Here is a 144,179-nt window from a genome sequence, read left to right on the forward strand (position 1 = left end):
ACAGCCACTCTGCTGAGTGAGTGACAGCTAGGCTGGAATGAATGGTGGAAAACAGTTTAAAACCAGGTCTCTGGGACTTGGAAAGCAGCGTCGACCACTGGAACGAAAGAACCAAAGACGAGCTGAAGGAAGATGATTGCTGCAATTCCTGGTCCACCGGTGAAGCCCTGCTGCAGGTTCGAATTGCCTGAACCTCCATCGACAGAGAAGGCCTTTGTTTTGCCAAGCTTCTGGCATCTTCCTTGGGCAGTGAGGAAGCTCCTGACGTCCTCCTTCTTGTCCCCACGACTGAAGCTCAGGAACTGTGAGATCTGGAACTGCAAGGAACAACTGCGTCAGCTACAGCTGTTCTTCACTAAAAAGGTACTGTGCAAGTGCGGTCAGGAAATCCTTTCTGCCGCGGTGAAAGTTTCTGAAAATTTCCCAACTTTGAAGGCTTGTCCTTCCCTAAACCGACATATAACTTTTCTTCTGGCAAACTACTTCTAAAATCAGTGGCAAACGACTTAACCGTTTACTATCAGAACTGTGCTATCCTATCCAAGACACTGAACCATTGACTTGGCCCAAGCCTATTGAATTTAATTGCCTGTTGTAGTGAACTCTATCTATTTGCCCTGCCTATGAAAGTAACTGTGTGTTGATTCTTGAAACCTTCGTCTTTCTATCCCTTTCCCACTTCAGGGGAGCTTAACATGTACAGAAACTTATTCGTTTAGCATTGTAGTGTAGTATAGTGTGATACTGAGCTGCTCTTGCTAGCGCAAAGTCAAACAGCGATACAGGAATTGGACAAAGAACGCAAAAGCTTTACTCGCGCAACATGATGCAGAAGCCATGCTAGCACAATTGAAAACAAATGACACGGGAGGACTGTGGAATCTCCTTAATCCGCAAACGGATACGCACCATAATATCATTCAAGGGATTTCTGAAGGTGCATGGATTAGTCACTATGAGTCGATTTATAAATTGACCACGAGTAAACAGCTAATTGGTCTGGATCAGAGAGAAACGTCCCCATGGACAAATGCCTGGACACTCGAATCCATCATCACAATAATAAAAAAGCTGAATACATCAAGAGCGCCTGGCTCCGATGGCCTGAGCAATGTCATCATAAAGAAATATCCTGAGGACTGGGCCAGATTTTGTCTAGATCTATTCACCACGATCGAATGCTGGAAACAAATTCCGCTTACCTGGACGAAAGCCATATATAAAGCAGGGGACAGAAAATTGCCATCGAACTATAGACCGATTGCCCTTCTAGATCCGATTGGAAAAATGTTCGCAACACTGCTGCTCAACAATCTTAATATATGGATCAAAGAAAGTAAAAAATTTGACATCAGGCAAACTGGATTCACAAAAGGAACGGGAACACATGTGAACCTCATGATTCTGAATCTATTGAAACATGAAGCGATGGCTAACAACTACAACATTTACACAGCATTCATTGACTTGCATATGGCTTTCGATATGGTGAATAGATCAACCCTATGGGAAAAACTCAAAAAGTGGAATTGCCCGTCGACGGTACTGGAGCCAATTATCCAACTATATAACAATGCAACATTCAGAATTAGACTATCTCAACAAGGCCATTTATCGGCACCTATCAAGGCAGAGAATGGTCTTTAACAAGGTTGCCCTCTTGCTTCAACACTTTTTAAGCTCTACACCAAAGACCTACCTGATGCTCCTCGCTTTTTTGGGGCCAATCCACCTAAATTGAACAACCATCTAATTCATCACCTAATGTATGCAGATGATATTGTCATTCTGGACAAAACTGAGATATGGCTTCAAAGGAGCTTAGGGGAGCTTGCAAAATACATGAGCGAAAACAAATTAGAGATAAATGTTGATAAAACAAAAATTTTGGAATTGACGCAAAGCAAGTCAAAAAAAAAAAACACTTCCAATTCCCCATGAATGACAAAAAATTGAGCAAAGAGTCATCAATAAAATATTTGGGTCTCCTAGTGAACCAATAGCAAGTAGAAATACCCTGGACAAATCATTTAAGAGCTAAAACTTTGTCATTGGCAAGACAAGGCTTATTCCTACATAGAAAATGTGGTCAATTTTCGCTAAAACCGATTGTCATTTTCTATCGACAAAAAGTGACTCCCGTTTTAACCTATGGCAGTGAGACACTGATAAACCTTGACCGTCTGGAGGGTCTGTTCTGGCGGAAAATACTGGCTCTACCAAAATCCTTTCCAATCATCAGAATTAGACACGAGGTTGCTTTGCAATACTTGCGCTCAATAGTTGAGTGGGAAAAAATTGAATTATACAGAAAGATGATTAATGAGGAAGACATCCCAGCATGTCGAGTCTTTGAAGAAAGGAATATCACAGTGGCTAATACAGTCCTAGCAACGTGGAAAAACTCACTGAGTCCCATAATGGCTATAAACACCATATCTCATGAGATGTTAATGAAGCGACCACAATGCGCAAAAAAAAGTATACAGCGAAATGATTGGATTCGAACTATGGCTGGAAAATCCCAATACCAGATGAATTTGTCATGCGAGATAGATATTCGTGCAATGAATGAACTGCCGTCTTATCTCAAACAATTTCCGAATAGGAAAATCAGGGACCAATTTTTAAGATTACGATTGAATCAATTACCCACACAAGAACTCATGGCAAAAAACAGACACATTTCGAAAGAAGCAGCTTTCTGTAGATTTTGTGAGAACAAACTGACGGTGGAGAATCTACATCATATCATTATGATCTGCCCTGCACTTACGGATAAGAGAAATTCGTTCCGAGAAATGATATCTACGAAGGGGCCTGAGCTAGATAGCAGTGATAGATGGAACCTCATCCTGTCAGGGAACAACAGGAGTCTGACAACAACCATCGTTCAATTTTGGAACCATATTGTCTCCATACAAACTTTGGAGGCAGAGGGCAATCTGATCTTATAGCAGGAAGGTACATTGCATTAATGAAGAATGAAGATGAACAGATAAAGGGAAGAATTAACTTAAATAGATTATTCTCTGTAAAAAAAACTAAATCATTTAAAAAAAAAATAAAAAAAAGGAATGTTTTTTAACCAGATGTGTAAATAAATGTATATCCTTTTTTACCAAGAAACCTTGAGTAAGTGTTTGTTTGAACCACTGTAATTGCAAGTCCTTTGTGTAACATCTTGTACTTCTCACTTCCCTCTTGAGATAGGTCTGGCTGCTCAGCCACTGCAACCAAATAACTGCATAGTACAGGCTTGTACCAAAAGTGAAATTGTACTTACACATGTAGTCTTAATTGAATGTAGTGTTCCCAAAGGGTACTGCATGTGATTCTGCCTAACACGCCTGTGCAGCCACCTAAAAAGGGGGCGGAACACATGGAATGAGTAAGAACAATCGAAAATGTTGGCGTTACGCGGGACGTTGCACTGTCAAACTATCGCACTGCCAAAATATGCAGATTTCACCCACTGCAGAAGTCTCACAGGGTCCAAGAGGGTGACAGGACATATAATGTGATCTGCCCATGAGTGCAATGTACCACAACAGAAAGAGGGAAAGAGAGTGACACTGAGAGGGAAGACCAAGGAAATGCCACATCAAGGAGTACACTACCTGGATTGGAGATGGCCAATGACATGCACTACACCACAGTAGGTGCGGCCATAGATGAATTGACCAAGGTAGGCCACACATTGACATGAGTACTACTTAAATAACCATAGGGGCATGGTAGCATGCAAAACACATATAAGTTAAGTTACTCATGCAGCAAACATGGTGACTAATTACACATGCTCGACATGCAAGACAGTGTTCATGCTTACCGGCTGACTGCATTGGCATGGTGTGAATCCCGCATCACCTTCACCCAGAACTGTGTCTCCAAATTAGGTGCAGGAGCCTGGTGGACGGCATGGGGAGCATGGACGTCAAAGGGAGCAGGGTGTCTCCCCCTGGACAGCAGTTACCGCCATATCATGGATTACTGAAACAACATGGGAGAAGTCATTAAAACAGGCATAGTGAACTACCATTCACACAGCACATATGTGCGAGTAAACACAGAACCCATAGTTACCTGCACATGCCATCCTGTGCACCACCATGCAAACATGCAGGTTGACCTCACTATGCATGCCTGCATGTCCACCACTGCAAATGTCATAGCCTGAGATGTTAACAGCACACATCAAGGAAAAAATAAGTAAAATAATAAAATAAATCCTGGAAGTGCAACTCTAAAATAAAATGCCAACATCTGGGCTTGTAGTGAACTAAAGTATCCCAAAAAACAAACAATCAAAAATGTCCATCATGGACCGGGGGGAGGGGGAATCCACCGAGGAGGGGGGAGGGGCAATGTGCATGTTAACGTCCACATGGGTGGGTGTAAATATATATATATTTTTTAAAACACTCGATGGGCTCACGGACCTCATGGCTATGGTGGAACGGGAGTCACGTCTTTGCTGGCACCACCATCCTGCGTTGAATCAGAAGCTGGTAGTGGCGCTGGAGGCTCATCACGTAGTGCCCTGGCTGGTCCTCAGTGGCAGTGACCAGGCATGACACTGATGAATGCACCAGCACACTGGGGGCTTGGATGTCACAATTTCGCACAGAGTTCCTCCGAGACAGTTTGCCTCAATGATATAATTTCCTTTTGGAACAGTCTCCGGGTGGCTGCCTCTTCCTCAGGGATTGCAGCTCGGTGGGCCAAGTACACTTGTGTCAGGAGTTCCCTGTGTGCCCAACCCTCTGCAAGCAGGGATTCCTGCAGAGACCTCAGATCTGCCCGTAGGCCCCCGATGTTGGCCTTCATGCGCAGCCTGTGGGGCAGCATTTGTGGACCGCTTGACCTACAGCTACTGCTCCACCTTTGTTGCTTGTGGGATCATGGAACTGGCCACCCTATCCATTTCCTCAGCCAAACTCTCATAGGCCCACGCCCACCTGACCAAAGGAAGCATGACCCTTGCTGTGATGCCACTGTCTCTGGCTGCAGGACTGCAACCCTCCCTTGGACATCTGCCCCCGGACCAGAAACCAATGCATGGGAGCATGGCCTTGCATCTGTAGCCAACACTGACAGCCCTGACACCAGAGACGGCTGTGTGAAGGCACCTGACCCCCTGCAGACTCACAGGCCCCAACTGCTCCAACAATTGGTGCACTCACCTCCGCCAGCATTGAGGACTGAAAATCTGGTTTAGCATCAGAGCTACTGTAGTCCAAAGAGTCCGAATTGTATGTAGCAAGGCTCAGGATGGTCTGTAGTACCAGTGGATTCTCACGGCCTGCTAGACTACGTCCTCCACTGGTGGTCTGAACCACCAAAGACTCTTCTTCCTCATCTTCCTCCTCTTCCTCTGCATCCGGTACATCCTCACCTGCACATGGACTGAAAAAGACATGAGATGTCATGTGCAATGTGTCTGCCGTAAATATGTGTATCACATTGCTGTCAAGCAACAAAATGCAGAAACAGCATCCACACACTATGTACAAGAATCTATCTGATCATGGCATATGCAGACTCGCAACACCATTCCCTGCTCAGGTCTATGCTGCCAGTGGACACATTGCCAAAAAACAGGGTCATTTGCAAGCACACTATGGCACATAGCACAGCAAACTGTTGACTAATACCAATGAAATGGGCATGGTCATGTGGCTCTGTGACGTGCTCTGTGACATGCAATTACATGACATGTCAACAGGCAGACACACATATTCACATCCAAGTCTGCATTCATCACAGGCCACACCAGTGTTCACCTGGCATGGGGACTGTACATAATGGGAACATGCTGTAAGTGTGGAAAAAGGAAACAGTCCCAGTTGATGTATGACTGTAAGAATCACACTTAGTCAAGGTCTGTGAAGTGGAGAGAGTAAGCAAATGGAGTAGATATATGCACATTCACTCAGGGCACGCTGTAAGGTGTCTTAGTTGTCATCTTGGGTGTTCTATATTGCATGGAAGCACCTACATACATGTATGAATAGAGAATCTATACCGTGCAGTGCAAAAAGTGTAACTCATTTTTTCAGACCCAAGCACATGTCTAGCAGAGCAGAGTCACTGCCATCAAGGATGCAACAAACAAGAGGGCACGTTGTGGTATCATGTTGCAGATGTTGGGTGGGTATGCTACTGGGGTATGAGTCACACAGCTATTTTCAACTGATGTACAACACATGGGTAGTATTCACTCTTGAGTACACTGGACAGGAGTCAGTAAACAACAACATGTTTCACCCAGGGCAGCCATTCAAATGCAGCCAGATGTGCACCACAATCATTGGTGCGACGGGTGAGGTCAATCCAGGTCAATCCAGCGCTTCACTACCTGAGCAGCCGTGTGCTTCTCAAATCCTTAGACATTGATCTCATCTGTGAAATGCTGCCAATACACCATACGATGAGCAGGTGCATGTGTGTTCCTGGTTGCAGTACATGTCATGGCACATGGTCTCATAGTCCATGAGGATCTGTAGTGTTTTATCATGGAAGTTCCTCTTCATCAATGTGCCAGTGTCCTTTGCCGTGCCATGGGGTTGAGCCTGTTCCTGCTGTGGAGCCTTTGCCTTCTTGCCACGCGGTGTTGGTGTTGACCCTGTGTGGCTGGGACCACTCTGGGCTCCAGATGCCAGACCACTGATGTCCTTGGCATGGTATTACCCCCTGGGGCTGGAACAGCTGCTTCAGATGCATGTCCCTTATGCTTTAGGGCTGGGACAGCTGCTTCAGCTGCACGTCCCTTACCATTCGAGGCTGGGACAGCTGCATCAGCTGCAGGTCCTTACCCTTCGTGGCTGGGACAGCTGCTTCAGCTGCACATTCCTTACCCTTTGGAGCTGGGACAGCTGCTTCAGCTGCACGTGCCTTACCCTTCAGGGCTGGGACAGCTGCTTCCGCAAGAGGTCCCTGGACCCTTGGGGCTGGGACAGCTGCTTCTGCAGGAGGTCACTGACCCCGGCCACCTCTGCCCCCTTTCCATCTTGTGGCCTTTACACTCATGTTCCAGGTGTAAGTGAACAATGGAAGGCACTCCAAGCAATCGTATTGGGCAATTAGAATGAGGGGGCAGTGTACATGATGGAAAATGTACTTCTGTGATCAAGAAAGGCTCAAAATTACCCCAGGTGTAAAAAATATGGGATGCGTAACGCACAGCGACCCAAAACATGTAAAATGTATATGTAAGACCAGGATAGTTTCTGTAAAAATTAAAAGCAGTACGTGATACGCAGTGGCACCCAGCAACACAAAAAATGCATACGTGAACCCGAGAAAGCTACACTAAATGTCAGAAGAGAGGTACGCGATACCCGGGGGCACCCAGAGTAGGTAAACTGCGTACACGACTCACTGTTAGCCTCGAAAAATACAAAAGTAGATGTGCGTATGCCCAGAAGCAAATCCCCCACCAAAATAAGAAGTTTGTACCGTCTCTGAAGTGAACGCATTGTGTGGCACCCCAAAATTTGCATGTGCTCCACACGTCCGTCTCCTCCCCTTCGCACGCACGGTCGGAGTTGCTTCTACACACATATAAGTTACACACAGAGGTCCTATCCTCAGATTTCATGTGTCCACACTCATGTTTTACATGCAGAGTCCTGTCATTCTGTTTCCGGATGTCATCTGGAAAATACACAAAAGACCCATGCTCCTGCCTCCATGACTTTTTACCTGGCTCCTACTGCCTTAACCTGTCTCCTACTTAGCCATCTGCTGCTGCCTGTGCAATGTGTGCGCCTGCTGCCCACCTGCACTGTGCCTGAAGTGCCTGCTGTCCAGCCATTGTCAGTGCTCCTGTCCTAGGCCCTGTGACAACCCCAGCTGCTTCATCGAACTCCCACCTTGCCATACCACGACCACTGCTCCACAGCCCAGCTCCAGGAACACCTTGCCCACCCACACCTGCCTTGGGGGTTGCCAAGTCTGCACCATCATCTTCAGACCAGGGTGGCAACACCATGGCTGTGAGTCAGATGGCTGTCAACTTCACCGCCAGGGTAGTCGACATCCTGGTGGTGAAGGTCCAGGAGCATTATGATCCCCTCTTCAACCCAGTGATGCAACGCAGCAAGGAAGGACCTCAGCAGATCTGGGACAGGAAAACAGATGCCATCAAAGTGGAGGGGGCAGCACCTTCAAGACTCTGTACACGTGCTGGGAGGACCTGAAATCCAGGACCCGCAGCAAGGCCCTGTACTACATCCAGGCTGGTGCCACTGTGGAGGTGCACCATGCACGCAGGTGCCAGATGTCAAATACCAACATGCGAGTCCTGGAGACATTTTTCCCGGCTCTGCATACCCAGGTCTGCGAGTTACATGAACGTCCGCAGTCAACTGTTGAGTATCCATGTGGTGCAATGCTCTGCGGTGCATGTGCATGTTACTGCATGTTGGCAGTGAGCCGCTCAGGCTTGCAGCAAGTATTCCTCTGAGACGGATTTCTTACGTGCATGCCCCAAACATTGCTCTCCATGTGTGCATTCAGACAATATGTATTTTGAATGAGATATCATTTGCATTGTGTGTTGTATTGCTGCCTTTCAGCCCATGCACATGTTTTGTTACTTGTGTCTGAGATGTGCCAGTTGACAAGTGTGACAGCTGAGGTAGTGTTGCCAGCATCATGTACATGTATTTATTTATTTGTATTTATAAAGCGCACAGGCGGTCCTAGGGCATCAAGGTGCTGTTACAGTTGATTTACTTAGTTACATGAGGATAGCAGAGTAGGATACAATCACATTAGGCCGATAGCACATGAAACAGTTGCTTGGTGGTCCAGGCAAAAAAGTTCAGTGGTTACAGGTGAACAAGTACATGTTACATAACTGTCAAGAAATAGGAAGAGCGAGGTGTATCACAGTGAAAACAACAACATATAACATTTACATGAAAGTTAAAAAAAAAGTGAGGTTTACAGGTTCCTTGGTTACAGTGGAACTTGATACTAAAAGCTAAGACATTTGATAAACAGTTACGATCATTTCCTTGAGAAAGCAAGCAGTAGGGCATCAGTGGAGAGGATGACAAACTTATCTTAGATGAAAAGCTTTGTCTTGAGCGCTTTGCGGAAGACAGCGTACAAGGTTTCACTCCTGACAGTAGTGGGCAGCACATTCCAATTTTTGGGCACTAGGTATTGGAAACTGGCACTGGCCGCCTTGGCTCCTTTAAAGGTGGGGACAGAGATAAGGTTGGTGTGTTGGGAATTAATAGGTCTAGAGGAGGAGGCAGGTGATATTATTTCTGATAGGTACCTGGGGTTTGAAAGGGAGAGGCACTTGTGTGTGATGGCCATGGTCTTCAATAGGATTTGCTCTTTAACTGGCAGCCAGTGAGCGTCCCTTCTTGCCTGAGAGAGATGTTCTCTTTTGGGGATGCTTAATGCTGCTCTAAGAGCATTGTTTTGCGTGACTTGTTACCTGTGGAGGTTTTTGGCAGAAGTGCCCAAAAGTAGGGTGTTGCAATAGTCCAATGGTGGCTCTGGCTATTGATGCTATTGATAGACAGATTTTGGTGGACAAGTAAGGTTTGACAGCATTGATGATTTTAGTGGTGAGTGCTGATGATGACGCGATGGCGCTGACTTGTCGCGTCATGGAGAGAGAGGAGTCAAGGAAAACCCCAGGTGTTTTGACTGCTGATGACACTGTGATGATTGTGTTATCAACGTTAAAGGTCTTGTATTGAGCATCCAACTTGTTGAGAGTATTGTTTGTACCGACCAGGAGGATCTCAGTTTTGTCCCCATTGAGACACAATCCGTTAGCTGCCATCCAACCCTGGATAGTTGTGAAAGTGTTGGAGAGTGTTGCTGCATCCTGTGCAAAGGAGCAGGGAGAGGGATAAATACTAGCGTGTTGTCGGCATAGTTAGTGTATGCTATGCCGCGATTATCAAGGTCGTTGAACAGAGGAAGGGTGAAGATGTTATAGAGAGTGGGGCAGTACACGATCCTTGAGGGACACCACAGTGGATGGTGGTAGGTGTGGCACAAGCCTGCTCTGAGAACACTCTCATACGTCTCCCCTTGAGGAAGGAAGAGATCCACGATGTGGCTTCGGTGGAGAAGTAGGCAGAATTTTTGAGTTGTTTACATAATGTGTCATGGTCAACTAGATCGAAAGCCGCAGAGAGATCTAGCAGCAGTAGAAGTGCATCGTCCATTATCTCCCTTAGTTGAATCTTGAGGTCTAGTAGGGTGGATTCTGTGTCTGGGCGGAAACCAGATTGACTCTTCCCCAATATGCTGTTAGCGTCTAAGAACTGCTGGATTTGAGCTAAGGCTATTTTTTCCAAAACTTTTAAGAGGATTGGGACCGTGTTGATAGGTCTATAGTTGTTGGGGATGTCAGGGTCTAGGGATAGCTTTTTGAACAGTGGGCATACCCACGCCACCTTTAGACAATCAGGGACCCTATTAGACGTGAAGGAAGCATTAAATGAATGCTTTTATGAGTGGGGCTAAGGAGTCAGCGCACACTTTAATGAGGTTGGCTGAGCACGAATCACCCGTGCAATTGGAGGGTTACATTTTCTGTATAATGGCCAGCACTTCCGTATCTGTAACTTCTCTAAAAGAAAAGAGAATATCCTTTTTGTTTGTTTTTGTTTGTTTGTTTTATTTAGTATAGCGCTCCAGACCCAGGGGTAAATGGGCGCTTGAGGATAGGTTACATAATTACAGTAAATAATCAGTTATACAATTGTGGCGTTAAGATGCCAAATATAGAGTATACAGGCAGGCAGTAGGAGCATTTCAAGGTATGTACAATATATACAGTTGGTGCAGGTCTAAGACAATCATCTATTCAAGGTATGTACAGTAAACGCAAGTGGGACTGAGCTTAATTTATCTGGGGATTTCCTTCTCTAGAAGCCAGCTAATGACTGATCTTCTGAACAGTTGGAAGGATTTGGTCAATTTAATACTCAGTGGCAAGGTGTTCCAGAGTTGAGGGGCAAGGACACTAAAGCTTGAGCCCCCCGCTCTTTTGGCGGAGAATCTGGGCACGGTGAGGCAGAGAGTATTGGATGATCTGGTGAGTCTTGTGTTAGGCTTGAGGGAGAGTTTGTTGGTGAGGTACTGGGGGGCAAGGTGATTTAGGGCTTTATAGGTGAGGCAGAGGGTTTTCAAGTCGATTTTTTGTTGGATATACCATTTACAAGCTAGTCTTATGTGTGAGATGTGCTCTCTCCTGGGAATGTTTAGAGCTGCTCTCAGCGCATTATTCTGGAGGATCTGAAGTTTCTTGATTATAGCTTGGTTGGCACCAAGGTAGAGGCTGTTGCAATAATCGAGCTTAGATTGTATGAGGGCCCTCGCCAGAATGAGGCAGCTGTTTGTAGATAGAAAGGGTTTACAAGCCCTAATTAATTTCCCCGTGTAGGCGGTAGCTGAGGCGGTCATATTAACTTGTTTGGAGAGGTTGGTATTGGCGTCTAGGTAGAAGCCTAGGGTTTTCACATGGTTTACAACTGGAATGATGTTGCCATCTATGATGAATTTGGAGTAGTCAGGGCTGAGTTTCTGTAGGTTATTGGGGGAGCCGACCAAGAGGAGCTCGGTCTTCTCATCATTCAGGCAGAGGCCGTGTATGGCCATCCATGCCTGAATGATGGCGAAGATTTCGTTGATCCTGGTGGCGTCAGTGTTGTAGTTGCCAGTGATGGTGAGGAGTATCTGGGTGTCATCCGCGTAGTTAGTGTAGGTGACACCCAGATGGTCCAATTTGTCAAAGAGGGGTTTGGTAAAGATATTGTAGAGGGTAGGGGAGACGCAGGACCCTTGTGGGACACCGCATGTGATGGGGATGGGGTCTGCTGCAGCCAAAGATGAAAAAACCCTCATGGTTCTGTTGGCTAGGAAAGATTGTATCCAAGTGACAGCAGAGTGTGAGAAGTGGGCAGCAGATGAAAGGTGGTTACAGAGTATTTTGTGGTCAACCAGGTCAAAGGCTGCTGAGAGGTCTAGGAGGAGTAGGATGGCTGCTTTGTTGTTGTCCTTGATGCCATCAATCTGGCTTTTGAGGTCAACGAGGGCTGTTTCTGTTCCGTGTTGAGGACGAAAGCCAGATTGACGCAGGCCTAACAGTTGATTGGTCTCCAGGTAATCTTGGATTTGCAGGTAGGCGACTCTGTCGAGGATTTTTAGCAGGAAAGGGACCGTAGTGAAGGGTCTGTAATTGGTGGGTATGGCCGGGTCGAGAGATTGTTTTTTTAAGAGGGGCAGAACCCAGGACTGTTTCAGGTTGTTAGGTACAGAATTGATTGAGAATGAAAGGTTTATTAGTTTGGAGATGAAGGGGGCTAGGTCTCGTGCAGCATCTTTGATGATCTGGGCGGGGCAGCTGTCCCCTTTACAATTAGAAGGTTTGAGGGATGCTATGATTTTTTGGATTTCAGGAATAGTAACCGGTTTGAAAGTGAAGTCAGAGGTGTTATGGGTCGGGGTGGGTGCGCTAGGAGTGAGGGCATTGCTGTTGGCGAGTTGTTGTCTTTTGGTTTCAATTTTGTTTTGGAGACCAGTAATTTTATTGGCGAGGGCATTTTGGATACTGGTGCACCAAGGCTTGTCCTTCACGCAGGTATCGGTAGGAGGGTTAGGGTTTTCTAGTTCCTTCAGGATGGTGAAGAGTTCTTTAACCGACGATTGGGCATTATTTATTCTAGTATTGTAGGTTTCCTTTTTAGTGCGGATTATCTCTTTCTTATAGAAGGAAGAGATGGTTTTGAGATTAGATTTGTTTTCTGCAGTGGGGTTGGATTTCCATAAGGCTTCCATCTTGGCTTTCTTTTTTCTTATGGATTTGAGTTCTGGTGTGAACCAAGGGTTCAAGTGGGCTATGGGTTTACCTTTGCGTTCCTTTAGGGGAGCGACAGTATCAATGGCGCTGGTGAGGGCATCATTGTAGGTGTTGACTAGAAGGTTCAGGTCGGCAGTGGCAGGCAGTGTGTTTAGCGAAGGGAGGATCAGAGGTGTGAGGGTCTCTGCTGAGATATTGCGCTTGTTTCTAGACAGGCAGGCTGGTGCACAGGGGCTCTGTTTGGGGTTGGGATTATTTAGGTTGATTTCAAATGATATGAGGGAGTGGTCAGTCCATACGAGTGGTTGTGGGGCTTTGCAGGTGATATTACAGTTGTGGGCTGCAATCCAATCTATGGTTCTACCTTTCTGGTGGGTGGGTAGTGTAACGACTTGAGTGAAGTCGTGCTCGGATAAGGCGTTGGCCAGGGAGGCAGCTGGAGAGTCGTTAGGGTCATTAAATCCTAAGTTGAAGTCTCCTAAAATGATATTTTGGGAGTGGGGTTTGGTGTTCTCTGCTATGAGAGTGGTAATGTCTTCCTCAAAGGATCCTGTGGGGCCTGGGGGTCTATATATTAGTTGCACAGTAATGGTACTCTTGGGGGTAGTTTGTACTTTGTAGGTGAGGTGCTCGCAGGACTTTAGCGGGGGGGAGGTGATGTGTCTGAAGTCGAGTGAGGATTTGAAAATGATAGCTACACCTCCTCCGCGAGCATTAAGTCTGTCTGCTCTGAGGATGGAGTAGTTGTCGGGGAGGGCCAGAGTGAGGTAGGGTCCTGCTGCTTCATGTAACCAAGTTTCTGTAGTGGCAAGGAAGTCGAGGTCTCCTGAGAGGATAATGTCAGCAATTTCGGTGGGGTGGGCTACTAGAGATCTAACATTGAGTAGTGCACCTTTTAGAGCAGTTGCGTTAGTGGTCATGGCACTATCCTTAGTGGTTGAAGTTTTAGTCATAGGTTTGGTAGGCAGTTTGCTAGAAGTGGTGGGGAGTCTAACGCCAAGTCTATTATTGCGGTCTTGGAAGGTGGGGTAAGTTGTGGGACAGTGATCTAATAGGTTGGGAAGGAGAAGGTTGGAGGCAGTATGGTTGGCATTTGTTGAGTTGGTACTGTTAGGTAGGATGTTGGCTGGTGTGGCCTTACTTTTAGCGAAGAGTTGTTGGTGGGGGGTGTGTGAGAAAGGTGGAAGGGAGGGGAGGAAGGGTGTGGGGCAGGGGATGGGGTGGTGCCTAGGGCAGCCTAGTTTGGCTAGTCCATTGTTGTATGGTATGTAGCTGTTATTGCTACATGGAGTGTTATTGTTTAAGATACAGAAAGGGAACATGGTGAGTATGAGCCAATGGATCATAATTGGAATTGAGGAGAGCGTGGGTAGTTTGGTTGTTGGCGCAGTAGGATAGGCAGGGGCAAGATTTGAACTAGCTGGTGTGGTGCGGAGACGGGCAATTTTAATTAAAGCACAGCCGAGGTTATAGATTGAAGTTGCTGTTATAGTGCAGAAAGGGCAGTTTCAGTAATACCGCTACAGATGGCACAGGCTAAAATCGAAGTTGTAGCTAGGGTGCAAAAGGGCAGTTCAAATAAAGCCAACATAGGTAGGCACAGGCTAAATGCGAAGTTGTAGCTAGGGCAGTTCAAATGAAGCAAACACAGGTAGGCACAGGCTAAAATCGGAATTGTTGCTAGGTGCAGAAGGGCAGTTCAAATGAAGCAAACACAGGTAGGCACAGGCTAAATGCGAAGTTGTAGCTAGGGCAGTTCAAATGAAGCAAACACAGGTAGGCACAAGCTAAAATCGAAATTGTTGCTAGGTGCAAAAGGGCAGTTCAAATGAAGCAAACACAGGTAGGCACAGGCTAAATGCGAAGTTGTAGCTGGGGCAGTTCAAATGAAGCAAACACAGGTAGGCACAGGCTAAAATCGAAATTGTTGCTAGGTGCAAAAGGGCAGTTCAAATGAAGCAAACACAGGTAGGCACAAGCTAAAATCGAAATTGTTGCTAGGGTGCAAAAGGGGAGAGGGAGCAGCCAAAGCTCCTGCTCTAAGAAGAGGGTCTGACAATGCCGTGACGTTGGCCTGAGCCGGATATATTGATGGGACAGGTTACCGTATTTACTTTGATGCTGAAAAGATCATAACATATCGTGGTAGAGTCATATTTCACAGCGTGCAGAGGTAGTGCAAACAACAAATGAACTATATGAACTAGCATATAACTGGCTAGGCGCGGCAAGAGGCACCGGCCTGATCACCGGTGAGTAGCTATTTGGCGCGACACAATTCAGATGTGGTCTGAAAGCGACCATAAGGCTCAGCATCAATATGGACAAGTGTGAGTGACAGAAATTACGGGTGAATTGACCAGGCAAGTCTCCTGGCTCCGAGATCAGTAATGCTGTTCATGTCCACAGAGTGACGGTAGTCAGGATGGCGTGTAAACCGAAGGATAGTACCTGAGGTGTGCCGCAGGGACGTGCAGGCTGGATAGGGCAAGGCAGGGCCAGTTGTGTCCGTGTTGGTGCGTGAGGGCGCAGGAGTCGAGTATGATGGCGACGCCTGACCGCTGCGACCCGGGGCGAACAGGGGAGGAACAGGGCCTTTTCCCTCAGGCCTTCTCCCGAGGTGTCGGCTCCCGCCTATCGGTGCCGGGGATTGGGCAAAGAAAGACCAGGTTGCCTAGCAGCAGTATGCAGCCTCGTTTTCGGGCCGCGCTGCGCCCGCCATTTTAGGGTCAGGCCGCTTGCTTAGGACAAGATGGTGGATCTCCACCATGGATGAACGCAGGTGCCCCGGTGGGGCTCTGGTGGCCAGCAAGGCTCGGATGGTGTCCCAAGTGGTGGTAAGAGTGGGCTGTTTATGCAGGCAGGCAGCTCACCAGTGATGTGGATTCCGTGGTTGCTGCATCAGGGGGTCAGGCAGCCCGAGTGTAGTCCGAGGCTTCGTGCTTCGGTATGCTCGAGGGGACAGGGGAGGGCTCCAGCCCTCACACCCTTTCAGGTGAGCAGATTCCGCCGAGTGGGGCTCACTGGGGAGGAACAGGGCCTTTTCCCTCGGGCCTTCTCCCGAGGTGTCGGCTCCCGCCTATCGGTGCCAGGGATTGGGCAAAGAAAGACCAGGTTGCCTAGCAGCAGTATGCAGCCTCGTTTTCGGGCCGCGCTGCGCCCGCCATTTTAGGGTCAGGCCGCTTGCTTAGGACAAGATGGTGGATCTCCACCATGGATGAACGCAGGTGCCCCAGTGGGGCTCTGGTGGCCAGCAAGGCTCGGATGGTGTCCCAAGTGGTGGTAAGAGTGGGCTGTTTATGCAGGCAGGCAGCTCACCAGTGATGTGGATTCCGTGGTTGCTGCATCAGGGGGTCAGGCAGCCCGAGTGTAGTCCGAGGCTTCGTGCTTCGGTATGCTCGAGGGGACAGGGGAGGGCTCCAGCCCTCACACCCTTTCAGGTGAGCAGATTCCGCCTAGTGGGGCTCACTGGGGAGGAACAGGGCCTTTTCCCTCGGGCCTTCTCCCGAGGTGTCGGCTCCCGCCTATCGGTGCCGGGGATTGGGCAAAGAAAGACCAGGTTGCCTAGCAGCAGTATGCAGCCTCGTTTTCGGGCCGCGCTGCGCCCGCCATTTTAGGGTCAGGCCGCTTGCTTAGGACAAGATGGTGGATCTCCACCATGGATGAACGCAGGTGCCCCGGTGGGGCTCTGGTGGCCAGCAAGGCTCGGATGGTGTCCCAAGTGGTGGTAAGAGTGGGCTGTTTATGCAGGCAGGCAGCTCACCAGTGATGTGGATTCCGTGGTTGCTGCATCAGGGGGTCAGGCAGCCCGAGTGTAGTCCGAGGCTTCGTGCTTCGGTATGCTCGAGGGGACAGGGGAGGGCTCCAGCCCTCACACCCTTTCAGGTGAGCAGATTCCGCCGAGTGGGGCTCACTGGGGAGGAACAGGGCCTTTTCCCTCGGGCCTTCTCCCGAGGTGTCGGCTCCCGCCTATCGGTGCCGGGGATTGGGCAAAGAAAGACCAGGTTGCCTAGCAGCAGTATGCAGCCTCGTTTTCGGGCCGCGCTGCGCCCGCCATTTTAGGGTCAGGCCGCTTGCTTAGGACAAGATGGTGGATCTCCACCATGGATGAACGCAGGTGCCCCGGTGGGGCTCTGGTGGCCAGCAAGGCTCGGATGGTGTCCCAAGTGGTGGTAAGAGTGGGCTGTTTATGCAGGCAGGCAGCTCACCAGTGATGTGGATTCCGTGGTTGCTGCATCAGGGGGTCAGGCAGCCCGAGTGTAGTCCGAGGCTTCGTGCTTCGGTATGCTCGAGGGGACAGGGGAGGGCTCCAGCCCTCACACCCTTTCAGGTGAGCAGATTCAGCTTTCTGAGCTGGTTGCTAGTGGCGTGGGTGCACTGGCTGTTTTCAAGGACTTGTGATGGGCATTGATCTTGTCCTGCAATAGTTCAATTTTTTAATCATGGCTGTTTGGACCTTTGTGCACCAGGTTTGATCTTTCACAATATCAGGTGTGCTCGTGAGTGGAGAAGCCAGTTCTTTAAAGATGGCAAATAGCTCTTTCCATTCTGAGATTGCAATGCATGATGTTCATGTATAGGTGCCAAAGATGGGAATGTGTGACTGGCCATCACCCATGCCTGGATGCAACATGTGCATTTGTATGTCTGAAGTAGTCATGTAGAGGGATTACAGTTCACAGTACTCCGATGTGATTGGTCATCACACTGCTTGGGAACTCTCAGTCGATGTGGGTGCATGACATGTGTATGGGTTTGTTGCTGTGGCATGCTGACATCTGCATGTGCAAATGAAGCATGTGTGTGGAGCTGTTAGGGAGAATTCTCCAGAATGGCTAATTTCCCTTTCCTACTGAGTCCCTCAGCAGCTTTGCTAGATTTCTAGGATTTATTTTTTTCACCCGGTAAGAGTGTGAGCCTTTTTTTCCCACTCTTACATTTCTTTTGCTGTTTGTGTTTAACATTTTTGAGTTCATAGACTGTGGAGCCTCACCCACTTCACAGGCATCATCTTCTTTCTGTGTGTTACACAGAACCTTCACTGCAGTGACACAGGGTTGTCTTTTAGAATTCCCAACTCAGACTCCATTTTCTGGGATTGACTACTGTCTCCCAGAACCTATAAAGTTGCCATTAACTTTATTAGCCTCTGTAAAACCACATACCCAGTACACTCTACTTTACATAGAGCACTGGAAAGGGTTAATACTTATTCCTTTTTGTCTGTTTCTCTTGGAGCATTGTTTCACTCCCTTTTCATCATGACTTGGCAGGTGGCAGTGGTAACTACCCTATTTTTCCTACCGCAGATGTCTTAAATAAACTTGGTATTGTTTTAGGCTATCTTGGTAGCCTCGAACTTAAACCCGCTAGACCATATATGTTTTATTTCGGACCCGGCTGGGTTTATATGCCATTTCTTTTTGTAAAAGTATTTCTCGTGTTTTACTCTGCGTGCCAAACCAGGTTTGATTCCTTTGTTCAATGTCTTTTCACTGGCTTCTACGCAGAAGTCCTCCTTAGGCGCCTGTATGTCTGGGGGGGCCATGATGTGAGGGAGGAGTTTAGGACTTCCTGCACAGGGTCTCCTTGGATACCCATGTCGTACTCTGAACTGATTGGCTGTGGTGACTGTCCTGGCGGGACAGCCACACTGCTGTGTGATTGACAGCCAGGCTGTGTGAATGGGGGAAAACTGAATAAAAAGCAGGTCTCTGGGTCTGGAAAGGCAGAGCTGCCCTGGAACAAAAGAACCGATGAGGAGCTGACGGAAGAGGACCCCTGCCACAAATGAACTGCCCGGTGAAGCCCTGATGCAGGTCCAAATCCTCAAACTCCAACGACAGAGAAGATCCTCCAGGAATCTTCTTTCCCTGAGCTGGTGGGACCAGCCAGTTCACCCAAACTGCAAGCCAGGACTCCCTGGTTGAATTTGCCGTAGAGAGCTACAGTGGGCTATAGCCAAGAAGGTCAGACCCTGCTTGGGTTTTAAGGAACACACCTTTTATTTGTTGCTTTGCTCTGCTGCTGGTTTCTTCCCTTGGCAGTGCAGGACCCTCCAGTCTTCCTACTTCATGTCAGTCCAACAGTCGCTTCAGAAACTGTGAGCCTGCAGAAACTGCCAGGAACGTCCACCTCAGCTACAGCTTCTTCTCCGTTTAAAGGTACTGTGCAAATCCGGTTGTTCGTTTCATTCAGCCGCGGTGAAAGTGTGTGAAATATTTCTCCAATCCGAGGGCTTGTCCTTCTCTACTCTTTAAACCAACTTTTCTGCGGACAAGTTCGTCCGGAACTCTTGGCAAAGACTTATCATGAACTACACTGAACTGTGTGATCTTGAGCAAAAGCCTTTTGTCCTTTTGACTTTGGCCCTAAGCCTTTTTGATTTGATTCCATCACTGTAGTTCCTCTTTCTAGATGGCCCTGCTTACTTACCTGTTGGTGCTGTTCAATTTCTGCCTAACTTTGTCTTTCCCTCCCTTTTAAATTTCTGGAGTGCCATTTTGCTCCCACTTCATTTGGGAGCTTAACTTGTCTGGAATCTATTGGGAGTAGTGTGTTGTATTAAGAGTGTGATTTTTTTTTACTGCTTTACTTTAGCGAAATGTTATATAACTGATGTGTAAATAAATGTACATTCCTTTACTCAGAAACCTTGAGTCAGTGTTTGTTTGAATCATAGTAATTGCTGTCTTTTATGTAACTATTGATACTGCTCACTTGCTCTTGAGATAAGTCTGGCTGCTCAACAATCACTACCACTTTTACTGTGTAGTACAGGATTGTACCAAAGGTGAATTTGTACTGTCACTTGTAGTCTTAATTGTGTGTGGTGTTCCCAAAGGGTACTGCATATAATTCTGCCTAACATGAGCATTAACAAATGATTGGTTGTGACAGTAGCAAGTAGCCCGATGTGAATGTCTGGAGTGATGGCCAGGCATGTATCTGCATGGATGTGGATTGCATGTCCATGTGTGTGAGTGTGGAGGTTGATGGTTGTTCCCTTGTCTAGTCATGTTCATGTGAAAGTTGGTATTGCTATGCATGAATTGGTGCAGTACACTGATGTACCTGTTCTGTGTCTCCTTTTCCACTGTTGCATCTGATGAAGAGGGCGGAACCAGTGCTGAGGAGCGATGTGGCTTCTGGGAGCGATGTGGGTGTGGCAACACCAGTGACATCGGGCATGGCTGCTGGGGGTACGTTCAAGAAGGTAAAGGTGGTAGTGGAATCCTAAGCAGCAGTGGGGACAGGTGATGTTACACAGGGGCCATCCATGGCGGAAGACACCCCAGAGTCATTCAGGTTGGTGGATAGGGAGGGGGAGGAGGTGACCATTGTAGCACAGCCCATGGGGTAAGGTGGGGGTGTTGAAGTGGGCCTTCGGATGCAGCTGTATGCGCCTGCCGGCATGCCTCCACCCAGACCCACCATCCGGTGTTGACTGATGTTACTACCTAGACCAACACCCCTTTGCCATCTGGTGTTGCCATCCGGGACTATGTGCTACCCCTGCAGGCCAGGGTGGTGAGGCGTACAATCGCCATTTGTGATGATGTACAGGCTGCACGTAGTCTGCTTGCACATCATCACAGTGAGGAATGCCGTCTCATGAGCTGGCTTGCAACATGCCTGTTCTGTGTTGTGCTCCATGGGATGTTCACTGCTGCAACCCCCTCGTCATCTTCCTAATCTGTGTTCCAGTCGTCCTCCAGGGTGCCTTGCGGCCCGATACCACCAGGGACCCTGTGCACTAGTCCCACCCACATTGCCCAGTCTGGTGGAGCCAACATCCCTGCCCGAGATGGGAGTCCAAGGTAAATCAGCTGAGGTGGTCACTATGCCTACCCAGCACTGACAGGGTCACCGACAATGGAGGGACAGCAGGAACCCAGAATCAGTGCACGTGCCGTACACCCCCGGGTATCATCATCAGCTCAGAGGGCATACACACATAGCAGGCACCAGGCACTGTGGCAGCAAGTGGCATCAAGGAGTAGGCTATCTTTCTCAGGGTAGAACATCCAAAGGGGGCAGGTGTGCAGTGTGAGGAGGGAGGCACACATGGACCTGAAGGACAGGATGTCTTCCATGTTCCGAGGATATGGGAAGCATATCGGAGCATAGAGGTAGCGGGCTCGGGAAGCAAGGAGTGTGTTGGCCAGGGCTGAGATTGCACTGCATCGGGTGAGTAGGCAGGCTGCCATCCTGGAGGCCTCTTGCATGGAGGCCGAGGTGAAAGAGACACAAATTCTGGAGACCCTGCAAGCCCTATAGCCAATAATGGAGGCCCGCATGAGGAGTGATGACGTAGCGCTGGACTCAGCCCTGGTGGAAAGGCTAAGTGAGATTGGTAAGGAGGAGTTGGACTAGCCCGCTGCCTGTGTACATAGTACTTTATGTGTAGGTTTCCTTTCTTTCTTTATTATTTTCCTCAGACTTTCAAGACATTCGTTCCCCGTTTGTATTGTATACAGTTGTTAAGACATAAGATCATTATTTTTGTACATAATTACCATGGACTACTTTTTCCTTCATTTCAAGTTTATTTTTGTACATATTTCTTTAATATACATCGTTCTGTTTGTTACATTCCACACTTTGTGCAGTTAATTTTTGTGTCAGCCTCTTTACTTGTTCTATTTTCAGCCAGTGCATCTCTCCATTGCAAGTCATGTGTCTTGTGGCGTGCATGCTTGTGTGTTGTTGTTGATGGGATGGTTGTGGATGGCATGATGCACATGCGCCCGACAAGTGGTGGTTGGGTCCATCAGACGACTGGGTCTGCACTGTATTTTTGGAATATCATTTACCTCTTCTGCATTGTTAGGAAAGATTTCTTAATTGTGGGTAATTTTCCTTCCATGTGGCAACCCCTAAACCTTTTGCTGTTGTTTTCACCATGATCTAGACTTTGCCAGAGAAGAGCAGCCTTCTGCCGCACTCCTCTGGGCTTTCGCTCCAATCTTACGGGGAAACTGACATGCCCTTAAGACAGTCAGTACCGGGAAACGCTGTTTTCCGTAGTTTCTTTATCATGTTGCAGCTTTCGTGCAACATGACACAAGAGGGCACTGTAGGTTACTGCTCTCTTGGGTCTCTAGTCTTCTACAGGCCCTAGATACTCTGTTTGGATTGTAACTGATCGGTGCAAGTGAATCACGGATGGGAATGGTGGCAGCAATCGTTTCTTGTTTTTTGAGCTCCTTTTGGCGTTTTAAGCGCGTTTCTCGCGCATAGCCCAAAATGGTGTCCTGGCTCCCAAAATGGCCAGACCGTGAGGCTCCTTTGTCCTGTGCGCTGACCGTCTTGCCCCCTTCACCTTCCCCAGGTCGAGCCGACCCAGGGCCTTCCTTATTTGGGCATGTACTTTCCCGCGAAACACAGATGCTTTCGCGGGCTTCTACAGGCCTTGTGTGTGCCTCCAGGATGTGGGCTGGGATGTCTGGTCCCAATACACGTCCTGGGTACCAGAGAGTCTAGGGTGGTGTGAATGCCTGGGACCACCGTGGTCCGTGATAGGTCCACGTATGGTGTGAGTGCTTGATGAGCGGATCTCCCATTGGGTCCCCTCCGTTTTGCCGCAAAGGGAACCGTGGATAAGAGGGGGCTGGAAACGCCACTACCATGTCGATCTCCTGAGTTCTCACGAACAAAGGAATACAGGAGCCAAGTATCCTGCAACAACGAGGCTGAACCGAGGAATCGCTGGTGACCCGCTGAAGGACTTCTCCTCTGCACTGCTGTCGCCTTGTGAAACCCTTTCTACCTCTGATCGAACCAGAAGGCCTGCAATGGTACTTCGACCCTTGGAATAGCGGGGACAGCTATTCTCGGCATCTTCACCATCTCCTCCACGTAAGCCTTCGGAAGTGTCTCTGGGCCATCCAGCAGACTGACCAGCCTACCCAGGAGTCTTGCTCTGTAACCGCCGTCAGGTTGTGTTGTATTTCGAGTCCTTGTCACTCTCACACGATTCGTACACTTGGCATTCCCAGGTCTGAAGTGAGTAGTGTACATTTGGCTGAGATACACACGGCCGCTCTGTTGCCCTGCTGTGGTAACCATCTGTGCGGGTTCACTTCGTTTGGGACATCTTTAACTCAACTCTGCTGCTGCAGAATCTACACGACGACGAGACGTCCCCCGCTCCCCTGAACCTGCCAGCACTGAAACTGACGCGGAGAAGCCTGGGTCTGCTTGCATCGGGGACCGGTGAGTAGCATAGCTAGGAACTGGTCGCCCTCCTGCAGGAGCCCATAGCTTTTCCCAGCTGTGTCAAACAGCAGGCCTTTCCGTACTCGCGCTCTGCTTCTGCCCACAGTGGAGGCTGCGCTTGAGTCGCGGAACTCTGTTCTTCTTCATTTGTGCACCAAACTGAACTGCCTGATTCCCTCGAAGAGACTCCCCTTTTTGCCCGTTGGTACCAGCGTGTGCAGGTACTTTTGAGCACAAGGCTCCACTCTTCGTAGGGCTTGGACTTCCTTTTAGTTAGGTGCCTCTGAAGGCGGACTGGGTCTAATCATTATTTCGCACTGCCTGTTTTCCTCCCCTTCTAGGTGGACTACACATTTTGTGCATCCAATGCTTTAGACTCGTTTGTATTTGTATATATATTGTATTGGTTTGGTATGTGTTGGTTTACTAGAGTTTTATTGTGATTTCTCGCTACGGTCATTATTGCAAAGGCCTTGGAATATATGTGTATATATTTTTAATATAACACCTGTTTGGAGTAGTTTGTAAGTGTCCTTGCTTTGTGTGCTCATTGCGGGCTTTCAGTCACCCTCACCCCTCTTGAGACCTAGTCTTGACCGCCGCAATCGCTACCCTGATTGGTCTGGCTTGTCCAGAGGTTACCCTGTTCCAAGTAATTAGGTTGGCCTTCTGAACTTCTGCGCCGCCAGGACAGAGTTCAGAAATCCATCTTAACAAATTGGTAGCAGCAGTGGGATACGACTGAAGGTATCCAGCGTTGCGCACAAACTAGGGCATTTCAAGTTATTCCTACCAGGACACGTAGTGAATTGTTATAGTATAACTTTAAAAAGGCCATAGTCTTATCTAACAGTATGGAAACAAATACCTTGTTAACTTTAAATGCTTCCAAATCCGAAACATTGAAAAAGATGTGTGTGGAGAGAGGTGTTTCCTCTCAAGGCACCAAATTGGATATGATCCAAAGAATCGTGGCGGGCAAGAAGCACAGCTTGACGCTATAACTTCTGAGGACAGTGCGGAAGGAGGTGGGGCTGCTCTCACTGGTAGAACCGACGGTTCTGCCGCTGCACTGATCCAGCGCGACCACGAGGACAGGAGGATGAGATGTCTAATGTTTCCTCTGCCAGTGTTGATGGGGAGGCTATGCTTGAATTCAAGAAGCAAGAGCTGCGGTTTAGGCAGAAGGAGCTTGAGTTCAGCATAGCCAAACTACAAATCGAACAGGCAGAAAAACAGAAAGACAGGGATCACCAGTTGGAACTGCCAAGCTTCAGGTTGCAAATGGGTCCAAGGGTCCTGGACATGGGTCTGGGGCCTCCTCTCATCCACGGTTTACGAAAGATCTGCTCAGTGTGTATGAGGAAAGGAATGACATTATGGACTGGCTGAATACGTTTGAGTATGCATGTGAAGTTCAACAAGTTGACAATGCTGATAAGATTGCCTGGTTACTCAGCAGACTGCCCCATTCTGGCTGTAGTGCCATTATGGAAATGTCGAAGGCTGAGCGAGCTGATTTCGCAATGTTAAAGCAAACGCTCATTTTAAAGATTGGAAAGACTCCTGCCCAATATTTAAAACGATTCCGAGAGTACAAGAAAAAAGAAGGTGGTACTTGGGTATCTTATGTAACCGAATCCTTAAAAAACTTGACTGGTTGGGTCGAAGGTTATAAGGTTTCTACCTTTGAAGGCATGATAAATCTTGTCATGCTGGAACACATTTTTGCATCTTCTTCGCCGGAGCTTAAGCAGCATTTGGCCGATTCGAAGGAGATAGATCCTAAGAAGCTGGCCATTGCAACAGACTCATGGGTATCACATTGAGTGTCCCATAAGGACAAAACTCATCCTGGTAAGCAGGAGGAAGGGAAAAAGTCCAAAGATAAGGAGGGTGGAGAATCTGATAAATCTTCTTCTCAAAAGGGCCACAAAAAGAAAAATAAGGGTAAGACACAAGAGAACTCACAGGGTAGTGGAGGTCAGCCTCCGAAACAGAACTCTGGTTACAATAAGCCTCCCTATGTAAGCAGACCCAATGGGTCTTGTTTTGCTTGTGGAGCAACTGACCACGTGAAGGGGGATCCCCAGTGTAAGGCTAAACCTTTGGGGGCTAATCTGGCCTTCTCCTCCTACGAGGAAGAAGAGATTACAGGAGCATCCTTCTCCTCAGACTCATTCCCCAGCGGGATAGAAGCTGAGGTAGTTTTAGTTTCCCTGGGTTCCTGGGAGCCTAAAGTCGCAGAGGCTTATGCTAGGATTCCAGATAATACCAAGCACTACTTTAAAGACAGTGTGCTGATCAATGGAGTGGATTCTCCAGCTCTTAGGGATAGTGGGTGCAGTCGAACTGTAGTGGATTCTACCTTGGTAGACTCAGAGGAAGTTGCCAGAGCTACTCTGATGCCCACTAAGTTGGCTGACGGCCCACTCCGCATGTTCCCAGTAATACCTGTAAATCTTACTTTAAATGTTACAGCAGTCAGGATTCCAGTGAGCATTCAGAGACACGTCCCAGGAAAGGTCCTGTTAGGCAATGATCTCAGAGCTTTAGGGCTCGTAGGAGACACTGCCGACAGACCCTACACACGGTCTCAAGCACGGGCAGCATTGGCCAAGACCAATACGCCGCCCCAGCCGAAGGGGAAACCCAAGGCGAAAGGAGTAAACAAGTCAAGATGAGGGAAAGAGAACATTCCCCCGAGCTTGCCTACCACTGCGGTGGAGGAAGTTGGTCAATCGCCCGGGCCTGACGAGGAGGTGGCGATGCCTGAAATATTTGACCCAAACGACCATCCTGAACTAAAAGACTTGTTAGTAGAAGGTGGTCCTGATAGGGAAGAATTCAGTAAAGGCCAACGTGAGTGCCCATCTCTGGAAGGCCTAAGGAGACAGGCCTGCTCCCAGCTTGAGGGTGAACCTCCTGGGATGCATCGGATTTATTGGGAAGGCAGACTCCTGTATAGTGAGCCCACAGAGTCTACAGAAGGAGACCATAGGAGGTTGGTGGTTCCCCTTGCTGTAAAACCCTTCCTCCTGCTGTTGGCGCATGAAGTGCCCCTTGCTGGTCACCTTGGTATTAAGAGGACCAAGCAAAGGTTATCCATGCACTTCTACTGGCCCAAGATGGGGGTGCAAGTAGAAAGTCACTGCAGGAGTTGTGCCTCCTGCCGGTTATCTGGGAAGGTTGGCTCGACAATCCAAGCTCCATTGGTACCACTCCCAGTTGTGGGAATACCATTCGAAAGGGTAGGGATCGACATTGTTAGTCCCCTTGACCCACAAACATCCTCAGGCAATAGGTTTATCCTGGTGCTGGTCGACCATGCAACCAGATATCCTGAGGCCATCCCATTGAAAACTGTAACTGCCAAGTCAGTTGCAAAAGCGTTACTTGGCATATTTACTAGGGTTGGCTTCCCTAAAGAAGTTGTGTCGGATCGTGGCAGCAACTTTATGTCGAAGTATATGCAGACTATGTGGAAAGAATGTGGGGTCACCTACAAGTTCTCTTCTGCATACCACCCCCAGACCAATGGTCTGGTGGAACGTTTCAACAGAACGTTAAAGAGCATGATTGGGGCTCTGGAAGAACCTCAGAGAAGAAATTGGGATATTCTTATACCATGATTACTGTTTGCCTACCGAGAGGTACCACAGGAGGGTGTTGGCTTCAGCCCCTTCGAACTTCTGTTCGGTCATCCTGTACGGGGACCCTTTGCCATAGTCAAAGAGGGATGGGAGATGCCCACTCCCCCTGTTACTACCAACGTAGTAGATTATGTGCTGGGGCTCAGAAAACGGATGGTACTTCTGATGGGCTTGGCTAGTGATAAATTGAAGGCAGGACAAGCGCTGGTGAAACATTGGTATGACCAGAAAGCTTCCCTCATCAACTTTACACCTGGTCAGCAAGTCCTGATCATGAATCGTATAAGGCCTCGAGCTTTACAGGACAAATGGTCAGGCCCTTACACAGTGGTGGAGCCCCTGGGTGAGGTTAACTATTTAGTGGACCTTGGAAGGCCTGGACAGGCTCCAAAAGTGTTTCATGTAAATAGGCTGAAGACTTTCGTCCCAAGAGTCGAAATCGCAGCACTGCTACTGGCTTCAGATGTTGAGGAAGAGGGAGTCTGAACCTCTACCCGACCTGCTCCAAAGCGGTCCTTCAGATAGCTCCTTTGAGGGTGTCCGAGTGGCCCCTCACCTGACTTCTGATCAGCAGGCTGAGGTGAAAAGTTTGCTAAGGCAGTTTTCCCCCCTGTATTCACAGTCGCCTGGTTTGACACCTTGGTGCAAACATAACATAGACACAGGAGACAGTGTACCTACCAAAAGTAGGGGATACAGGATGTCAGACAAAGTACGGTCTTATATTAAGACCGAGGTCAACAAGATGTGAGACCTTGGGGTGATTGAACCCTCTAGTAGTCCTTGGTCCAGCCCTGTGGTTTTGGTTCCAAAGGCAGGCACTTCTGAATTTAGGTTCTGCGTGGATTACAGGGCTCTGAATGCTGTCACCAAGACAGATGCACACCTCTTGCCTCGAACAGATGAGCTGGTGGATACTTTGGGTGCCTCCAAGTACCTCAGCACGTTTGACCTCACTGCTGGCTATTGGCAAATAGCTTTAGCAGAACATGCCAAGGAGAAGACAGCGTTTTCTACTCCAGACGGCCTTTACCAATTCAGGGTAATGCCGTTCAGGTTGAAAAATGCACCTGCCACTTTCCAGAGGCTTGTGAATCATGTGTTGAATGGGTTGGACGAATTCTGTCTTGCATATCTGGACGATATAGCAGTTTTCAGTGCCACCTGGGAAGACCATGTGAAACACCTCGGGATTGTGCTCCAGGCTCTTCAGAAAGCACACTTGACCATAAAGGCTAGTAAATTGCAGATTGGACAAGGCTCAGTGGTTTACCTTGGACATGAAGTAGGTGGAGGGAGGATACAGTTTTTTCCCAGTAAAGTACAAGCAGTACAATACTGGCCTACCCCCACTACACAGACCCAAGTGAGAGCCTTCTTAGGACTCACAGGATATTTTACGCAACTTCGTGGCAGACTATGGCACCATAGCTGCCCCTCTGACTGCCCTCATCACTCCGAAGAAACCCAAGAAGGTAACTTGGACCGACAAGTGTGAGAAGGCCTTCAACGGCTTAAAAGACCCCTTGTGCCAGGCCCCTGTCCTCAGGGCCCCTGATTATCAAAGACCTTTTATTGTGCAGACGGACGCCTCTGACACTGGGATAGGAGCTGTACTATCGCAAGTAGATGAGAAGGGTAAGGAACACCCTATTGGTTTTATTAGTCGCCTGCTTAAGGACAGAGAGCTCAGATGGTCCACAGTGGAGAAAGAATGTTTCTCTGTTGTGTGGGCCCTACAGAAGCTGAGGCCCTACCTCTATGGGACCCACTTCACTGTGCAAACTGACCATAAGCCCTTAAAGTGGCTAATGAACATGAAGGGAGAGAATCCAAAGTTGCTTAGGTGGTCCATAAGTCTACAAGGCTTTGACTTCACTATTGAGCATAGGCCAGGTGTCCAACATAGCAATGCTGACGGGTTGTCCAGAATGTTTAACCGACCTGAGCAAATGGATATTTCCCATCTGTGAAAGGCACAGTGAGAAAAAGCAGTGGCTGCGAACTCTCAAGTGGTTAATAACCACTGAACAGGTTATCACGCCTTGTTCTATCGAGAGAGGGGCGCCCGCTACCTTTGTAAACCAAATTTCAAGGAACCTGGGATTGGTAACCCTAGGTCTCCTGGGGGCAACCAGACGTGGTCTCCCTCTCACTGTGCTTAGAGAGGCATCAGCTTCACCTCACTGATGATCCCCAACAAGGGTGAAACACGTGTATGGGGTTGCTGGTGGTACTCTCGTTCAGGTTGGAATTGCCATTCCATTTCGGTGCTGGACTACCCCTGGGCAGGACAAAGTCTGATATGCAAATGGATTTTTCCCATCTGTGAAAGGCACAGTGAGAAAAAGCAGTGGCTGCGAACTCTCAAGTGGTTAATAACCACTGAACAGGTTATCACGCCTTGTTCTATCGAGAGAGGGGCGCCCGCTACCTTTGTAAACCGACCTGAACAAGAGACTCATCCAGGGGTGGATTAGTTCCCCCTGTCCATAGTCTGGGAGGGGCGAGTGTTAGGAAAGATTTCTTAATTGTGGGTAATTTTTTTTCCATGTGGCAACCCCTAAACTTTTTGCTGTTGTTTTCACCATGATCTAGACTTTGCCAGAGAAGTGAAGACTTCTGCCGCACTCCTCTGGGCTTTCGCTCCATTCTTACGGGGAAACTGACATGCCCTTAAGACAGTCAGTACCGGGAAACGCTGTTTTCCGTAGTTTCTTTATCATGTTGCAGCTTTCGTGCAACATGACACAAGAGGGCACTGTAAGCTAAGTTACTACTCTCTTGGGTCTTTAGTCTTCTACAGGCCCTAGATACTCTGTTTGGATTGTAACTGATCGGTGCAAGTGAATCACGGACGGGAATGGTGGCAGCGATCGTTTCTTGTGTTTTGAGCTCCTTTCGGCGTTTTAAGCGCGTTTCTCGCGCTTAGCCCAAAATGGTGGCCTGGCTCCCAAAATGGCCAGACCACGAGGCTCCTTTGTCCTGTCCGCTGACCGTCTTGCCCCCTTCACCTTCCCCAGGTCGAGCCGACCAGGGGCCTTCCTTATTTGGGCATGTACTTTCCCGCGAAACACAGATGCTTTCGCGGGCTTCTACAGGCCTTGTGTGTACCTCCAGGATGTGGGCTGGGATGTCTGGTCCCAATACACGTCCTGGGTACCAGAGAGTCTAGGGTGGTGTGAATGCCTGGGACCACCATGGTCCGTGATAGGTCCACGTATGGTGTGAGTGTTTGATGAGCGGATCTCTCATTGGGTCCCCTCCGTTTTGGCGTGAAGGGAACCGTGGATAAGAGGGGGCTGGAAACGCCACTACCATGTCGATCTCCTGAGTTCTCACGAACAAAGGAATGCAGGAGCCAAGTATCCTGCAACCACGAGGCTGAACCGAGGAATCGCTGGTGACCCGCTGAAGGACTGCTCCTCTGCACTGCTGTCGCCTTGTGAAACCCTTTCTACCTCTGATCAAACCAGAAGGCCTGTACTGGTACTTCGACACTTGGAATAGCGGGGACAGCTATTCTCGGCATCTTCACCATCTCCTGCACGTAAGCCTTCGGAAGTGTCTCTGGGCCATCCAGCAGACTGACCAGCCTACCCAGGATTCTTGCTCTGTAACCGCCGTCAGGTTGTGTTGTATTTTGAGTCCTTGTCACTCTCACACGATTCGTACACTTGGCATTCCCAGGTCTGAAGTGAGTAGTGTACATTTGGCTGAGATACACACGGCCGCTCCGTTGCCCTGCTGTGGTAACCATCTGTGCGGGTTCACTTCGTTTGGGACATCTTTAACTCAACTCTGCCGCTGCAGAATCTACACGACGATGAGACGTCCCCCGCTCCCCTGAACCTGCCAGCACTGAAACTGACACGGAGAAGCCTGGGTCTGCTTGCATCGGGGACCGGTGAGTAGCATAGCTAGGAACTGGTCGCCCTCCTTCAGGAGCCCATAGCTTTTCTCCGCTGTGTCAAACAGCACGCCTTTCCGTACTCGCCCTCTGCTTCTGCCCACAGTGGAGGCTGCGCTTGAGTCGCGGAACTCTGTTCTTCTTCATTTGTGCACCAAACTGAACTGCCTGATTCCCTCGAAGAGACTCCCCTTTTTGCCCGTTGGCACCAGCGTGTGCAGGTACTTTTGAGCACAAGGCTCCACTCTTCGTAGGGTTTGGACTTCCTTTTAGTTAGGTGCCTCTGAAGGCGGACTGGGTCTAATCATTTTTTCTGACTGCCTGTTTTCCTCCCCTTCTAGGTGGACTACACATTTCGTGCATCTAACGCTTTAGACTCGTTGTATTTGTATATATATTGTATTGGTTTGGTATGTGTTGGTTTACTAGAGTTTTATTGTGATTTCTCGCTACGGTCATTATTGCAAAGGCCTTGGAATAAATGTATATATTTTTAATATAACACCTGTTTGGAGTAGTTTGTAAGTGCCCTTTCTTTGTGTGCTCATTGCGGGCTTTCAGTCACCCTCACCCCTCTTGAGACCTAGTCTTGACCGCCGCGATCGCTACCCTGATTGGTCTGGCTTGTCCAGAGGTTACCCTGTTCCAAGTAATTAGGTTGGCCTTCTGAACTTCTGCACCACCAGGACAGAGTTCAGAAATCCGTCTTAACAAATTGGTGGCAGCGGTGGATACGACTGAAGGTATCCAGTGTTGCGCACAAACTAGGGCATTTCAAGTTATTCCTACCAGGACACGTAGTGAATTGTTATAGTATAACTTTAAAAAGGCCATAGTCCTATCTAACAGTATGGAAACAAATACCTTGTTAACTTTAAATGCTCAGTTCAGAAATCCGTCTTAACATGCATCACTGTGTATTTGGCATCAGTGTGGTTGAGGTGGAGGGAGGTGGGCTCGCTCTGGGAGTGTTCCATGGTCACGTTCATAGCGCCTTAGTGTGTCATTGCTGTGTTAAACACATGTTGTGCATACACCTTCACCAGCATGTGCAGTCACATAATGTCTTCTCTCATGTGTTGCTCAACCTCTACCACTGGAATGCAGTAGTGGGCCATATTTGCTCTTCCAGAGTGGCAGCACAATTCTCCAGTCCCTGTGAGTCATGCTCTCTCTGACTGCCCTAGCATCAACCATGCATGGCCCTGTTATGTGATTGTTCCCTGACAGCTAGCTAGTTTGCCACTCAGCTCACTCATGCTCAGGCTGTGACATGCCTGCCCATAGTTTGTGGATCTTGCAACAAGTTTTGGTAGGTTTGCTTCTGTTGTGGGCACACATTTTGTGCTTTGATGGATTGGCAATGTGCCATGGGCAACCTGCACATGTTTTTACATTCACTTGTCACATGTGCATGGTGGGGGATGATTAAGGCCTGGAAGGGTGTTTGAGCAGATGCTCCACTCATGGATGGACCACCAGTGATTCCAGTTGGTCGGATTTGTGGACTACATGTTGGTGTTGCAATTCATGGTGCTGTCAGACCATGGAAGTTCAGGAGAGCAGAAAACCTGCATTGCACTGGTATTGTGTCAGACTGTCAGTGTGCTGCCGGTGGGGGGTGTCACAGGTGAGAGGACTGGGGGGTGGTGTACAGTCTGGATTTAGCTGTCTATGGGGGTGGCCAGTCTGGAGGGGGTGGCCTGTCGGGGGTGTCCAGTCTGGAGCGGGCTATCTGTGGGTGGTGTCCAGTCTGGAAGGATCTGCCTGTGGGTGGTGTCCAGTCTGGAGGGAGCTGCCTGTTTGGGGTGTCCAGTCTGGAGGGGCCTGACTGTGCGGGGTGTCCAGTCTGGAAGGGGCTGCCTGTGGGCGGTGTTCATTCTGGAGGTATCTGCCTGTGGGGGTTTCCAGTCTGAAGAGGGCTGCCTGTGGGTGGTGTCACAGGTGAGAGGGCCTGGGGGGTTGTGTCCAGTCTGGAAGGGGCTGTCTATGGGGGGTGTCCAGTTTGGAGGGGGCTGCCTGTGGTTGTGTCACAGGGTAGGGGGCCTGGGGGTGGTGTCCAGTGTGGAGGGGGCTTGCTGTGGGGGATGTGCAGTCTGGATGGGGCTGCCTGAAGGTGGTGTAGAGTTGGGACGGGCTGCCTGTGGGGGGTATACAGTCTGGAGGGGGCTGCCTGTGGGTGGTGTCACAGGTGAGGAAGGCTGGGGGGTTGTGTCCAGTTGCCTGTGTGGGGTGTCACATGTGAGTTCGGCAGGCGCGTGGTTTCCAGTCTGGAAGGGGCTGCCTGTGGGGGTTGTCACAGGTGAGGGGAGCTGGGGGGTGGTGTGTGGACTACAGTGGTTGATGTGCAGTAGGGGGTCAGTATGTGGACATGATGGGTGCTGAGTGTGTAGGGGGACTCATGTTTTTGTAAGGGGTGTAGCCTACACTTACAAGAGGGGCCCACCTTATCGCTGGGGTGCAGCATGGGCTTGCATGGGATGGCACGCATTTACTCAGGGATGCAGCCAGGGATTGCGAGGTGAGGCGCACAATTTCGCTGGGGTGTAGCATGGGCTTGTGAGGGAGTACACGTGTTTTCTCTGGGTTGCGGACTGGGATTGTGAGGTGAGGCACACGATTTTGCTGGGGTGTGGCCTGGGCTTGTGAGGGAGGGCACGTGTTTTCTCTAGGAGGTTTCCTGGGATTGCGAGGTGAGGCGCACGATTTCACTGGGATGCAGACTGGGCTTACGAAGGAGGGCATGCGTTTTCCCTGTGGTGCGGCCTGGGATTACGAGGTGAGGCACACAATTTCACTGGGGTAAGGACTGGACTTGTGAGGTGAGGTGCGCCATTTCGATGTGGTACTGGATGCTGGGCCAGGAGTGGCGCAGAATTGTGTGCTGTGTTAGTCCTTTAGCTTGATTTTTGCTGTGCGTGGGTGCATGTTGTGGCCGTTCCTCGCCAGCGTGTTACTTGAGTGACAGCTAGTAATGCATCTTGAAATCCATGAATACGTGTGATGTGCAAACACATACCCTTGATCTTTTTCTGTTTTTGTAAATAGTGGTTGGAGAGCGAGGCTCACTCAAAAAGTATGTGATTTCAAGTGATCATGAATATTAACGTGAGAACATGTTCATCTGGTTGTACCCAACGTCTTTGTATACCTTATTTGAGGTGTCCAACTGATACAGGTTAAATGCAACTCCTTGCAGTACTTTCCCAATCCACACGGGTTTGTGTATGTGGCATAAATGGTCAGTGAACGGTAAGATATTAGAGACAGGCACTGCTTATATTAGTTTGGCCTTGACAGTGTGTCCTGAGAAACACCGATTCGTTTTGATTTATCATAAAATATAACTATGCCTCGATTGGGGTACATGTGAGAAAGGATGAAGGTTGTGTGGCGTCACTCTGTCTACTACTGACACGTAGGACATGACATTCCTTATAAAATAGGCCCTGCTCATCCTCTGACTACAATTGTGACACTTTAGCATTCAAATAAGATGCGGTGGGTGTGTTTTCAAGGAACACTGCACACCCTATGCGTTGTGCTTTCTAGACATGTCACTGGGATTTGCATCTTTGTGTGAGAATTGTGGAAGGATGGGACACTTTTATCTCATTTCTCCTTTCAGCTAATATCATAGATCCCTGCTTCTGGGGAACAGTGTCTGTGTGTGCGAATATGTGTGCCTCCAATTTGGGTACATAGGACGTTATTTATTTCTTTAAGTATTTATTTTTGAGAGTGTATTAATACACTAACTGCAGGGGTGTCACTTCAAAATGTCTTAAAAAACAACAAAACGGGGAATCATGTATAAGGGACCAAACATAGTCCTGAACATGTTTTTCAAATTGGCCCCATATTACATTATAGTGGGCGAGCTGAATGCCTCTACGTGGATGGGGGGGTTGCTAGGCCAAGAAAATTCAGAAAGATGGGTCCAAGTAGAATATTTCATAGCACAGTTGTCCCTCGCAGAGAGAATACAAAATAGCTAAGCACAGCAATTAACTCACATAATATATGTGTTAACAATGATTAATAACAAAATCGAATCTTTACAACAAATTATTTTTATCAAGGAGACATAGGGGATGGGGATAGATTGAATGAAGTGGATGGGGTGGCTGGAAGAAAGGGTTAAAGCAGAAAAAACAGGATAACCAGACTAAAGAAGTCTTTGGTTTAGACGACTACTGACAACTCTCCAGAGTTCCCTGTAGGCCTGTTCACCACTGATTGGGACCAATACAAATTTAAGGCATTTATACAAGGAATAGAAAGCATGGGATGAGGTTACACGCCCCAAAATGTTTTGCTTAGTTACATTCAGTGTCAGAGATCTCTGCTGACAATTGGGTTACTTAATGAGATTGATGCTTTTGCTGAGGTGCCATTGATTACCGAAATCCAGGTGCTTGTAGGTTAATCATATTAAAACAAACTTAAAACATGTGAACATAGGAACAAATTAGATAACCTTTTGCAGGGGTATCCGAGCAAAAATGATGGTTAACAGGTAATAGATACATGTGGACATGGTTCATAAGTCCTAGTTGTAACAATTAATGGATACGCGTTGTAGAGCCACGTTTAGGAGTCAATGGGGGAGGGACGTTTACATGGTTAATGTATGTGGGCATCTCATAGAGCCAGCACATTCCTTTGAAACTCTTTAGGGTATGTTCTGCTTTCAGAGTTGTGTGAGGATGCCGTGCATTTTGGACCTAATTCTATGAGGGATCACCCTCTGTGTTTCGGTTTTTTGAACCAGGGTGTAGTAAGGTTGTAAAGTTGTGATGGTCTAAGCACTCTTGGAGGTACAGATGTGTTTATGTAAATGTTCTAGTATTTAGGAAGGATGTGGAAAGCAAGACAGTTGATTTTGTGTTTTATTCTCTTTTCAATGGGGAGCCATTAAATGTTTTTCAGGCCTGGTGAGCTATGATCCCAGGGATTGAGTGGCAAACAAATCTACCTGCTTCAGGTGAGCTATGATCCCAGGGATTGAGTGGTAAAACAAATCTACCTGCTTCAATTTGTGAGTTGCAATTGTATTAGGTGTTATTGGTTTAGTCCTAGATAGAGACTATCAGAATAGTTTAGGTGTGAGAGAACAAGGGCTCTGGTGACTGCCTTTGTCTATGTCTTTTCGAAGTTCTCCGTTGGTTGTGGAGCTGGAAATAAGATCTTTGGGCTAGAGAGTCTATTATTGATTGTAGTCAGATGTTATTATAAAAAGGTTATACCAAGTGTCTTTAACTGGTGGGATAGGGCATGTGCCATACCCACGAGTGGTGGCTGGTTGTTTTTATTAAATGAGTTCTTGGCAAATGTCTCCATGCCGAATGCTGTACACATGTAGTAAGTACAGCATGCCTGTTAAAAGTGTTGCTATTTTATTGATTTAAAATCGTGCATATTAAAAGCACATAATAACCAAGTCGTAAATGGTTGCACCATTGTTAACTCTTTATATTAATGGGCTTTTCATGTGCTTCGAAGAAGAAACATTCTTCTGTTCCCAACGCATGTGCAAGTTAGTGTCTTTCCCCTGAAAGTCCGTAACCCTCTCGGATTTTTAGAAGCATTGTATTTTCTTTTTTTTTTATTGAGGGCTCTCTCAATTGAAGGCAAGTTCTGCAAGTAAAAGCAACGTATGGAATCCTAATGTCAGGAAAGGTCAACACATTCTTTGAAGTCGAATGGAAGATATACACATTATTCTGCGCTGTCTAGGCATAGCACTATGCTCAATATAATGGTTGGGTAGAGTCCTTCTAGGAATACTTTGTTCTTCCAGTGACTCACTCAATGCAATCCTATCAAATTAAGATCGATATGTCAAACATGGGACCTTATGACATGGGGCGTGTCGTTCTGATCTCCTGCTTCAAATGATGTCCCTTGAATTGGAAGACCTTTACAAAATGAGAAGATGGACAGAGCAAAAAGTGCATTATTTGATCTGCTGATTTTACATTGATCTGTTTTTCTCTCAAGGGTACAGCCAATGCCCTCTCCTGTGTGTTTTTCATGCATTTGGATTTCCCATCAACCAATGGGCTTTAACACTTGTATCACCAACTAACCAATATGCTTATTACCTGGTGTTGACTCATCTAATCTAGGAGGACTACAGGAAAGACAGGGAGGTGACTTTGTTCGTACACTTCTGAGAGGCACTTTGGCTGCTAGTTCTAGGCACTTTACCTGTGAAAGTGTATCACCTCATCAGATACCAGACCATGACATTACCACAATTCCTCCTATTTGCCAATAAGGAGATATTTGACAACATGGCGTGCCAGCATGAAACCTGCTGACAGCTGAAGTGCTTTGGAAATTCCTAGTTTCACTTAATCCAATTCCAAAGGAGAAGACGGATATGAGTGAAAGAAGTTCGTGTTTATAACCGTACATTCTTTTGGACGTTTCAAAAGTCTGTCTCCTAATGCTGATGCTAGCTAGCCTTGTGAGGTAACCTACACCTCTGGCAGAACCTTGCAACGCATTCGAAAGTAGATTATACAGTATCTGGAAAAAATCAGAATGATGGGTATGTGACTTAAGCATTTCCACCGAATGAAACTCTTGAAACAATGATGGTGACAACTAAATATAATTTTGTTTCTTGTTGTTATACTTCTACATATTTTTGCTAATCAGACTTCTTTTTCACACTTGTTTTCTTATTGCAGGTCTTTAATACCTAAAGTGCAATTCGTTTTAGAAAGTACAACCAGGTTGGTCCTGATTACTTCTTATTATTAGTATCTTAATATTACATACATCAATTATTATATCTCCTCAGCAAATGATGATCATGGTTTCGAAGTGCAACTCTTTGCCACTGCCCATGCACAGAACTTGTTGCCATTCATTTCAGACTCTTTTGTGGATCAACATTGGTTGGGCAGGGCTAGCAAACCTTCAGAATTGTACTGGCTACCCACTGCAAGGGACAGCACTGGTGTGCACATTGGCATTCGCCCATCCCCCAGCCAAGTACCATTAAGGACATGGCATAAGCCCTCCTACCCTCAAATGCAAAGTCCCTGCTCATTGGCTCTTATTCTGCATGATGTGGACAGTGCTGAGTGGTCCTTCAGAGATCCTTCTGGATCCCAGGGATTTAGAGGAAGTAAGCGTTCCTATCTTCTGGATCGGATCTTCTTAATTTTGGAAATGCACATTTTAAAGAAGTAACATATAGCTGAAAAGAGAAATATCTCCTTTTCATTGAGAGGACTACAACCACCTTCATGCTTCCAATCAGGGCAGAACGTTCTTGGGAGTTCTTCCCCGTTTGCATAATGCTAGCAGACTGTATAGGGATCCATTGTATAAGCTGCCTGCCATGCTCGCATGGCCGGCAGCACGTACAATTACAATGTACAATTACAATTAAACCCCTGTGCACATAGTAAGCAGTGTTCACAATTGAAATTAAACCCTGCCTGACATGCGTCATAACACTTATCTGAACCAATTTTAAATGTAAAACCAAACTGATAATTACATATGAAGTGTACCTTCAATCCCCAAGTTTAAGGTGAGACATATTGGAGAGGAGCAGGCATTTTTCAGGATGTTGGCCAGAATGGGTGGCAGAAGATGCCAGAAGCTTAGGGCAGATTGCAAGCTGAAAATCAAACTAGTATGTAGAGGGCTGAACATAATGCAATGGCCCAAGCAAAGTACTTATGAATACTGGAGCAGCTAACTGATGGCAGGAGCTAAGGTACCACTGCAAATTCGCCCTATACCAAGTCCTACTACCATATCCTGCATTCATGCTATGGAATATCTGCCTGTAAAGTCTCTAAACATTAATCACAAACACGGTTTCTTTCTTTTTCAAAAGTCTTGAAATGTGTAAAAGAACTGTTCTTCAGGAAAAGGCACTAGATTAGAAAAGTCCCTAAGATCTACACTCTGCCATATATGAAACCAAATTTGTTTTAATAATTTCTGGCTTCAATGTAAAAGGGGAACTCTTTTATCAAGAGTATTTTCATCAGAGCAACCAACTGCACATCATAAGGATTAACTGGAGTTTGAGGGTCAGTTCCAGGTAATTTGAGCCTACAGTTTTCTTTGATTAGCCATATAATAAAAGATTGACTATAGACCTTATGACCTTTCACACAGAGCTTTGCTAATGAATACATAATGAGTTATTCCTTGAATAGACCTAGCTACTGTAAGGGATGTCAATCCGGCACACACCCAATTCACACCCAGCACATAGTGCGCAAATGAAACCCTTATTTATTTTATCTATACGTTCAATATTCTGAACGATATACCCCTCATATCACACCCTTCTCCTGAGACCCCCCGGTCGCACTGAACCAGGAATCAGGCTAGTTTGCAAAGGTAAATGTTTATTTATGTATTTAGAATTTAATCACAATATATTTTAATAGGTAAACAACAATCACCAATGGGGTGACAGAACACTGAATAGTATCTTTAATACACTAGGAATCAAATATTGAGCACAAAAATACATGCAGCACAGAAAAGAATACTTTTGGTTTGGTATGAAACGGATGGCCCTATGGTTAGGGGTTCTCCCTGCAATACCCCTCAACCCCCCAACAGGCAATTAAATAGATGTGAGGATAGAGCAGGTATTAAGTATATTAGGAATTACGTTTTAGGAATAGCACAAATCAAACAGAATATCACTCCCTCCCCCTTCAAACACAAGAGAAAAACGGAATTGACTTTTCTGCTGGCAGTATGGCTTTGAAATTGTCTTTGGAATTGACTGAGCAAAACACCAAATGTGGTCAAAAAATACTTCAATTATTATAAATTCCTATGGGAGCCACTTTGAACAGTTGCACACAATCACAAACAATGATAAGAAAACATTTGAAATCTCAAAGTTCAAGTGGGAAGCAGTTTAAAGCTAATTCACACGTGTAAAAACCTTTCAGAATTTCAATTTGCGGCAAACTTTTCCTTGCATTATTTTCACTATAACGGGCCAATCACACTGCAGTTTTGGGTTGTATGGATAGCTAAGGATGTTAGGTTCAAGTAGGAGTTGAACATTCACTTCTATCAGAAAAAAGGAAGGAGTAATACAGGTTTTAGTAAGAGGTGTTTTTGCAAGATAGGTGCGAGAATGGAAAACAGAAATTCACATTTAGAAATGGCAGATAGGTTTTCTTATACTATATCAAGGACTACAGAAAAGAGCATGCCACACAGGAATCAGTCATTCACGGCCGCTCATAACAATTCATGTGTGATACTCTATTTTCCGTTTGGTTTGGGAATTACTTTTTTTAACCGGATCAATAAGAAGTTAGGGTTTAATAACACAGATGAGAAAAGAGTAGCGCAAAGATAGTTCTAGCAATACTATGGTTCTGAATTAAAGATGGGAAGGGTTTGAGACTGAGACCATACAATGCAGATATATTATGGGTCACTGTTCTTCCTATTAATACTCACAGAATAAGTTAATAAATTGGACCGTCAGTTCTGGCCATGGATTGGGTCTGGTCTATCAAGGAAGGGCAGCACAACAGGCACAGGACTGGATCAGCTAGGCTGGTCACCAGATTTGCACAGGATCTACCCTTGTTGTTTGTGAGTATCTCAAATCAGCTGGATAGCGAGTTCCTCAGGCAAGCCTTGTGGTAGCAAGCCAGAGATTTTCAGGATACTAGTTCAGAAGGCCTTCTCCCACCACAGTGCTTCACTGGGTTGCAAGAATAAGTTAGAGAATTTAGGCCTTGGAGAAAGTCAATAGTTCTCTACTGCTGGCAAGAGTCTTGGGATCTGGATCTGTAAGGATGTTAAAGATGGATGTAGAATGCTGGATCAGAGCGCTTCACCTGAATCAAGAAAGTGAGTGGATCAGTGAGTCCCTATGTGTTGTCAGCTGTCTCTATTTATCCTTTCAAATGACATCACAAAATGGGTGTATGGGCCGGCTTAAATAAGCATGCCTCTATGAGCTGGGATTGGATCAAAACCTCATCTCCGCCTTGCATCTGAGCGATTGGATCAAGGCCGGATGATGTCACATTTTATGGTTTTCTTTACAGTCCTTAGAAACCTCCCTTTAGTCACTGGTCTCAAAATCGGATTTTGCCCTGAATACATATTTCTACATTGGTCACCTTTACACAAATCCCACACAAAGATTCCATATTTTATGTAGTAGCTGTTCCTCAAAATCCTGCATCTTGTTTCATCTTTCTACAGAATTTGGTCTTTTTCGTCATGAACACAATTTCCAAACTTTCTGCAACTTTCCACAAATGTGTGAGTTTACCATAGGGATGTGTGTGTAAAGTTTCAAAATTTTAGCATTAACACATTTCACATAAAACCACATATATTGCAATTCCTGTCCAGAATATGTTACACAGTTCTACCACCTCTTAAAACGTGCAGCCAAAAATTAGACTAACAGATCTGTTCTTTTTATATTTTCACCACTTTGAATCACAAGTTATGAGTATTTAAAAATGGTTCATTGTTCATGCTGCCCCGTTGTCTCTCCCCGCAGTCCAGGAGCAACACCCTCCATTGGGGAGTTCCTTCCAGGAGCAGATTATGAGCCCTTTCACACCTCCATTTCCTGGGCATAAGGCTCTGCTATTGTTCATTCTCATCTGTAGACAAAAGGCTGGGCTAACCCACACTTATCATCTCCCAGTGAGTTCCTTCTGAGAGGATTGCCCCTCCCCTTGGAAGAAACCTGTTCTTCCACTTCCAAAGGGTTGCAGCTCAGCCAGGCTAATTTATTCTTAATTAAAAATCCAGCAGCAACCAAACTTGTTGCATCAAATCACATAAATACATTACTTTCTTAGCTTTAAATCTGTGGGATCAAAAACACAACTAAGATCTGTATTCCTTTTAGCAACAATTCTTTTATGTTTGCTAATCTGGCAGACCTTTAGTTTAAATACTTTGAAGTTTCCTCAGGAGCTCATCTGACTGCTGTCCTTCACAGGTAGCCAGGGTACTGCACCGAGATTTTGAAAGAGGCTGTCAGTTTACAGACAATCCAGTTTTTCGGAGGAAATGTTTTACTCTTTACACATTAGGACTTTATATATTCGCCATGCCTCATTAGATTACAACAATTTTACCACCAAGCAAGATTTTAAATGTTGAGATGTGTTGTGTATAGACATTTTGGAGTTTTTAACAACAATGCAAATGTCCTTTAGAGGCACATTTTGGAGTTTCATTTGCAAAGCGCTCCTTCTCTTTCTGCACTCTGTTTGCTGGTCATGGAGCCCATTGGCACATTTTCTGTAATGTGTGCTCTATCCCACCACATATGCACCATGAGTGGCAGGTTGTGCATCCATCTTTTTGTTGTGTTGCAGAATGCGGTTTTTGTAGTTTTTTTTCCTGCGCACAAGGGTTTTGCTGCCATTGTTGCAGTTTCTTGCACTATAACTATCAGAGTGATGCCGCATACAAAGCGGAGTGGGTCAATACATCCCACTGATCCCCCATCCCAACTTGGCTTTCACCTCCAGTCGAGTGGGAGTCGGGAAATTGGGATGTTCTTTTCTGTCCATGTTTTGAAATTCAGCTGCTTCTCCCATCAGTGATTGAGGCGGCACACTCTCCTTGCTGGTTCTGGTTGGGAGTATGGCGCAGCACTCTGGATTCCTTGGGTCTTTCCTCCCGGTCCGCCAGTGGTCCTCCTTGGTGATTCTTGAGATGATCTTTAGTTCAAATGCTAGAAAATAGAACATAGCATGGTTATGGAAATGTTCCCACTACTGTGTCCACACATCTGCGGGGGATGTCAGCAGTCAGAAATACACTTGCATTCTTTAACAATTGGCAATATTGCCTATCTAATCTTCTGTGATCCTTTACTCATTTTCTTTGGTGCAATCAATGAAGATTAATAATTGTTCTGGGTGTCCGGAACTTCCCCCTCTGGGTTTCTGGTAAGCCCTTCTATTTGCCACAAAGTATGCCTGGGGTGGCAACTCTTCAGCTGGACCCACTTATCTTCCCCTTCTCTCAAACTGCCCTTGGGGATGCAGATTCTGTAGGTGACTGGTGAGATTATGTCCACAATTTCAAAAGGACCCCGCCAAGTTGGGAGGAATTTGTGCTCTTTGGCTTGGTTCCTTTGGAAATTGTACAAGAAGACCCGGTCTCCTACTTGACACTCCTTCTTAGTTGTCTTAAGGTCATAGTGAGTCTTCATACTGTCTACAGATTTTTCTAGATTCCGCTGAGCATAGGCAAAAGCATGTTGAAGGTGTTTTCTTAGATTCTCAACATGCTCATGAGTTGTGGAGGCATTTATCAAGGTCTGCTCTTGGGTTCTGTAGAGCAGATGCTGGGGTAGCACCATCCTTCGTTCAGTCATCAGCTCAAATGGAGACATTTTTGTTGCAGAAGAAGGGTACATCTGATGACCATCAGGACAAGTGGTAATTGAATGTCCCAACTTGGCACGGAATCTGCCACAAACTTGTTTAATATGCTCACAATAGCTTTATTGTACCTCTCAACCCCACCACTAGAGGACTTGGTAGGCAATGTGTAGTTTCCTTTTGATCCCAAGTATCTCCCACATCTTTGTCATCACTTCGCTGGTGAAGTGGCTACCTCGGTCTGACTCAATCCTTTGGGGTAGTCCAAAATGTGAGAAGATATGATTGATCATCAGTGCAGCTGCTGTTTCTGCCTTGCAATTTGGGGCCGGGAGATATTCCACCCATTTAGTAAACAAGCATGTTACAGTCAACATGTACTTGTTCCCCTTAGAGGATCGAATCACGGGCCCGATATAATCGACTTGCAAATCTGACCAAAGCAGTTTCAACCCCCTCTGTTGGCTGAAAATGTGCACACACAAGACACCCCTTCAAGCATTGGTCGAGGTCCTGCCCCGTGTGTGGCCAGTAGGTAACCTCTCGCAAGATTTCTAATGTCGTATGAAACCCCGATGACCGGCTGTGGCCGCATCATGGGCGTGACTTAGCATCAGGCTTCGGAATGAGGTAGGAACCACCCACTGTTCATGGCCAGATATGGATCTCCTCTCCAACAACCCTTTTTGGATTCGGAACAGTTTTGGACATTTCATCAACAATCTGAGGTCCTCTTTCCCAATATAATCGGTATCCGTCAGGGGAAAGTTCTCAGGGTCCTCCATGTGTTGATAAAATTTACCAATTATTGGATCCCCTTTTTGGGCCATAATCAAATCAGCATCTGGGGTCTCTTTACTCCATTGTGCAGTTGAGAGTTCATTGTGAGCATTTGTCTGGGACCCAGTGATAGCAGTAACCTGGATTTCCCCCAACAGGGACTCGATCTCAAGTAGCTCTGCTTGGATGACGCCGGTTTTGGCCAGCTGATCAGCTAGGTCATTTCCAGTTTTGTCTGGTCCCTCTGCTTTAGAATGATCCTTGGTCATTTTCCAGTAGATGGTCGTCCCCTTCGAGGTGACCAGATCATCAATATGTTGTATTAATTTTCTGTGTTTTAATGGTTTATTATTAGCACATAGCATGCCTCTGGTTTTCCAGTTAACCAGGTGCTCCACGAACCCGTTCCATACATAATCTGAATCAGTGATTATGACCAGTTCGTCTGCCACTTGACTACTTCTGGGACCGATTTTGTACACAGCGAAGGGTTCTTGGGCATCATTCACCCATGCATTCCCTACACCGGCCACAAGTTCCTTTTCGTCGTTGTTGTCCACATGGTAGGAGCACCCATCCACTAAAACAGTGGGAATTCCCTCACACTTGTCTTCTTCATAGACTTTTTGTGGGGAATTAAGGTATGCCTCCATTTTGTCCTTGATTTTAAGACTTTCATCCTCGAGACAGTTTTCTCTGGAACAATCATGCAAGTCAGCTAGACCTTGCGCGAGGGGACTCTTCTTGTTTTGGCCATATCTGACCTCCAAAGGAAAGCCTTGCATTGACAGAATCCAGGAAGTAATTTGGGAATTACTCACATTTCCGGGCCGGATTCTGTCACTTTGAAGATATTGCACAGGCTGGTGTGGAGTCTCCACTATGATGTGTTCCCCCTGGATAAACGGGCGGTAATTTTTCAATGACCACACCGTTTCCAGGAGTGACTTCTCACAATCGTTGAATTTTTCCTCCACAGAGGATGAAGTCTTACTCGCATAGGAGATTACTTTATTGACTTTGTCATGCTTTTGATATAATACTGCAGTCAAGCTTGTATTTGAGAACCCTGTCTCCAAGAGGAACTCCTTGCTTTTGACAGGGTAAGCTAGGCAAGGCACTTGTGAGAGGCTTCTTTTGAGTTGTCTTACTGCCTTGGCTTGTTCTGGAGCCCATTCCCACTTGACCCCCCCTTCAACAGATGGATCAAGGGTTTTGTGATCTCTGCGTAATCATCAATGAACTTTTTGCTGTAATTAGTGAGTCCAAGGAGGCTCCTTAGTTCCCGCAGAGTTGTGGGGTCTCTTATTTTCTGGAGTGCTTCTACTTTCTTTTCACAGGGACATAGACCCTCAGGAGTTTTCTCATGTCCCAAGAAATTGACATGGGTCCTGCACCACTGTGACCTTTTGAAAGAGAGATTTTCTCCGGCAGCCCTCAACTGTGTCAGAACATAACAGATCTCTGCTATGTGTTACTCCACAGTTGAGCTTTAGATTAGAACTTCATCTACATAGGCCTGGTTACCCCTTTCACCCCAGTCGGGCATGGCCTTATGCAGAAAGATGTTAAATGCATTGGCGGAGTTGATGTATCCGAAGGCAGTCTGGGTCCAAGTGTACTGCTGCCCCCCAAAAGTAAAGGCCAGCTTGAATTGGTCCTCCCTACTGACAGATACAGTCCAGTAACCATTGGTCAGGTCAATGACAGTGTATACCTTTGACCCCTGGATCTGGGCCAGCCCTTGGTCAATGTAGGAAAGAGGCCATTGGGAAGTATGAACCCATTTGTTGAGCTCCCTTAGGTCAGCACAGAGTCTCCACTGGCCGTTTGGTTTCAAAATCCCCAGCACCAGATTATTGAAGGTGCTGTGGACTGGACACATTATCCCATGGGACTCAAGCTTCTTAATTATTTCAGTAAGGGACTCCATTGATGCGAGAGGCAAGCGATATTTCTTCAGAAACACTGGAGTCATGCCAGGGTCCATGGGAATTGTTGTTGAATATCCTGTCTGGTGTTGTGTCATTGTCGCTATCACTGTCAAAACAGTCATTGTGGATTGGTCCTACCAGTTTGTTACCTAAATCTATGGAAAAAGGTTGATCATCAACCGACATTCCAATAATGGTGCCTGCGCCCAGAGTGATACTCCTAAGGTCGCTGTTATCCACCCCTATTGGAATGTTGTTGTGTTCTGTATTGACTAGTGGTGTTGTGTTTAACCCCAAACCTTGCTGTTGGAAATTAGCATTGAGATGAACATAGGCGTCAGGATTTTTCAGTTTCTGTCCTCTTTTAATTTTTACTTCAAGTGAGAATTGTCGGGTCTGTTCTGGGATGGTGACTTCCTCGCCAATCTGAATTTTCAACTGCATATGGCAGCAGTTGAGCTGACCTAAATGCTTTCTCTGGGTCATCAAAGTCCATGGGCCTAACCGCTAATCGGGATCAGACTTTGAAGTTTATTAGGTCCAAACTAATGGCAAAGCGATTGAGACTGTCACTGCCTAAATAAAATGCAGCAGGGACATCTCACACGACCCAACAATTATGGACTATGCTTTTGTTGCCTATGGAAATTTTGAGCATACACCTGCTAGGCAGGAGATGTTTGGAATTTGGTGTTTCCAGGTCCATTACCCATTAGTAATTCAATCTAAATGTGGGAATGGCTGGATCTTTTGGGAGTTTTCGGAACATGGCTTCGCTGATGAAGCTTTTACCATTGTTCACGGACACTCTGGCGAGAACAGAGTCCTTCCCCTCAATTAACTGAATAGGGATGAACAACTGTTCTCCAATTTTCTGAATGTCAGCGAAGCTCTGAGCTGATTTCTCATCATTTTGGACTATAGGAGTGGGATTTTCTGATTGAGAATTTGTATAGAATTTCAGAGTAGTCCCTTCCAGTGTGGAATGCCACTCAAGACTGGAAGGAAGGTTGATTTTCAGAAATAGAGAGGACTTCTCATCACCAGTTTGTTGCCCTACTGCAATTACTGTCACGTCAGGGATTTAATTATTTTGGAAATGGAATTCAATTTGGTCAGGTTTTTGTTCAACCATGTGGCATGTGCCATTTAAACTAACATGGTTGACACTATGTTTTAGTTCGATTGGTCGGTTAGTCTGGGTCCAGAGGACCTTGTTTACACAATCTATGAGGGGAGACAATCTACGCAGGTTGTCATTCCCGAGTAAACATGGTGTGCCCTCTGTAGTCACAACTATGACCGGGTGCTTCACCTTGTGTGGCCCAATTTTAATTTCTAAATCTGCAGTCTTCTCGACAGGAATTTCATTCCCATTGAAGTTCTGAAGTTGTCCAGGAAGAGGGGTGAGAGGGATTTGGTATTTCTCCCCCCTTCCCGAATTCAGCTAATCAAAGGCCCTTTTTGACAGAAGGGTGGCTTGGGATCCAGTGTCCACCAGTGCCAAACATGCACCTTGCCCCTGTATTTGGACCGGGGCATAGCATCTTCCCTCCTTCTCCTCAAGGGGCAAAGATAATGCACATTTTTGGCCAATTGGTGGGTTAATTTCTTTGCTCTGATTTCTGACAGAGGGGTGATTTGGGCAGGATTTTGTTTGAGATCTTGGGAACCTGTAAGAAAAAGGTGGCAGTTGGCTATGGCAGGAGTTTTGGACTCCCCTGGTTTTGATTCTGGGCTGCCCCCCTTTTTTGGAGGCAGTCACCAGAATTGGTTTGAACAAGGTAATTTTTAGCAGGTCATTCTGGGGTTCAATGTTGGGCGGTTTAAACTTGGTCCCCACACCTACCCAGTCTTGATCAGGATTTCTTGGGTCCCATTTTTCTTTGGGTAAAGTTCCCCCATCCCTGAAGGAGAAGATCCTTTCCCCAGAATCTTCTGAGGACCCCTCTCCTTCAAATTGGAAGATTTTAACCTCCTCCACAAAATGGGTCTTTTTAGGCTCTTTATTTCTCCTACCTGCCCTCTGTTCCTTAGGTTGCAGACTTCCGGGGGCAGGAGATTCTGGTTCTGGTTCTGGGGTTTCCAGGGGCTTTTCACAAGTGGGGAAGGAAGCTTCCTCAAAGGCCTTACACCCCCCTTCTCCCTGTGGCTCCCATCCTGGGAACCAGTGGGTTTTCGGGGTTCTATCCCCAGCATTGCTCTGGAGCACCAGACCCTTGATTTGAGGGGTTCTGGGCCGCCATGTTCATCTGAGGGTTCTGCTGAGCCCTCAACATGCGACTCAGATCCTGTGCCAAATTCAGGACCTGGCGCTCCAGCTGGGACACCCCCTCCGGCTGGTATGGGGTTCTCTTGTCCACCCTAGGTTGATCACGGGAAGGGTATATATCCATTCTCCCATAATACCCTTGGTTGGGATAGTTTTTGTACCCCTCCACCATTGGCCTCCCCTCTCCCAGATTGGGTTGTCTGGGCTCAGGAAAGTGGGGAAAGAAAGAAGGGTTGTTTTGGGGGTTGATGTTTGGTGGGTACCAGGGAAAGAAACTCAGCCCGTTATTTTGGGGATTACGGCCCTCCTGGGGAAAGTGAGGAGGGAAGTTTCCTGGGTTGGCAGCTCCCTGGTTGGACCCCTCCCCCCTTGGCCCAGGATGGGTCTGTTGCCCTTGTAACGGGGGGTGATGTAGTCAGGGAAGTTAGGGGTCCCATTTGTGGGGTTACCTCCCTGACTACCTGTTTGGGATTGGCCCGAGGGCCTTCTGGGTCTTTGGTTAGGAATATTGTGCACAGGAATATTTTTGGGCCCCCCATCTCTAGATCTAAAATGGGGGCAACCTTCACCTCCGCCACCTTAGCAGCAGCAGGGGTGTTAGTTGGCTTTGGGCTTTTATTGGCACTTTTATTTTCTACTGGTTTCTGCACTTCGTAAATGCGAGTTGCTTGTTCAATGACCCAGTCTAGCGATCTTTTCTCATGAAAGTCCCTCACCAGCTGGGTCTTAATGTATTTAGGGAGTGCATGAAAGAAAGTATTGATGAACTCCCTACTCTCTGTGCACACCCTCCTGGTGATCTGCGCAAAGGCACGTTTCAGCTCTTGGACAAATTCTTGTGGGGCCTGGTCTTCCCCACATTTCATATTGTAGGCCCCCTTGCGGGCCTCTTGAGGGTGTCTGTGTATTTAGAAGTGCTTTAAGATGGCCGCCCTATCTTGAATTGTTCTGATCCTCCAGTCCCGCAAAGAAGCTGGAGTATTCCAGGGAAAATGTCTACTTGACATACTGAATACAACGTTGGCTGTCCTTCAGGTGGAAAGTCTCCATCATTTGCTCATACAATTCGAGGTCCTCCCAAACTGAATATTTGGCATTTTTATAGTAGGGCGTTATGACGCTCCTAATAGCCTTGATTTGCTTCAGGGGATCTTTCAGTGGGGCTCTCTTAATTTTTTTGGCTTTTTTAGTTTTGGTCACCCTTATCCAATCATCCTCTGACTCAGAGGCACTGCTATCAGAGGTGGCTGTCTGATCCTCTAGGCTCTCCCTGATTCTGCGGGTTTGGGAATGGCTGGCAGAATGTGGGGGCCTAGTCTCTTGAAACCTGTGGTGTTCAGAAGAGTCTTCTGACTCTCCTTTGCTCCCAGGATTGGCTGTCCTAGCTGGGAAGAGGTTTTTAAGATGCTCTTTGTGGGCCTACTTTCATGGAATTCCCCACCAAATTTGACTGACTGATCCCTTGGTAGGTGATATTTCTGAGGATACAGTTCTCTGATTCTCCCCTCATTGTAGTCTCCCTGATCAGAGAGTCTAGCCCTAATATTTGGGAACCTGTACATAGATGCCCACCCATCCATTTCTGGGAGGCGCTGATCTGTCAGTCCCATATCTCCCATTGTGTTGAAGTCTACCATCCCCATGGTCATATGAATGAGCCAGTGGACATGAGTGTGTCAGAGTCCATGGAACTGAAGGGATTATAAAGTCCCTGATGCCAGGAGCCCGGAGGTTACGCTTAGGAGATTCTCTTTCCCATCTTACCTCATCTCTTTCAGCCCTTGTTTCCTGATAACATGCCAAAATCTGACCCTTTTGTTCCTCTATTAAGGCCTTACTGGTCTCTATGATTTGTTCTTGCATGGCTATCTGTTTGTGGAGCCTGTCATTCTTTTCACAGAGAGCCTCATTGTCTCTCTGTACTTCTGGTTTGGGAATACTGGGCCAATTTTTGCTTCAGGAGACTCACCTCCTGAGTTTGGTCCGTATTGGTCTGATTGTTCTTTGCCAAAGCATCCTCCGCCCGCCTAGTGTGCTCTAAAAGCTTTTCATAATCAGTTTTGAATTCCCCAGACTAGTGAAGGGCCAACATACTTTGCTCCAACTTTGTTTTTATATGGCTGACTTCTTGGCCTCAGGTGTCCCTCTCCTGACTTAGAGTTCCCCCCTGTGCAGCCAGGTCATCCCTCTGCTTTTTAAGTGCACCAGTTTTCTGGTGCTGCTCATCAAACTCTGCTTGGGACTCTAGGTCTTTAATAATTATTTTCTTATTTTCCTCTTTTAATTTGTCTATGTGGTCTTGTAAGACGACCATCTGTTCTACACCGACTCTATTCAAAGTTAATTGTTGCTCCACCTTTGGTTGACTGTGTTGTAGAAAGTCCAACCTGTCCTGACACTCTTTTTGCAGTGTCTGAACCTGGGCATCTTGCTCTGCATTCTTTTGCAGTAAGAGAGCCAGATCTTCATGGAGTTTGGTGCCATACTGTCTAGCCTCTGTTTCAGATTATTGGCTATCCTGGAGCCTTTGCTCTGCGGAGTCCAGATTGGTCTGGATGTTGTGCCGCGCTTCCCCTTGCCTCTCTGTCAAATCTATCTGGTCTGCGTGCTTTTCCTGCATGACTCCTATGTGGAGGTATGGGTAGGCCGCTATTTTGACAATTTTGCACTGCTCCTCTTTTATTTTAGGGGCCATGTACAAGTCGCTAAGTGCTTGATGTAATGGACCCTTGTCCTGTCAGGTATCAAGGTTGATTGCAGTGATTTGCTGTTGTATTTCCTGCAGCCATACCTGTTTGTCCTGTTCTGGCCATTCACCCCTGACAAACAATTTGTGCAGTGGGTGTTCCCTAGAAATATTCATTTCCACTGGCACGCCATTCCGGAAATATTAATTTACTTCTGGCTTATCTCAGGGTTACTTTACTTTTGCAAACAGGCCCAATTCCTTTGAGTATTTCTTTTGAGGGGTGCTTGTTCAGTGTAGCAAAGTATGGTGACCCAACAAGGTGTATGTACCCTGTCGGCTAGCACGCTGTGTTAGACTGTCATGAGTGGTATGTCAAATTCAGGATCCCGGCACCGAGCCCCCAAGCTGTAAGTGATTTCAATCCGGCACACACCCAAGTAACGCCCGGCATGTAGTGCGCAAATGAAACCCTTATTTATTTTATCAATATCGTTCAGAATATTGAACTTATAGATAAAATAAATGAGGGTTTCATTTGCGCGCTGCATGCTGGGCATGACTTGGGTGTGTGCCGGATTGAAATCACTTATACTACCATGAGATAATTGAAACAAACATGAGAAATATGTTAAGGCATTCATTTGAGAGCAATCATGACACATTTTTTCAATTAATGTCCCTTACAATTTCATAAATGGCTGTCACTGTAGACACCATGCTACTATAACATATTCAAGGTGGACAAAAGTTGTGTAATTTTAATTTCAATGGTTTCTACTCACTTGTACCTCATAAATATAGAGGGAGAAGAACTTGAAGTAAGTCCTTGACCAACAAAATGCAACAAAATAAGTTATTCACTTTTATTCTTCATGAATATTTAACTATTGGTTTTAAATATCTCTGCACATAATGTAAGTACAGAAGATATTTACATCATTTATTTATCACATTTAAAGTGTGCTTTTGCTCAAATAGACTTCGGGCCACTTTATAAAGAACTGTTAAAACAACAGTTTGTACATTAATCCCAAGCCGTACTTAAATGAGGTAAAAGCAATAATTCTCATTTAAGAATTGTTTGATGCTAACCACAGAAACCCATTTGGAGCACTTTACAGACTACAAACTTTGCTATACTAATTCTAGAGTGTTGTAAAAATGAAACATGCTCTCACTGATGGCTGAAAAGTTCGAGATAATTGCTGCAAAGAGGACACTTTAACTGGCTCCCTGAAATGGAAGATTAAAACACGGCGCACAAGCCTAATACTGTAAACACAATGAAAGGAACTTGGTCCATCCATTTAGAGCATTACAGATATTAATGGTGACAAACATTTTATGATGATAGGAGACTATGGGATATAAAATCGATGTTAATCTTTAAATTAAGTCTGCATACATCACAAGTTCATCCCGTACATCTCAAGAGATATGGAAAATCAGTATAGGGTCAATTTATACTAATCCAAATTGCATGCAGGGGGCAATTTCCAATTGTACATTTGTAATGCAGTGGTGTGCAAATGGAAGCAAACAAGTAATGTGTAATGCTTTAAAGCCTCCATTGCCCACACGGACAGATGTTCCTGGAGTGACAAGGCAGGGGAAAGCCATGAAGTGGTGTCCAGAGCTCTGCCAGGCTGACCACTTAGGTCTTGTTAGTGCACTTCATTTTACACCTGCTGGAGATTTCCATTCTGGAATAAGATTACTGGATTCTTATGCAATACACTTTGTTTCAGCACCACCTAATTTGCATGCAGATTCCATAGGAATCCAATAATAAATGGTGCCTGCAATGCGTAATTTGCAGGCAGAACGTATTTATTCACAAAGACAGATTAGGAGTACAGGTAGGAGTACAGGTGAGTTTGTCTTAAATTACTCTTCATGTTTTCACCCCTTTTTCTGAACATTTAACATTACATGCTCTGGACCAACAGCACATAATTGGCAACTTTTATGGTCCACCACATGCAATTTTTGTTTTGTATACCATGACCACCTGATTATGTTGCATCTTAAGGGTTTGCAGCCAGTTATATGCATCCCACTTCCTTTGTGGCAGGTGCAAGTGGATCTAGGTCACCTGGCCTAAGCCTCACCCACCTGGTGCCTTCCTTGTTGCCACGCTTTTTACCTACTGAAGGAGCCCTCAGTCCCTTTTGTTTTGCAGATGGGGAGCAGGTGCAAGGGGATCTAGGACACCTAGTCTGAGCACCACCCACCTAGTGACTTCCTGGCTGCTGCTCTTTTCCCCACTTAGCAAGCCCTGCCCAGCTGGTGCCTTCCTGGCTGCCACTCTTTTTCCCTACTGAATGAGCCCTCCAGCCTCTTTCCTTTGCAGATGGGGAGCAGGTGCAAGTGGATCTAAGTCAACTGGCCTAAGCCACGCCCACCTGGTGCCTACCTGGCTGCCGCTCTTTGCCTCATTTAGCAAGCCCCGCCCACCTGGTGCCTTCCTGGTTGGTGCTCTTTTTCACTACTGAAGGAGCCCTCCAGGCTCTTTTCCTTTGCAGATGGGGAGCAGGTGCAAGTGGATCTAGGTCAACTGGTCTAAACTCCGCCCACAGGGTGCCTTGTTGGCTGCTGCTCTTTTCCCCACTTAGCAAGCCCCGCCCACCTGGTGCCTTACTGGTAGCTTCTCTTTTTCCCTACTGAAGGATCCCTCCAGCCTCTTTTCCTTCGCAGATGGGGAGCAGATGCAAGTGGATCTAGGTCACCTGGCCTAAGCCCCATCCACCTGTTGTCTTCCTGGTTGCTGCTCTTTTTCCCTACTGAAGGATCCCTCCAGCCTCTTTTCCTTCGCAGATGGGGAGCAGATGCAAGAGGATCTAGGTCACCGGGCCTAAGCCCCGGCCAACAGATGCCTTGCTGGCTGCCGCTCTTTTCCCCACTTAGCAAGTCCCGCCCACCTACTCCCTTCCTGTTTACCGCTCTTTTTCCCTACTGAAGGAGCACTCCAGCCTCTTTTCCTTTGCAGAAGGGGAGCAGGTGCAAGTGGATCTAGGTCGCCTGGCCTAAGCCCCATCCACCTGGTGCTTCCCTAGTTGCTGCTCTTTTTCCCTACTTAAGGAGCCGTCCAGCCCCTTTTCCTTTGCAGATTGTGAGCAGGTGCAAGTGGATCTAGGTCACTTGGTCTATGACCAGCCCCACCCACCTGGTGCCTTTCTTGCTGCAGCTCTTTTCCCCACATATCAAGCCCTGCCCACCTGGTGCCTTCCTGGTTGCCCCTCTTTTTCCCTACTGACGGAGTCCTCTAGCCTCTTTTCCTTTGTAAATGGGGAGCAGATGCAAGAGGAACTAGGTCACCTGGCATAAGCCTCGCCCACCTGGTTCCTTCCTTGCTGCCACTCTTTTCCCACTTAGCAAGCCCCACCCACTTGGTGCCATCCTAGTTGCCGCTTTTTTTCCCTACTTAAGGAGCCCTCCAGCCTCGTATCCTTTGCAGATGGGGAGCAGGTGCAAGTGGATCTAGGTCAACTGGCCTAAGCCCCTGCCACCTGGTGCCTTGCTGGCTGCCGCTCTTTTCCCCACTTAGCAAGTCCCGCCCACCTGCTGCTTTCCTGGTTGCTGCTCTTTTTCCCTACTGAAGGAGCCCTCCAGCCTCTTTTCCTTCGCAGATGGGGAGCAGGTGCAAGTGGATCTAGCTCACCTGGCCTAAGCCCTGCCCACCTGGTGCCTTCCTGGCTGCCACTCTTTTCCCCACTTAGCATGCCCCACCCAGCTGGTGCCTTCCTGGTTGCCGCTCTTTTTCCCTTCTTAAGGAGCCCTCCATCCTCTTTTCCTTTACAGATGGGGAGAAGGTGCAAGTGGATCTAGGTCACCTGGCCTAAGCCCTGCCCACCTGGTGCCTTGCTGGCTGCTGCTTTTTTCCCCACTTAGCAAGCCCCGCCCACCTGGTGCCTTCCTGGTTGCCACTCTTGTTCCCTACTGAAGGAGCCCTCCAACCTCTTTTCCTTTGCATATGGGGAGCAGGTGCAAAGGGATCTAGGTCACCAGCCCTAAGGCCCACCCACCTGGTGCCTAGCCTGGTTGCCACTCTTTTTCCCTACTGAAGTGGCCCTCCAGCCTCTTTTCCTTTGCAGATGGGGAGCGGGTGCAAGTGGATCTAGGTCACCTGGCCTAAGCCCCGCCCCCTTCTTAGCCCTGCCGCTTCCTTCATGCTCTTAACTGTTAGATCAAGGGCGTCTTTCACCTGTGCGTCCGAATCGAAGGGCAGACAAAGAAAAGGGCAATTCCTGTTTGTACCTGTTTGGACATGTTCGGACCAGGAGGACCCAGGCCCAACCCCCTGCTCAGACAGCAGTAAGCATGTACCAACGTGTGTTTACACCCTCTGTCCCCACAGGCCACCCCCACTCCCTCTGATCATCACCATCTTATGGTCAATACTGGTTTTGATTTTTATGGACTTCATTGATTCACGATGCGTCACCCTTTCTCAACTCTCATGCTGGACTTCCTTCGCGTCTTGTAATCATTGTGGCCCTGAATCATGCTGTTCCCATCTTCATCTTGTATCCTGGCTTGCAACATTATGTGTTACTACTGACTTCTGCAATTTTATTTGCTTTCCCCTCTTAATTCTCTACTCTTTTTTGACTGCTTAATCTCTGTTCTCTCTTCCTCTCCCTTTCTACCTTTTCCTATCTCCTCCCCTCCTCCCCTTACTTTCTTATTTGCATTTACTCTATCAGAATTGTCCCTGGACCTAGTATGATAGCAATTTCGTCTGTCTCCTCCCTCCTCCCGATACTTGCCCCCCCACCAGCACTATCTGAAATGTCGTCAGGTCTAGTACGATAGTCGCTTGTTTTGTTCCTCCCCTCTCTTTCTGCACCGTTCTCCCTCGACCTTTTGTTTATCTCCGGTTCGACAGAAATTTCATCAGGCCTAGTATGGTAGACGCCTGTCTGTCTCCATTTCCTTCCCACTCTCCCTTCCTTATCTATGTCTTAGCTCTTGCACTATCTGAAATTTCATCAGGCAGAGTGCAATACTTAATTTCATATCCTTACTGTTCATGGCCTGTAATAATGTCATTGTATTTTCCCTTGTTCCCTTCCTTGCCTTGAAGCGCTTTGAAACACATTGTGTATAGGTGCTAAATAAAGACCCTTTAATTTTCTTTGTGAGGGCTGGTAACACCCTCTCCCAAAAACCACCACACAGCAGGCAATGGGATTTAGCCCATGTATTGAAGGAACACAACCATTCAGGAGGAGTAGCCTGACACCAGGGTGCTGTGTGCGGGAGTAGGATAGTCAGGAGAAACCTTTCAGCATTTTCTTTCTCGCTATCTCTCATTTCCTTTACTGTCTCCTCAGCTACCCATGAAGCAAAGCACTTTGGGTGCAAGATCTAGAGGGCAAAGTCCACTACTGCCAGGAGCAGGTATTAGTCCAGTAAAGCAGGCTAGCTTTAGACCAATCATCTGAGGACCTATGTCCTTAAAATGAGACTTGCACCCCTGCAACAGAATACCTAAAGTTCACTGAGGATCCTTCTTTTAAGGCTGAAGAGACATTCTGTGGACTCCCAAAACACTTCACCAAACTTGAAGAAGGAGCCATCCAAGACAGAAGGAAGATGTATCTAACCACTCTCAGGGACTGTCAGGAGTGACCGGTGTTGTGGGCCCGGACCCAATCTACCAATCTGCAACCAATCTTCTGTGGCAGAAAAGCAGACCCTCAAGTGGAGAAACCTGTGCTCGAGCCCTTGTGAAGGACTCACAGCAACCTTGGGGGGTGGCAGACCAGCCGAAGCTGCCTGTTCACCTGCACCAAACCGGGCGCTCCATATTCTCCACATCCTGAACGAGTGTGAAGGTGCTGGTACTGGCATCTGCGTTCTTCCGACCAGCTGAAAAATTGCACATCATCTCCATCAGCCCGACATGGAGTAACATCCTACTAGATGGTGTGTTTGCTCACCCCTGTACTCCGGAAAAGCAGAACTCATTTTGTCACAGGCATGCTCCCAGAATAGGTGTTTCTATTTAGCAAGATTTAGACAGAAGTCAATCTTTGAGAAGGAAAAATCGGTAAGGCAGATCTTTTCATAGATTAATGACTCATATATACGCTGATGCCCTCTGACAAACCAATTTATACCTGAGTTCAGATTAATCAATTAAAGCTGATCAATGCCAGCAACATGTGGTTACAATGCTGCTGAATTTACTTCTTCTAACAAGAAGGAGGTGAATTGATTTTTATGACGAAATGTATAGAATCAACGACATTAAAGGGACACATTATTGCCATGAACTTACCTTTCAGAAAATCAAGCGATGTATTGAACATATAATACTGCAAGATTTAAAGATAAATCAAAACGCAAGCCATTCTTTAACCAAGCAAAATGACTATTTTGTTAAAAGTAGTATAATGACATGTACAGAGATCACACGTATTTGACCCTGAAGAAGATCACAAAAGTGGGAGAATTATTGTGTAGGGCTCACTGTGAAAAACGTTTAGGCGTGACATTTTCCTCAATTGTGTAAACAAGGAAAGGCATATTTTTCTTCAGGAAGAGAATTGTCCTTGATAAATTATAACTATTATTTGTATGACTTGATACACAGCATTAAATATGTGTTACTAGGTAGATCAAAGAAATTGCATTCTTGGAAAAAGCACATGGCAGGAACCTGTAGGATTGTCACAATGACAGGTTAAGTGCCTTCATTATTCTTCCTGCTGTTACATGAGCAATACATACATAGATCTTTTGTTTTCTTTTGATTTAAACAGTGGCATTGCAGAAATGCCCAATCTCGCCTGTGGCAAATTACATGTATTAATGTTATTATGTAATTTATGTTGTCCTCCACTGGCCATACATAGAGGGTCTTGGAGCACCTTTCAAGGTTTAGAAGTTCAAAAGGTGGGAGGTGAAACCGGAGTTACAAAACTTTTAGGACATGTTAGGCAAGGATAGTATAGACAGGTGATAGCAGGGAAGGTGGTCTTGCTGGATTAGGTGTAGGGAAAGAGGTATGTTTTAAGGCTTTTTTGGAAAATTGTGATGAAGGGTGTGAAATAGCTGTGCATTGGTAGGGTGTTCCAGGCACTTTATGTCCACAGGGTCAATTATTGTTTTGTGTACATGTTAGTTTGTAGAGTGGAATACATAGGCGATGCTGGCTGGAAAGTTTGGTGTTCGTGTGGGTAATGGATTTCCGTTTACTGTGGAGGTAGGATTGGGCTTTAAGGTGAATGGCTTTGTATACCTTGCATAGTCCCTTGAAAGTAATCCTCTAAGGTATGAGGCAGAAGTGGAGTCGAGAGAGGTGAGGTTATGTGTCAGCATTTGGGTAGCTGCAGAATGGATCTTTCCCCTCCATTCTGTATGGATTTTAGAGGGGGAAGGGTGCTATTGGAGCGTCCTGTGCGTAAAGCATTCCGCTGTTGTCCAGCTTGGATAGAATTAGTGCTTGGGTTGCTGTGGTGAAATTGTGAGGTGGAAGGATGTGCCATATCGTGCATAGGAGGTGAACTTGTAGTTTGAATGTTTTGATGCTGGAAGATATGTGGTGTGTGAAGGTAAGGTGGGGTTTTGTAGTAAAGACTAGGGATCAGGCTAGTGTGCAGAGGGATTTGTGTTTGTTGTCTATGGTGAGTACATTGATTCAGGGTGTGAGGTCGTGTTGGTGCCTGCAGGTGCAGATGAGGAGGTATTCCTTTTGGAAAGGTTAGGTTTGAGGATGTGGGTGGCCAACCAGGTGGTGATGATAGAGATGCACCTTTTGAGGGCGTGGCATCGTGAAGGGAGCATATATAGAAGTACATTTGTATTGTGTCTGCATATTGGTAAACATTGACATTGTGTTTGCTAATAACCTGGCTGACTGATGCAATATATAGGTTGAAAAGGAGGAGAGACAGTAAGATCCCTGGGCGACCCTGTATTTGTCTGCAAGGTGTAAGGAAGGCATGGTATCAACCGTAATGCAGACACAAGTGACCACAGTTCAAGGGTGTTTATTGAACTTCAACAAGGGTGTGATAAATGCCTATCTAAACCTAGATCTGCAGATGGGAGCAAGCTACGACCATCAAATAATAATAATGCAGCCCTATTGGAGTCTTCTCATAATAAAAGGGCCTATACTAAAAAACCTATTGCCAATCCTTACCACTAATTTACAAAAAGCGTGGTAAAATGTTCATGAAAAAGAAAAACGTGTTCACGATGCTCGGGCCGATGGCCTCCCTTTCACACATTTTCAGCATGGGGCAAGGCAGTTTACTCGAGAATAGCACACACTTTGGCTTCTGCGGCATGAGGATACAGTTTCATTACCTGCATCAGGACCTTCTGTGTCCAAGTCTCTTTTCTTCTTAAAAAGTCTCTTGTTTCAGAGGGCCTGATGTACTAAAACAATAGGCAAAAGTTCTTTACTTTTTACAAGTATTCAATTTGGGTGTTCACACTGGATCCCCCTCAGCCGGGCTCAGATCTCTTTCAAAAAGAAAAGTTCAATGTTAGATCCCCTTCTTCCTGGCTCAGATCCCCCTAGTACAATGTTCAGAAAATATTCTTTCTCAGGTGACTCACGGTTCACCCTGGATCCCCCTCAGCCAGGATCAGATGTCTTTCACTTACCCAATTAATGTCCTTCAGCCGGGCTCGGACCAATTGCATCATACATTAAACTATCAAAGACTTTCAAATGTGCACAGGATTTTGCTTGACCCAATGCAGGACCACTTCGATCTCATAATTCTCTTTTCTCACACTTCGAATCAGTTTGATACCTAACAGAGACTTTCAAATGAGTACCCACATGGAGCTGGACCACTCTGTCTACGGTATCTTTTCTTGGCCTCCCAAAGTTCAGTCACTACTTTTGTTTCCGATTATATTTGCGTCGCTCGTCACATATGTCTCACACACAGTTTTCTTTAGATATCTACATACAATGTTGTCGCTTGCAACCTTGGTTCAAAACACAGGCTGGTTTGGTATCAGTCTCTCTGACTCATCAGCTGTGTTGTCTTTACTGATGCTGCTTTGCTGTAGGAGCAAGGACAGTAGCAGGGCGGCAATAGCTCCTCCCCACATTGGTTATCGACTTGGGAGAGACCCGGGTACCTCCGACACGCCATGCAGGTTTGGTCAGCTTGAGTTCCTGGTCTTCGATTTCTTAATTTCCAAGGTTCATGAAAGTAACAGTCTTTAAAGCTCAAGGGAACTTCCCTCTTTGTGACCCTCTCTGGCCTTGCCATCTTTCTTCTTGTATTACACTGCCATCTTGGAACTGCTCTCTCTTCATGTTCTTGCCTCGCTCAGAGTGTGCTTTCGTGCTCCACCTTTAACCTGTGTGGGGAAGTGTGATGCAAGTCAGGTGTGTGTAATGATCAGTAATTGCCTGACCTTGCCTGACCATTGTATTGGGACATGTCAGGTATACAGTCATGGTGAGCTGTCATGTGAAAGTGTTCATGCTGGGAAGGGGGGGGGGGTGGGTTGAGTTCCTAGGTATCCTACCTTGTAGGATGGGGAAAAGCATTACAGGGATGGGGATACCACGTTGCACCATCCAGTGACCTACTTCCACTCGCCAAAGGCACCTCAACCAGGTGTGATCCTGCCACATTGGTCGACCCCCCATGAACTGGATCCAAAGCGATGGCTGTTTCCTGGCCACCTGGATGACAGAACCCCGGGGACTAGCTGGTGAGACACCTTCAGGTTTATCACAAAGGGGATCAGATTGAAAGGGGGCATAGAGACAAAATATGTCTTGTCAGTGAGATAGGGTGTGAACTAATTCAGGACAGTGCCTGAGAGTTGCATCCTGTGGGATCAAATACTTAGGAGAACTGCGTGGTCGATACTGCAAAGGCTGCAGAGAGGTTGAGGAGTACAGGGAGTGCTGTGTGTTCTTTGTTTGCGATGTTGTGGTGGTAACTGAGGATGTAACATGAAGTGTCTTGGTCCTACGGCCAGGTCAGAAGCCATGTTGTGAGGGGCTGAAGGGGGTGTTTGTGGTGATGTGATATTGTTTTTGGCTGGTGACCAAGGAAAAAGTGTTCCATGATTCTGGTGAGGTATGAAAGCATAGCGAGGGATGGCTTCTTGAGGAAGGAGGAGTTGTGCAGTTTTAAATGCAGAGGGGATTTTACCATGTGAGAGACTGCAGTTGAGGCTTCTTAGCCAATGCAGAGCCAGGCTGTTGATGCAGTTGGATGTGGCTTGGAGTGGGGAAGCATCATCAAGGGAATGTGCTGTTTTATTCTTTGGTTTGCAGTGATGAGGGTGTCATGGTTGATCGGGTGGAATGTGTCTCATGTGTTAGTTGGTTTGCAAGTAGCGTTGGGAGTTGGAATGTGGAAGGAGGGACTTCTCTGATATGTATTCTACAGGTAAAATATGCAATGAGGGATGCTTAGGCAGATGGTGGCGTGGGAAGCGAGGGTGGTAGTTTGGAGAGAATGCTGAAGTTCAAAAGTGTCTATGTATTTCTGGTGGCACAGTAGAGTTCTTGGAGGTTATGAACAGCTTTGTATTTGTGAATGGCCGCCTTGTAGTTGTTGTGGCAATGCTTGAGTGGTGTCCTGGTGGTGGGGGATTTGTCTTTTTGCCAACCTAAATCAAAGCTCATGTGTTCCTGTTTGATGTATAGAAGTGAATGGCTCACCATGGTTAGTGGTGGTGATTTTATTTATGTATTAGATATTTGTGAGTTGTTTGTCTTTTGAGGGGTATCTCTAAAGTTCCTGGGAGATGGTGCTTTTGGCATACTTGAGGAGTATGGAGGGATGCATATGATGGTACAAAGGGGTCATGAGTCATGCTCAGCCTGTTTCTATACTGTGTTTGATTAATCTGGTTTGGGAGTATCAGTGGGGCTGGCAGTTAATTAGATATTCTATGAAACAGTTCATGTAATGGAGATAACAATGTAGTTCTACCATGATACTCATATTAAATTTTGCACAGAGATGTGATGTCCACTTGAAGTCAGAACATGTGTTTCCAGCTATGTGTGTGGGATAAGTGATGTGTTGGGTGCAGTCTTAGAGGGTGAGTGGAGTGAGTATACTGTTCAGTATGGGATTGCTGTCTTAATATGTACTCCCAGGGTTAACATCTCCAGGGTAGATGTTTATGCAGGGAGAGGGGGGAATCTGGTTGTCAGTAGTGAAGTCAAAAGATTCAGTGTGAAAGTTAGGGTTGTATGTTAGGGCAGACAATTAGATGGACACATGTGTGGTGTAAGTGTGAAAGAGGGGAGCAGCTGAGATGGCTTCAAGGGATGTGTATGGTGGGTCGGTTTGTGTTTGCTGTTGCTAAGTATGAGTGAGTATTTTACATGATGCAATGCCACCACCTGTTTTGTGTGGGCAATCCCTGTAGGGGAGAAGGTATTGTGGGGGGAGCATGTTAGGTATGATAGGTGTGTGGTGGAGTTTGATCCTTGTCTCCATCCGAACATATATGTCTGGGGACTGTTTGGTAATGACATAATTGATTTGGTGTATATGTGCAGGTGCACAATGGCAGTCAGGAGTATGCGGCTATATGTAATTAGTTGTTTAAGTTGGGTGTTCTGCTGCAAATTGATTTTTGTGTTATTTGCAGCTCCGTGAAATAGTTAAGGCATGATTTGTTGAACCCAGTCGCAAACACAGGATAACAGGGGCTAACGGGGGCACATAGTAAAACTGAAAAATAAAATTGTTCCTCTCAATATTCCATCTGGATGCTAAAAAGAAAGTGCTTAAATGCCAGAGATAACCCAGAAGTAGTTCAACAGGAAACAGATACAAATGGCGAAGAACAAGGCAGTTCGGTTTTCAGTCTCCGTGAAGCAGCAGCAGACTCATAGTATACAAGTAAGTAGCTCTGTGGGATTGCAGACGTGGGTTGTTGAGTGGGCTTCCAATCCTCAAGCTGTTGGGAGTGGGAATTAGTTCAGATCGGATTGAGCATTCCATCTTCATTGATCACCGTATGGCTATGGAATATCTGCAGTGAAAGATCCACCTTTTCTCAAGTGCTAATTGATATTATTGTCTGTACTTTGGAGTCCCTTCTAGCAAGCTTCCACTCTTGATATTAGGCCACTTTGACAGTAATAGAAACATCTATTTCGCAGGGCCCATGCTGAAACATACTGCACTTCTATTGGACCTGAAATTGAGGAATCATCTCTGTCTGATGTGGGGCCAAATGGATGGTACTTAGAACAGATCTGTCTTTTTAATGGGAACATTTTGTTTTGGTGGCTTTACTGGAAAAATGTTATATAAGCTTAAATGTTTTTCAATATTTTTTAAGACCATGGTGATATCTTATATACTGACGTTTTGTCAACAATTAAAAATGGCAGATTTGCAAGAGGTGACAGGCATTTGCTAAGGGATGCCTCTTCAGTTGAAGTCCTTTTTTTAATGGCTGAATTACATATTGTATGCTGACTAGTTATATTATGTTTCTCCTTTGTGGAGTGGCCAAGATTAGTTTTCACTTGGTTAACTTTACCCAAACATACTAACACCTATTTTTTCTGTATCATCCGAAAAAAAGGGTGTGTTATTCTTTAATGCATTTGGCAACTGATGTAGTCATTATTATGGAAATTCACACTAGGATTCTTGAAGCTGTCTCCCTTGCATGGGAATGAAAGTGTGTTCAATGAGAAAAGTGTTGTTCTGATGCTGTAAGAATCTTAAACATGTTTTGCATCCTCAAATACAAGATAATGATTTCTCAACCAAGTCTGCCATCAATGTGCACAGCCACATTTCTCCAAATCATCCCACATAAAGGACCAAGAAACTCTACTGAATGCTTTTTCTGAATCAAGGACCAATCACAAATAATTTACAAAATAGACCTCTGGTAGAGACATAAGGTTTAAAAGTTGTTTATAAATTGCCCACCTCCAGTCTGCTCCTTATGAGTCCCACATGATCCATATGTGCCAGGTGTACTTCTAGCCTGGTATCCAAAATTGTGATCAACATGTTTACATCTAATTTGAGCAGGGATATTGCTGTGCATGAAGAGCAATTCTTACCTCCCCTTGGAATCACGGTTATTTGGGCTATTAAAAAGGTTTGGGGTATATTGTATGCATGTATGAGTGTGTTGTACAGTTTTTCTAAGAAGGGGGAGAGGATATCTGCATTTGCCTTATAGAATATAGCAGTGTACCTGGAATTTTATCCTTCTTCAGGTTTCTAATTACAGTCAGCACTTCCTGTACTGTTATCACCCCTTCCAACTTTTCGTGGGCCAAATGTGATAGTTTCGGCAATCAGTTTTGAAGGTATTCCCCGCTATTTCATCACTCCCTCAGTTGTTTCTACTATAATGTGATTGGTAATAGTTGTCAAATATTTGAGCTATTTAACATTGATGTTCAATTCTTTCTACTGTGTCTTCTATAATTAGTTTAATTCCTCTGTTGACACTTTGGGCCTTAAGTTTATTCACCAACATTGTACCCACTTTATCCACTTTTTTGAAGCATTTTTGTTCTACTTGTCTCCCTTTCTGTAACACTTGATTGCTGGCCATTTCTCTCTGCTTCCTCATCTCTCCCACCAACTTGAATAGTTCCCTATCTACCTCCTTGAAATGGGTTTCCAATGTTTGTACTGCATTTAATTACTTATCTGCCATTATCCTTTGTTTTCCTTAAATCTTCTGCTATGAGCTGCACTCTGATCATTGCTTTTTCATCTATACAAACCACCTGCTTTTTCCCCCTTTATACCATGATAATTGGTAAAGAGTTATTGTCGTATCTATCTCCATAAAAAACTCTCTGAAAGGTTTATTTCATAATAGGGTGTTTTTGCATTGCCATTTGTATTTATCACCCACTTCCATTCATGAGCACAAATCCATCATAAATGTATCACGGTTGGACAAACCATTTACAGATGTCAACATAGTGCCCAGGCAAGGGTTCAGTGCCTATGTCAGTGACTGGGTAGTCTCTTCAACAATAGCACTTGTGAAGGTTTGAGAAGAATGTGCACCCCTTGGCTGTCAGATTCTTTTGCCTTAAAACATCCTCCCTCAAATACTATTCCAGGCATTCTGTGCACTCTATTGACTGTCTCAATCCTTTGTGGTACTTTTCCTATTTGGTCTGCACATTTCATCAAGGCATGGGTTTCTGATCAAATTGAAACCCCCTCTCATTATAGTATAACCTTCCACCTATTGACTAGTTATGCTATAATAGAGATTATACATTTGTGATGTGTTAGCTACATATATCACTATCAAGATGATCCTTCTACCATCCAATGAGTCCTTCACCGACAATAATATCCAATTGTCTCTGTTGATCGTTACATTATGAAAGGAGACATCCTTACCCCAAATAAAATGGCCACCCCGGCTTTCTTCTAAAAGAACTGAACAAAATTCTTACCCGAGGCAGGATATCCATTTTGTTCTGTAGTGCCACTTTGTTTCTACGGTTCTGGCACCTTTGGGAAGGCCACTTCCTCTGTGCAGTCTATTAAAGAAAATCTGGCTATTTCATCATCATCCCAGACTATTAAAGAGCTTATTCCGAGATCACTCTAGATCTTCTGTAGTTTTGCCCTTCTATAGCAGTATTTGGTATATGCGTATGTTATTCCTTCTTTCCCTGTATTCTCTCTCTTCCCTATTTAGTTCAGTCTCCATGTTTTCTTTTTCACCTCTATACCTTAATACGATTCTCAAGACTCAGTTCCTGCAGCTCAGGTGACTTCTGGTTATTTTCCCATTCTCTGATGTGGTCTTCTGCTTTTGTTTCGCTGCTTTCAAGTTCAGAGACAGAGACCTGTATGTCAGTTTGTAGAGCGTTCATTTCTTATGGAATGTCCAAGAGGTCAGACATCATGGACATATGCCCTGTGAAGGTATTCACTCCAGTTACACCCTTAGTTTCACCTACCATTGCTCATCATTACGATATCAGGGACATGGAGCAGTAGAACTCTAAGCACTTAAGGTATATTGCATAAATAAAGTGGCCTTGCAATGCATAATTGCCAACATTTGCTACACTGCACATGTAAGTGCATAGAGTATTATATTTAGCTGACTGAGACTGTTTCAAACACCACTGGTCCCTGTCCAGTCCCTGTTCCTACTAAAATGGTTAACCTTATCACTACAATGCATTTTAGCGCTGGGTCTGACTCCAGGATGTGCCACTTTGATGCACCAATCTCGTTCCCCAAATGTTCACTCCCAGCAGGCCTTATACTCGGTCAGGTGTCTCTGCTCTGCTCCCCGGCTCTCCTAATATGGGGAGTAGCTGTGTTTCCACAGTGTATGACTCCCCTAAGTAATTTGAGTTGTTGACATCTAATTTCAGGATTCTCTAATGCATAGTGTCAGTCTTGTCTTACTGATATTTCATCTCTGTGGGCTGTGTACATTAGGAGAGATCCCCACTCCACTCAGCCCCTTGGTTCCCCTAATACATGGTATTTCTGATTTGCAGTGAGGGCTCCCCCTTGGTCATTGGGATTGCTAGGAGTCTGCATGAGGGACACAGTGAGGCTTACTGTGTAGGCAAGAGAGCCTGTTGTTTCTTTGGGGGCCAACTCCATAGCCTCTACCAGGCAGTGCACCAAGCTCACACCAACAATGTTCTGCTAGGTTGTGAAATAGAGTCCCATCTTTGTTGTTGGCTATATGTGATTATGACTACCTTCTATGGCTTCCCCACGGCAACAGATGTAGCTGTTAATTTTGTTACTGCTACCTGTTGTGCTGGACCTTTTTCAGTGTCACTATTTTATATGGGGGTGATCACTAATATTACTTGCCAGATTTAGGTGATCAGAGCAGGATGCTCACACTGCTATCTCCCCACGGGCCCTAGAGATCTCCATCTGGCCCTTCTTAAACTGCCTCATAACATTATTGTGAGGCTTCAAATATGTGCTTGCATGTATATTGTTGGTATGTAAATAGCCCATTGAGTGTTTTACTGCTGCAATTCCCAAATTACCTTACCTTAGTTTTTACGGAGCCCTGTCAACTAGGACTGGAGGCCAGCACAGGAGAATGATGTGTGGTATGTGGGATATGGGTGAAGGAGATGTTTAGGGGGAAATACTCTCTTCCAATAAACCTATGACTATCAACTCCACTCTCAGAGCAAATGATCTAGCTGAATACTTTGCTGTAAAACATTCCAACATTGGAGTCTCTCTAATTACCTTCCTCACACTCCTTTCTCCTACATTCTACACTCTACCATCATACTCTGATTCTATCTCACACTTTAGTCACACTAATATCCCTATCTCTACTGATTATGGCTAACACTTTGTGTGCCCCATCAGACTCTCTTGCACCTCAGCTAGTCTAGCCTATTGCCCCTTGTGTGACCTCTCAGCTTGCTGAACTCTTCAACCTGTCCTTCAACACTGCTTGCTTTCCTTCTATTTTACCAAAATGGCCACAGTCATCCCTATCCTAAAAAAGCAAGGGTTTGACATGAAACTGCTGGCTAACATTTTGCCCTGTGTTCTACTTCCGAACTACTCTAAACTGCTGAAAAGTTGTGTGTTCAACCATCATACCAACAACTTAGACATCCACAACCTTCAAAACCCCCTACAGGCAAGTTTCCACTCCTGCCACTCCATGGACCCTGCTCTTATGAATGTCACCAACTTTATCACCTCTGCTGAGCACTCTAAACTATCCTCTAACCCAATTCTGTGTCTCCTGCAATAACCACAACTCTCAATAGACTCATCTAACTGTTGCTGTTCCACAGGGCTCTGTCTTGGGTCCTTTCCTCTTTACACTCTACACCTCTGCTCTTGGGGCACTAATTTGGGTTTTCGTACCAACTCTTTGCAGATGACACCCAAATCTTTGCTCTTTTCCTGATCTCTCTCCTCTGATCTCTCTATCAAAATTTCAAACTGTCTCTTGGCAATTGAAAATTGTATGTATTCAAATCTCTGATATTAAACTCTTCCAAAACAGAGGTGATTGTCTTGCCCGTAAAATACTCTCTCTCGCATCTATTCCCCTGCCTACATGTACTTCCCATGAATGATCTCACCTAAAAATGTTTGACAAAGAAGGCCACCTTTACCCTTGCCTGTTAGACATCCTTTTTTCAACATATTTTGCCTATTGCTGCAAAAGTCGAAATACACACGTACAATGCATGTATTTTAAAACAAAGCAGATTCAAACCAAGAGTCAAGAAAGCCCTAAAAATACTAAACCATATTAAAAGGAACACCCACTTTCCCACTTGCATCAAACCGCTTCCTTGACCATCATTCAGACAGTCCAAAACTGTTTACACTCTTCTGTAAGCTAACTTTCTAATACCCTTCACCATTTTAACTGTGACAGACACACCCCAAATGGGTACAGGTGTTTTCAGTAAAACAATATTAATGTATCCTAACCTATGAACATCTTTATTATTTCAACTTTTCTTTTTATAAGAGCATATGGCCTGCCTGTGATTGATGTTCTAATACATTAGCAGTTAAAATATCCTATTCTGGTCTCTTAAAATACAGGTTTGTAAACAAAAGCATCACCTAAGGCATGGGTGCACAACATACAGCCCATGGTCAAGGTGCGGCCCGCCATGCTGTTTTTTCCGGCCCGCGTGGCACAAAGACTTTCCTAATGCAGGGCGGCCCGCAAGCAGCATCGGCCGCCCTCCATTAGGAAAGTCTTTGTTGTCTTCCGGGCCGGACAAACACTGGCCCTCATTGGCTCAGCACACACGCACCACATCGCTCCTACGAGCCACGTAGTGCCTGTGTGCTGCACCAATGGAGTGCCAGCACTACGGCTGGTGTGGCCAGTAAAACTTTGTGCCGGAAGGCATTTCAACCTTGCTGGCCACGGCAGCCGTAGTACCACTCACCTCGCCAGCGTTCCAGCTTACCTGCCTTCCAGCACGTCAGGTAAGTGGTCTGTGTCTGTGTGTTTGTGTTTGTGTGTCGGGTCTGTTCTGATGTATGTTTGTGTTGTGTATGTTGAAATGGTGTGGGTGGGGGTTGTGTTGGATGTGTATGAATGTTTGTTTTTGAGTGTTTGTGTTGTGTATGTTGAGATGGGGGAGTAGGGGGATGTGTCGGATGTGTATGAATGTTTGTTTTTGAGTGTTTGTGTTGTGTATGTTGAGATGGGGTGGGGGGCATGTCGGATGTGTATGAATGTTTGTTTTTGAGTGTTTGTGTTGTGTATGTTGAGATGGGAGGGTGGAGGGGTGTCGGATGTGCATGAATGTTTGTTTTTGAATGTTCGTGTTGTGTATGTTGAGATGCATGTATGGGTGCATGCTTCAGAGTTTGTGTGCTGAGTTGGGGGGTGGGGGGTTCGGGTCTGTATGGGTTCATGGTGTATGCTTGAGAGTGTGTGTGCTGAGTTGGGGTGGTGGGGGGTTCGGGTGTGCATGAATGTTTGTTTTTGTATGTTTGTGTTGTGTATGTTGAGATGCATGTATGGGTGCATGTTTGAGAGTGTGTGTGCTGAGTTGGGGGGTGGGGGTGGGGGTGGGGGGTTCGGGTCTATATGGGTGCATGTTTGAGAGTGTGCTGATTTGGGGGGTTCGGGTCTGTATGGGTGCATGCTTGTTTGGTTGGGGGTGAGGGGGCCATGGGGCATAGCGTTTGGCTGGGCGTGAGGGGGCCACGGGGCCTAGTGTTTGGTTGGGGGTGAGGGACAGGGGGCATAGTGTATGCTTGGGGGGTGAGGGACAGGGGGCATAGTGTTTGGTTGGGGGTGGGAGCCATGGGGCATAGTGTTTGGTTGAGGGTGAGGGGGCCATAGGGCATAGTGTTTGTTTGGGGGTGGGAGCCATGGGGCATAGTGTTTGGTTGGGGGTGACGGGGCCATGGGGCATAGTGTTTGGTTGGGGGTGGGAGCCATGGGGCATAGTGTTGCACTCCAAGAGTGAACTCAATAATAAAGCTAAAACAGGCACAGTAAGGAGATGTACATCCTTTGCTTTTTTGAGGAAACCTGACTCAATGAAGACCATACTCCTCTTGGGAAACCCAAACAGCAGTCCAAAATAACAGAATGTCCAATCAAGGGTCAATAAAATATATATGATTTAATTAAACAGACGATATACAATAACTAAATTGAAATAAATGATAACAATGGAAAATGTGTAGTACAAAATGTAAGTTTGAAATGCAATAAAAATCTTTACCCCTCAAAACAATATTCTTTTTCCATGTGTTTAATACAAATTGGGGGTTGAAAAAGCCTCCTGACATGTCCCGCCTACCGCCCTGCCCACATTTACTTTTCGGCCCACTATAGCCCTCATGTAAGGTACTTTTGGCCCTCTGTCAAAATCAGTTGTGCACCCCTAACCTAAGGTATTACTTTAGCTACAGCCAATTAGCTAGCACTCATGATCATTGTCTTCCTCATTTTCCCCTTATGGCCGAACCACATGACATATAATACACCATTGTCGGGATTAAATGTGGATGTTCTGTTGATATAAAGAATCGTACTGCCTCATCCATACATCTTATTCCAACTACTAAGAGTATGGGCTTCAAAGTATTCTTGCATAAAAATATGGGGCAAAGGAATGTAAAATGATGGAGCATTTCAATGATGGAACATTCATCCCTGGATAAAAGGAGCAATGTCTCTGGTTGTTTGCATTCCATTTATTTATCCTTGTCCACAGGGATAGTGTCTGAAATCTGAATTTTAGGGATATAGATCTCTAAATTGCTGGGTGGACCTGATCTAAATAGGTCTCTTCACTTCCTTAAGCTTTCTCTATATTTTCAGCTTTTAATTTTAGCTCTCCCAAAACCTAAATTTTTGCTTCATTTCTAAGTGTCTAAGGTCTGTGCGAAATATGTGGGAGACAAAGCTTTACTGCCATCTTGTTTTATATGATAGACCCATGTGAAAGCTCTACGGGACTTACTTTTAAGGATCTCTATAAGCTCGCTTCTGTATGTTTCTAATGGTGGGGAGTTCCAGAATCTGATGCTGTACAACAAAGGTTAGAAAGTCATCTTTTTTTCCACATCTATTTGGCACAACCCCAGATGTGTTAGTGCATTTTGAGCATTTTGGGAATTTCTATTAATCACTTTGTATGAAGACTTGTAGCCCCATAATTCAGCCTCAAATACAGCACCACTCTTGTCCTTCTCATTATAAGCTTCCACAGAAGTTATTTTGGATCTATTTCCCAGTCGGGCACGACATTTATCTATCATTTTACTTGTTCTCAAAAGTGTCACACTGCTTTCCTCCCTTTGTACTCCCCAATTGCGTGCACATTTTGTTTGTACCCCAGACAATCACATTATCTGAATTCCTCTATTGACTTTGCTTTCAATCTAAACTACAATCTTTTAATGTTGTTATTTTGTAACCGACAAATTGTTGACTTGTCTTCATAACATTAACCTCCAGACCATTTTTAAAACATAGATTGTGGAATAAGTCCAATTTCTTTCTAAGCCTGATTTGTGTATTTGAGATGAGAACAACATCATCCATGTATAGCAGTATGCTGATTTTATTGCCATTATGTCTTGGGACATCCGTCTCCAGTGTGCTAACTTCATTCACTATATTGTTTATACATAAACAAAATGGGGTAGGAGCCAATGTGCACCCCTGGTATACACCTTGAGGTATCATAAAGGAGTCCTCATTTTTCCTGTTTGGCCGTACCATGCACCCGCCCTGATATCGCTATATGTCGGTATCTCCACAAGCACTTTACCTACGGTATACATATTATCTGTCTCTATCGATCACCTTGTCCGGTAGATCTGTTGTTTGCCCACCGTTCCCAGCAAAGTGACTCTCTACTTCCCGATCACTGCCTCTTTTTCATAGGTTAATATAATCCTGCATCTCTCTGTTGCTCTATCCACTAACTTTACCACTCTTTTCCTTAACTGCTCACTCTGCTCTGTCCACTCTCTGCCAGCCCATTGAAATGGAAATTCCCTCAACCGTATTCTTATTTCTTATAAATTAACTGCCTCTGATATTTCCACCGCTCCTCTGATCACTGTTATTTGCCTCAAACTGCACTCTGTCTTTGTCCTCACTCTCTACATGTAATAATACTATTATTAAGCACAATGTTCCCTCCTGAAAACTCCCTGACTACCTCTCTGACCTACAGCACTCTCTCTCCACCTATGCTGAACTCCCATTTCAATCCACTGAAGCAGCCTTCAATAACTCTCAGTGATCCATTTCCTCCCACCACCCTCTTTGCACATTACCCCCTAAATCCACCTCTCCCCGGCCCTGATTTACACCCCTCATCCATACCCTGAAAACAACAATGCGCAAGAAGCCTTGCACTTGATAGAGGTCAAGCCACTCCTCAGATCGACAACTGGACCTCACTGCTCTTCCAAACTCCTCCACGGCTCTTGACTGTGCCAAACCTGACTTTTATCTCTCTCTCGTTTCATCTCAATCTGTCCTACCCAGGCACCACGAAAAACACATCACCTCCTAAACTCACCTCCATCTTCTCCAAATTAACTTGCTCTCTAGTTTGCTTCTAAAATGTCTACCATTCTCACTACCCTAAATCTTTACCTTCTATCCCCTCCTCCTGCTCACATTGCTACAGCACTCCTACCCTCCTCTTCGTCTACTGTGTCTTCCTTTGCATCCACCAACCCTGATGAGATTCTTGCCTTAATACTCATGGCTAAACCTTCCTGTGCCACCCCTTACTCACTGTCCCAGAATATTGTGTAGCATATAGTGTCCCGTGTCTCTCCTCATACCACTTCCCTAATCAACTCCTCTCTTGATAATGCTACTTTTCCCTCATCATATACTGGACATACTGTCATCCCTCTCCTTAAGAAACCTGGTCTCTTTCCTAACTGTTCTGATAACTTTCCTCCTTTCTCTTTTCCTCCATACTATGCCAAAATCCTAGAGTGAGTAGTATTCAATTGACTCACTCAGTTCCTTGATACTCAAAACCTCTGGGATTCTCTTGAATCTGGCTTCCGACCTTTGCTTTCTATCGAGTCAGCAAACCTCAATGTCAGCTACTTCATTGCTTCTGCACACCATGCAAACCATTAATCTGTTCTTATTCTTCATGACCTCTCTGCTGCCTTTGATACTGTCAACCACTCTGAACATCTCTCTACGTTATCTCTACTTGGCATCAGAGATAAGGACATTGCTTGGTTTGCTATATACGTTGCCACTATACACAGTGAGGTTTCTTGGAACAGTGTTAGTTCCCCACTCACCCCCCTTTCTGTTGGAGTGCCCCAAGGGTCTATTCTTGTTCCACTTCACTTCACCGTCTATACTTTGCTCGTGGTGCCCTGATCACCTTGTAAGGCTTCTCCTATCAACTGTTCTCGTTTCCTGCCTTATCCGACAAGATGTCAAAAATGTCAAACTATTTCGGTGCTATCACATTTTGGATGGCATTTCAATCACTAATGCTAAACTCCACTAAGACTGAAGTTCTCTACTTCCTAGCAAAACAAACTATCCCTCTATTTCATCTCTAAGGCCTCTTCTTTTCGTTCTGCTATTGAATCTTATATCATGTAATCAACTCCTTCAAATTCTATGATACCTCCTAAGGAGACTCTCACTAGGTTCACTCCAATGACTAATGATGAGACCTCTCTCTTGCTTGCTCGGGCCCACCCAACCTCCTCTCCAATGGATTTTTTTCCATCCATACTTATTCCTAAAGTTTATCCATCAATTGTCCTCTACCTTACAATTCTGTTTAACTCCAGTCTATCAACTTCAATCTTTCCATCCTCATTTAAGCACATCATCCCAATACTAAAGAAACCTTCTGCTGACTTATCCTCTGCTTCTAATTTCTGCTTTTGCTTATCTTTTGAAAATTCTTGAACGTATTGTTTACTCTCAGGTTTCCACGTTTGTCTCTTGTAACTCTATTCTTCCTTGTTTTCATTCTGACTTTCATCCTAGCTAATCTAATGAGACTGCTCTCCTTTCTGTTCAGGACTTTTTGCACTCTGAACATCATTCAAACAGTCCTCTCTTCTCATTCTTCTGGATCTTCCTGCGGCTTTCAACACTGTTGACTGCTTGCTTCTATTTTCTGCCCTCTCTTCTTTTAGTTTTTCTGGTTCTATTCTATCATGGTCTGAGTCACACCTGTCCCAGAGGACCTCTCAGTCTCTTGGGTCAGGGCTTCTTCCAAAACATTCATGCTCACATATGGTGTTCCACAAGGCTTTGTCCTTAGTCCTTTCCTCTTTTATCTCTATACTTCCTCACTTGCCAGCATTGTTTCCTCCTTTGGGCTATCTCACCATTGTTGCAGTGATGACACTTAACACTTTCTATCCTTCCCACACTTCACTGATGATATTCACAATAAGCTCTCCGCCTGTCTCCTTGCTATTAAACCTTGGATGAGAGACCACTTCTTGGTACTCAATGCTGCCAAGACTCAGGCTATTTTGTTTCCTTCCACCACTATTCCACCTCCTCTTCCCCCTCCTTTCATATCATTCCCCCAGCTCAGTTACCTACCTCTTATCCGACAAGATGTCAAAAATTTCAAACTATTTTGGTGCTATCACATTTTGGATGGCATTTCAATCACTAGTGCTCAACTCCACTAAGACTGAGGTTCTCTACTTCCTAGCCAAACAAACTATCCCTCTATTTCATCTCTAAGGACTCTTCTTTTCGTTATGCTATTGAATCTTCTATCATGCAATCAACTCCTTCTAATTCTTTGATACCTCCTAAGGAGACCCTCACTAGGTTCACTCCAATTACCAATGAGGAGACCTCTCTCCTGCTTGCTCATGCCCACACAACCTCCTCTCTAATGGACTCTTTTCCATCCATACTTATTCCTAAAGTCTATCCCTCACTTGTCCTTTACCTTACAATTCTGTTAAATTCCTGTCTATCCACTTCAATCTTTCCATCCTCATTTAAGCGCGCTACCCTCATCCCAATCCTAAAGAAACCTTTTGTTGATGTATCCTCTGCTTCTAATTTACACTTTTGCCTTATCTTTCACAAATTCTTGAACTTATTGTTTACTCTCTGGTTTCTACTTTGTCTCTCGTAGCTCTATTCTTCCTTGTTTTCAATCAGACTTTTGACCTGGCTAATCAAATGAGACTGCTCTCCTTTCTGTTCTGAACTTTTTGCACTCTGAACATCATTCTAAACCATCCTCTCTTCTCTTTCGTCTGGATCGTTCTGCGGCTTTCAACACTGTTGAATACTCGCTTCTATTTTCTGCCCTCTCTTCTTTTCGTTTTTCTGGTTCTACTCTATCATGGTTTGAGTCATACCTGTCCCACAGGACTTTCTCTTCCTCGTGGGTCGGGGCTTCTTCCAACACAGTCATGCTCACTTATGGTGTTCCACAAGGCTCTGTCCTTAGACCTTTCCTCTTTTAACGCTATACTTCCTCCGTTGCCAGCATTGTTTCCTCCTTTGTGCTGTCTCACCATTTCTGGAAGTGATGACATTTAACACTTTCTATCCATCCCACACTTCACTGATGATATTCACAATAAGCTCACCACCTGTCTCCTTGCATTTAAACCTCGGATGACAGACCACTTCTTGGTACTCAATGTTGCCAAGACTGAGGTTATTTTCTTTCCTTCCAGCACTATTCCACCTCCTCTTCCCCCTCCTGTAAATCATTTTTCAAGGTAGAAGATGTTACTAAGGCACCCAAACATCTAACCAAGTTAGCTGGAGGGCCTGTGTAAATGACTGTCCAGTAACCAGCTTTCATACAGTGCAATGCCATGACTGTCAAGATACCTGTTAATGTGCAGAGTGAAGTGCCTGTGAGAGTCCTGTTGGGTAATGACCTGAAAACTCTTCTTGGAGTTGTGTCTAGTACTCCCAGTAAAAGGAGACATTAGCTCACTAGGCCTGCAAGGGAGAGGACCTTGAGAGGCTCTCCAGGGGATTTGATAGAGGAAACTATCACCCCCAGTCCACAGGACTTCCTCACTGCTATTTCAGGAAAGAAAGAGGCAAAGGGAAAATCTAAGAACTCCAAGAAGAAAGCAGATAACACCCTGTGCTAACAAGGACATCCCCACGATTGTCCAGAGTCACACCTGTGAATCCCCCACCTGCTGAGGCTGAGTGTGAGGTACAACCCTGTGTGGTTAATCCAGTCTCTGAAGAATATGATCTGGAAGAAGACATTACTCTAGTTGGAGATCTGGATCCTGTTGACCAGCCTGAGCTGCACTCTTTACTGGTAGAAGGTGGACCCAACAGGGGAGACTTCAGCAGAGGACAAAGAGAGTGTCCTACTCTTGAAAGTCTTCGCCTACAGTCAGCTTCTCAGCTCGATGGGGAAGAGCCTGGGAAGCATAGGTTGCACTGGGAAGATGGCCTCTTCTACAGTGAACCAGCTGAGTCTATCCCTGGGGACTGCAAAAGACTTGGAGTGCCCCTAGAAAACAGACTCCAGTTCCTAGAGTTGGTCCATGAGATACCTGTGGCTGGTCACTTCAGTTTCAAAAAGACCAAGGAAAGGCTCTCTTTATCCTTCTACTTGTCTAAAATGGGTGCAGAAGTTGACAAATTCTGTAGGAGCTGTCACACTTGCCAAACCTCTGGCAAGAGCAGAGTCAAGAATGTGGCACCATTGGTGCCTCTCCCAGTGGTGGGAGTCCCTTTTGAGAGGGTGGGCATCAACATTGTTGGTCCCCTTGACCCTCGCTCATCTTCAGGAAACAGGTTTATCCTGGTTGTAGTAGACCATGCTACTAGATATCCCAGGCAACACCTATGAGAACTGTTACAGCTCAGGCTGTGGCTAAGGCTCTACTTGGTATTTTTACCAGAGTAGGGGTTTCTAAGGAAGTGATGTCCGACAGGGGATCCAATGTTATGTCCCACTACATGCAAGCCATGTGGAAAAACTGTGGTGTCACTTACAAGTTCTCGACAGTCTACCATCCACAAACCAATGGACTAGTAGAGAGGTTTAATCATACTATGAAGAGCATGATAGGTGCTTTAGAGGAACCCCTTAAAAGAAAGTGGGACCTTCTACTGCCATGCCTTCTCTTTGCTTATAGAGAAGTCCCTCAGGAGGGAGTTGGATACAGTCCCTTTGAACTTCTTTATGGACATTCAGCCAGAGGTCCTTTGGCCCTGATTAAGGAGGGGTTGAAGAGTGCTCCTTCCCCCAAGCCAGTCAGAGTGACTGACTATGTGATAGGTCTCTGGAGGAGAATGTCACACATGATGGCAGAAGCTAGTGATAACTTGAAAGCAGGTCAGGCTCTGGTCAAATATTGGCATGACCAGAAGGCCAACATGGTTGAGTTTGCTCAAGATCAGATTGTACTAGTTATGGTGTCACCAAGGCAGAGACCCTTGCATGACAAATGGATAGGACTCTTCAAGGTTGTGGGAAATCCTGGATAGGTGAACTATCAGGTGGACTTAGGCAGACTCAAGGAGGCACCCAGGGTCTTTCACACCCACTGTTTGAAGCCATTTGTCTCGAGACCAGTAGTGGGAGCTTTGCTTCTAGCTTCAGCTCAAGAGGAGGAGGAGAGTGAACCTCTACCTGACCTACTCAGAGGCAAACCTTTGGATGAGAAAATAGAAGGAGTTAATCTCTATTCTAATCTGACATCTGAACAACAGGAGGAGTGCAAGTTTCTGTTAAATCGGTTTTCCTCCCTGTTTTCACTTTCACCAGGCTTGACCCCTTGGGGCCAGCATGAAATTCTAACTGGTAACTGTTTACCTGTGAAAAGCAGAGGTTACAGAATGTCAGAACATGTAAGAACCCACATAAAGGGAGAGGTCAACAAGATGCTTGATCTCTGGGTTATAGAGCCATCTACATGTCCATGGTCAAGTCCAGTTTTTCTAGTACCAAAGGCAGGATCCAAGTAGTTGAGATTCTATGTGGACTATAGAGCTCTAAATGCAGTCACAAAGACTGATGCCCACCCTTTATCAAGGACAGATGAACTGGTGGATAAACCTGGTGCAGCGAAGTACCTCAGTACATTTGATCTGACGTCACGCTATTGGCAAATAGCCCTGACAGATCATGCCTAAGGAGAAAATTGCATTTTCAACCCCAGCAGGCCTCTACCAGTTTCAGATTATGCCTTTTGGATTAAAGAATGCACCTGCTACATTCCAAAGGATGGTCAATAAAGTTCTGAATGGGATGGCGGACTTCTGCATGGCATACTTGTATGACATTGTAGTGTTCAACCCTACTTTGAAAGAACATGTTCATCCCTTAGGCTATGTATTGCAGGCTCTTGAACAGGCCCATCTGACCATAAAGGCAAGCAAATGTCAAATTGGTCAGAGCAAAGTGGTCTACCTTGGTCATGAGGTAGGAGGAGGTAGGAGGAGGTGAAATAAGGCCATTGCCTAGCTAAGTACAAGCTGTACAAAACTGGGCCATCCCTACTACTCAAACCCAGGTGAGAGCCTTCCTAGGTCTCACTGGGTACTACAGGAATTTCATAGAGAAATATCAGACCATAGCTTCTCCCTTGAATGTAGTCTCCCTAAAAAGAGTACATAGAATCAGGAGTGCACTCAAGCCTTTGAACACCTGAAGAAAGCCCTTTGTCAAGCTGCAGTCCTAAGAGCTCCTGATTATCGCCAACCCTCCACTGTGCAGACAGATGCATCCAATACAGGTATAGGTGCAGTCCTTTGTCAACTGGATGAGAAAGGTAGGGAGCACCCCATTTGCTTCATCAGCAGGAAGCTGAAGGAACCAGATACAAGATGGACAAATATAGAGCATGAATGCTTTGCTATTGTGTGGTCTCTGAAGAAGTGTATACCTTACTTGTATTGATCCACTTTTGTAATTCAGACAGACCACCAACCCTTGAGATGGTTAATGCAAATTAAAGGGGGAAACCCAAAACTAATAAGATGGTCAATCTGCCTGCAAGGGTTTGATTTCACCATTGAGCACAGGTTAGGATGTCACCACCAACATGCTGATGGTCTCTCTAGGATGTTTATAACCGACTAGAGTGAAGAGATTCATGCAGGAGTTGATTAGATCCTCCTATACATTAGTCTGGTTTGGGGGCGGGTGTTAGGGAGAATTCTCCAGAGTGGCTAATTTCCCTTACCTACTGTAAGAGTGTGAACCTTTTTCCCACTCTTACATATGTTTTGATGTGTGTTTTACATTTTTGTGTTCATAGACTGTGGAGTCTCACCTACTCCATAGGCATCATCGTTTTCCTGTGTGGCACACAGCACCTTTAGTGCAGTGAGACAAGGTTGTCTTTTAGACTTCCCAAATTAAACTCCATTTTCTGGGACTGTCTCCTGTCTCCCAGAACATGTAAAGTTGCCATTGACTTTATTAGTGTTTTTAAATTTACAGACTCAGTACAAACTATCTTCCGTAGAGTACTAGAAGGGATAATATTTATCCCTTTTTGTCTGTTTCTCATGGAACATTATTTCGTTCCCTTTTCTCTAAGATTTGGCTGGTGGCAGTGGTATCTACCATTTCTTTCTTACCGCAGATTATGAAAATAGCCTTGATACTGTTAGAGGCTATGGTGGTAGCCTTGAACTTTAATCCGCTGGACCCCTTTTAATTTTATCTGGTTTCGGCTGGGTTTATTCACCATTTCTTCTTGTAAAGGTCTTTCTTGTGTTTTACTCTGCGCGCCAAACCAGGTTTGGTTCCTTTTTCGCCGTCCTTTGGCGGGCTTCTGCACAGAAGCCCTCCTTAAGCGCCTGAGTATCTGGGTGGACAGGATGTGAGGGAGGGGTTTGAGACCCCCTTCACAGGGTCTCCTTGGCGACCCAAGTGACACTCTAGTTTGATTGGCTAGGCGGCTGTGCTGCCCGGACAGCCACCCAGCTGTGTGATTGACAGCCAGGCTGTGTGAATTGGGGAAAGCTGCTTAAAAGCAGGTCTCTGGGACTTGGAAGGCAGAACCACCACTGGATTGAGAGAACCAAAGAGAAGCTGAAGGAAGAGGACTACTGCAACTACTGAACCTCCCAGTGAAGCCCTGATGCGGGTCTGAATGGCCTGAAACTTCAACGTCAAGGAAGGTCTGCAAGGAATCTTCTCCCCTTGAGCTGGTGGGACCAACCAGTTGGCCAAACACCAAGCAAGGCCTCCATCTCCTGGTCGAATTTGCTGTGCATCACTGCAGTACACCGGATAGCCAGGAGGACCAGACCCTGTTTGGTTTTTAAGGAGCGCACCTTTTATTTGTTGCTTTGCTCTGCTGCTGGTTACCGTAAGCCTGCAGGACTTGCCACAAACTTCTGCCTCAGCTACATTCTTCTTCTACTAAGGTTTGTTTCCGTCTGACCGCGGTGAAAGTGTTTAAAATCTTTCGCTAATCCGAGGGCTTGTCCTTCTCTTCTCTTTTAAATAACTTTTCTTCCGACCAACTTCGTTTCGAACTCTTGGCAAAGACTTAACCGCAAACTACTCTGAACTGTGTGATCCTCTGCAAAGACTCGAACCATTAACATTGGCCCAGGCCTATTGATTTGAATCCTAGTTGTAGTAAGTCTTTTTCTAGATTGCCCTGCCTATTACTTGTTGGTGCTGCTTGATTTTGAATAACCTTGTCTTTCTCTCCCTTTTTAAATTGCTAGAGTGCCATTTTGCTCACACTTCATTTTTAGCTTAACTTGTCCCGAATTGATTTGGTGGTGTATAGTGCATTATGATTGTGTTTTTCTTCTGCTTTATATTAGTGAACTGTTTTATAACTGATGGTGTAAATAAATGTATATTCTTTTACTCAGAAACCTTGAATCAGTGTTTGCTTGAACCATAGTCATTGCTGTCCTTTGTGTAACTTCTGATACTGCTCACTTTACTCTTGAGATATGTCTGGCTGCTCAGCCATCACTACCACTTTACTGTGTATTACAGGCTTGTATCAAAGGTGAATTTGTACTTGCACTTGTAGTCCTAATTGTGTATGGTGTTCCCAAAGGGTACTGCATATGATTCTGCCTTACACCAACAGACCAGGTGTCTTCAATTAAGCAATAGGCCCTGAGATGGAAGCGCATTTCCCCGTTCCGATCCTCCACATTGTCTGAGTGGCAGGCACCCCCCACCCTGCCATGGACTGAAGGGCAAGGAATGCTAAAGAACAGTACTGCAGGTGAGGGATTCCTGGGCAGGTAACACCCACTCAGGATCCAATGGCGTTCAAGTGTACAAAGAAGGCAGCGCTTTGCCGGGTACTAATACATAATATATGCTTCCTGTTAATCTTAATCTCAAATCCTCATCAGAAAAATATTTGTGCATGCCTTCTATATTCGGCGACATGATCTGTATGTGTCTCCTAATCTGGGTTGGCCCTCTGTTGATTGATACTGTTCTTAGGATTGTGTGATGTTATTCTCTGGTGAGTTGGCCTTAAATTGAATTGGAGACCCACGAGGGGTAATGATTCTATACTCTATAGATAACAGGCCCTCCACCAGTGTGTGATCCACAAGCCGCAATTTAAAATACTCATAATTCTCATAGCTGGGGGAGAAACATGCAACATGAACAATGTCCGCTCTTGCAAGTGAACAGCAACCAATAACATGTCTCATCCAATGTATTCCTTTATGAATTCGAGATTGCCTGTTCTCATGAGTGTTCTTGCCTAATTCTGGTACATTTATCATTAATGTAGTGTTGTCTTGCATATACTCCTCCTGCCGTCTTTTGTTCCTCCATTTCCTCATTTCTTTTTAATTTCTTGACTATCTGTTCTCGTGCTCTCCATCCACACCTTCATCATTTTAAAAAATATGTATAACTCATGCACAAATATCACACTGGCCACATGTGTCGGGCTTTGTTTCTCAGCAATGTCCTCATGTTGATAATTTACATTACATTTATCAGACAGTTGAATCTCCTGTTTGCATCTATCTCCCATTTGTCTCAAGTATCCACTGAGGGGTGAAAACATATTCATAAATTCTACATCTCCTGCAATTATGAATTGCTTTTCATCATCTTCTCCCTCCACCATACATTTTGACTATATGCTCAGTTTGTCAGTGTTCATCTTGAGCACCTGCCATCTGTGGATTTCTAGTGGGTAGTCAAATAACCTCCCCCCAATTGACCTTCCAGTTGATTTATTTACAATATTGGCATTTGATATTTTTCTAAAGCTTGATTTGTCCATGCTTCTTTAATTTCCCCACCTTGCATAGACTGCTTGGCAACCAGCAAAGGGTATTTTCGCTGACCTGCCCAACAAAGGTTGACTGTGGATAATCTGATCTGTCTCGACCTCCTAAATCATATAGCAACCCTTTTCTCTCCCAAATTAGGATATTGGGGGTCATTACGGGGTAGGAGGTAACCATGCCGCTATTAGCGGCATGGCTACCCCCTTACCGGGTACCAGGTCCGAGTTCCTTGAATGAGGAATTACTGGGCCATTCTGACCTTGGAGGGCCCAGTAATTCCTCATTCAAGGACCTAATCCCCATTCCCATTCAAGCCCCACAGGGCTCAATGGGAATGGGGAGGATGCTAACAGCGGGCCTGTTAATAATGGGCCCGTTGTTAGCACCCTGGTCCACTCACGGGACCCACAAAGGGCACCTGGTAAAACCAGGCGTCCTTAGCGGGTTCCAGCGAGCAGACTCGTAATGGGGCAGTAAGGGGTTGACGGCTCTGGCACCTTTACCGGCACCATTAACCCCTTTACCCCCTAACTCGTAATGACCCCCATTGTCTTCCTTTATTGGTGCAGGCATCACATTTGTATTCTTTATGTTTGGTGCTGGAGATTTTCAGTAGCCTTTCTTCTTGTCATAATTACTGTAATGGCCTAACTCTTTATTATCATAATTCCTCTTGATTATTTTAAGCCGCAAAGGGGCATGGTGACTGGCTTCCGGGGATGCCTTAGTCCATCTCCTCACCCACTTATGCCTGCCTAACTCGTCTTTGGGTGTTGCTCCAAAAAAAAATAGGTAATAGTATTCCCAAGTTGGTTTGTCTTTATAATGGATGGGACGACATCAGGTACATTATTTGTCCAAATTAGAAGAATTGGGGAAAAGTTAACAACGTTTTATACATTTCAATGGTCATCTGTAGTTATGTACAATTATATAGTCTGCCTCCTCCTCTAAAAATATTGATTAACTTTGAAAACTGAAAACAGGGGGGCGCTGTTGCGCTCATTTAAGATGGCCGCCTGATTCGGAGCTCCGCGCTGCGAGGCGCCCTTCGTCCATAATTCTGCCTCGGTGCATCCTTACACCCTGCACTAACCACTCGATTCGAATGCTGCGGGACCCGGGCGGGTACTATCCAAATCCTGTGTTCCGAATCAGCCCTGACACAGAGCTCCATCGAGTTGAAGTTGGACCGAGAGCAGATACTGCTACGATCCACGCTCCCGCTCCAGAGAAGTTCGACCTCGACGCTGGGGATCTGAGGCCTGTTGTGGGGGAGGGGCGCTGTGCGTTCGCCCCGCTGTCTTCTTCCCCCTGTTCATCTGGGGCCTGCCTCCTGTCTGGACCCGGAGGTCCTTTACAACACTGAGCGCCCGCTCCGCTGCCCCCCCTGGGTGGCGTGCTGGCATCCTGCCCCCCGGGTGGACCCGGACGCGAGGATCCCCAACGGGAGAACTGCTCAGAGGCTGCTCTCTCCCCCTCGATGGCTGTGGTGAGTCCCGGGGCCCTCGGACACCCCGAACAGCTCATCTAGCCTCCTCCTGTAACCCTCCTTCCTCCCCGATATGCCTTGGCATACCTGCTCCCCTCAAGGGCCTCAGAGCTTGTTCTCCAACTGGCATCATGACCAAGGGAGCGAGAAAGAAACAGAGTTCGATTAATATGTCACAAAGGCCCCGTCGGGGTCAGTGTTGGAGGCACCTGAGCAGGAGCCGTCCAACTCATCAACCTTGGATCCCTCAGACTCTCAGAAAATGATGCAATTCATCCGGGAGGGGTTCACCACGCTCCACAGCAAACTAGTCGATATGAATGGGACCATGTCCTCAATCAAAGCCCATTTCGAGAGGACGGACGGCCGGGTGGCTGAGATCGAGACATGAGTGAGTACCAACGAGGATCACTTGGGCTCCCTCAGGGCGGAGGTCTCCACACTCTCTACCCGAGTTACCGAGGTTGAGAAAAAGAATGAGGACCTCAAGTTGCGCTCAAGGCACAACAACCTCCGCATTATCGGAATACCCGAAGATGGCATAAAGGAACCTATGGAGGATTACGTCGAGCGCACTTTACTATCACTGCTTGATTCCCCAAAGCTCTTGCCACAATTTGCGATCGAGAGAGCCCACCACATCCTTACTGCAAACCTAGGCCTGGCGTGCCTCCCCGACCCATCATAGCCAGAGTTCTAAATTTCCGTGATCAATATGCCCTCCTCAGGGCGGCAAGAACCAAAGGTGAACTCCTGCTGGGGGCCGCCATGATCCATTTATATCCGGACTTTTCAGTGGCGGTTCAACGGGAACGTAAGACTTTCCTAGCAGTGAAGAGGAAACTGCGAGACCTGGAGGTCAAATACTCCATGTTATACCCCGCCAAATTGAGAATCGAATACTCCAACCAAGTGTACTTTTTCACAATCCCTGAGGAGGCCCCCAGATTCATAGATTAACACTTTCCTGGTTGACCCCCTTTTTGATACACTCATCCGTTACTATTATGCCCCTTGACTGATTAACTACAGTCTGGGACACCCTCTGGTTCCAGAAATGCTCAATTAACAAATTAATGTGTGGCCTCACAATTCCAGAGGGTGCCCCCCGGCTCATTACTGAGCGCCTTACTGGTCTAGTTCTCCTCTCCAGCACTCATCCACTTCTACAATGTTCCTTTACCATTTGTTGTTAAATTCAGTTATTTTCCTATTTGATTGCTAGGGAGGTTACCCCTCCCAGCTTTGATCATATCGCCTTCCTACAGTTCGACCGTGTCTTGCCCACCCACAGAGGGCCTTGCCCGGGTTTGCGTACAACATCACTACTAGGCACCATGTTTACCCTCTCAAGTGCCTTGCGGTTTGGAGCATCGCCGCCAGGCCAGTTCACAGGCCCCCCCAGCGTTGATGCCATTGGTTTGGATTTGGTTGTTTGGGTTCAGGGACATCATCCCTCTGTTTGGGGGAGGGATATGGGAGGGGGTGGGCAATGTTGGGTTTTATGTTAAAAAAGGCCTGGTATCCGCGAGGAAGGTAGAGCATTGGGCAATATTGATCCGATGTTGTCGCAGACCTGAGCAAACAGTGCACCGACCTTAGGGGTCACCACTCTGTTATCCCGTAATTTCTAACAAATACCTCTGAACTGTTGACCGAGGATAACTTGACATTCATAAGTTGGAATGTGCGGGGTCTGGGAATCTATAAGAAAATGAAACAATTACAGCTTCAGGCCGAATGACACAGGGTCAAAATCCTGTTCCTACAAGAAACACACGCCTGCACTGATCACTGTGAAAAATTTGCCAAACTATGGGGTCCTCAAAGGTACTTCACTAACGACTCCACCCAAAGCCATGGGGTCATGACCCTAATCCACAGGAGCCTTAAACTCAAACCCATATATCCACAGATCGACCCCCAGGGCAGATATGTGCTACTCCATGGTATCCTGCATAATAAAGAGGTGGTACTGCTAAATATCTATGGTCCCAACATCGACGATCTGGAATTCTACTTACATCTCACATCCTTCCTTGACAGCTTCCCGCTAATACCAATCGTCTGGGGAGGGGATTTTAATACAATATTCGACGTAGACCTAGATAGATCCGGTTCCAGACCCCGCCAACTTTCTAAAGCAGCCTACACTACACTGTCATCCCTCCCCCATCTCGCCCTGGTGGATGCATGGAGACTGCTTTCCCCCGGCTCCCGTTCCTACTCCTTTTACTCTTCGGTACATGACTCATACTCCCGAATCGATAGATGGATAGTGTCTGACATACTTATAAGGAATGTGTCCCGCCAAACGATCCTTCCCAGAACCCTCTCTGATCACTCACCGGTAACCATTACCCTCTGTTCTGGCCCAGACTGTGACCGGGTTAGACACTGGAGAATGAAATCTCACTCTCTCCTTGACCCCGTCTTCAGCTCCGAGTTGGAGACTGCTATCGAGGAGTTTTTCAAAATTAACAACAATATGGTGTCCTTGCAGGCCACCCTCTGGGAATCTTTTAAAGCTTATATTAGAGGTATCGCCCTGTCCAAGGAAAACGGCAACCTTAAAACAATTCTCAGGGAAATTGCCAAAAGTGAAACCACGCTGTCCACATTGGAGACCCAATGCTCGCTTTGCCAAACTCCGGAACTCCTGGCATCAATCGGCGTGGAACTTGACACATTCCGCTCTTTGGCGGACCGTGAACTGAGGTTCCTGGACAGCCCGGGTCTTGCAAGGAAATACGGTGAAGGCGAACGCCCAAGCCACTTTCTGGCCAGGCTTCTCCACCGAGAGTTCGGCACCCCACCCATTCCTGGAGTGGAGATACCTGATGGTTCCCTAGCCACGTCACCACAAGATATCAATTCCGAATTTCTATCTTTTTACGAATCCCTGTATGACAACGCAGACAGCGTTTTGACGTCGGAGATTGACTCCTACCTGGATAATATTCCCCTCTCGATTCTCTCCCCTGAGACCATCGGCTCTCTCGAGAATCCATTCACCCTCGAGGAATTCTCGGACGCCATAGACTCACTCTCATCAGGCAAATCCCCAGGTTCGGACGGCATCTCCGTGGAATTCTACAAACACTTCAAAACTCTCCTACTCCCTCGTTTGTTGGCCCTTTGGGAAGAATCAGTGGAGGTAGGTCAGTTTCCCCCCTTCGCTCTGTGAAGCCACGATAACTGTCTTGCGGAAACCTGGTAAACCCCCCACACAATGCGGCTCCTACCATCCACTCTCGCTAATCAACAGTGACGTCAAAGTTTATGCCAAACTACTAGCCCTACGTCTTGTCCCCTACATGCCACACATTATTCATCCTGATCAAGCGGGATTTATCCCGGATGCTCCACCTCCCTGAACTTGAGGCGCCTCTTCAACATTATAAGCAGAATTAACCCAAATGTTCATGCAGTAGCCACAACACTTGATATGCAAAAAGCTTTCAACTCTGTCTCATGGAAGTATCTCTGGCGGGTTCTCGAAAAATGCAAATTCGGCCCCTGTTTCCTTTCCTGGGTCAGACTACTGTATTCCAATCCAGTAGCTAGTGACTGCATTGAAGACCGATGCTCCCCCCTTTTCCAAATAGTAAGGGAACGAGGCAGGGCTGTCCCTTCTCCCCCCTGATCTTTGCCATAGCGGTGGAACCATTTGCAGACATGCTACGCCAGTCCCATGCACACAGAGGCCTGCAAACCGCTGGTCACTCGGATATAGTGTCCCTATATGCCGATGATGCCCTCCTTTTCATCCGCTCCCCTGACAACAATCTGGCTCCGATACTGGAAGATATTATCCTTTTCTGATGTATTTCCGGTCTCAAAATGAATTGCTCTAAATCCACCCTATTCCCGCTCACTGCTTGCACGCGCCCCCCGCCTGACACCCTGGGTTTCACATGGGCTCAGTCAAATTTCACTTATCTAGGGATAGTAGTATGTTGTCACTTTGAGCAGATTTTTGAAGAGAACTACCAAAAATACCTCACAAGCCTCACAGCAAAGTCACTGGGCTGGAGCAAATTCCCGATTTCCCTTGCGGGCAGGATAGGGATACTGAAGATGGTAGTGTTACCCCAGCTTCTATACAGGTTCACCAACATCCCCCAGTGGCTGGGCAGCGGGTTTTTCCAAGCATTGACTCGTACCCTCAACACCTTTCTATGGCACTCAGGCGCCGTCCAGCTTAAACTCAAGACCTTGGCCACCACAATGGAGGTTGGCAGTTACGGCGCTCCTGATTTCCTCAAATACTGGCTAGTGGCTCAACTCCAATACACTTCATATTGGTTTAACACATTGGACCTCCCACCCCATGTCAGACTTGAAAAGCTGTCGGTCAACGACCGTGATATTGGCTCCCTGATTGTCACACCTGCGCCGATGGTATCGGAATCACTCGACCCGGTTGCCTGCACGTCTTTGGCCCTGTCAAAAACCTGGAAACTACTAGGCATGGGCCATCCCTTTCATGGCAATCTACCACTTTGAAACTTCCTCCTGGAAGTCCCGCACGTACCTCCTCTTATGGTTCGCCGGTGGGCTGAGGCTGGTTTTGAACTGCTACGTGATGTCTTTGAACAGGGCAACTTCATAGAGTGGCCAGACATCCCACTCTCCCTGAGGCGGAGGCCATCTGTCTGGCTTCAGTATTCACCCCTCCGGAAAACCCTTAAACACAAATACCCCAGCTTCCCAGCAATACCACCAGATGAGCTTGCAGTTATGGAGCTGACCTCTCCCGCTCCCATGACGGGCAAAGTGTCCAGACTCTACACGCTGTTACAGGCCAGATCTGCCCCAGCACTCACCAAATTAAGACATGCTTGGGAGGACGACCTCGGGCTGGAAATGACCGACAAACGGTGGGCCCATATGTGTTCTCGCATTCACGGGGTATCCTTCAATTCCCGTTTCAAGCTGATCCAATTCAAGGTGCTTCACAGATACCACTACACCCCGAACAGACTCCACCATATCTCGAATGACCTCTTCCCTGGCTGCCCTAGGTGCGGAAGCGATAACGCTTGTTACATTCACATGAGCTGGTCCTGCCCCGTCTCATCCAATTCTAGAGTGCAGTACGCTCTACTATGTCAGCTAATCTCGAACACCCTATCACTCCATCCCCAATGAGATGTCTCTTCCACGACTTCCCTGAACTCCACAGAGACTCCAAAAAATTGGCTGGCCTTTGCATGCTAATTGCAGTCCGCTCTATTTTACTCTGCTGCCTCCGCCCTGCCACACCTACCCACGCACAATGGCTCAGGGCGGTTACATGGCCCTCAGATAGTGAAGAATCCTGGGCTGTTCAACAGCCAGCCCACTCAAGACCCAGAGATGTTTGGTCAAAGTTTCGGTCATATATGTCTCCCACTGACACTGCTTCAGAAACCGTATCTCTAGCCCTCTCCCGCAACCATTCCCCTTCCGCCTCCTGAATCCCCCGCTACCCCACACCCACTTCTGATGTACCCCCCATGTGTACAAACTGGTTTTGAGTTTTTTATATATGTCTGTATTACCTGCACTGTTTCGATCGTACTTGCCTTGTATGATGCGCACCTGTTCTTGTGTTGCCAAGCCAAATAAATAAAAGTAAAAAAAAAAAAAGAAAACTGAAAACAAAATGTGCAGACTCTGGTGTTCCCAGGGGATCCCCAACTCACCACACAACATCAACCCACTCTATTCATCCAGACAAATGTTCACAAAGCGCTGGCTTTGGTCAGGCATTGGCGCAGGTTCCCTACTTTTCCCTCATCCCTCACTCCAGGGAGTTTGTCCTGGGGACGCTGCACACTCTTCTGTACAGGACAGGGCCTCCCACAGACAATTAACCTTCCAGAGCTTGAAGAAGGCATGTGAAAAGTTCCAACTCTCGTGATGCCAGAGTTTTTGCATGAATTCTTATTACAGGCAGAAACCTTTGAAAACAGAATTGGTGCATTGTCAGCACTGCTGAGCTCTGACGGGGTAGGTTAACTTTGTGCATACCATAATACATGCTTGACCAAGCGAGAGTGCCATTGGACCACAATTGAGAAGGAGGCATTTGTGGTGGTTTGCCTGTACACAACCTTAGGCTCTACATTTCTGGGCCTCACTTCACTGTGCACACAGATTACAGACTTCTTAAGTGATTTATGGTCATTTGGGGGGATAATCCCAAGTTCTTGCTTTGGGCCATGTTATTAAACAGACTGCAATGGCCATAGTAGGTATTTTCACCAGGCGGACGAGCCAGACACTTAGAAATGTGAATCTCAACCTTGTTGGCAAGGGGGCCTGTGAATGATTCCCATCTGGCAAGGGAGTGGAAGTGTGTTTTATAAAAAATAAATAATATGAAACATAAAATAATGCAGGCAATTGCTGAACAGACACCCCCTCAACAAACTATATGACAAAAGTATAGTACACACATGTGCCTGGCTTAATTCGTATTCTGATATGCAGCCCCTGTTCTCCCAAGGACCAGAGGTGGTTCTGGGAACTGGTGCTCGCTTGACAGATGCAATGACAGCCAAATTCACTGACCACCACCTCCTCTCCTTCACACTCGAAGTGGCCAGCCCTATCGCTAACATCTCCCTAGCCTCAGCCATCCCTAGTAGAAGCAAGAAAAACATAACTGCGGAAAAACTCATCCCTCTCATTCTACCTACACTGAACCAACTCCCTGCTAACTCCAACCCCCACCATCTGGTTGAAAGTTACAACAGCATGTGCCTAGCCCTAGATGCCATCGCACCACTAAAGCTGAGAAAACCCAAGCCAATAAAACACCTGAATACTTGGTTCACGGCCCACCTAAAAGCCCTCAGACAAGAGAAACGAAAAAAGGAACACATTTGGAGACAAAATCCCACTGACAGCAACAAGCTGATCCTCAACAAAATAGTCTCTACCTACAAAAAAGAAATCCTCCTCGCCAAACAAGAATCCTACAATCTGAGAATACTGCATGCCAAATCCAGCACTAAAGAATTGTTCACCATCCTTAAAGAGCTGGAGACTCCCATCCCGGTCCCAGACACCTGCAAGAAAGACAAACAATGGTGCACCAGCATCCAAAATGCCCTTTCCAATAAAGTCGCAGGCCTCCAAATCAAAATTAACAACAAGAAAGAGACCCTATCCAAGGCCAAACCTAACAACACCGCCACTCACACCATCCCTCAACACCCTCTTCCTCAACACCCCCACTCGCTTCAGCTTCTCCAAAGTCTCCACGCTAGAAGTGGAAAAAATCATACTCGGCCTCAAGCCTTCTAACTGCCAAGGAGACCTATACTCACCTCAAATCATCAAAGACGTGGCCAGAGACCTATCTCCATTTATCACCAAACTCATCAACACCTCCTTCTCTTCTGGTACCATCCCCAACAACCTCAAAGAATCCTGGGTCCTCCCCCTACTAAAAAAAACCCACACTTGACAAAGCCATACCCACTAACTACAGACCCATCACCACCGTCCCCTTCCTACTAAAAATCCTCGACAAGACAGCCTACCTTCAAATTCAAAAATTCCTTGAACAAAACCACCTCCTAGGAGTCCGGCAATCAGGTTTTAGACCCCAACACGGCACAGAAACCGCACTCATCGACCTAAAGGCCCAAATTGACACGCTGAGAGATAATGGGAAAACTGCCTTATTGCTCCTCTTAGCCCTCTTGGCAGCCTTTGATCTTGTTGATCATAAAATCCTATGTAGCCACTTAGACTCGGCGGCCCACCTTTCCCAAGAAGCTATAGGCTGGATCACATCATTCCTAAGCAACAGATCCATGCGCGTCTTCTCCACCACGGCCTCCGCTGACCCCATTCCCATCACATGCGGGGTCCCTCAGGGGTCATGTGTCTCCCCCACACTGTACAACGTGTTCACTAAGCCCCTGTTTGATGATCTCGACGGTTTGGGTATCACCTACACTAACTATGCTGATGATACCCAAATCCTCATCCCGTTGATGGCAGACTACAACACGGATTTGGCCTTGGTGAACAAGGTGTGCCTCATCATCCAGGCATGGATGGCCTCCCATAGTCTATGCCTGAATGATGACAAGACCAAACTCATCATCCTGGGATCAGCCACGAACCTAAACAAACTGGACCTCAACTACTCCAGCTTCACCATTGACGGCAACCCTATAAAGGTAGCTAAGGAAGTGAAAACCCTTGGCATCTATCTCGATTCCACCCTCTCCTTCCATAAACATGCAGCTCCATGGCATCCACTACAGCCTACACATGCAAGCTTATACTCTCTGCCAAACCCTTCCTCTCCACCCAAAGTTGCATTACTCTAGCCATAGCTCTCATACTATCTAAACTGGACTATTGTAACTCCCTCTATGTAGGCACCAACAAACAGATTACCAATAAAATCCATATCCTACAGAACAATGCCCTCAGAGCAGCACTTAACTTCCCTAAAAGAGAACACATCTCGAATACTAGGAGAACCCACAACTGGCTCACTACCTCGAACAAAATTCTACTTAAGGTAGCCTCCCTCACCCACAAATGCCTTAACAACGCAGCTCCCCGTTATCTCTCAGACAGAATAACCAGATACATGCCCAACAGACTCACCAGAAATAGCAATGCTAACCTGCTCGCTGTTCCCAGATTCAAGCGCATGAAAACGGGCGGCAACAGCTTCCAGGTAAAAGCAGCCCAACATTGGAACTCACTACCACCCTCCGTACCACCCTCCGTCAGAGCACCTCAAACCTACCACCAATTTAGGTGTAACTACCTCCAGTGGCTTAAGAACAAAGACCAATAATGACAGCCAATAATGACACCCTGCAACCACTACACATTTGTTCAACTTGTAACTATGTCGTAATGTTACTCTGTATCCTTGTAACTGTTTCTACTAACTGTAACTGCATCTACCCACTATGTATAATAATGTAAATAATGTACAGTATTGTAACTAAGTTGAGAACATTCTTGTAATGCTTGCGCCCTCATACCTTCTGGTCCGGTGCGCCATATAAATAAATAAACAAACAAAGTGCAGCACCGGAGCTGCATTAATGATATTTACCTCTGTCCCAAATCCACATAATTATGAATTAACTGTCCTGGTGTCATGTTCAACTTTAAATATAAGACTTATATTGCGGTATGGAGGAAAGTATTTCTAATCCTTATCATAGTCATATCCAATGGATATCACACATGTTTTAGCTCTGTGAGCCCATATCAGCTGTGGAAGGGTTATCTGTATCCCACCCAGATGGACGGTCCTGGCTTCTGCTAGCAAGATTGTAGGCTTGGTGGGTACCTGTCTCTGTTCCTTTATGAGGACAGGCAGCTCCCTCCCCAGAGAGACAGCTACTCAACAGGAAAATGCTCTGGAAACAGGAAACAAATGGCTCATCCATGCACAAAATGCCTATCCTCACACAATGTGCCTACATACCAAATAGGCCTTTAACCCTGTTGAGAAGGGAAGGGGGCAGGGTTGGCATACGTATATTGAGCCCCTGACAGCTGGAGGAAAGTTCCTTCCACTTGCTTCTTTCTCCCTCTATATTTCCTTCCTATCCCACCACTTTCTGTAGCACAAATTAATGTAGGTGTTGTGTCAGGACGCTAATTCCCCTTGCTCCAAAGACGGGAATAGGACCTATAAAGCAAGCTTGCATTTGACCATTCACCCATAGAAATATGCCTTTAAAAGAATGGGTCTCCTACTCCTTCTTTAGTTTCACTTTGGGACAAACATCTAAGATAGAATTGTGTTTGACCTCTGTTGGGAGAGTTGAGGTGAAGACTGATTGTCCAATGCAGAGGCAAGCTCTGTTCCCTACCCATCCATAGGTCACATTGGGTGTGACCTGCGCTGCAGGAACAAGACCTGCATCTTTGGCAGTCACACTTCTGCCCAGGCATTCAACATGTTGAAGGACTCCTGGACATTTGCACCATGCTCTCTTACATTGGGAGCTGGGAACAAGGAGGACACTTTTCCCTGAGTCCCCTGAGAGAGACTCATAACACCTGAGCACCAAGACAGCCAGGATTCCTGCAATTGCTGCTGTCAAACTACTGCAAACCTCGATTCTAGTATGTATAATTGTACCAAGTCACTATGGTCATCCTTTTGTCAATCTATCCTTTTGAGCCCCCCATCACTCATTCTACACCCAATTATATTCTGGTTCGGACAACAATGTAATTGGGCTTCCTTCACATTAACCCACCTCATCTGAGGGAAACCAATATCACTAACTGTTTAGTACGCCCACATTTCCTAAGAAATCTTGAGCAAACCTTTAAGGCCATCACACAGCTACAACATGATAATGTAATACTACCACCACTCTAGTAATAGCCCCTATTAAATCTTTACCAGTCAATAAGGAAAACTCTCATGCCTTCTTTTGATTACATTTTCATATGGTCACATCTCTGACACCTATAGATGCATCCCAACAATCACAATACCTCTGAGAATGGTGCATTGAATACTCACTTTTTTTACAGCACTTATAAACAAGTAAACCCCTAGTATGAAGTGCCAGAGTAAAATATAGTTTTGTTGAATTGTTTCAATATATATACAACTATATTCACATTTGCCAGTAATCTGGCATTTGGATGTGATATCAGTCTGGCCATTGTCAAATATGGCCTGACAAGTGGACATGCATTGAAGGTTTCTTTGACATATCTGAAAAAAGTGTATGTAATTAGTATAATTGCGGTCCAGCTGTCACATAACCATTGAAATTGCAATGCACCTTGCACCGGAACACTCTTTATGGACATTCCAATGTAAATACGCTAGCCATCCATGCTAATATCGAACAATTACTTGAAATTATGAATATTATTTACACACAAAATAATGCTCTTTAAATTAAAGGAACAGCAGTAAGGTTCTACAAAATGAGTAAGCAACATAAGATAATATCCATGAGCCTCTCACGTCAAACATATGCAGCCTGTCTTAACACAACCTGCATTTTCTTGTTCATTACAACAATGTGCCTCCTCTTTTCTAATTGTAATGCAGGTTCTAGAATAATGTGCTGAATGAAAATGTTTCATAGGAACTTACATTGGCTGTAAAACACTCTCTGCTTTTGAAATACCGGAATGATGATCTGTTGATGTCAAGGTTGGTATACAAGCAGAAAACTATATAATGCTATCATTTAGAAATTCTGGTTCAGTTGGGGGAATTCTAAGACTTTCGATTTCAGGAGATCAGGAAAACAGTCTCATTAAGTTGCGTTTGAACTCAATAGCGCGGGTGTTCTTATTTCGCGTGTCTCGCAGGAGAACATTATTGCGCGTGTGGACTATTGCGCGTGTGAATTCTTGCGCGTGTGGACTATTGCGCGTGTGATATTTTGCGCGTGTGGATTATTTTGATCGCGCGTCTTCATCCGTTTGCGCGTGTTCTTCAATTTCGAGATTTTTTTTTTTGGGATTTTATTTTTCGGTTTTATGACTATAAACCGGTCGTAATGTCTTCCTCAAATGCTGCTATAGGGCCGGGAGTTCTGTTTAGCAGGTGCATGGTAATGGCACGAGAGGCAGATAGTGGTAGTTTTACTGACAATATTTCTGCAGAGTGGAATGGGGGGTGCTGAGTAACTCTCATGATTAGATTTGGCAATGAAGGCAATGCCTCTGCCTTTAGAGGTTTCTCTATCTAGTCGAAATATAGAATAGTTCTCAGAAATTGCCAAAGAGAGTGAGGGTCCTGCTGCTGGTTGAAGCCAAGTCTATGTGATAGCAATGAAGTCAAGCTGATTGGTGGTGATTATATCTGCAATATCAATGGTGTAGGCGACCAAAGTCTGGCATTGATAAGTGCACCTGAGATTACTGTTAATTTCTAGTCTAGACAGTCCTGAGGATGGCTATGCTGTTGGGGTAGTACCTGAGGTGAAGTTTCTGCATTGAGTTTAAGTTTAAACATCCTTTTGCATGGTGTTGGTGGGTTCAATGTCTTCCGTGCTAGGTAGGTATGTGTAGAAGTTCTTTTGGGCCTAGATCCTAGCCTATAATTTCTGAGGTTAGTTGGGCATGGTTGGTTATGCTTCAGTTTGGTAGTGAATCTTTGTCAATACGCCAGGTGTTGTGGTGGCTATGTGGTCCACTGGAGCTAGGTTTTCCGGCAAGGGGAACAGTGGATGCAGGAAATATGTGGGTCTTATTTGGTCAGACTGTAGAAGTGGTTACCGAAGTGTGCGTAGTGTAGTTTCCATGTTGTCAATAGTTACAGTGTTGACCATGGGTAGTGAAAGTCCAATCTGAGGCAGGACTGTATGTTTTGTTTGCAGTAAAGAGATGAGAGGGAGCTGTGTCAAGGTTAATAGTAGTGCATGCTTAGTAAGTACATGTTAAGCAGAAACCTGTGCAGTTCCCTCTGGGACCACTGAAAAAGATTTAGGCCTACAGGTGTTTGGCAGTAAACCCACTTGGTAGCAGTCTGTACCACACAGGTTCACCTGGTAGCTGTGGCTGAGCAGTCAGACTTCCCTCAAGAAGAGTTAGGCAGTATGTGGAGTATACAAGATAGGGCCATTTACACAGTAGAACAAGCAGACACGGAACAGAGCTTGGGTGTAAAGATATATAATTATTTATTTTAAGGACACATCTATGAAAACACTCTGGCACTAATACGGCAAACAACTTCAATTACAATTACTATAAGTATATCAATCCCCTAACAATATTTCGACAAGTCTAGGTTCAACGGCACCACTTATTTGCAGACAGAGGTGAATGCTTTAACCTAGATGGCACTCTAATATTCGTTAGAACGGGAGAGAAAAGGCAGGGTATGAAACCAACTCGGTACCAACACTTTTACGGAGCAAATGCAAGGCAAGTCAGGCAGGGTCTACTGTAGATCACAAAGTTCAGAGGCCAGGCCCACTCGGAGAGAGGCAAGGCGATATGGAACCAAAAAGTATCACAGTGGAAATGCACTTCAAGTCTTTGTAGCAAATTGTCACAGAAAGGTTGGACCAGTTTAGAACAAAAAGTTAAGAAGGTCTGGAGGCGACCCAATGGAAAGGTAAGGATTTAAGACACCTCACGCTAACCGTCACAAGGAAAGCCAGGTGGACACGGTACCTTGTAAGTGCAGAGACAGCTCCGGCGGGGGCAGTTGTTCCTGGTGGTGGATGCAAGTCGGGGCTTTGCCAAGAGATGAGATGATCTCGTCGTCGAAGGAAAGTTGAAGATCGTTGCACCACCAGGGAAGAGACCAGCCGCGGAATGCTCCGTCACAAGGCACCACCTTTTGGTCGCGGTATGGGCTAGTGGCTATCCAGTTGCCGGGGTGCTCAGCACGGGCAATTCGACCACTACGCCCTGGAAGCAAAGAAAAAGCAAAGGGACTGGTTGTTCCCACCAGTCAGGGGGAGAAGACTCTCCAGCGGGGAGATCTCCTCTGTCGTTGGGAAGTGGTGAGTCGGTTCAGCAGGGCTCCACCGGAGGTGTTGTTGTGGCAGGTCGGCTCAGCTTTACCCTCGTCGGATTCTTAGGTCCTGTGGCGACTTCTGAAGATCCAGTCCCAAAAGCCCTGCTTTTATGCAGCAAACCCCCATTCATTCACCCTAGTTGTCAATGAAAACACGCTAAGTGGTGAGCGGGTTGGTTCACCACTTGGGCCAATCACACCAGTGAGAGTGTGACTTGAGTTGGCAAGGCAACTCAGTCCAGGGTGCCTATACCCCCTCCCACACTCCCTGTGGTACCCAGAAAGAATGGCACCACTCTGGAGGCCCACCAATAGTGGAACAAAGGGCTCAACCTTTGGTTCGGAGTTACAGAGGTGAACACAGACGCCATTTTAAAAGCCGAGTTCTGGCAGAAAATACCGTCCGGTAGATTTATTTAAGACAAATAAACCGGCGGTATGTTAGAGACTAACGGAAAAAAGTATTAGCCTCCAACAATGGGAAGAATCCCATAGAGTTAAATTCGGGGTCGAATATAACAAGTAGTTTCCACTGCCACCAGCCAAAACTCGACGAGGGGGGACGGGACAGTGCCCCCTCGAATAACAGACCCAGGGGTAATCGAATTACCCCTACTAGTACCTCCACAATAGGATGGTTTGTACTAGTTCTGTTAGTAAATTTAGGTCTAGTAAAGCCAATGGTGACTTTGCATGCCCTGGGAGACAGTAGTCAGTCCCAGGATATGGAGTCTATGGTGGGGGTCCCCTAGGACGCCCCAGTGTTACGGCACGGAGGGTGCGGTGTAACACGCATAGTAAAACACATGAGATCCTATGGAGTAAAAGACCCCATAGCCCATAGAACACATTGACATTCACAGGAATCAACCACATTCATGTCCAAGAGTGGGAGAAAAGAGTCTCACTCTTGGCAGGATGGGAAAAAACAAACTCCAGACATCCAGCAAAGCTGCTGGGGGACTCACTAGGTTAGGATATTCAGCCTAAACAGAGAATTTTCCCTAACAGTACATGGTTAAGGCATTCAGTGCAATTCAGGTTAGGATTGGAATAGGCAAACAGCCAAATGTTGTCAAATTCGAGTTGGCAGGCGTAACGACTTTTACTATACTACAAAAGAGAGTAACAGTCTGAATGGTTGATAGTTGTATGGACTAAGCCGATGCTAAGGGTACATTCAATAGTTAAGAAAGGCCAAAATGTCGAATGGAGTGAAGGCAAGGAAAATGGCAGAGTAAATAATATAAGTTGTATTGCTTACTGAACATCGGGTGAACAGGCGGACAATAATTGTCTCTTACGAAGCAATATAAGAGAAACAGGCAGATAAAAACTTGGCAACACTGGATGATGGTAGCAATAAACAATGTAGGATCGGATTGTAACAGAGCAATGCCGTGGGCTGCACTTTTCGAGCGTTACAGATACAAGAGAATGTAGTAATGCGGTCTTGGAAATTGGTTATAAGAAAAGAAGTTGGTAAGTACGTAACAGTTATAATGTCAAGAGCGTACTGGTCACAAGCTACTGGATGCAGTGCGTAATAGCATCTCTTGGCTTGCATATGAGATACAAGTACGTATGTTATGGCAAGACGTCAGGAAGAGGGGAGATTTGTTAGCGTTCTGGACTAGAGTTAAGCTCTTACCGGCAATCGGCAAAGTGGATTGGTGCACACTCTGAAAAGAATAGGGAGTAATTGGGTAGGTCTGACGGCCGTGTATGGCAAGAAAATGGAGGTCAGAATGGCTGTAATGTCTTCTATGGCCCTTCCAGCCCAGACAGGCACAGGCGGGCCCTTATTCGGCTGCCCTTGACAGGGCAGACCGCCTTCCGTCTACCGGTGATGCTGGTAGGTGGAAAAAGTGTGGGCCGGCCAATCAAGATCAGCGATCATAGCAACAGACAAAACAAGCTGTGTTTGTTGCAACGCGCTCCCAGAATGGTTGCCATTATACACGTTGTCAGGCAGCCAAAAATGAAGCGAGGCAAAGAATAAGCAATCTCACATCCCTACAATGGTTGAGCAGATCAGGGCTTATTTAACGATCCATATGCCAGAGGAATATATTATTTGATATTTTCAGTTTCTCTGCAAAAGATATTCAGATCTCACTGTTCACCATCCTCTGTACGCTGGAGATGGAGGTGGATTTCTTTGGCTGTGGTGTGTTCCCTGGAGGGGGGAGGACTCCTGTCCTTACACTCTGTACATCAGGCAAGATGCATAAGTCACACATTGTGGAAATACTAAATGCAGAGTGGTCAAAACCAATGCATGTGGTAGCTACTACATACCACATGGTCCAAACACAAGATGTGGAAAACTTGACATGGCCACAAAAATACAACATTTGCCTTCTGTATAAATTAGGGATTGATAGTGGCTGCTAGGAGATGATGCAGCTATGCAAAGTGCTGTTGCTCTACAATAGAGAGATGCACATCAATGTTGACAGCAGATGACATGAAAACATCCAAAAACAGAGGGCCCTTCAGATGAGACAGAGATTGAAGAGGCCAGCCATCCCCAGGTTCAGACTGCTCCCATGGGAACTAACAGACACCCACATCTAGTTGCTGTATTGCATGGATCAGCGTGACACAATGTATGTGTGGTAACTCATAGATATTGACTTATAGAGTCAGATTCAGAGTCCAAACAGAAAAGCACACTGTACTGAAGTCACATCCTACATTTGTCTCCTACTGGTACATTCAAATACTTAGTTATCTGCCATGCCACAATGGAAATTTAGCTTGCCTGTATCTACACCTTTTTTGGCAACTGGGTTTCCCATCCTCTCTCCTGTATACCAGCTGATTACATCTATTGATTTCCTGTCATTGAACATTCTTACTGGCCTCCATTGTGCTATTGACACTCCCTACAATGTGTTCCTTCTACTCTAATATGTATTCCTGATTGTTCTGCCTGCACTCTGCAAATACTTCTTTCCTTACTCACATTAGCTGTGAGTTGTTGGGACACATCACTTTGCTTGTCCTCTTCTTCTTTCTCAGCTCTCTCTGGTGTGTGCTCTGCTCCAGCTCGTTTTTGACTGTGTTTTTTGTCATCCTGCACCCTGATTCACTGGATCTGTGGCCTTTTATGAAAATCGTTCTTGGGCTGTGTGTATTGTCATCCTGAACAGTGATTCACCGCATCCCTGGACCTCCATGAAAATCATTTTTGGGCTGTGTGTATTGTCATCCTGCACCCAGATTCATTGCATCTGTGGCCTTTCATTGTAATTCGATTTTAGCTGTGTGTATTGTCATCCTGCACCCTGATTCACTGCATCTTTGGCCTTTCATTGTAATTCGATGTTAGCTGTGTGCATTGTCATCCTGCAGCCTGATTGATTGCATTTGTGGCATTTCGATTTTAGCTGTGTTTACTTACATTCTTCACTCTAACTTCATTGCATTGTATTCTGTGCTACTGCTAGGCCACCTGTGAGATTAGGTCAGAACTGTGCAGTGCAGTCACCTTCCCTCCTTTCAGCTTCCCTCTTTCTCTCTAATGGCACTCACCATCCCTCCTATCTTCTTTAATGGCTACTCTATAGCCTGTCCCCTCCCTCTCACTAAGTCCGGAACCAAAAAGCACATAAAAGAAATCCTGCATGCAAACCCTGACCGTCCCATCACAGACACATGCGTCAGTGCTACCGTCAAAGAGGTCTTCACAGACATCTTCTTCTCTGTTCCCTCTCCAGATCTTTAGACTCCTCATCTCATCTCTACTCTCTCCCCTTTCGCTTCCTCTCCCATTAGCAGTGGGACCAAGTGGAAAGTCCTCTTGGCTGGCTTCTCATCCTCACGCTGAATCGTTAATGTCTACCACACTGGCACTAGCCTGGTTCAGGGTCCTCAAACCAACCTCCTACTCTTTGATTGGATCCTGCCTTCCATCATTAACTTCCTTCCGTCTGCTGCCTCTCCCCTCACTACTCTCACTGTCCCTCCTCCGCTGACTCGAGTACCATACCCCTGTACTCCTTCTCAGAAAACCTTCAAAGGCAGAGACTGCTTTCACCTGGCAACTCTTAATGTACGCTCTGCCAACAAACACTCTGCTCGCATTTCACTCCTTCTTAAAGACATTGACCTCGACTTTCTCGCTCTCACCGAGACTTGGTTCAAAGACAGCTCAGTCACTGCTTTTGACTCCCTCGTCCCTGTCAGGTTCAAGATCATTTCCAAGCCTCAGCCTCACCATGCTGGTGGTGGGGTTGCCTTAATCTATCATAAGTGGCTTCCTTCTTCCATCATACCCACCCAACTGTATACTTCCTTCAGGAGCCTAGTCTGCAAGTTGATCATCTATCCTTCCTCTACTCTGACCATTGCTATCATCTACCGGCCTCCTGGCACTACCACCATTTTTCTCTCTGACTGGGCTGATTTCTGCTGCTCCTGACTTTTATCTACTTCCAACCATCTCCTCTTGGGGCACATCAACATCCAATTGGACGCCTCTGCCTCAGCATCCACTCTGTTCATTGACCTCTGCGCCTCCCTTTCCCACTTCATCCTCCCCTCTGGTCCAAATCAGCTGGACACACCCTGAATTCCATCATCCACTCCAACCTCTTTCTCACTCCCCCTCTGTTCACCCCACTTTCCGGGTTAGACCATGCTCTCCTCTCCTCCCACCTGGGTCCCTTCGTCCCCCCTACAGCACCCAGTAAGGCTCTGCCCAGCTCGTTCTCGAACAGTCGCCTGATGAAACAACTGTCATCCACTGCCTTTGCCTCTACCTTCATCCCCCCTTACCCATACCTCAGACTCCACTAATGACTCTGTTCTAACCAATCTTCACTCCGAAATCACCAATACCCTTGACATACTTGCCCCAGGCATGAGTATCCACCTGAAACCTGCCTCTAAGTCTAACACCAGGTATCACTCTGAACGAGCAGCCCTGAAACGAAAGTGCAGAGCAGCAGAACAGAAGTGGCAAACCAAAGGTACACCCTCTGACAAACTGGCCTGCCGCCTGCTCCAACGGCAAAACAGACTCGCCATCCGTGCCAGGCCCACATTCAGACACGGGTATCAGGTGCATCCAATAACACAGCAGAACTTTTCAAAATCTGCAGGGAACTAGCCACCCCTTCCGCAGTCTCTTCCTCCCCTATTTCTTCTCAGGCCCTCTGCAATGCACTGGCCACACACTTTGCCACCATAACTCAGGACATTCTGAACACCTTTGTTACCCACCTAACCCATCCCAGCCCCCCTTGCCTCACTTGGTTACTCCCTTCCTCCTTCTCCTCCTTCCCCTCCATCACCCCTGTCACACCTGAAGAAGTCACCAGAGTTGTCTGCCCTATGAATGCTTCTTCCAAAAAGGTTCCCCACTGCTCATCCAGAACTTTCAAGGACATTGGCTCTCTTGCCCCTGCACTTGCTGATTTCTGCAACCATTCTTTCACCACCGGCTCTTCCCCTCCTCCCTCCAGCACTCTCTTGTGAGCCCACTACTGAAAAAGCTTTCAACAGACCCTGACTGTCCATCCAACTACTGGCCTATTTCAATCACACCTTTCCTGTGGAAACTGCTGGAGAAGCTGGTCTTGCCCCAACTCACCTCTCACACTGAACTTGTTGGTGGTCTCCATGATCATCAATCTGGATTCTGAGTATCCAGAGGCACGGACACTGCTCTCTGAACAGCCATGAAGAACTGCTTGCATCCCTGGACTCCAACCCCCCAGCTGTCCTCATTCTACTTGATCTCTCTACTGCCTTTGACACTGTCAACCATTCCAATCTCAAACAAAGGCACCATGATACCCTTGGTATCTCAGAATAGGCTCTGGAATGGCAGACCTTGTTCCAAACTATCCGTTCTTCCCATGTCATCCTAGGCACATTCTCCTCCCCTACTTCCCCCTGGCTCTTGAACATCTACCTTGCTCAGCTGGCACTCCTCACCTCCTTCTCCCCCATCTTCCAGTATTATGCAGATGACACCCAACTCGTTTTCAGACCTCCAGCTGACTCACTTGCACCTTCCTTCATCCCTGACTGTATGTCTGCCATCCAGGCTTGGTGGTCTTCCAATGATCTCTGCCTCAATGGCTGCAAAACTGAGATCCTTCCGATTGGGACCTCTTCTCCCTCCTTCTTCCTTTCTCTCTGGCCACCCACCTTGGGCTTGCATTATTGCGCGTGTGGACTATTGCGCGTGTGAATTCTTGCGCGTGTGGACTATTGCGCGTGTGATATTTTGCGCGTGTGGATTATTTTGATCGCGCGTCTTCATCCGTTTGCGCGTGTTCTTCAATTTCGAGATTTTTTTTTTTGGGATTTTATTTTTCGGTTTTATGACTATAAACCGGTCGTAATGTCTTCCTCAAATGCTGCTATAGGGCCGGGAGTTCTGTTTAGCAGGTGCATGGTAATGGCACGAGAGGCAGATAGTGGTAGTTTTACTGACAATATTTCTGCAGAGTGGAATGGGGGGTGCTGAGTAACTCTCATGATTAGATTTGGCAATGAAGGCAATGCCTCTGCCTTTAGAGGTTTCTCTATCTAGTCGAAATATAGAATAGTTCTCAGAAATTGCCAAAGAGAGTGAGGGTCCTGCTGCTGGTTGAAGCCAAGTCTATGTGATAGCAATGAAGTCAAGCTGATTGGTGGTGATTATATCTGCAATATCAATGGTGTAGGCGACCAAAGTCTGGCATTGATAAGTGCACCTGAGATTACTGTTAATTTCTAGTCTAGACAGTCCTGAGGATGGCTATGCTGTTGGGGTAGTACCTGAGGTGAAGTTTCTGCATTGAGTTTAAGTTTAAACATCCTTTTGCATGGTGTTGGTGGGTTCAATGTCTTCCGTGCTAGGTAGGTATGTGTAGAAGTTCTTTTGGGCCTAGATCCTAGCCTATAATTTCTGAGGTTAGTTGGTTATGCTTCAGTTTGGTAGTGAATCTTTGTCAATACGCCAGGTGTTGTGGTGGCTATGTGGTCCACTGGAGCTAGGTTTTCCGGCAAGGGGAACAGTGGATGCAGGAAATATGTGGGTCTTATTTGGTCAGACTGTAGAAGTGGTTACCGAAGTGTGCGTAGTGTAGTTTCCATGTTGTCAATAGTTACAGTGTTGACCATGGGTAGTGAAAGTCCAATCTGAGGCAGGACTGTATGTTTTGTTTGCAGTAAAGAGATGAGAGGGAGCTGTGTCAAGGTTAATAGTAGTGCATGCTTAGTAAGTACATGTTAAGCAGAAACCTGTGCAGTTCCCTCTGGGACCACTGAAAAAGATTTAGGCCTACAGGTGTTTGGCAGTAAACCCACTTGGTAGCAGTCTGTACCACACAGGTTCACCTGGTAGCTGTGGCTGAGCAGTCAGACTTCCCTCAAGAAGAGTTAGGCAGTATGTGGAGTATACAAGATAGGGCCATTTACACAGTAGAACAAGCAGACACGGAACAGAGCTTGGGTGTAAAGATATATAATTATTTATTTTAAGGACACATCTATGAAAACACTCTGGCACTAATACGGCAAACAACTTCAATTACAATTACTATAAGTATATCAATCCCCTAACAATATTTCGACAAGTCTAGGTTCAACGGCACCACTTATTTGCAGACAGAGGTGAATGCTTTAACCTAGATGGCACTCTAATATTCGTTAGAACGGGAGAGAAAAGGCAGGGTATGAAACCAACTCGGTACCAACACTTTTACGGAGCAAATGCAAGGCAAGTCAGGCAGGGTCTACTGTAGATCACAAAGTTCAGAGGCCAGGCCCACTCGGAGAGAGGCAAGGCGATATGGAACCAAAAAGTATCACAGTGGAAATGCACTTCAAGTCTTTGTAGCAAATTGTCACAGAAAGGTTGGACCAGTTTAGAACAAAAAGTTAAGAAGGTCTGGAGGCGACCCAATGGAAAGGTAAGGATTTAAGACACCTCACGCTAACCGTCACAAGGAAAGCCAGGTGGACACGGTACCTTGTAAGTGCAGAGACAGCTCCGGCGGGGGCAGTTGTTCCTGGTGGTGGATGCAAGTCGGGGCTTTGCCAAGAGATGAGATGATCTCGTCGTCGAAGGAAAGTTGAAGATCGTTGCACCACCAGGGAAGAGACCAGCCGCGGAATGCTCCGTCACAAGGCACCACCTTTTGGTCGCGGTATGGGCTAGTGGCTATCCAGTTGCCGGGGTGCTCAGCACGGGCAATTCGACCACTACGCCCTGGAAGCAAAGAAAAAGCAAAGGGACTGGTTGTTCCCACCAGTCAGGGGGAGAAGACTCTCCAGCGGGGAGATCTCCTCTGTCGTTGGGAAGTGGTGAGTCGGTTCAGCAGGGCTCCACCGGAGGTGTTGTTGTGGCAGGTCGGCTCAGCTTTACCCTCGTCGGATTCTTAGGTCCTGTGGCGACTTCTGAAGATCCAGTCCCAAAAGCCCTGCTTTTATGCAGCAAACCCCCATTCATTCACCCTAGTTGTCAATGAAAACACGCTAAGTGGTGAGCGGGTTGGTTCACCACTTGGGCCAATCACACCAGTGAGAGTGTGACTTGAGTTGGCAAGGCAACTCAGTCCAGGGTGCCTATACCCCCTCCCACACTCCCTGTGGTACCCAGAAAGAATGGCACCACTCTGGAGGCCCACCAATAGTGGAACAAAGGGCTCAACCTTTGGTTCGGAGTTACAGAGGTGAACACAGACGCCATTTTAAAAGCCGAGTTCTGGCAGAAAATACCGTCCGGTAGATTTATTTAAGACAAATAAACCGGCGGTATGTTAGAGACTAACGGAAAAAAGTATTAGCCTCCAACAATGGGAAGAATCCCATAGAGTTAAATTCGGGGTCGAATATAACAAGTAGTTTCCACTGCCACCAGCCAAAACTCGACGAGGGGGGACGGGACAGTGCCCCCTCGAATAACAGACCCAGGGGTAATCGAATTACCCCTACTAGTACGTCCACAATAGGATGGTTTGTACTAGTTCTGTTAGTAAATTTAGGTCTAGTAAAGCCAATGGTGACTTTGCATGCCCTGGGAGACAGTAGTCAGTCCCAGGATATGGAGTCTATGGTGGGGGTCCCCTAGGACGCCCCAGTGTTACGGCACGGAGGGTGCGGTGTAACACGCATAGTAAAACACATGAGATCCTATGGAGTAAAAGACCCCATAGCCCATAGAACACATTGACATTCACAGGAATCAACCACATTCATGTCCAAGAGTGGGAGAAAAGAGTCTCACTCTTGGCAGGATGGGAAAAAACAAACTCCAGACATCCAGCAAAGCTGCTGGGGGACTCACTAGGTTAGGATATTCAGCCTAAACAGAGAATTTTCCCTAACAGTACATGGTTAAGGCATTCAGTGCAATTCAGGTTAGGATTGGAATAGGCAAACAGCCAAATGTTGTCAAATTCGAGTTGGCAGGCGTAACGACTTTTACTATACTACAAAAGAGAGTAACAGTCTGAATGGTTGATAGTTGTATGGACTAAGCCGATGCTAAGGGTACATTCAATAGTTAAGAAAGGCCAAAATGTCGAATGGAGTGAAGGCAAGGAAAATGGCAGAGTAAATAATATAAGTTGTATTGCTTACTGAACATCGGGTGAACAGGCGGACAATAATTGTCTCTTACGAAGCAATATAAGAGAAACAGGCAGATAAAAACTTGGCAACACTGGATGATGGTAGCAATAAACAATGTAGGATCGGATTGTAACAGAGCAATGCCGTGGGCTGCACTTTTCGAGCGTTACAGATACAAGAGAATGTAGTAATGCGGTCTTGGAAATTGGTTATAAGAAAAGAAGTTGGTAAGTACGTAACAGTTATAATGTCAAGAGCGTACTGGTCACAAGCTACTGGATGCAGTGCGTAATAGCATCTCTTGGCTTGCATATGAGATACAAGTACGTATGTTATGGCAAGACGTCAGGAAGAGGGGAGATTTGTTAGCGTTCTGGACTAGAGTTAAGCTCTTACCGGCAATCGGCAAAGTGGATTGGTGCACACTCTGAAAAGAATAGGGAGTAATTGGGTAGGTCTGACGGCCGTGTATGGCAAGAAAATGGAGGTCAGAATGGCTGTAATGTCTTCTATGGCCCTTCCAGCCCAGACAGGCACAGGCGGGCCCTTATTCGGCTGCCCTTGACAGGGCAGACCGCCTTCCGTCTACCGGTGATGCTGGTAGGTGGAAAAAGTGTGGGCCGGCCAATCAAGATCAGCGATCATAGCAACAGACAAAACAAGCTGTGTTTGTTGCAACGCGCTCCCAGAATGGTTGCCATTATACACGTTGTCAGGCAGCCAAAAATGAAGCGAGGCAAAGAATAAGCAATCTCACATCCCTACAATGGTTGAGCAGATCAGGGCTTATTTAACGATCCATATGCCAGAGGAATATATTATTTGATATTTTCAGTTTCTCTGCAAAAGATATTCAGATCTCACTGTTCACCATCCTCTGTACGCTGGAGATGGAGGTGGATTTCTTTGGCTGTGGTGTGTTCCCTGGAGGGGGGAGGACTCCTGTCCTTACACTCTGTACATCAGGCAAGATGCATAAGTCACACATTGTGGAAATACTAAATGCAGAGTGGTCAAAACCAATGCATGTGGTAGCTACTACATACCACATGGTCCAAACACAAGATGTGGAAAACTTGACATGGCCACAAAAATACAACATTTGCCTTCTGTATAAATTAGGGATTGATAGTGGCTGCTAGGAGATGATGCAGCTATGCAAAGTGCTGTTGCTCTACAATAGAGAGATGCACATCAATGTTGACAGCAGATGACATGAAAACATCCAAAAACAGAGGGCCCTTCAGATGAGACAGAGATTGAAGAGGCCAGCCATCCCCAGGTTCAGACTGCTCCCATGGGAACTAACAGACACCCACATCTAGTTGCTGTATTGCATGGATCAGCGTGACACAATGTATGTGTGGTAACTCATAGATATTGACTTATAGAGTCAGATTCAGAGTCCAAACAGAAAAGCACACTGTACTGAAGTCACATCCTACATTTGTCTCCTACTGGTACATTCAAATACTTAGTTATCTGCCATGCCACAATGGAAATTTAGCTTGCCTGTATCTACACCTTTTTTGGCAACTGGGTTTCCCATCCTCTCTCCTGTATACCAGCTGATTACATCTATTGATTTCCTGTCATTGAACATTCTTACTGGCCTCCATTGTGCTATTGACACTCCCTACAATGTGTTCCTTCTACTCTAATATGTATTCCTGATTGTTCTGCCTGCACTCTGCAAATACTTCTTTCCTTACTCACATTAGCTGTGAGTTGTTGGGACACATCACTTTGCTTGTCCTCTTCTTCTTTCTCAGCTCTCTCTGGTGTGTGCTCTGCTCCAGCTCGTTTTTGACTGTGTTTTTTGTCATCCTGCACCCTGATTCACTGGATCTGTGGCCTTTTATGAAAATCGTTCTTGGGCTGTGTGTATTGTCATCCTGAACAGTGATTCACCGCATCCCTGGACCTCCATGAAAATCATTTTTGGGCTGTGTGTATTGTCATCCTGCACCCAGATTCATTGCATCTGTGGCCTTTCATTGTAATTCGATTTTAGCTGTGTGTATTGTCATCCTGCACCCTGATTCACTGCATCTTTGGCCTTTCATTGTAATTCGATGTTAGCTGTGTGCATTGTCATCCTGCAGCCTGATTGATTGCATTTGTGGCATTTCGATTTTAGCTGTGTTTACTTACATTCTTCACTCTAACTTCATTGCATTGTATTCTGTGCTACTGCTAGGCCACCTGTGAGATTAGGTCAGAACTGTGCAGTGCAGTCACCTTCCCTCCTTTCAGCTTCCCTCTTTCTCTCTAATGGCACTCACCATCCCTCCTATCTTCTTTAATGGCTACTCTATAGCCTGTCCCCTCCCTCTCACTAAGTCCGGAACCAAAAAGCACATAAAAGAAATCCTGCATGCAAACCCTGACCGTCCCATCACAGACACATGCGTCAGTGCTACCGTCAAAGAGGTCTTCACAGACATCTTCTTCTCTGTTCCCTCTCCAGATCTTTAGACTCCTCATCTCATCTCTACTCTCTCCCCTTTCGCTTCCTCTCCCATTAGCAGTGGGACCAAGTGGAAAGTCCTCTTGGCTGGCTTCTCATCCTCACGCTGAATCGTTAATGTCTACCACACTGGCACTAGCCTGGTTCAGGGTCCTCAAACCAACCTCCTACTCTTTGATTGGATCCTGCCTTCCATCATTAACTTCCTTCCGTCTGCTGCCTCTCCCCTCACTACTCTCACTGTCCCTCCTCCGCTGACTCGAGTACCATACCCCTGTACTCCTTCTCAGAAAACCTTCAAAGGCAGAGACTGCTTTCACCTGGCAACTCTTAATGTACGCTCTGCCAACAAACACTCTGCTCGCATTTCACTCCTTCTTAAAGACATTGACCTCGACTTTCTCGCTCTCACCGAGACTTGGTTCAAAGACAGCTCAGTCACTGCTTTTGACTCCCTCGTCCCTGTCAGGTTCAAGATCATTTCCAAGCCTCAGCCTCACCATGCTGGTGGTGGGGTTGCCTTAATCTATCATAAGTGGCTTCCTTCTTCCATCATACCCACCCAACTGTATACTTCCTTCAGGAGCCTAGTCTGCAAGTTGATCATCTATCCTTCCTCTACTCTGACCATTGCTATCATCTACCGGCCTCCTGGCACTACCACCATTTTTCTCTCTGACTGGGCTGATTTCTGCTGCTCCTGACTTTTATCTACTTCCAACCATCTCCTCTTGGGGCACATCAACATCCAATTGGACGCCTCTGCCTCAGCATCCACTCTGTTCATTGACCTCTGCGCCTCCCTTTCCCACTTCATCCTCCCCTCTGGTCCAAATCAGCTGGACACACCCTGAATTCCATCATCCACTCCAACCTCTTTCTCACTCCCCCTCTGTTCACCCCACTTTCCGGGTTAGACCATGCTCTCCTCTCCTCCCACCTGGGTCCCTTCGTCCCCCCTACAGCACCCAGTAAGGCTCTGCCCAGCTCGTTCTCGAACAGTCGCCTGATGAAACAACTGTCATCCACTGCCTTTGCCTCTACCTTCATCCCCCCTTACCCATACCTCAGACTCCACTAATGACTCTGTTCTAACCAATCTTCACTCCGAAATCACCAATACCCTTGACATACTTGCCCCAGGCATGAGTATCCACCTGAAACCTGCCTCTAAGTCTAACACCAGGTATCACTCTGAACGAGCAGCCCTGAAACGAAAGTGCAGAGCAGCAGAACAGAAGTGGCAAACCAAAGGTACACCCTCTGACAAACTGGCCTGCCGCCTGCTCCAACGGCAAAACAGACTCGCCATCCGTGCCAGGCCCACATTCAGACACGGGTATCAGGTGCATCCAATAACACAGCAGAACTTTTCAAAATCTGCAGGGAACTAGCCACCCCTTCCGCAGTCTCTTCCTCCCCTATTTCTTCTCAGGCCCTCTGCAATGCACTGGCCACACACTTTGCCACCATAACTCAGGACATTCTGAACACCTTTGTTACCCACCTAACCCATCCCAGCCCCCCTTGCCTCACTTGGTTACTCCCTTCCTCCTTCTCCTCCTTCCCCTCCATCACCCCTGTCACACCTGAAGAAGTCACCAGAGTTGTCTGCCCTATGAATGCTTCTTCCAAAAAGGTTCCCCACTGCTCATCCAGAACTTTCAAGGACATTGGCTCTCTTGCCCCTGCACTTGCTGATTTCTGCAACCATTCTTTCACCACCGGCTCTTCCCCTCCTCCCTCCAGCACTCTCTTGTGAGCCCACTACTGAAAAAGCTTTCAACAGACCCTGACTGTCCATCCAACTACTGGCCTATTTCAATCACACCTTTCCTGTGGAAACTGCTGGAGAAGCTGGTCTTGCCCCAACTCACCTCTCACACTGAACTTGTTGGTGGTCTCCATGATCATCAATCTGGATTCTGAGTATCCAGAGGCACGGACACTGCTCTCTGAACAGCCATGAAGAACTGCTTGCATCCCTGGACTCCAACCCCCCAGCTGTCCTCATTCTACTTGATCTCTCTACTGCCTTTGACACTGTCAACCATTCCAATCTCAAACAAAGGCACCATGATACCCTTGGTATCTCAGAATAGGCTCTGGAATGGCAGACCTTGTTCCAAACTATCCGTTCTTCCCATGTCATCCTAGGCACATTCTCCTCCCCTACTTCCCCCTGGCTCTTGAACATCTACCTTGCTCAGCTGGCACTCCTCACCTCCTTCTCCCCCATCTTCCAGTATTATGCAGATGACACCCAACTCGTTTTCAGACCTCCAGCTGACTCACTTGCACCTTCCTTCATCCCTGACTGTATGTCTGCCATCCAGGCTTGGTGGTCTTCCAATGATCTCTGCCTCAATGGCTGCAAAACTGAGATCCTTCCGATTGGGACCTCTTCTCCCTCCTTCTTCCTTTCTCTCTGGCCACCCACCTTGGGCTTGCCCCCTGTTCCTTCCTCTGAAGCCAGAAACCTCAGAGTCATCTTTGACTCCTCTCTCTTCTTACTCCGTCACACCCTGGATATTGCCAAGAAGTCCTCCTTCCAACTCTTCATTCTCAAAGGAATTCTCAATTCGTTCACCTTCCCTCAGAAGCTCTTAGTTTCCTGAGCCCTGGTTCTCTCTAGGCAAGACTATTGCAACTGCCTCCTCCTCAATCAACATTCTTCAACTCTGCGACCCCTTCAACTAATCCAGAATAAAGCACCAAGAATTATCTGTGGATTTAATCCCAGGGACTGCATCTTTCCTGCCCTTAAAAGCCTCCACTAGCTCCTGGATGCTGCACAGATCAAATTTAAATCCCTCTGCATCATCCACAGGCCTGTCTGAAGCCATGGATCACACTATCTACATCTCTCTCTTATGAAATGCTCTCCTTCTAGACCTCTATGCTCCTCTTGCACCAACTCTATGTGTATAAAGTGTTTAGCTAAACAGAGAGCAGGAGGCCACTCACTTTGCTTAGCTGGATCCCTCCTCTGGAATTGCCTCCTCTTCCCTCTGTGTATTGAGCAGGACCTTCTGATGCTCTGAAAGCATCTCAAGAATATCCTCTTTTCCTCCTCCTTCCCTTCTTCCTTCTTCTGCTAATCCCACAGTTGCTGTGATTGGTGTCTTGGACACTTGTGTATCCTCTGGGCCTCTGACCATTCACATCCAATCTCCACAGCATCTTTCTTCCTCAGGACTTGCCTTGGCACACCCTCCCCACTGAAGATTCACACTTTCACCCAACGCGGCACCTGGCCGCATAACACTTACCATACCTTACACTTATTCTGTGGCTTGTCTCGAGCACGAACTCCACAGCACCTACCACACTGACCTCTTCCTTCCTGTACGTGCATGCTCTGAATACTCGCAAGGCATAGTAGGTTCGGCCGTCCCTTCCCCTCTTTATTCATTGTATGTAATTGTACTATTGTCCCATGTTCCCTTCCTGCTGCTCTGTGGGCGCTTTTGGAACAGAATGGATTTCCCGTATAAGCACCTAACAAGCAAACAATAAATAAATAAATACATGAATGTTGCCTGGCATGTCACAGTCCACATTTTCATGTGTGCCTGTCCAGTTATTATGTGCCTGCTTTTGGCTTACCTCTGCTATCATTGCTGTACCTAACAAGCCAGATGACAACAATGCCATTAAAGTATGTCTCTCACATTTTTCAATTCCAGTACACCATCATTTTCCTGGATTTCCTCTTTTAGGCAAATGTCCCTCTATATTCTATGGACCCCCAAAGATTTTGCTTATGTTTTTGACCTTTTCTTGATGTTTTACACCTGGTCTTTTGCTAATTGTGCCTGGGAAAACAGACTAGTCTTTCAGACTGTCAGCACTGGGAAAGAATGTTCCCTTTGGTCTTTTTACTTTTTACCTTTGCTGGTAATTTGTTAACATTGTGCAAGGCACCTTATAATGCAGAACAATGGGGATACTTTTGTGTCACCCTAGACTCTACCTATGGGATTGCTGGTTACCTTCTAATGTGCCTAAAGACAAGCCTTGGCAGCAAATACCTTTTGACAATTGTTGCTAAATATGTAATATGCACATTCACATTTACCACTTTTGGCTACTAAGAGTGGCTAGTGTACACACATGGTCATGCCATGCAATGTATCACTTGTTCTTCGCCCATTTTGCTGTTTGGCCTTCTTCCTGCCTTCTCAGGTCAGGAAATCCCTAATATGGTCATGCATTTGCCCGGGAAGGCTACTGTTTTTGCTAGTGCATGACATTTGTGTGTGAACCCAGGAAGTGGTTTGGGGCTGTCTGGTCCCAATCCACAAACTGTTGCCAGTGAGTCTGATATCTATGCTCGAAAGAAACCCACAGTGGTCCCAGATTGGACCACTGCTGGCTGAGTGAGTGATGCACATCCTTAACATTGAAGGGCTGAGCTTGGTCACTCACCTGAATTTGGGATAGCAAGAGGAGTCCTGCAGCCATCCAAGAAGATCTGAAACTGAGCCAAGTGTCCTGTTTAGTGGTGCAGCTGGAGGAAGATGCATGGGCGACTTCTAGAGACGCCTGGTGACCTTTCCTGTAACAGTCCTGGTGAAGCCCTGCTGGACTACCAGATCTCAAAGGCCCTCATCAATGATTAATTCATTGGACTGGTGGGACCAACCAGACTCAATGTCTTTTGCTGTTTTCCTGCAGCTTTGAGCCTTCCAGGGACAGAATTGTCCCTGGACCACCTGGTGGACTGATCATCTCTTAATTGGGCTACTGTGCGAGAATCGTCTCTGTTCCCCGTTTTGTCTGGAACTTTGGTGGTCTCCAGTTCGTTCTACAAATCACCTTCCTGCCAAAATGTAGCCTCCCAGCATTAAGGCATCCTGTCCTGGAAGATGGTCTTTGTTCACGACTGGAGAGATGCCTGCTGTTGCCTTGTGTGCAGTGGCTGTCACTGGAAAAGGCCATCCCGTCTGGTATAGTGTCCTGAAGAGTCTTGCATCCCTGCCTGCTGAATTTCTTCTTCGGAAAGGGTTGCACTCTTATGGACCCAACCAGAATTGTCCTTGCAACCGCAGCTCCTGGGCTTCTTCTACAGGATCCAACGGGCAGAAACCAACCTCCACGTCTCCCATCCGATCTGCCAAGTCACTCGGGAAATGTAGTAAGGACTGTGAGTAATCACAATACTTACAGCTGCCCTATCTCCTCCATTCTAAACGTGTGTGAATAACTTTTATGTATTCCTTTCTTTTGCTTTGTATGCTTTTGCTGAAAAATCTGTTGTAAGTGATAGAAAAATAATCTTACTTACCAGTAAAATCCTTGTGGAGTCTTTTGGAAAATTTCTCATGACCACACTCTTCTTGTCTTTGTCCCCTGTCCTGAATTATGACTTTTGGCCACAAGTCCCATTCAAATTAGGAATTGGACTTATACGACTCAGTCCTTGACGAGGGCTGGGAGTGGTTACCAGCCTTGCCTCCCCTCACAGCAGGAGGGAGAGCCATTCGCACCCCAAGGTTTATCTGGGTGCAAATGGTTTATTTGTTCCCCTTGGGAGATTGGTAATGCTTGCACAACTAATCTCCTTAGGGGAAAAAAAGGAAAAAAGGATGGCCGCTGCTATAGGCAAAAGGGACTAAGTCCCTTTTTCATGTCTATGGCAGCGGCTTGGAGATGGGAGGAGTGCCGGGACCGGAACACAAAGATCCTGTCCAGCAGGTAATTGGGGAGGGAGGAAGGTGCAGGGAAGGGGTATGAATTGTTTTAGGGTTTGGGGAGGCAACATGAGAGGATCCCTGTTTCCACCCCACATCAACAAAGAAAAAGATGAACACCACCCTGGATGGCACTCGGGTGGCTGGAAACAGCGAGCATAGTATGTGTATTCTCACCTGCTGTTCCAGCCACCTGATTAGCTGAGCACCCTCACCCGGGTGTGAATATATTGCATAACTGCTTACATTTCATCCATGTGTTTAGGTGAATTGTATGCATTTCTATAACCAAGGATGGACAAATATATGTTCTATTTTTAGAGTGTGTGTGATAACATCACCTGTATGATTCATTTTCCTAGTGTGTTTTTGTGTCTATAATAAATATAGTATCTTGTACTTACCTGTCTAAGTAGAATCACTGTGTATTTCACTATGTGGACTCATTGTGAACCCTCAAACCACTCACCTTTCCTGAGACTAAGCCTTGACCACTCTCCATGCTTACCTTGATTGGGTCAGAGTTCCCCTGTTCATTATAACTAGGGTTGCCTCCTGAATTATGTCCACCAGGCCAGATTTGAGAAAAACACCTTAACACCTTGTAAGGGAGCAGGTGTATGGGAATAGCAACACACTTTCAATGTACAGATGAAACTAATGCAGACCTTTGATCTCCCACGGTTGTGGCTCGTTTCCTTGTTGTACACATGACACAATTATTCTTTACAAAATCACCCTATAAACCTGCATGCCAACAGCAGGGCACAAGAGGTCTGACTTACAGATATGCGACGACCCCACTCATGGATGTAACAGAGGGTGAAGTGGGGGAGTTCAGAGGGAAATCTTTATTTATAAAGGAAGGGGTTGTTCAGAGGGACGTCTGGTGTTATGAAATGGCAGGCGTTGTGTAGATGATAGTATGTAGATGTAAAGGGGGTCTGAACGTCTCTAGATATGAAAGCAGTGGGGTTGTCCAGAGGGAATGCTGGGGATATGAAATTCAAGATTGTTATGCATATCCACCATCCAGAAGAATTGGAAGGAAGAAATCAGGGAAGCAATCAATATACCATTGTTTTAAAAGTGAGCTAGATCAGATCCTGCATGCTATCCCCTTTCTCTCTAACAATATATTATGGCCAAAAGGTTTGGCTGGGTAGGTTAAGAAAAGATAATGGACTGGGTACAAGACAATAGTATTCTGCCAGGCTTTTAAATGCGTTTTCGTGAAGGCATGGGAACCGTGGATCAGATATTGAACCTATGAATAATCCTAGGCTCGTGTGTGTAACGATGCAAAAGTCTGATTTATGTGGGATTCTTGGACCTGAACACAACACAGTGTTGTATTGTGTAGATTGAAACTGTGGACTACCCTTGGTAATCCGTGACATGCCTAACACACTACTGCAAATGTTGATTGATATGTATTATGATCTAATAGCGAGAATTTGTTATGATAGCATAGGTAAATCAACGCAGGACTTTCAATGCACACGTGGTGTAAAACAGGGCTGTATTTTAGCCCCTTTATTAATTAATCTCTATGTTAACTCTCTTTCTCCAGTACTGGGTAAATTGACAAGATGGGAGGCCAGAAAATGTGTGCTCTTGCATACGCTGATGGTGCAGTGTTCATTGCAAGAACAGACATGCCCTCCTAATACTGATCAAGGGTTATACAGATTATATGAGTGCAAGGGATATAAAGTTGAACATAAATAAATCAAAAGTCATGTGCATCAGTAAACAAAAAAATACCTATGGGCACTAAATTAGCTACAGGGGAAAAATGGTTTGGGTCACCTCCTTTTGTTACTTTGGTCTAACCTTATCACAACAATTTACCTGTGACAGACATAGCAACACAAAACACACAATCCATAATGTCAAAGGTCAATAATGGTCCTGTGCTGAGATACGCGAAACAATGTGAGGGTTTCCACTAGGGCACATGTCTATCATCAACAGGGCTTTTTCTCTCCCATTAGGTTTGTTTGGTGTAGTGGTCTGGGGTCTTTTTAGTCCGGCAATAATTCATATTAAGGTGAACCAATTATTATGTGCAGTACTGGGATTGCAACAGGGCTTTGTTCCCTGCCCATTTACATGTGGAATTGGTCCTGAATTATGCTGATTTTTTGTCATAGGGTGAGACTGTGGAGGAATCAACATATCACTCTGACTAAACTGTTAGTAGAAGATATCATGAACTCTGATGTTCACTAAAGTTCTGATTGACTTAATGATATCAGAAGTGCATTAAAGAATTTTGTTTAATCCAGAATGTGAACTAGAGAACTATAGAAATTTAGAAAGCAAAGTGTGCAGCTTTATCAAATAAATGTAGGTCTGAGGAATGACTTGCCATGTTTCGACTACCAGAGGAAGAGATACATTGTAATGCTCCTAAACTCTAATCTGCAATTTAAAAAGGCAACTGGGCTCGTTCTGGGAGCAGCCCTCTCGGAATAAGAAGATGTTGTTCTAATGGGTCTCTGGTTGAGGATACACTCCACTTTCTCCTGCTTTGCCCATTTTATTCAAATCCTAGGAAGAACATGATTAATTTATGTTGAAAAGGCTCGTGTATCCGATTCTAAAATACCAGCTGTGCCAGATTTGCACTTACTATTGCCATATTGAGAGTGTTCTAACAATTTGAAATTGCTTATTACAATTTAACTAATGCCAATAATATGTCATCTTTTCATATAACTATGACAAATGTTTAGATCTAGGTCATGGTTTTAGTTGAATGGTTTTGGATTGATGTTAGGGTATGACATGAATGATTTGTTATATGTTAGTTTACAATATACTATCCTTTTACGAAAATGGTTTGTTTTCAAAATAAAGATTGAATTCATTCATTCTTGTTCAGATGGAGTTCTGGGCATTTGAAAAGGGGTGGGGCTTGTGTAGAAGGCAGTTTGGGGATATGAAATGGGGATGGCTATCCACAGGGAAGTTGGATCACAAATCTCCTCCAGGCCCTGCTATTCCCTCCTATAAATGCACATGGAATGGAATAAAAAGTATCTAACATCTGATATCACTACTTTCCTCCAACCCAACAGGTAATGGAGTATATCCCAACCTACTATCGTACTAACTCCATACCACAACCAAAGAAGGTCAGAGAAGAGGCACAGCAAAACCATTTTCAGAACACTATGCACAATGGAAAGGGTTTTCTTCAAGGACGGATTCCTGTGTCTACACTGCACTTGCAGAACAGTGAACTAAGTGCAACAAAACACTCGGCGCATTGTGAAGTCGTACTACATGTTACACAACTTATGCAACAGGAGACATGTGCCAATGCCTACCCACACAAACATATGTCCAGACAATGATGATGAAGAGCAAAAGGTGCACACAAGATTAGCCTTACAGGATGAGCATGATGGCAATCATCAACTGGTGGAAAATTCTACTGACTCCTGGTATGGAGGACTTATTGAGGTGTGCCATCAGCCAATTCGTCATTGACGGTGTGGTGTTATTTCCATGCCAGATGCAACATTTGTGCATACAACACTGTAGTGCTCTTCACACGTAGTAATAATTGGGGCATTGGAAAAAAAAATCCAAAGTGGTATAAAAAACAACATAGCGGCAGTGGACCATTAAATTCCACTTCTATCACCACTGTCTCTTCCTCCCAACCTCATTCCATCTTGTCTACAGCCAATCTACAAGACTGCCAAGAACATGTCAAAAAAGAACCATTCAGTTATAGGGTAAAAAACCATGATGGATTGAAAAAAAAAAAACTACATAACAGCATGGTGTGGTTATCTTCTGCTTTACCTCCACTCCAAAATCAATCAAAATCCTCAGATTTGTTGCTGATTAATCACACTATTTTCAGATCAAGGAGCAACACAGAAAGGGCATTCAGGAAGTGCAGTGCACTTTTTGTCCAATAAACCAACTCAAAATTTGGGAACCTCAGCAGCCATCCACACCTTGTTCAGGTCCATTCAGATGACAAGGAAAACATTATAGCAAGGCTCTTGTTCAACACAGTTTCAGCACGTACCCTCAAATAACTGTATGCAAAAAATAAATAGATGAATAGAAATACTATTGGATTTAAGCAGCATAGTAGTAAAAGTAAAACAAAAACATCAAATATTAACTGCCATTAAATCTGAGTACCAACGTACATCATCTGACAACAGTAATACATATAACTGACACACATTTTATTAAGCAGTATTAACGTAAATGGTACAAATATAAATGAACAATAAACAACCATTTAATCTAAATAGGCCCACAATAGTGCCAATATATACCATCTGATAGCAGTGGAAATGTATCTGACACACTCCTGTGGTGTTCCTCGGGTCTCAGGTTCCCCAGGGCTTGTGCTTGTTGCCTATGCTTTTTAATGTCTATGTTCAGCCTTTGCATATGAGAAGTGCTTTATGATGTGACTTTAGACTACATAATTAGTTGGGATACTTATACAAATATATTTTCAACTTGCAGATGGTAATTAATGCAATGAAGTAACAGATTAACAGCCATGAGAAAGGAATTTGTGTTAACACTGTGCAATGAAAACTCATGATCAATGTTTGATGCTTTCATTTGAATTTATGTTCTTTCCTATATATGAAATGTGATTTACACTTTGTGTATCTAAATGTTTTTGCCTTGGAGAAAACACTAGGACTGTGTTTATCATTATTTGTGAATACATTCCTGAGATAAAATAGTTTTTCGTAAAACATATTTACATTTTAGAATTTTGATATATGAATGTCATTGGATTGCGTTGTTGGACCCAGAGGAGTGCATTCGGACTCACGAGGTGGCAACGATTGGATTATGTTGTGTTTAGCCTTTGGTTCGCCTCATCCGCTCGCATGGATTTTGCTCCTACTCCTATGCCGATGACACCCAGTTTCTTGTCCGGTTGGATCAAGATCGGGCTGAGGTGTTGTCAGATCTGGGCAAGTGCATGGTTCCAGTTGGGGAATGGATGAGTGTGAACTGGCTTAAGTTAAATGGTTACAAGACTGAGATGCTGGTGGCAGGGTTTACTCTTAGCTCTACTTTTGGACACCTTCTTTTTGGCCTCCCACACTAGGTGACATTCTGTCATGCCTGCCACCCCAGGGTCCATTACCTACCCCAAACGCTCCTATTTCCCGGCATCCTCAGCCTTCAGAACGGCCAGTCCGTTCTATACTCAATGGAAATTGGCCGGGAGACGCTACTGAGAGAGCTCGCATCACATGACCAACGTGTGCATCATCGCGTTGGTCATGTGCACATCAGCTGACATTATTTAACAAAGCTGATGCCTCACAGCTGCGCTTCTGATCATTTTTGGTTTCTGCGTTCCGGAGCTTGCTTCTGCTGTTCTTCGCAGATGCTCTTCTTTTCATTGCAAGAAGCGGTTGCCTTTCCCCGCGTTCCTATGCAGTTTCAAGCAACCTCCCAGCTCGTCTCAGAGCTACTCCTTTCTTCCGCGTTCTTACGCAGCCTTCTACTAACTTTATCAAGTTCCAATACAGAGCCCCGTCGCGTTCCTACGCGATGCTCTTCAACCTGTTGCTTCGTTCCAAGACGGAACCCCGCCACGTTCCTACGTGACATAGCAATTTCCACGGACTGCAATCAACACCCGGCAGAGTTCCACTCCATATACATCCAATTCGGCAATACTATTCATCTCATTATTCTTTGTCATTTTCCGTAGACATTTATTTCCATTCTGGATATACTTCCTCTGCTAAATCCCATCCTCCTTGCAGGAGAGTTTAGTCTGACAGTCTCTGTACTCACTCCTGATCAGGACTCAACCGGACCTTCAACTATTGTAAAGGTTTGTCTTCCTAGATCAAGATTTTCTTTTCATCCTACTACAAAGTGCACAGAACTTTGGACGCTTACCTGTGTGCACCAACCCGACTCTAGTGTGGCCCTCGTTCCACCCGGGTTAGATTCCTCACTACCCTTTCCTTGTCATTGTTTTCTCCTTGGATTCATCAGACATTGTTGGGACTTACCTGTGGCTGTACATCCAGGTTAGTGTATTCAACATAGGTTCTTACTGTCCTTTTGTAACAATAGCCTTCTAATTAGTCCACTCTCTATCGACAGCCTGGTGAATCTTGGTCCACTGCTGCCCTTCTCACTAATAGCTCTCTTTGACTGTGGGTTTTACTAGTCAGAGAGTGACATTAGTTAGAAGGTTTCGCTTGAGACACTACATTCTACCTCTGACAACAGTAGATGGGAGAAGACATCGAGCGTATCCTTTACAACTGCCAGTTTGTATCCTTTAAGTGAACCTTAGACATTCCTCTGTATCTGTTGTGTTCATTATCACAAACCTGGTTATAACACATTCCCACCCCAGTCACCACGGTCATAAATCTGGGAGTTGTTCTATCGTTGTCACTTTCCAGAGCACGATCTGCAAAATAGGATACTTTCCTTTAAGAATATTGTGAAAGGTCTTTGCATTCCTTCTCTTGCATTTACATCCTCTGGTGGTATCTTCTCTGATCACCAGTTGGATTGATTATTGTAACACTCTTTATCTTGCCCAGCTGATTGGAAATGTCCACCATTTAGAGCTACTACAAAACCTGGCAGCCCGAGTGGCTACCAATGCCTCTTATGGAGTGCACATTAGTCCCATACTACATACCCTTCACTGGATTCCTGTGAGCCAAAGAATCACATTGAAATCCCTTTCTTTATTCTAGCGGACCTATTATGGCTAAGGAGCTGACTATCTCAGAGACAAATTTTGCCACTATGTCCTGGGTCGTTAGCTTTGTTCTAGCTTTACTAATTTGATAGTGGGTCCTAAGATTCGACTTATGTGGATTGGTGGACAAGTATTCTTGGTTTTGGCCACCAAGCTTTGGAATGGCCTTCCCCCTGAGCTTAGGGCCACTGAAAACCAACACCAATTTAGGTGTCTCTTGAAAACTCTAGATTTTCCCTACAATGGTAATCCTGTATATGACTTATCCTCAAATCAAGATGCCTCACGGTGAACGTGTGTGCTATACATTTTATTAACATTATTATTAACACGCCAAATAAACTTTAAATATTTAAATCTTTACTGGTACTTACATCCACAACAGCCAAACACCCAGCATACTATACTGTGGAGTTCTGAAAACAAAATAAGAATACTACACAACATGGTGGCTTTTATACTTCCCAGCATGAATACCAGAAAAAGAGGACTATATTAACATACAACTACTCAAATGAATGACACATTTCCACTACAACCTATTACAGGCAGCTATACAAATAATACAATAGCAACAACCAATAACAAACAATCAAACCCTCAGAAATCTATTTTATACCTGCCCAGCATCTCTCGTAGCCATGGCTATTTGACTTGGCTATGAATCTCACGTTGTAGCTGTGGCTACTCGTACATTTTTCTTTTTGCAAGCTCAAAATCAAACTAAGGCAGCCTACACAACATCAAATGAAACACGGGAACACTTAAGCGCATAAAATGGCAAACAGAAATTAAATTATCTGCTGTATCATCCACATAACAATATGATTATTGCCCAGAAAATATGTGGTTCAATAGACGCGGTATAACCATAGCATCGTTTACAAAAACAGCCAATAAAATTGTGTCTGGCATGTAGCCACAGCTACCACACATCTACAAACACACAACATTCCATTTGCCGGCTTATAACCACGGCTGCACTGCAAGTCGTGGGCACCTGGGAGTGGGAGCGCTACACAGCGACAGGATGTTTGGTGGCCGTTGGTAAACACTCCAATCGTTTCTGTTGCTAGACACAATCCTCAATACACCAATCGCTCCCCTTTTTATATAGCTGCAGCTATAACTTTTTTTAAATAAAAGATCTGAGTATGGAATTTGAATGAGAACATTAGTAATACAATGGAAGTTAAAATATCATTACAGTAAATGACTTCTCATGGAGTTATGTAAGGTAGATGATGATAAACAGAGCAGAGCATACATGACAGTAAACTAGGTGGGGAAACATTTAATGGGTACACTTACACACGATATAATAGCATGAGTGGGAATACACAGGCTAAGTTACAGTAGATGGGGCATGTAAAGTAGGGCGGCTCCTTTTTGTATTGAGTTTTTTGCACAATTCTCAACAGTTTCACCTATAAGAAAGTCTGAAAACACACAGCCAAAATAGATAAATACCTACCATGGCCATGGCTAGTGATTTCTCAACCCTGACACCACTATACCTATAAAAATTACTTTAAAAAGAAATAAAACACCAACACAACAATTTCTATAGCCACGGGCATACAACTACTCATACCCGCGGCTATCTGCAGTTCTGTATAACCTGTATAGCCTCGAAAATAGCTGTGATTATCCGGAAAACTGGCAAAAAAAACTTTTTAACAGTACGCAATGACAGTGTGCAGGAAAGAAGAAAGTGTAAAGGGAAGATGGAATGTTTCTGTTTTATTGGGGCACATCCCTCGCTGTCCTTGTGGAAACAAACGTGCACATACTCCCGTTTTCAGCATTCTACCCATGAGATTGGGACAGTGGGGACTATGACACCTGCGGGTGTTGGTCACAGGAACGGCCGTTCATAATTTTCTCCATTACTGTGTGCACTGAGCCGGACTGACATGGTTGCTATTAATTGCAAACGCAATGTAGCACAGCAGATTTGGTCCAACATCACTTACATAGCAAACCTATGTGGCCTGCTACTCTGTTCTGAAAAGCTGCAAACACATTGCGGAGCAGCTCTGGGGTGTGGCCTTTTGTAGGGCTGCTGTGGATAACCTGCACCGGAAAACAGGCCTACATTGTTCAAAAACATACATACATGTACAACGGCACATAGTGGTGTGTTTCTAAGTGTTTTCTTTCCAGAAAACACTTCATACATTGCTCAACACTGTACTTTGCCACTGTCTGAGGGTCCTGATCGTGTCTCCAAAATAAGGGTCCATGCGCAGCGTGGGTGTGGTCGCATGGTGATGTCGTCACTGTTCTCCTTTGGGACGGCTGTCGGCAAGACGCGTTTTGGGTGGAATACATTGTGTGCATGTGCATAGGTGTCGTATGCACACTGTTGCCACTTCTCTACCGAATAATAGTGTACCACACGTGCGGCAACCATTTTGGGAGACGCTGGCGGTTTATAGGGTATAGCAGGTGGGATGTTTATCTGTATAGCTACCTGTAGGACGTGGGTGGGCGCATCGACCTAATTAACGTTTGTTTGCATATGCTACACAGTGTGGTGTTACCAGGACACAGAGGAACAGATACACATGCGAGTACTTGCACAACAAACAAACGTCCGCTCTCAAACGTAATCATAGGTGGTCCACAACATGCAGACATGCAGAGCATGCTGGTACGATACGGATGCCTCCATTGTCATTGTGGATAGGCCGGGCAGCTGCGGTGTCCGTAGGAATCCTACCTTTTCCTTAATTGCAGTCATTCCAATGATGACTGTGTGCTGCTGAGTCAGAACGGCATTTCAACAAAGAAAATACCACATATACACTCAGCAACATTTTAATTATTAACATTTACTTGTACACATTCAAACACACCATTAGGAAAGGGAAGGGGTAGCAGAAGTGGATACTTATTGTGGGGAATTGGGGATTTAAACAAGTTGGTTGTGACGGGAGGAAGAGATTGAGATATCACCTTAATGTCTCCCATCACATGGATTTTGAGGGGATGGGGCTCTGACATGGGGTAGGGATACACGTGCAGGTAGGCCAGTGCTGTTTTATATTGTCCATAATATATCCTTGTACGCAACCTTTAAGGCAGTACAATTGATCACCAATTATTCCACTTTGGCTTCCAGGCTTATCCATTTTGCTATGCATAGAGTTTCTTTACTTTCCTATGGCCGTATGCTGTTGTGGAAGGGTTGTCGCTTGTGCTGCCTTGCTTTCCTTTCCAATATGTTCTCTTACAGAAATGAAAATGCGTTTGGTGTACATGTAGCAACATACATTACATAATTTACGTTTCACACTACTTTGAGTACCAATGGAGTTTGTATCGCAAGTCATAGCGGCATGGGGGAAATTTTCTTCCAGCCACTTGCCATTGCTGCATTGCTGCATACAATAGTAGATAAGCATAAAAGAAACTGTATGCTTCTCTACTATTGTATACTGCAGCACCTGTGCAATTATTAGACAAACTTTAGTATGCTTACTACATTGTAGTGACATTCTGGTCTTAGTATTCTCCAGTTCGTACTCTGGCCATTCGTTCTTTGTTCCCATATACAGGGGCAGTGCGGTAAGATTGTTGAAGGCAGATTTCACTTCTCTTGTTGGTGCATTCCGTTATGGTGTACTCCTTATGCCTTTGTCCTATTTGTTTCATAAGTACACAATTTGCAGACCTACTCTATTTTCTCTTGCAATTCTTGTACATGGTGCTGTTTGTATATGTTCCTTGTGTTTTGTGATTGGTACCAATATGTAAGAGAGCACCTGCCTTCCTGACCAGGTTGGATGCCACCCGATGTGTGCAGCCAGACGCATAGTCTGTGACTGCTGTGCGCATGAACATGGTGCCAGCAGCTTCACTGTTGCACAGTACATCTTTACAAACTAAGGGTATCCAGCTAAAAAACGATAATTTCAATGTTAAAACGTTGTTACAGCGACGTTATGGTTACAGGTAAAACAGAAAAATCCCAGACATTCGCAAGTTATGGTAAGCTAAGCAACCATAACTCACAATACCACTGTGCACTGCAAGGATTAACACCCATGACATCCAAGATGGCATCACAAATGTCATTGATGTCATGACGGATGACATCATATGTGTATATAGTTTTCATACAAAGCCTCCACAAGTGATTGTCATTGTAATGTTGGCATAAATCTATCCGGCATCATTGGAAGAACTATCATGAGATAAATAGTTCATTAAAGAAAGCATTGCTATGAACAACATTACATTACGCAGTTCTTTCCAGTACATGAACCCACTCGTGTAGAAACATAGCCATTGTCTACAGCATGCATCATACAGGTGCAATCATCAAAATCTCTGCATGTTGAATAGTAAAATGATGAATTCTTTCATTTCAAAGCTTTGTGTATTGTGAAACATGTAATAAGTAGCTAAGAATGCCTCTCTTACTAGATAATTGTACTACTATACACAAAACATAAAGAGACCACAACATATACAAATATGAGCATACAGAAGGAAAGTAAAGTAAGCAAAAAAGTAGCAGTACTACTACTGATTATCTTGATGCACAGAAGTGATTGCTGTGTTTCAGGCTTACTTCTTCCCCTGTGTATATGTATCATATCATGTGTGTGAACCCTAAGGAAAGTATTGTAAGACCATATGAGAAGGGTAAGGTCAACAAATATAGTACCTTTTAAATTTTTAGTTCCTGACTCCCAGTGAAGAAAAGCAACCGGTGTACATATGTCACTGAACAAAAAATGAGGGAGCCACACATGTGATGTCATCAGTCATGTCAACAATGACATTTGTGATGTCATCTTTGATGTCATGGGTGTTAGTTCTTGCAGTGCACAGTGGTAGTGTGAGTTGTGGTTGCTTAGTTTATGTTAATGTTAATGTTAAAGGACATTTGTACCGCGCACTATCACCACCGGAGTGGTCCCCTGGCGCTCTGGCAGCTCTGACAAAGGAAGAGAACGGGGGTTAGTGGGAGGAAGCTGGAAAAGTGCAAGAAAGCCGTGATGTGCTGTTGGCGGCCTCAGCCGGTGCGTCTGTTGGCTAGGCCTGGGGTGTCTGCGGCCGGTAGTCATTGTGTGCTGTTGTGCATGTCTATGTGTGTTTTTGTTTTTGCTGTTGCCTTGTAGTGAAGTTTGTGCGGTTTGTTGTGTTGCAGGTTTGTGGATGTGTTTGTTTAGAGTTTGAGAGGTGTATACAGAGGGGGAAATTGTTAGTGCAATTGGTTATTTGGCCTCTCTATCCTGAATGGAGGTGCTGGATTTTTGTAATCTCCCCAGATGGGGTTCGGGAGCACCCCTGCGCCTCTGTCCTGATCTGGGCACGTCTGGCCTTCGAGGTCCCTTTCACATCGGGCCCCTCCTTCACCAGCCTCCATCGCAGCCCTATCTGTCTTCCTTTCCCCCTCATACCGCCAGTGCCCCTGCCAGTTCCCTTTCACATATGGCCCCTCCATCACAAGCCTCCATCGCCGCCCTACCTGTCTTCCTTTCCCACTCATAGGGTCAGTGCACCTGCCAATGTCCACAACTCAACTAGTGTGGTGATTGCCAGTATCCTGATAATTCCACATCACTGTGGTACCTGGTGGCAATTAAGGGGCGAGTGGGGTGTTGGGTGGGATTAGGGTGGGGTAGTTGACTCATTCTCCATGGGTTTTGACTGTGTTCCGCTCTAGTCGGCGTCACCCGTCCAGGTGCCGTGGGGGCTTCCCCATTGATTCTGGGAGTTGTCCATGTCCACTCCAGTTTAGTCATCCCTTTTCCTTTCTGTTGTTTTGGTTTTCAGTTTAAGTCTGTGGTGTGAAAGAGCCAGGTTTTTAGTAATTTCCCAAATTTTAGGTGAACTTTGGTGTTTCTTATTTCTTTTGGGATGTTGTTCCATGTTTTTGCAGCTAAGTGGTAGAAAGAGCTGCCTCCAAGTTTTTTTCTTGAGGTATGGTTTTGGTTCCAGGCGGATTGCGTTGCTTGACCTGAGGAGTCTTGTTGGCTTGTAGATTGTTATTTTCTTTTGTAGGAATTCTGCTCCTTTTCCATTGATTGCCCTGTGCTGCATTATGCACATTGTTTTGAAGGTGATGTGATGTTTTACTGGGAGCCAGTGTAGGTTTTTTAGGGCAAGAGTGATGTGTTCGCTTCTTGATAGTTTGAGGAGTAGTCTGGCTGCTGTATTTTCGATCCATTGTAGTTTCTTCAGGAGGCATTCTGGTATTCCGAGGTAGAGGCTGTTTGCATAGTCGATTTTTGACATGATGAGGGCAACGATAGTGAGTGTTTTATGCATGAAGGTGAGGAAAGGTAGGATTCTTCTTGCTGTGTGGAGGAGGAAACAGCATTTCTTGACCGTTGCATGTATTTGTGGTTCTAGGGTTAGGGTGTTGTCCATCAGGACTCCAAGCTTTTTTACTACCTTTGATGGTGATAGTGCGGTTCCCATTTCCATTGGCCATGGGATGGCGGTTTCGTTCTCTTGGTCTTTGGATATGATCATGATTTCTGTCTTTTTCGGGTTGATTTTCAGGTTGTTGGCCTTCATCCAGTTGAAGACTTCTTTTAGACACTCGGATGGGTTGAGTGATCGGCTTGGGTGTCTTTGATTTTGTAGATGATTTGAGTATCATCTGCGTAGTTGTAGCATGTAATGTTGTATTTTTTGAAGATTCTGATAATCAGAGTCTGGTAGATGTTGAAGTAAAGTGGTGATCGTGAGGATCCTTGTGGCACTCCACAGTCGTTAACTCGTGGAGTGGATTTCAAGGGTTTAATCCATATGGTTTCTGTTCTGTCTGCAAGGAATGATTTAGTCCAGAGTAGTGCTGTGTCTGTTATGCCTATGTCTTCTAGTCTTTTGTTTAGGGTGTCATGACTAACTGTGTCGAAGTCTGCGGAGAGGTGGAGGAGAGTAAGGGCTGAGGTTGTGTTTGAGTCAGCGTTAGATTTTAGGTCGTCCCAAATGGATAGTAGTGCTGTTTCCATTCCTCTTGCGGGTCTGAAACCGACTTGAGCTTGGTTTAGCAGGTGCTATTTTTCTACGTGTTCTTGGGTTAGTTTATATACATAGGTTTCCAGGAGTTTTGCCGGGTAGGGTGTGTTTGAAATCTGCCTGTAGTTGGAGAGGTCTTCTACGTCGCCACTTGTGTTTTTCAGAAGTGGTTTGATATATGCTGATTTGAAGGTCCTCGGTACAGTTCCTGTTGCTAGTGATATGTTCAGGAGGTTTCTGTAGTATTCTGCTGGCGTTCCTTGTGTGAGGATTGATTTGTAGATATCCAAGGGGCAGGGATCCATGGGTGATCCAGCTTTCTTGCTGTGTTTTACCAGCATTGCGAATGCCTCTGCTGATATTTTGGGAACGTTTTTGAGTTTGTGCTGAGGTTCTGTAATAGGTTTGCTTGGTAGTATGTTGTGGTCGGTTGGTATGTTTTGTATGGTTTGTCTGATGTCATTTTCTTTTTTTTTTAAGTGGTCTGCCAGGTCGTTGCATAGTTTCTATGAGGGGGTTGGGGTGCTGTCGCAGCCCGGAGGGTTTCTCATCTCTTTAATGATGTTAAACATTTCCTTTTGTGTGTTGTTGGCAGTGGTGATTCTGTCATCATAATGCCTCCTCTTTACCTTTTGATTGTCCTTCTTGTATGCGCGGATTTGTCTATGGAAAACAGTTTTTTTTTTGGGTTGTATTCTCTCCTCCATTCCAGTTCCATCTTTTTGTTTTCCTTTTTCATGTTGCTTAATAGTGGGGTGAACCATTTTCCCATTGCTCTTTTTTTTGATGGGGTGAATGGTTATTCTGGGGCAATTTTTTCGATTGTATCTGCAATCCAATTGTGTAGTAGCTCCGCTTTCCCGTTTAGGTCAGCTAGCTCTAGTTCTGTAGTTGAGTGTTTGGTTAATTCCAGTTGTTCGAATAGGTTGCCTTCTTTGACGTGTTTCCAGTTTTTTATTTTTTTATTTTGGTGGTTGTGAGTTTAGGAGGTTGAATGCAGACTTGAGTAGGCAGAGTGATCACAAATGGGATGATGAGATGGTCGCTCCACAGTATTTGTATTGGTGGTGCAGTGGTGATGAGTTTTTTCTTGGTGAAAATTGCATCGTTGGGTGTGTCCTGCTGAGTCTGTTGCCCCTTTGAGTAGTTGTCAAAAGTTCATGGCAGCGAGTTGTTCAATCAGTGAGTTTTGGGAGTTGGCATGACTGTCTCCAAACCAGATGTTGAAATCCCCAAGGATGATTAGGTGTTCACGGTTGCTGGCTATGTTGGTGATGGGTTCTATGAAGTTGTCGACAAAGGTTCCATCATATGTCGGTGGTCTGTACACCAGGATGAATGTGATGTTGGTTTTTGGGCTTGCTGTTAGATGTATTACCATGGTTTCGCAGTTGAGGATGTTGAGCGTTTTTTCTGTTTTTATTTTCAGGTGTTCTTTGAATGCTATTGCGATGCCTCCTCCTTTTTTGTTTTTCCTGTTTATTTGAAGGCATTTGAAGTTGCTTGGAAGGCAGCTTTGGAGTGTGATTATGTAGTTGTCATCCAGCCATGTTTCTGTGATGAACAGGATGTCAATGCCGTTGTCATCAAGTAGGTTGAAGATGTCTGTTTAGTGTTTTGACATGGATCTTGTGTTTATAAGATTGCAGTATTGCAGTGGAGTTTGGATGTGTTGTTTGGTTTGGACGTTCTTGTTTAGGTTGTCTTCTGATCGGTGTTGGGTTTCCTTCCTGGTCAATCTCTTGTTGAGGTGTGGGTTTTGGGGTGTCAGCATCTTCGAAGAGTTCTTCTAGGTTCTGTCTTGGGTTTTTGTTTTCATCGGGTTCGTCTTCCATGAGTTGTGGTTGTGGATTGGAAGTTCTTCTTGCTTTGGTGATGTAGGATGTTATTGCATCGGTCATGTATTTGTTGATTCTTGTGCTGTTCATACTCCTTCTGCTCGCTTGTGTTGGGTAGTTTTATGTTGCTGATTCTAGCGTTGGGTTTGTTTGCCCTGGTGAGCAGTTGTCAGCAAGATAAGGAGTTAAGTAGAGGGACTTGTCTCTTCTCTCAGTGTTGGTTTGATTCTTATTCCTGACTGCGGAGGTACGTTCTGTAGTTGTGGTTCTTTATTGCTTTTCCGGAGTGTTTGTTCTTTCTTCTCTTTTTCTTTCCCTCATAATGGGCCATTTGTGTGGCATTATAAGATAGAGAGTTGTTTAGACTTTATTGTTTGCTGATGTCCAATTGGTTCTGCGTTGGTCTGGTTGTCTTGTGGTGTAGTAATGGGTGTGGGGGCTGTCCGCTAACAGTTAGTGGTCTGTAGGTGTTATTTTCGGCTGATGTTGCTGACTCATTCAGTCGCTGTCTTGCGAGGGGTAGGGGAAGTGGTTAGGGGCTATAAAGTTGGGTGTTATCGATGGCTCTCTGTAGTGCACGTCTCCCTGAACACGGTTCACTGCAGTGAGCTAGCAATGTGGGTTTAAGAAGGATATCTACTAGTTGAGGGTGATTTTTAGGGGTGCAGCTAGGACTTGTGCCTTATGAGGTGTGAGACCCTAATCGGGGTGTCTCTCCACAGTAATTCACGGGTGGGTTCTATCTCACTTTAGAGATAGTTGGTCAGCGGGATTTGAGAGATATGTCAATGCAATCTAAATATCACACGATGCAGCCTGGAACTAGAACCCTTACCGAATCTGAGGGATCCGTGTAGTGGGAGAGAGGCCTATCAATGCAATCTGAATATCACACAATGCAGCCCGTAATTAGAACCCCTACCAAATTTGATGGACCTGTATAGTGGAAAAGGGGCCTATCAATGCGATCAAAACATCACAAAATGCAATATGGAGACAGAACCCCTATTAAATTTGGTAGACCCGTATAGTGGGAGAGAGGCCTCTCAATGCACTCTGAGTGTCACACAATGCACTATTGGGGCAGAACCCCTATTAAAAATGAGAGACCTGTATAGTGGGAGAGAGGCCTATCAATGCAATCTAGACATCACACAATGCAGTATGGGGACAGAGCCCCTATTAAATTATGAGAGACCTGTGTAGAGGGAGAGAGTCCTATCAATAAAATCTAACATCACACAATGCATTATTGGGGCAGAACCCCTATTAAATACGAGAGACCTAAATAGTGGGAGAGAGGCCTATCAATGCAATCTGAATATCACACAGTAGCGCAGCCGGGAAATAGAACCCCTACTAAGTTTAAGAGACCTGTTTAGTGGGAGAGAGTCCTATCAATGCAATCTATACTAAACAGAGAGGATGCCCTATGTGCTGAAAATTTCAATAAATGTGTTTCAGAAAGCGCATGCTGAGGACCAGAGAGTGTGTTCTTATTAAAAATATATCATTTTATTCTGTTACAATTTCATAAAATACATAATTTTTGAACAATTATAAGACAACAATTAATTTCCAATTAGCATATATTTTTATGAACAAAAGTTTTTTTTGTTGCAAATAGCCATTTTGTGTAAACATTTCTCCTATGTTTATATCACTAACACACCATTCTACCATTAATCTTCACAATCAAATCTAGTTTGTATAGAGACATTCTAAATAACTTTTACAGTAGTAATATTCCTACTTTGACAGTCCACCATAATGTATCAACTATACGTATCCACGATTATTCTAGTAGTATTCGTCTCATCATTGGATTTCCTTTTGTACACTTTCAACTTGACATCAATTGGCCAGATTTCACAGAACCATTGGTCAACATCTTCTTCAGGATTAGTAGACTTATTCAAAGGCTTTATCAGTGCTTTAAACGTCCATTTAGAGAAAGTTTTCTTTTTGCAGCTCTGCAAAAAGTTCTGATTCCCGTGGTTTCCCACTGTGTCTTTCCACTAGCGTTCAGTAAGCGAGTGAAATATTTTTAGCTCCAACCTCAAAGGCAAAGTGTTTCGCTAAATACAATTCCTTCAATAAGTTTCTACCAAACTGGGGCACACTTGTTTCCCTGCTACCGAATTCGCTCAACAGTAAATAACTTCAAAAAGTGTTCTAGCGCGCTGGGACACACTTGCTTCCCCGGAGTCAAATTCAACCACCAGTATTTGACTTGAATGCTGGCTTCAAAAACAAGGGCCTTGCCTACTCGGGAAAACACGAAAAACGGCAGAGAAACAGAACCGAGCAGTCAGTCAGTCAGCTGACTTCTGCAGTGCTCTCACATAGAGAGTGTGGTAGCTACGAAGGTCAGCTGGGCTAACTAGTTGCCTCTGTATGAACCTATCATTAATGTACTATGGTTAAGTCTTTGTCCAGCTAGTACAAGACACAGAAGCCTTTCAGTGAAACTCAGCAGTTAGCTGAAACAGTATCTGACAGTACAGAGATTCTCAAACACAATTTGATTGATAAATATTATCCAAATCAATCTATAGAGTTGGAGGATCTTTGATTGTATGAAATAGCAGAATGCTACTCATATCGAAATATTGAAGCAAACAGTGACATATGATTGTTTAAAGTACCTGGGATTGTCTAGTGAGACATGAGAAGGCAAGTCTCATCAACCACATGAAACTATTTTGACAAACTGCAGAGAAAAATGTATTATTTCATGTTTGTCTTTTGCAGTTGTTTTTCCCATGGCATGCAGAGAGTAATATGCTTGGAAGTTTGGAAACCCATTTTAGCGCACAGCGTATTCATGGATACTTACATCCATAACCAGCCGTGGCGCAGTGTGGCACAGCGACTCCACAGCAGCGCCAGTTACGCCCCCAACCCCGCGCGTCGAAAACATCACACAAATCCCCTACATGGCGCAAAGGCCAGTGGACCAACATACAGCCCCCCAACCACAAAAACGCATGGAAAAATTCCTGCGCACCCCTCGGAATACGCATACTCAGCCCGCGCTAGCGAAAATACATGTAAACCTCCCCGCGCACACCTCCGAATACGCGTACTCCGCTCGCGATAGCAAAATTGCATGTGAAAGTCCACGCGAACCCCCGGAATACACATACGCCAGAGAAAACGCATGTAAAACTCCCCACGCACCCCTCGGAATACGCATACCCCACTCGCACTAGTGAAATCACGTGTGAAAGTCCACACGCACCCCCGGAATACACGTATGCCAGTGAAATTGCGTGTGAAAGTCCACGCGCACCCCCAGAATACACGTACCCTGCTAGCGCTAGCGAAATTGCATGTGAAAGTCCATGCGCACCCCCGGAATACACGTACACCAGCCAAAACATGTGTAAAACTACCTGCGCACCCCTCGGAATACGCATACCCCGCTCATGCTAGTGAAACCGCATATGAAAGTACACGTGCACCCCCAGAATACACGTACGCCAACAAAATCGCCTGTGAAGGTCCATGTGCACCCCCAGAATACACATACCCTGCTCGCGCAAGCAAAAACGCATGTGAAAGTCCACGCACACCCATGGGAATATGCATACCCTGCTGCGTCTTCAGGTAAAATGCGTGGAAAAAGTCCACCCTGTGGTGTAGCCTGCCTGTGAGCCATGGACAGGGGTGATGGGCTGCCTGTGGGCCATGTCCAGGGGTAATGGGCTGCCTGCGGGCCATGCACAGGGTTGACAGGCTGCCTGCGGGCCATATCCAGAGGTGATGGGCTGCCTGCGGGCCATGTCCAGGGGTGATGGCCTGCCTGCGGGGCATGTCCAGGAGTGATGGGCTGCCTGCGGGGCATGCCCAGGGGTGATGGGCTGGCTGCGGGCCATGCCCACGGTTGATGGGCTGCCTGCAGGCCATGTCCAGGGGTGATGGCCTGCCTGCGGGCCATGCCCAGGGGTGGTGGCCTGCCTGCGGGCCATGCCCAGGGGTGATGGCAGCCTGCGGGCCATGGACAGGGGTGATGGGCTGCCTGCGGGCCATGGGGAGGGTGGATGGGCTGCCTGCACATATTCTGGGGGTGCGCGTGGACTTTCACATGCGTTTTTGCTGGAGTACGTGTATTCCGAGGGGTGCGCGTGGACTTTCACATGCAATTTATCTTGTGCAAGCGGGGTACGTGTATTCTGGGGGTGCGTGTGGACTTTCACATGCGATTTGGCAGTGTGTGCCCTCCCGGATGTTCCCCCCTTCCCATGCCTCGCAGGCAGCCCACCACCCCAGACCATGCCCCACAGGCAGGCCACATGGCACCATGCACTTCGGAGCACTGACACATTTCCCCCACTCACCCCCATTGATGGGCACCTGCCAGCAGGCCCCGACTCATATCCCTCAACCCCCCACCCACCCCCATTGATGGGCACCTGCCAGCAGGCCCCGACTCATGTCCCCCCACCTCCCCACCCGCATTGACGGGCACCTGCCAGCAGGCCCCGACACATGTCCTAAACCCCCCACCCCCATTGACGGGCGGCACATGGTTCCCCACCCCTCCAATTGATGGGCACCTGCCATCAGGCCCTGAGTCATGTCCCCTCACCCCCACACCCACCCCCATTGACGGGCACCTGCCAGCAGGCCCCGACACATGGCCCACCAAACAACATGCCTTAACAAAACAGACCCATGGCCCGAAAGCCAACCCAAATCCCCCTTGCCCCCAATACAAGCATGCAACCATCCACTGCACCCACTTCCAAATTACCCATGCCATGACAGTCATAAAAGAACCACCATGCTATGCATAAATGCACAACAGAGCCACACAGTGGCAACACATGACTGAGGCAATGTTCATTGAGACATGCACAAAACCAATGATAGTACACAACACCAATCATGAAGTTAAAATAAATGTATTAAAAACATAATGAAATAACATAAAGAAAATCAAACTTGAAAATCAATAAACAATGACAGATATAACCAAAGAAAAAGGAAAGCAATGAAAAACAAAAAGCAACGTCATTTAAAAAAAAGTGGTCCATCGCCAATGTCAATAAGAAATAAATAATCCAAAAAAAAGAAAACCATTGATCCATGGGAAATTCGGAAAAGACAGTATGTACAAGTCTTCAACTATTTACAATCCAAGTCCAAAGGGTCCATAATCCCCAAATCAAATGAAACCTACAAAAAAGCCCCATGAATAAAAAACTATTTACATGAAGTGGAGCAAAGTCCATCAACTCCAAAATAAAAGAAAAAACAAAGGAAACCTAACACTAAAGAACTATGTACAAAGGCGGCGGGCAAGTCCAGCGGCTCACTTGTTGATATTCTGGGCCAGGGCATCATCGAACTCCACATCGATGTCCTGGAGGCGGGCCTCTTCCCTGGCTTAGAGGTCTCGCAGGGATGCAGTCATGGCCTCCTCCAACTCCCTGCGAGTTGCCTCAAGGCACTCAGCCCGCCTCAATGCCCTGCACATGGAGTTCACCACCCTGACCATAGAGAGCCGTGCCTCTTCCACCCGCCGCCGCTCCTCATCTATCCGCTGACCCTCTGGCCGATTCCTGTCCATGTGATGTTGAAGGCGCCAAGCCATCATCGCTCCCACCCTGAGCCTGCTGCTTCTGTGCATGTGCCCTGCTTGTCGATGCCTGCACGTCCACCTCTTGCTGGGGTCCAGTTGTTGGGGTGACCAACCCTGCTGGACCTCCGACTCCCGACTGTGGCAGGGGTGTGTCCTCCACAAGCCTGGCGGCTGGGTCAGGGGCAGCTCCACAGGGTGTCCAGGTGATATTTGGGCAGGAAATGGCACAGAGGATGACTGCTGCATAGGGGTTTCAGTTGAGGAGGGGTTCGCTAGAAGATCCAGCACACGGAGGAACCCAGTGCCGGTGACCTGTCCTAGTAGGCTGACGTGGTCAATGAGGTATTGGAAATGACATGCACTGTCCACACAAGAACTCTGCACATCATCCCGAATACCCTGTTAACGCATCGCCACCCCAGCTAGGACAGGCTCAATCTGGTCACAGATTGCCAAGTCCGCAGGGAGAGGAAGGCCAGTTGTTCGCGCATCCCCTCCCTGAAAACGGGCCTGGACGAAGACATCCCTGCTGGTGCGGGATGATGCAGTGACAGGATCGGGGACAGGATTACACACGGGCACCTCCGCGGCAGCCTGTGCTGCCTCCTGTCCCTGGCCCTGGACTGCACCACTAGCACCAGTGGAATGCCCCCCTTCAGGCCCTGTGCGTGGGCCTTCCACGACCTCCTACTCAACCAAACCCCCACCAACCTGGATGACTCTGTGCCATCTTCCTCCATAGTTCCCTGTGGGGGCTGAGCTGCCCCTACTGTTGCCGAGGAGTCCACCTACAACCTCCACCTGTTGGACCTTCCCTCTGCAGCTGCAGCCATGGACACGGCACCAGACTCCTCACTCCCAGAAGAGATGACAATGTGGGATGAGAGCTGGGCCTTGCGTCTTCGGCTGGCGGTGGGATCCTGCCTCTGTGCTTCACAGCGCCGTCTCCGCCCTCTTCATCAGTCGACACTGCAGACAGAGAGAGACAGGACACACGCATCAGGGCACTGTACAATGGTCGGATAAACAGTTGCACATGAGTGGCAGTGTCAAACTTCACAGATGGCATCACACTCCCCAACACTCATATCATTCGAACCCACCGACATGCACAAATTGACAGGACATGTGCAGCAGCCAGCAGCATCCATACACACACACCAGCAAGAACATCCAAAGGTTGGCATGACGTCACAAGCAACATGGGGAGTGCCAAACACATGCACACATGCCAACAGACAGACCTGCATCTGTGTATCTCCACTACCTGTCAATGTGCAATCATTGGCAACAATGTGACATCTGGCAATCGGGTTCCTACATGTCCGTGTCACATGCATCCATGTTGTATCACTGTCGCACACATGCAACCCACACATGCACATGTATGCCGTGCACATACATGAAGATGGAACCTGCATCCATGTGTCACACCCCAGCCATGCATTAGTACATACACAGAAATACCAACATGTGTGCATCTCCACATGCAGTTGTGCATCATGCTTTGGAACACATACACCATTGATGTGTATCACTCATGACAGGACTCACATGCAGCACGCTCATGTCCCTGCACATACACATCCATACATGGACCTTTTCAGACATATGTCCAAGCTGCACAATCCTGGCACAGCTCCACATGCACTGCATTCAACAAGTACGCATGGACACTTACCGCTCGACTCCGGACCGGTCTCCCTCTCGAGGACCTGGCGGTGAAGCGCTGGGTTAATGCGTTCCAGGACCCTCATGTCGTTGGTGGTAAGGTGGACCCGGAGCCTCACCGCATCTGCTGCTTCCAAGAGGCGCCGGGCCTTCCTTAGGGCCCTGGACCTGAAGCCCTCCCAGCGCTTACGGACATGTTGTATGTCGCGGGTTGCCACCCCCTCTGTGTTGATGGCAACCACAATGTCCAGCCAGATCCTCTCCCGTCCACACTTGTTGTGCGTCTTCTTCTGAAGAAGGCATCATAATGCACCAGGACTTGTTCCACCAGGATGCTAACCTCTCCTGCTGTGAAGCTGGCAGCCCTCTGCCTCTCTAGCTGGGGGTTGCTAGTGGTGTCTGATGGTGTTTCCCCCGACCTGGCAACCCCCGAGGCAGGTGTGGGTGGTCAACTGGGTCCTGGTGCTGGGTTGTGGAGCGATGGAACTTCAGTCGGGAGTCTTCTGTTCCAGCAGGGATGGTCACTGCAAAAAGACCCCTGCAGATGGCTGACGTGCAGGCACCAAATGGCAAGGCACGTGAGCAGGCAGGAAAATGGCCTTCTGGGCAGGAGCATGGTCTTTCGTGTGTTGTTGCGTGGTCAGCTTGATACAGAGTGATTTGGCGCGTGAAAAAACAGCACGTCAGCGTGTAATTCGAGGAAAGGCCCTTAGCTGGGTGACACACCGTACTGCTGGAAGTAAAATCCACGCACGTGGGCTACAGGGTCGTGTGCACATGTTTTATTTTTTATTTTTCAATTCTTGTTCTTATATTTCGTAAATGTTTGATATTTTTTATCTTTTTCAATTTTTTTATTTTTGGGGGTGACTGAGCGTTGCGTGACCCGTCATTTTTCCACAGGGGTCACAGACAGCCTTGCAGGGGCACTGGGGTACCTATTCCATCAAGTACTCTGCGCCCTTCTAGCCAATTGCCCAGGACAATTGCTGAGTGAACCTCACATAGCCCATTTTCCATTAGTGCCATGGTTGGGATGCCACCAAAGGCTAAGGGCGGCAAAGCTGGGCGTCCTCCCAGGGCTGGGCGTGGTCGGGTACATGGGTGCGGAGACCAGGGTGGCCATGGTGGCTACAGGGGGGGAAGAGGCAGGGGTGCCCCTCTCGGACGGGATGCCCAGCCACATGCTGGTGCAGACATGCCACCACCCCCTCTGGCTCCTGGTGATGCAACTGTTGCATCACAACCTGGCACCCATATTTACATCTGCTGTCACGGGCCCACTGGTGGTGGTAGCTGCAGGTGCAGCTGTGGGCACCTCCACCCAGGCTCTGGGTCAGGCAGCGCATGTTGCGTTGTGTGACGAGGACTCCCAGAACGATTTCCATCTTGTCCGGAGGTTGGGGTCATGTGTGTCCATTGTAGCTGTGACTGTGGCATACGTATCTGGGGCAGTTATGACATCTGCTGCCCCAAGCAGCCGGGTGGTGGTAACTGCATGTGCAGATGCAGCCAACACCACCCCGGCAGTGAGTCAGACCCAAGCCAGACCTTCTGTCCTCATACCAACACCCACTGTCTTGGTCCAGTCCACCAGCACCACTGCCCCCACTGATCAGGGACACATTGCCCACTCAGGGTCAGTACCACCGGCCAAAATGAGGAAGCGTGCTCTTGCATAAGAGGCTGGGACCCCAGACACGACTCTGGCCTCCGGCATGTCAAGGAAGAAGCCTTTCTGCAAGCAGGAACTGGACTTCCTTCTGGACTACGTGTCAGAACACCAACACGATATGCTTGTGGGCCCACAATGCCATACAACACATCACCAGCATTGGGACCACTGGCAGCATGTTGCGGATGGTGTGACATCCATGAGATTCGAGGTGCGCACAGCTCAGGACTGCTACAAGCGCTGGAATGACCTCAGACGCAGCGCTAAGCAAAGGTGTGGCCCCAATTACTCCATGTCTCTTTTGACTGGTGGTGGGCCACCACCAGAAGAGGATGAACTCACTCAGCATGATGAGATCACTTCAGAGTTCATCCCAGAAGAACAATTCCGTGAAGTGGGAGAGCGGATGGATTATTATGCATCATTTGGTGTGTATTGATGTATGTAACTCAATGACATGTGTGTTTGGCATGTGTGACCCGCCCAGCTACAAGTTGGCTCTTTCCTTTCTTCAATCTCCCTCTCCACCTGTGTTGTTCACCAGGGGTCTGACCTCATGGCCTCAATTTACAAGGAGCACCTGGCAGCTCTCGCCTACTGCGTTATTAGTTTCTTGAACGACTTCCAGTGCTATGCTGATGACAACCCACTCATTTCCTGGCTGCCCTTGGCCACCTCTTATCCAGTGGCGTAACACAAAATGTGGGGGCCCCCCTGCGAGCCATGCTGAGGGGGCTCCCCAACTCGGCAACAAATCACAGATCGCGCCACACTCTGGGCCGGCCTAGATTGTCACGCTTGCGCAATACGCATGAATGTGCTGCTGAAGGGGTATGCCGCACACTGCACTAGGAGAAAGATATAAATATGTGTTTTAATGCATTATACAGCACACTTTTGGAGATAAATTGGCTATAAAGCCAGAGTGTTTGCAATTGTTTTGTAGGGTAACACAATCCAATACATGCAAGTCACCAACAGTGCACAGGAACATGAATGCTTTGCTATTAAAAATGCCATGCCACAATGAAAACATGTCCAACTGTCTGCACAATGTAGACCAGTGTAAACACATAATAACATTTTAGTAAAGCATGCCAGGCCACATTTAGACATATCTAGACTGTTTGCACCGTAATGCCAGTCGAAGCAATAACACTCATCAAGAAGAGAACACACATTAAAGCATGTGTCTCTGCGGCCTCTAACAACACGGCCAAACTCTTTAAAATCTGCAAGGAACTGGTGAATCCTGTTGTGGTCTATACCTCTCCTGTTCCCTCCCATGCCCTCTGTACAGCTCTGGCTTCTCACTTCTCTGCTAAATCTCAGGACATCCTGTCCTCTATCTCCTCTTCCTCTCTCGGCCCCCTTTGGCCATCTCTACCTCTTCTCCTCCTTTTTCCTCTTTCTCTCTGACAACACCTGACAAGGTTTCTAGACAAGTCTGATCTATGAAAGTGTTGTCCAAACAGGTGCTCAACTGCTCCTCCAGAACCATCAAAGACCATATTGACACGCTCGCTCCAGCCTTGGCCGATTTCTATAATCACTCTTTCGCCACTGCAACGTTCCCCTCTCCCTTTAAGCACTCCCTTGTGCACCCACTCCTCAAGAAGCCGTCTGCCGATCCTACCTGCCCGGCAAACTATCATTCAATCTCCATCACCCCTTTCCTGAGCAAACTCTTGGAAAAGCTTGCCATCTCCCAGCTTACTCTCCACACTGAATCTGTTGGTTGTCTCCATGACCATCAGTCTGGCTTCAGAGCTGCCAGAGGCATGGAAACTGCTTTCCTTAACACCCGTGAAGATCTGCTCTCTAACCTTGATTCCAGCATTCCTTCTGTTCTCATCCTTCATCCTTCCTCTGCTTTCGACAGGGTCAACGTCGCCATCCTGATCAATCGACTCTGTGAGAACTTTACGGATCAGACCCTAGAGTGACTGACCTCCTTCCACTTGGACCTCCCCTTGCTCATTCCTGACTGTCTATCCATGATTCAGGATTGGTGCACCTGCAACAATCTCTGCCTTAATGCCAGTAAGACAGAGATCCTTCTCATTGGGACCCTTGCCTCTGCGTTTCCTCTCTCACTATAGCAGACCGCCTTGGGCTCTCTTCCTTCGCCTTCCTGCGAGGCCAAAAACCTTGGTGTCATCTTCAACACCACACTCTCTTTCTCTCCTCACATCTCAGAATCGCCAAGAAGTCTCACTACCAGCTGCTCTTCCTCAAAGGGACTCAAACTAAATGCAATTCTCTCTTCCAAAATACCTTCCTTCTCGGGCCCTTCACTCAGCTACCTCCAACTCTCTAAGGCTTAGACGTTTCTCCAGGCAGAGAGTGGGGGTAGACCTCTCTCCTCTGCTGGTGACTCCCTCTGTAATGGCCTCCCTATCTCTCTCTAACTTGAGCCGGACAACCTGAAGTTTCGGAAGCAGCTCAAACCTTTCCTCTTCTCCACTGCTTTCTCTCTCTCTCCCTCCCCTGCTGACCTACATTTCCGCTGTACCGACTGGCTGCTTGGCTACCCTCAGAGTCTCTCTGAGACCAAGCTCTTTCTTGATCAGTCACTCACGCACTGCCTCCGGGCCTACCATGCACTTAGGGGTTGTAACTGTAACCCTGCAGCCCCTTGTTCTCCTTGCACAACCAATAGCTGCTCTGCCCTGGCTGCACTTACTCAGGGCATTGCTGCCCTGTTTTCCCCTCCCCTCTCACTTGCACTTCCCCCCTCCCTTTCCCCTTGCACTTCTCGTTCTCGCAATGACACAAGGCCTAGTGAGATCATTTGTCTTGTCCTCCCTCTATCTTTCCTCCCTTGTGTACACTCGTGTACAGGCGCTTTATAAATGACTTCATTTTATCACAGATGCCCAGAAAAATATACAATGCTGCAGTAAGAAATGGCTAGACTGGCAGCACCCAAATGCCAATCTAGCCAGGTAATTAAAGTTATCAGGGCTGCTTCATCAGAAATGTCTTCAAGTTTGGGTAGAATAAGTATCGATCAATCTTACCCATATTTGGGGTTAGAATTTGATATCCAACCTAATTACAATCTGATTATTTCTCAAAAAAAGAGACGGGCAGGCCTGTAAATTCGCTAAAGGAACAGCAGAGTATAGCATTGTGGGGATTATTAAACTTTACCAACAGTGCTTTGTCCCGGCCATTTTGAATGGCCTGGAGGCATTAGCAATACAAGATTTGAACTGGCTCAATATATTAGAGGGCCAGTACTGTTGTGCAGTACTGGGTATGGGCTCAGCTTGCTCTGTTCAATATTTAAGGCTGGAATTGGGTTTAACATCACTTAAAGGCATGGCCTTGCGGACACGAGGTGTGCTTTACCTGAAATCTATTTCCACCCTTTCAAATTGCTTAGCTTAGCTGGTCACAACTTTGATGACGAAAAGTCTTCACAGGGCTATAGTTACAAACAGTTAAACGAGTCCCTTTTTGCCGATATAGACTGGTCTTATGACAAGAAGAGAACAATGCCATTCATGCATTTAAAAAAATCGTTCATACAAAAAATAAACAGATGGGACTGGACCCAGAATTACACCCACTTGTCCGCCTTGAAGGGGTACGAGGCTGTTACACATGTAATCCATAGATACAGAAAGACTCAACAATACTTGATACTCTGCCCTGCTCCAGAGGTACGTCAATTTATGCTAAATCTGCAGACAAATCAACTTCAGGTGCTAGTGGTTGTTGGACCACGGCTGGGCATTCTACCAAAGGATAGGTATTGTCGTATCTGTGAGATGGGGGAACATTTAGAAACAACTAGGCACGTTTTAACCCTGTGCCCTCGTTTGGGCCCAGTATATGTGCCTGTTGGGTAAATTGGTAAGTAACTATGATACCATCAAGGGAGAGTCCTTCTGGGATTACTGTTTGAACTCAGACTCTATTGGAACACAGTTGGCATTATACAGGGTTTGGTTTAAAGTTAAAAGTTTATTATTAAATCAGCCTGCTGTAGCTGAACTTAGAGTGGAGTTGGAGCAGGAGTAAATTCCATCATTACCTGAAATTGACACTAATTTGAAGGATGTAAGTGTAACTGCTTGAGCTTATCCCAAAATTATTATCCACTGAATGTGCTGTTTGTGTCATACTCTCCAGGTCCCAAGTTATTGGGCTTCCCAGGTACTGGTCCCTGTGTTTAGTGCTGAGTGCTACGTCTTTTGTGTTTTGTGCTTTGGGTTGTATATGATGTTTTGTATATTCTATTTATGTATTGCATTTAGGTGTATATGTTAAATTTTATTGTATGTATTAAGTTATTGGATATATTTGTATTTTGTATTGTTTGTGTAAAGTTCAAATTTGAACTAATTCACAATCAATGTATTATTATAAATGCCAATCTAGCCAGATAATTAAAGTTAGCAGGACTGCTTTATCAGAAATGTCCAGTTGAATGAAAGTCATACCAAACTGAGGAATGACTAGACTGGTTGCAACAAAATGCCTCTCTAGCCACTAATACCACATATCATGCCTGCTTAGCCTGGACATGGACAACCATTATGATTTATCACACAATCCCGCCACCCCCACACATCCCCTCTCCCTCCCACCCTCTACCCCAAACTCCACAATCAGTTCCTTGGCCCAGATATACCTCCACGTTCCTCTTCCTTGCCCCAGAGCTTACGTATGAGGCTCCTTGTCTTATAGGTAAGTACTGGGATGAGGAACAGTGGGACTAGGAGTGATGAAGACTATAGGTAGCTAAATCAGGTATTACCTCCATGTACCTCTACCTCTTCCCAGCACTTGTGTATGAAGCAGAGTGCCTCACACACAAGTACTGCCTCATACATAAGTACTTGGACGAGGAGGAATAGGGTTAGGAGTAAGCAAGGCATTAAACACAAGTAGTGGCGCAACACCATTGAGTGGACTGGGCTTCAGCACTACCCCGTCTGAAATTTTGGGCTATATTGACTCGACATGGCTAACCTTTAGAGCAGTTGCCAGACCGAACAGGACACAGATGTTAAACGGCAC

The sequence above is a fragment of the Ambystoma mexicanum genome, chromosome 1q (genome assembly GCF_040938575.1).
Source record: "Ambystoma mexicanum isolate Mex_15411 chromosome 1q, UKY_AmexF1_1, whole genome shotgun sequence".
Classification (NCBI taxonomy): domain Eukaryota; kingdom Metazoa; phylum Chordata; class Amphibia; order Caudata; family Ambystomatidae; genus Ambystoma; species Ambystoma mexicanum.